The 121,896-nt window shown below is 43.6% G+C and overlaps 3 protein-coding genes across 7 annotated transcripts; 2 read left to right on the top strand and 1 right to left on the bottom strand.

Annotated features, from left to right (window-relative positions):
* Positions 1-3,464: 3,464 nt before the first annotated feature.
* LOC124131953 (protein unc-13 homolog D-like) lies at positions 3,465-79,391 on the top strand. Of its 4 annotated transcripts, none has more exons than XM_048396437.1 (27): positions 3,465-4,429; positions 44,516-44,623; positions 47,700-47,759; positions 47,863-47,935; positions 48,754-48,991; positions 50,565-50,678; positions 51,107-51,191; positions 52,320-52,436; positions 53,486-53,563; positions 54,541-54,641; positions 55,168-55,333; positions 57,539-57,660; positions 58,518-58,608; positions 59,046-59,255; positions 59,391-59,551; positions 65,440-65,566; positions 65,787-65,855; positions 66,892-66,966; positions 67,868-67,972; positions 70,495-70,776; positions 72,069-72,209; positions 73,054-73,086; positions 74,296-74,454; positions 75,541-75,628; positions 75,738-75,900; positions 78,307-78,523; positions 79,044-79,391. In XM_048396437.1, the coding sequence occupies exons 1-27, from the start codon at positions 4,319-4,321 to the stop codon at positions 79,182-79,184; spliced, it is 3,435 nt and encodes a 1,144-aa protein (XP_048252394.1). In that variant the 5' UTR covers positions 3,465-4,318; the 3' UTR covers positions 79,185-79,391. The 4 variants fall into 4 exon arrangements, with proteins under 4 accessions (XP_048252394.1, XP_048252395.1, XP_048252392.1 ...); XM_048396438.1 differs by lacking the exon at positions 3,465-4,429 and adding an exon at positions 16,665-17,154; XM_048396435.1 differs by lacking the exon at positions 3,465-4,429 and adding an exon at positions 34,171-34,621.
* Positions 79,392-87,057: 7,666 nt separating this feature from the next.
* Positions 87,058-106,828, bottom strand: LOC124131951 (nuclear cap-binding protein subunit 3-like). The gene is made up of 11 exons (XM_046495488.2): positions 106,589-106,828; positions 105,870-105,935; positions 105,235-105,332; positions 104,333-104,490; positions 102,801-102,920; positions 100,397-100,620; positions 97,322-97,511; positions 94,910-94,981; positions 93,040-93,067; positions 92,470-92,781; positions 87,058-91,030 (listed from the first exon to the last, which is right to left on the bottom strand). Exons 1-11 carry the CDS (start codon positions 106,808-106,810, stop codon positions 90,535-90,537), a joined length of 1,986 nt encoding a protein of 661 aa, XP_046351444.2. The 5' UTR covers positions 106,811-106,828; the 3' UTR covers positions 87,058-90,534.
* A 238-nt stretch (positions 106,829-107,066) lies between these two features.
* LOC124131950 (cytochrome P450 2U1-like) lies at positions 107,067-114,334 on the top strand. Of its 2 annotated transcripts, none has more exons than XM_046495486.2 (5): positions 107,067-107,197; positions 108,945-109,388; positions 110,349-111,137; positions 111,850-111,949; positions 112,874-114,334. In XM_046495486.2, the coding sequence occupies exons 2-5, from the start codon at positions 108,953-108,955 to the stop codon at positions 113,109-113,111; spliced, it is 1,563 nt and encodes a 520-aa protein (XP_046351442.2). In that variant the 5' UTR covers positions 107,067-107,197; positions 108,945-108,952; the 3' UTR covers positions 113,112-114,334. The 2 variants fall into 2 exon arrangements, with proteins under 2 accessions (XP_046351442.2, XP_046351443.2); XM_046495487.2 differs by having other exon boundaries at positions 107,091-107,201.
* The last annotated feature ends 7,562 nt before the right edge of the window (positions 114,335-121,896 follow it).

The raw sequence follows: 121,896 nt of genomic DNA, 5'->3' as shown, positions 1-121,896 counted from the left end.
CTCACCCTCAACGAGAGTTCATAAAAGTGAAGGGGCGGTCGGGTAGCCTAGTGGTTAAAGCGTTCGCTCGTCACGCCGAAGACCAAGGTTCGATTCCCGACATGGGTACAATGTGTGAGGCCTATCTGTGGTGTCCCCCCGCCGTGATATTGCTGGAATATTGCTAAAAGCGGCGTAAAACCATACTCACTCACTCACTCATAAAAGTGTAAATCTCCGAGGCTTGCCGACGTTTTCGGGTGAGATTTTATTTATCATCCAACATCAATCTTCCAACTTTTTCAGTCTGTAGACAGTAATAAGCAGTGTCTTAAGTGTAAAAAGTACTGCTAACAGCTTCAGTAGCAGATTAATTATTGATGTCATTTGATTGTAACGTCATGGTAACAATGACGTCACCATAGTCTGCAAAGCATTGTGATGCAATTTCATTGCAGCGATATATATACAATGTAGATATCGCTTGAACTCACCCAAGCAATATCACCTGTGGGAGCCAGTTTGGGATGATAAATAAGGAATAAAGGCTGTTCAATGCCCAATATCATATATTTTCAAAATGGCACATAGCAACAGCAAAAAAAGAAGTTTTTGTACCAATACGAAAACGGGGGTCGTAACCAAATCCTGATAACGGGTGTCTTCAAATCCCTTGCATTGATATACCTGACGTGTTGATTGCATTCATGATTGACACTGAGTACATAAGAAACTCGTGCAGCTTCATGGAGAACAACTTCTGGTTTCTTGCACTTTGGATGTTTCGGTTCCAGCTTGAGAACGGTGTAAGAATCTCCATCGAAAGGTCGCTAATTCAATGAGCCAGAAGTCGTTGTATATAACGTTGTACGTTTTCTTGTTGCTCTACCTACCTGTCTGAACGAGCGATCCCTCCCAGAGAGTCAGCAGAGATAACCATGTACCTGATACGTGTTTGTTGTTTAACGCTGCATTCAGCAACATCCCAGCTATATGAAGCGGTCTGTAAATGATCGAGTCGTGGGGTGGGCTATGTAGGCCACAGACGACTCAGTCCCCTAATATAAGGCGCCGCAATTCGCTGTGCAGACTTGCGTCTCTTTGGCACGCAAGAAACCTGAGATTGTGGGTTCTAACCCCGGTTCGCCACGATTAAATTTCTAGGTTTGTCATCACTATTCCCGTGCTCGTGGGTTTCCCCAAAGTGTCGGCGCGTTTCGGGATTCGAACCCACAATCATAGGTTTCTGGCGTGCCCAAGGGACGCAACTCTGCACAGCGAATCGCGGCGCAAAGAAGATAAGAGAATGAAGATCCACTTTACTTTGTCTCCATCGACGACACCTTTTATACCATCGGACGAGCCCACCTTGCCGAGAGTGTGGTTAAGAGAAGCAAATTTAAATGACTCCAGTGGTCGTTCGTGGTAATGTTCCAGCTATCGACAGAGGAGGTACAGATCCCCGCCTCATCATGGGTGTCCTGCAAGAGACTAGCGAAAATGACATGTACACCATTGACGTCAAGTCTGGTGTATTGAACAACAAGTACTCCAGGAATCAATTTGATGTTTTTTGCGACATCACTCTACACTATGGACGATATGTCAACTGACGATGCCATTATCCCTACAGTAGTTGTGCTAGAGAGTCCAAATGTGGGGATCAAGGTGTAATTACATGCAATTGTGCTGGCACCAAGAGGTGCCAAAGTAACAATCTTTAGAGCACGATTCGTGTGCAATTTAAGATGCCATTCAAGTCACTCCTGCACAAACAAAAACTTTTCACAAATGAAAACAAAGACTGTTGACATATGTATATTGTTGCTCTCTCTTACTCATATTAACAGAGCGATGTACAACAATATTTATCTTCAAAATATATCACACATAATAAGGTGTTATACCTTTTTAATGTGCGTAATGTTAGGCGAGGTGAAATTGGGTTTAACGTCGCATCCAAGATTATTGCACTTTTATAGCAACGTGCATTCACGTGTGTGTGTGGCTGCTTGTACTAGTCCGGATTGATGCCGATTTATAGTGCTAGATCACGGAGATACCATGCCGCAGTTTAACATGAATGCCCCACTCAGACACAGTATACTGACTCCGAGCCGACCATTCCTTGTTTTAGCCCCTTAATGCCGAGCGCCAGACAGGATAACAACAAGTACCATCTTTTAACGTCTTTTGGTATGACGTGGCCGGGGATCGAACCCCGAACCTTCCGCTCTCCGGACGCTCTACCACTAGACCACAGAGGCGGTCCAGTATGTTAGTGTACAATCAGTTATTATATATTATACCTGACAATTATCAGATATTATATATATAATACCAATAATTATAGGTTATTATGTATTATACATAATAACCAATTCGTGTTAACTGTTACGCATACTTTATTCCGACACATTATGCTTGCCGGTCAGTGTGAAATCAAGTACAATTGTTTTACGTGTTTTTAGTATGACGCGACAAGGTGCCCAAACTACCAAACGTCCGCTCTCCTACACAACGCTCTGTCCACAACATCATGGAGCCGATCTAACCGTATTAAATCTAATAGAGAATAATACTTAAAAGTTTCACAGACAGGAAGTTGTGCAAACATTCAACAGAGATTTGACCCCTGTACACATTTCCCTCACTGGAGCTAATTTGTGTTTAAAGTTGTGAATGCGTCTCCCTGCTGTCAAATGTCAACTGTAATGAGCGGCGGAAATTTCCGCCCTGAGCACGGAGGAGTGTTGGAATCTCTGAACAATGTTTCTTTTTGCCAAGGCTCGGTGGCCTGTCGTTTTCTGTCCATACACTGCTGAAACCGTTACCGACCGTCGTTCACTATAGAGTAGGCCTATCCGTTATATTACAATACCTCATGGAGCAATTATAGTTGTCGTCTATTACACGTGTAACGGTATTATTATGGGTAAAGTCCGAAATTCTGCATATCTCGAACCTTTACCACTTTGGTGAAACCCAAAACATGGGTTGGCGTTGACCTCAGTGATTCCCCTCTCTTGAAGTGAAAGAAGCGTTTGTAAAATATATTTGCAACCTCAGCATAATTCCCCTATTCTCGAGCCGGTCACTCAAGATAGCATTCGTTGAGTTCTGAGTCCTAAACTATAAGCTTAACTCTCAACTTCATTCTACACGGGAGGGCTTTGTGCAAAACGTACATTTTTCGCATGACGTGTTTCGCATTAAAATCATTTCGTCATAAAGTCTCACTGGTAACATTTCTAAGTAATGAAGGTTTATCTCTGAATGGAAATACAGAAGGATCCTCATTTGTGTCCTTAGCTTTGTCCAGCTGATTATGAGAAAGAACGAGATGTGACCCCGGTACAGATTTCCGTTACCAGGATCAATTTGAGCTGAGTATCGTTGTCAGAGTAATGAATGGTCCCTGCTGCTAAATGTCAACGGTAATGAATTTATGACATCGGCGTTTAGCTCTTCACGGGGTTACTATCCGCAGTTCTAAACGTCCGATAGATATCGCGTCCTGTGAAATAGCGCGTTCTTCATGCGACCACCTGAACGCGCTTTTATCAGATCCATAGTCACCGGAGAGCTGTTACGTGTTCGGTTGGAGGGGATTTTTCCCCACGAGCATCCCTCAAGCGATGAGGAACGAGATAGCCGCCCGCTCAGGTTTCTGAAAGACATCAGCCTTAAGCTGTTCCGGGTGACGAGAGGAGGAATCTTACAAGTGCGTACCTTAACAGAACAATGTGTAACGTTGCATGAGAGTGGGCTAGCAGTTGTGTCACTCACAGATAGCCTGAACAGACGCATATGCCAGTCAGCTACCAGCAACTCGGAGATAAAGTGTTCATGCAACATATGTCAGTGAGATACCAGCTGTGTCATGGAACACATCAACTCGGAGATAAAGAGTTGAGACAACACATATGTCAGTGAGATACCAGCTGTGTCATTGAACACATCAACTCGGAGATAAAGAGTTGAGACAACACATATTTCAGTGAGATACCAGCTGTGTCATGGAACACATCAACTCGGAGATAAAGAGTTGAGACAACACATATTTCAGTGAGATACCAGCTGTGTCATTAAACATATCATCTCGGAGATAAAGAGTTGAGACAACACATGTCAGTGAGATACCAGCTGTGTCATTGAACACATCATCTCGGGGATAAAGAGTTGAGACAACACATATCTCAGTGAGATACCAGCAGTGTATATGAACACATCATCTCGGAGATAAAGAGTTGAGACAACACATATCAGTGAGATACCAGCTGTGTCACTGAACAACCATAAGTCTTTGAGAAAAACAGAACTCTGACTGTTGAGGTTGATGGATAACAAAACCAGAAAGTTGCGAGTTCACGAAAAACTGAGGCGGACGTCTTCGGAGTACCTGTACGTCCCCGACTGTAGCTATGATCCGTACAGTGATGAGATTGAGGTACGTATGACCTATGCCTATATACCTGCTTCTCTGGCCACACTGTAGCCTATTTAATAACACTGTAGCCATCCTTACCACACTGTAGCCTCCCTAACCACATTGTAGCCTACCTAACCACATTGTAGCCTATCTAACCACATTGTAGCCTATCTAACTACACTGTAGCCTCCCTAACCACACTGTAGCCTCCCTAACCACACTGTAGCCTCCCTAACCACACTGGAGCCTCCCTAACCACACTGTAGCCTCTCTAACCACACTGTAGCCTATCTAACCACACTGTAGCCTCCCTAACCACACTGTAGCTTCCCTAACCACACTGTAGCCTCCCTAACCACACTGGAGCCTCCCTAACCACACTGTAGCCTCCCTAACCACACTGGAGCCTCCCTAACCACACTGTAGCCTCTCTAACCACACTGTAGCCTATCTAACCACACTGTAGCCTCCCTAACCACACTGTAGCCTCCCTAACCACACTGGAGCCTCCCTAACCACACTGTAGCCTCCCTAACCACACTGTAGCCTCCCTAACCACACTGTAGCCTCCCTAACCACACTGTAGCCTCCCTAACCACACTGGAGCCTCCCTAACGACACTGTAGCCTCCCTAACCACACTGGAGCCTCCCTAACCACATTGTAGCCTCCCTAACCACACTGTAGCCTCCCTAACCACATTGTAGCCTCCCTAACCACATTGTAGCCTCCCTAACCACACTGTAGCCTCCCTAACCACACTGTAGCCTATTTAATAACACTGTAGCCATCCTTACCACACTGTAGCCTCCCTAACCACACTGTAGCCTCCCTAACCACACTGGAGCCTCCCTAACCACACTGGAGCCTCCCTAACCACATTGTAGCCTCCCTAACCACACTGTAGCCTCCCTAACCACATTGTAGCCTCCCTAACCACATTGTAGCCTCCCTAACCACACTGTAGCCTCCCTAACCACATTGTAGCCTCCCTAACCACACTGGAGCCTCCCTAACCACACTGTAGCCTCCCTAACCACACTGTAGCCTCCCTAACCACATTGTAGCCTCCCTAACCACACTGTAGCCTCTCTAACCACACTGGAGCCTCCCTAACGACACTGTAGCCTCCCTAACCACACTGTAGCCTATCTAACCACACTGTAGTCTCCCTAACCAAACTGTTGTCTCTCTAACCACACTGTAGCCTCCCTAACCACACTGTATCCTATCTAACCACACTGTAGCCTCCCTAACCAAACTGTTGTCTCCCTAACCACATTGTAGCCTCCCTAACCACACTGTAGCCTCTCTAACCACACTGGAGCCTCCCTAACGACACTGTAGCCTCCCTAACCACACTGTAGCCTCCCTAACCACACTGTAGCCTATCTAACCACACTGTAGTCTCCCTAACCAAACTGTTGTCTCTCTAACCACACTGTAGCCTCCCTAACCACACTGTATCCTATCTAACCACACTGTAGCCTCCCTAACCAAACTGTTGTCTCCCTAACCACATTGTAGCCTCCCTAACCACACTGTAGCCTCTCTAACCACACTGGAGCCTCCCTAACGACACTGTAGCCTCCCTAACCACATTGTAGCCTCCCTAACCACATTGTAGCCTATCTAACCACATTGTAGCCTATCTAACCACACTGTAGCCTATCTAACCACATTGTAGCCTCCCTAACCATACTGTAGTCTCCCTAACCACACTGTAGCCTCCCTAACCACACTGTATCCTATCTAACCACACTGTAGCCTCCCTAACCACACTGTAGCCTCCCTAACCACACTGTAGCCTATCTAACCACATTGTAGCCTATCTAACCACATTGTAGCCTCCCTAACCACACTGGAGCCTCCCTAACCCACTGTAGCCTATCTAACCATACTGTAGCCTCTCTAATCACATTGTAGCCTATCTAACCACACTGTAGCCTCCCTAACCACACTGTAGCCTCACTAACCAAACTGTTGTCTCTCTAACCATACTGTAGCCTCTCTAACCACATTGTAGCCTATCTAACCACACTGTAGTCTCCCTAACCACACTGTATCCTATCTAACCACACTGTAGCCTCCCTAACCAAACTGTTGTCTCCCTAACCACATTGTAGCCTCCCTAACCACACTGTAGCCTCTCTAACCACACTGGAGCCTCCCTAACGACACTGTAGCCTCCCTAACCACATTGTAGCCTCCCTAACCATACTGTAGTCTCCCTAACCACACTGTAGCCTCCCTAACCACACTGTATCCTATCTAACCACACTGTAGCCTCCCTAACCAAACTGTTGTCTCTCTAACCATACTGTAGCCTCTCTAACCACATTGTAGCCTATCTAACCACATTGTAGCCTCCCTAACCACACTGGAGCCTCCCTAACCCACTGTAGCCTATCTAACCATACTGTAGCCTCTCTAATCACATTGTAGCCTATCTAACCACACTGTAGCCTCCCTAACCACACTGTAGCCTCACTAACCAAACTGTTGTCTCTCTAACCATACTGTAGCCTCTCTAACCACATTGTAGCCTATCTAACCACACTGTAGCCTCCCTAACCACACTGTAGCCTCACTAACCATACTGTTGCCTCACTAACCATACTGTAGCCTCCCTTACCACACTTTAGCCTATCTAACCACAATGTACTTCTCTAATCACAATGTGTCGTCTCTTCCCATACATAACTGTGACCATCAAACATTTTCATACAACAATATCTTTTTATATTTTTCTTCACAATTTATCAGCGGCTTTCAAACTAAGATGGGACTCATCTCCATCAGTGTTCTAGATGCTGCCTAGTTGATGTAGCTACACCGTTTAATGACTACAGGTCACAACACCCTCAACTGGGTGATGGTTACATGTGATATGTGTAATTCTATCATAATCACTGTTACGACTGCCACACCTGCAAACGAGCTAACGTTCTGCTTCGGCAGATTTTAGCAAAGCCACCTACAGTGGAGGAATATCTGTATTACATGATCGGGCATATGAAGCCCTTGCTTACTTACTATTGGAGATTTAACGTGCGCTTTCCGACATTATGCATATTTCGCATATGAAACCCAGAAGCTGTTTCCTTAAATGTGACGTTGTCATTTTACGGTGTCACCCCACTTTCCCAACATTGGTAGGGGTATAAACAACATCGGGGGTTTAACGTCGCGTCCAAGATTATTGCACTTATATAGCGACGTGCATGTATGTGTGTGTGTGTGTGTGGCTGCTTGTGGCTGCTAGTGCTAGCTCACTGAGATACCATGCCACAGTTTAACATGAATACCCCACTCAGACACAGTTTACTGACTCCGAGCCGACCACTCCTTGTTTTAGCCCCTTAATGCCGAGCGCCAGACAGGGTAACAACAAGTACAATCTTTTAACGTCTTTTGGTATGACGCGGCCGGGGATCGAACCCCAGACCTTCCGCTCTCCGGAAGGACGCTCTACCACTAGGCCACGGAGGCAGTCAGAGATTGATATGAAAGACAGTGAGAGAGTGAACTCCAAGTGAAGGGTGGACTGATCTCACTGTCAGCCACCCCTAACAGTGGAATACCCCAGTTAATCCTTCTATTGTTTCACGCCTGGTTGAAAATGTTGTTTTAACAAATGGTGGGAAAGTGGGGGTAGAGCCCTTTTACAAACTGCGCAATATTTATTCGACTATTTGAGGCACACTCTGTATGTTGACAACATGATCTTGAAGCACAGATCGACTTATGTGATAAATCGACACAAACATCTTCCACTTCGGAGTCAGTTGATGCTAACAGTATTTTCTGGTTTGGGATATAACTGGTTCACCCATAAGTGTCTATAACTGGTTCACAAACATATCTTGAAGTGGTCCACAGATATACTTGTTTAGCTGGTTCACATATGTATATCCTCTACTGGTTCACGCACGCACGCACGCACGCACGCACGCACGCATGCACGCACGCACGCACGTACGTACGTACGCACTTCTTGATGAATTAGCGACGTTGCGAAGTAGATTCTTACACCCTTCTTGCCTATGCAAGAAACCAGAAGTTGTTCTCCATGAAGTTGTACGCGTTCTAATGTAATCAATGCCAATCATGAACGACAATCAAACAGTTAGGTATACCAACAATGGCGATTTAAAGACACCTGTGATCAGTGTCTGGGTTACGACTTCTGTTTTCGCATTGGTAAAAGATCACACATCAGAAATATATTACACATATATAAACAAAGAATATTGTATAATTTTAGCAACGGGAAATGGTCACGAGCGGCTTCCGGGGTTCGGTGTAATCACATCACTATAATTTATTGAGAATATATTGTCTATTATTCCTCATACATGGCACAGTTGAAATCTAAAGAACGTCTCGCCGATTACAGGAATGTCACACAGAAATTGTGATTGATAAACACGGAGGACAAGTTACCATGCCGACAGAGAGCGCTTGTGTTCTATGGGTAACATCATCACTAATGGATGTTCCATGTATGGTCATGGCTACTCATGCCCACATGATTAAGCGAAGTACTGCCCCATCTATTGCGCTGACATATATTCAGCTTTCAGTCAAGGAAATGAGGTTAAATGGGGTTTAACGTCGTGTCCAAGATTATTGCACTTATATTGCGATTGTTGCGGTTGTGTTTGTGTGTGGCTCCTTGGACTAGTCCGGACTAATGCCGATTTTATAGTGCTAGTCCACTGAGATACTATGCCGCAGTTTAACATGTATACGCCACTCAAACACAGACTCCGAGCCGACCAGTCCTAGTTTTAGTCCCTTGATGAAAAGCGCCAGGATGGGTAACCACCATCCAACGTCTTTTGGCATGACGCGGCCGGGGATCGAACCCCGGACCTTCCGCTCTCCGGGCGAACGCTCTACCACTCGACCACGGAGACGGTCTCAGTCAAGGATATACACCATAGTGTTATTTGTTACCTCAGTGAAACAATTTTATATGTGACAACAGAAAAATTGATAATTTAATTTCTCGCAATACACATAGCGAATTATAATCATGTTGATCATTTGAATGCATATATGATGAATGCATTATATGCCAGCTTATTAAATTCTTTTGGAATATGTTTTCCTGTGGTCTATCAGCGAACAATACGGTAAACGCAATACAGCAATACAGCGTGGTGATAGAACAAATGGCAATAAGGCGTAGACCAATGAAGCAGGGGTCCATGATGCGTGTGACAATACCGTTTAGGACATAATAGTGAGTGAGTGAGTATGGTTTTACGCCGCTTTTAGCAATATTCCAGCAATATCACGGCGGGGGACGACAGAAATGGGCTTCACACATTGTACCCATGTCGGGAATCGAACCCGGGTCTTCGGCGTGACGAGCGAACGCTTTAACCACTAGGCTACCCGACCGCCCTTAGGACATAATAACACAGAACAATACAGTATGTGTCAATATAACGACAATATAGCATAGCCCGCGACAATATATGGGGCAATACAACGTAGGGCGAACAGTGTAGGGAAATACAGTATGGCGCAATTTAACAGAGCGAAATGACATAGGGTATCAGCAGTCTAGGGCAAACCAACATAGGATGTTGAGTATAAGGCAATATGGGTATCAGCAGTCTAGGGCAAACGAACATAGGATGTTGAGTATAATGCAATATGGGGGTAAGCAGTCTAGGGCAAACGAACATAGGATGTTGAGTATAAGGCAATATGGGGGTAAGCAGTCTAGGGCAAACCAACATAGGATGTTGAGTATAAGGCAATATGGGTGTAAGCAGTCTAGGGCAAACCAACATAGGATGTTGAGTATAAGGCAATATGGGTGTAAGCAGCCTAGGGCAAACCAACATAGGATGTTGAGTATAAGGCAATATGGGTGTAAGCAGCCTAGGGCAAACCAACATAGGATGTTGAGTATAAGGCAATATGGGGGTATGCAGCCTAGGGCAAACCAACATAGGATGTTGAGTATAAGGCAATATGGGGGTATGCAGCCTAGGGCAAACCAACATAGGATGTTGAGTATAAGGCAATATGGGGGTATGCAGCCTAGGGCAAACCAACATAGGATGTTGAGTATAAGGCAATATGGGGGTATGCAGCCTAGGGCAAACCAACATAGGATGTTGAGTATAAGGCAATATGGGTGTAAGCTGTCTAGGGCAAACCAACATAGGATGTTGAGTATAAGGCAATATGGGTGTAAGCTGTCTAGGGCAAACCAACATAGGATGTTGAGTATAAGGCAATATTGGGGTAAGCTGTCTAGGGCAAACCAACATAGGATGTTGAGTATAAGGCAATATGGGGGTATGCAGCCTAGGGCAAACCAACATAGGATGTTGAGTATAAGGCAATATGGGGGTATGCAGCCTAGGGCAAACCAACATAGGATGTTGAGTATAAGGCAATATGGGGGTATGCAGCCTAGGGCAAACCAACATAGGATGTTGAGTATAAGGCAATATGGGGGTATGCAGCCTAGGGCAAACCAACATAGGATGTTGAGTATAAGGCAATATGGGTGTAAGCTGTCTAGGGCAAACCAACATAGGATGTTGAGTATAAGGCAATATGGGTGTAAGCTGTCTAGGGCAAACCAACATAGGATGTTGAGTATAAGGCAATATGGGGGTAAGCAGTCTAGGGCAAACCAACATAGGATGTTGAGTATAAGGCAATATGGGGGTATGCAGCCTAGGGCAAACCAACATAGGATGTTGAGTATAAGGCAATATGGGGGTATGCAGCCTAGGGCAAACCAACATAGGATGTTGAGTATAAGGCATTATGGGTGTAAGCTGTCTAGGGCAAACCAACATAGGATGTTGAGTATAAGGCAATATGGGTGTAAGCAGTCTAGGGCAAACCAACATAGGATGTTGAGTATAAGGCAATATGGGGGTATGCAGCCTAGGGCAAACCAACATAGGATGTTGAGTATAAGGCAATATGGGGGTATGCAGCCTAGGGCAAACCAACATAGGATGTTGAGTATAAGGCAATATGGGGGTATGCAGCCTAGGGCAAACCAACATAGGATGTTGAGTATAAGGCAATATGGGTGTAAGCTGTCTAGGGCAAACCAACATAGGATGTTGAGTATAAGGCAATATGGGTGTAAGCAGTCTAGGGCAAACCAACATAGGATGTTGAGTATAAGGCAATATGGGGGTATGCAGTCTAGGGCAAACCAACATAGGATGTTGAGTATAAGGCAATATGGGGGTATGCAGTCTAGGGCAAACGAACATAGGTTGTTGAGTATAGGGCAATAAATAAAGCACAGGACGAAATATTATGGACATTATAACAGGGCGATGCGACATGGGGGTATGCAGCCTAGGGCAAACCAACATAGGTATTTAACATAGGTCATGGACATAGGACGTAATAGCCATACAGCCATAGCAATACAACAGAGGACATTACAATACAGGGGAACACGACATAAGGTCATGTTTCTTAGGACAAATACATCATACGGCTTTAGAACAGGAGGCAATGGAACATATGGCAATATGTGAGATAGCTGCATGACAAATCGCAAAGAACAATGAAGAACGAAGCGTGGTTTATTTCAGGATAAAAACATTGTTCTATCATGGCCATTTCTGGAGATTCGAACATGCGCTCGCAAATTCATGACGTCATATATTGGAAGACAATATTTTTGAGAGGGGAGTGTTAAGTGAGTTGTTCCCCATAGATGGGCTGGGCAACGCAAATAATCGCGATGGCCGAACGATCGCATCCAAAATCGTGAGAGACATAGCAACCGGTAAAGGTACAGGTAATCGACGTGAGGATTGTGAGAATATGCGGGAAATACCCACCTGTGCATAAAATGGACTTGTCCGACATTTCCGAGGTCGGATTCTATTCAGGGAGTCATCATTATTTTAAAAAGTGTAAATATTATTAAAGCTTGTACACTTTATTACCATCCTTAAAGAGGCTGTAGATAATGTTGAAATCTCATATAAGAAACAAACGACTCGTTGTCGTTTATCGCACAATAAAATACTGCAGGGAGAATAAACTATGATCTCAAACAGTGACTCATTACAGGTCACATGTTCAAAAACAGCTCGTGCAGATAAGATTAACTTAACACACGCACTGCTGCTTGCACTGCATTCAAGTAACAGGTTGTAATCAGGTTGTAATCACGTTAAATGAGAAATCGATGCAGAATCGGCAACAAGCTTCCTGCGTTGTCTGGTTGTCGCCTCCCAGACATACCTCTTCATTATCAGATCGGGAGAACCGGATATGACGTCGTTCTCACTTCGTGTTTTATATCAGTTATACTTTGTGCTAGGGCTCGTGACCGGAAGTCCCCGACCTTCATCACAGTACTAGTCACGAATCTCGCAGTTATATAAAACAAAACCTGCCCCCACCCCCTTCTCCAATTGCTGCAGATTTCCCCGGTATTTGTGTACACTAGTCTTCAAATTATAATTTGTTCAGAGAGACATTGACATGACGCATCCATTGGATATTTACTTTATAACGGGGCGGTCGGGTAGCCTACTGCTTAAAGATCCGGGTTCGATTCCCGACATGGGTACAATGTGTGAAGCCCATTTCTGGTGTCCCCTGTCGTGATGTTGCTGGAATATTGCTAAAAGCGGCGTAAAACTATACTCACTTACTTTATAACTGAGTGAATATTGATTTACGCCGCATTTGGCAATATTCCAGCAATATCACGGCGGATGACACCAGAAATGTTACTTTATGATAATGGTATTCATGCCATGGAATTTTATATAACATACATACATATTTGCTTAAGCGTTAACTGTGAGAAATCAGTTCTCAGTTCACTTTGATTTATAATTAATGGCGTGGTTTTACTTGTTCGCAATTTACCGCGGAGAATGCTATGAATTTTAATATTAGCATGGTGCAAAAACTAAAAGTCAACTTTTATTTGAGGTTTCTGAATTTTGCATTTAATAATTTATGTCACAGACTTCTTCGTCTGGGCTGAAAGATACTCCCTCCACCTGAAATCGGTAAAATGATCCTTGACGTATAATATGCTTACTGACACGCGACCTGAAGGTCATTGAACAATACCTGAAACCTGTAAGAATAACCACGTGACCTAAACACGTCACACTAGACTGGCTATTTTGCACACGACACAAGTGTGAATACTGTTTGTAAACACATCACGCAAGGTCAATAAGGATAGAAAAACCTAAAATTAGCACAATAATGTGTCCTTGTATGGGGAATAAGCGATTGGTATGAGAGATCGACTGGTACCTTTAAGACACCCACTAACGTGATGCTTCAAGATACACGCTTTTTGTCTCGAAACGTTAAAAGCCTTTGGCTTTTTTTTTGGAAACCTCTGAGGAGTTATTTTAAATACAAATAATAAGACAAACTTTTCGTTAATGATATGGAGGTGGGGTCTAGGGGTCGAATTTAAAAAAAATATATTTCAGAAAATACTGGATAAGATCATTTTGCCTGTTATATTACATTAACTATTGTTCACTTGCATACTGGAAGTCTTGACAAACATGTGTTGTGAAATAAATACCTCTGTCTTTCAGAGATAAACTACCGGCCAAAAGAAAGTATACGCTTCAACATTGTGTTTCCCAAAATAATGACAGACGCTATAACAACGTTCTAGGTTGAAAACAGTCTCCTAAAAAGTCTAAACTTAAGGTCCAAAAACACAGCTGTTTAGTATTGTAAACCACTGTTTTCCCACTGAACCACCTGGGCAGGTGATGAAGGGGGTTTCAGTCTTACGTGTCATGACTTCAGTTGCCTGCGTGCTGCACGTGGTCTTTCTCTCACCAACAGACCGAGACTACTATATTGTTTCACTATAAATGTTCCGAGTTGTTTTACTCTTTCTGGTATTTCTTGAATTTAGACTGTTCAGAAGTTACACAAAACACTCCCCCTAAACTACATCAACATCCAATAGACCAGTAAAGATCCGGGGTAGAATAGGTCTTCAACAACCCATGCTTGCCGTAAAAGGCGACTATGCTTGCGACTAACGGGATCAGGTGGTCAGGCTCGCTGACATGGTTGATGCATGTCATCGTATCCAAGTTGTGTGGATCGATGCTCATGATGTCAATCACTGGATTGTCTGGTCGAGATTCGATTATTTACAGACCGTCGTCATATAGCTGGAATATTGCTGAGTGCAGCGTTAAACAAAAAAACAAACAAACCATCGAATACCCATTTCTTGTTTGTTTTCATTAGTAGCCACTATCAAACATTCGTGTACGCTTGCTTTTCCCCGGACGCTTATAGTTGTATTGTTCTAAGCGGTGACCGTTAACACATTCTGTCTCTGAAAAATCTCTCTCCCCCCCCCCCCCCCCCCCAAAAAAAAAAACCCCCCAACCCCCCAACCCACCACCCCTACCCCAACCCCACCCCAAACAATATTCAGTGACTAATCTCATTGTAATAGCTGTTGCGAAAACAGACACATCGAGCCTTCTGTAAGTTGAATACAGCATGTTTACCGTCACACCTTATACATTTCTTTTGAACGCAGAATACTCCTTTAAGACGTATATCGATTTTTAAAGTACCACATGATATGGCATATGCAATACTATGCAGAGATTAAATAATATTACATAATGCTAGAATAATATGACTACAACACCACCAGCTGTCCCCGTGTGTGATATGGCTGATGAGGTCTGTTCATTGGCCTATGAAGCTTCAGCTGACATGTCAGGGATTATATATGGGACAAAGTCGGCTCTGTATAAACATCCATTAATGGCAGTTAGTTGTGTATCTTGTCATCGACAGTCTGTCATCAGATAGCTTCACTTGTATATCAAATGGTGACATTGATAAGGCGACAAGATGCCCAAAGAAGATATGTCACCATGTGTTGGTATGGACGAGCGTTCAAGGTGTTCTTAGTGTAGATTTAGTCTGCATCTATATATAACATGACATTTCCCCTATATTGTGACATGGTATGTCGGCAATGGTCGTGTACTGCACAAAATCAAACGAAGTTTTGTTTGTTTGTTGTTTAACGTCCCACTCAGGAATATTACAGCTATATGACGGCTGGTCTAATATAATGTTACATGTGTGTACAACACTGTACAACTGGGTGCCGTTGTACAAACCAGCCTTAGCGTTACGCCTGTCGTAATTCTATGTTAAGGTATAAGAGTTACGATCACCTTACCGTACAGCGGATCTAATACAACCAGGGGTGCGGCTAATGTTAAACGTGTGTACAATGTACAACTTATCATACGTTACTCTATACAACAATGTACAAGTTATCTAGTACCGCCAGGTGGGCAGCTAATGTTACATGTATGTACAATGTACAACTTATTTGATACAACCAGGTGTGCAGCTAATGTTACATTTATGTACAATGTACAACCTACCTAAAACAACCAGGTGTGCAGCTAATGTTACATGTATGTACAATGTACAACTTATCTAGTACAACCAGGTATGTGGCTAATGTTACATGTATGTACAATGTACAACTTATTTGGTACAACCAGGAATGTGGCTAATGTTACATGTATGTACAATGTACACCTTGTATTTAATACAAGGTGTGCGGCTTATGTTACCCGTATGTACAATATACAACTTATCTAATACAACCAGGTGTGTGGCTAATGTTAAACCTTTGTACAACAATGTACAACGGATCAAAAACCGCGATGTGTTTGATCTCTGCCAGTTGATGCACGAGACTACAACAATGTACAACGGATCTAGCACCGCGATGTGTTTGATCTCTGCCAGTTGATGCACGAGACTACAACGATGTACAACGGATCTAGTACCGCGATGTGTTTGATCTCTGCCAGTTGATGCACAAGACTACAACAATGTACAACGGATCTAGCACCGCGATGTGTTTGATCTCTGCCAGTTGATGCACGAGACTACAACAATGTACAACGGATCTAGCACCGCGATGTGTTTGATCTCTGCCAGTTGATGCACGAGACTACAACAATGTACAACGGATCTGGCACCGCGATGTGTTTGATCCCTGCCATTTGATGCACGAGACTACAACGATGTACAACGGATCTAGTACCGTGATGTGTTTGATCTCTGCCAGTTGATGCTCCAGACTACAACAATGTACAGCGGATCTAGTACCGCGACGTGTTTGATCTCTGCCAGTTGATGCATGAGACTACAACAATGTACAACGGATCTAGCACCGCGATGTGTTTGATCTCTGCCAGTTGATGCACGAGACTACAACAATGTACAACGGATCTAGCACCGCTATATGGTTGATCTCTGCCAGTTGATCCACGAGACTACAACAATGTACAACGGATCTAGCACCGCGATGTGTTTGATCTCTGCCAGTTGATGCTCCAGACTACAACAATGTACAACGGATCTAGTACCGCCAGGTGTTCCGGTGACACACTTACTGGTGTACATATGGCAGTAGATCATTTGCCAGTAGCTATCCCCGCGTTGTCGCTGCTACAGTTTCCACTGGGACTAAACATATTGGGTTTGAACTTTATCACTGATGCTGTACATCACATACGGTGATTCCTATCGCAACAGCCACGGTGCTGCCATCGCCATGTGCCGTTACTGACATCCCCCAGCCTGACACAACCGGGGAAATAGCTGCAGTACCTACGTCCAATGTCTGCCACATACTGTATTTTCTACATCGACACTGAAGACTATCTTCAGGTAAGCACTGTGTATGTCTCAAATATTGTATAATACAATGACAAATTTGTGAGAAAATCAATATATGTCATGTTAGCCAATTAACGGTACTTTTTAACAGTATTGTGAAGAGATGACGAATTTTAGCTGGCCACAGTACTATGAGCGGTGAAATTGACAGTCGCGAAACAATATTGTGAGTGTTGATACAGATTGTCATGGCATGGTACTGTGAATGCTAATATAGACCACCATGACACATTATTGTTAGCGTCGATGCATCTATACATGACACAAAACACAGTCGTCATCTAACAGACATTCACGGTATTGTGAGTGTTAATGCAGACAGTCATGACACGGTACTGTGAGCGTTGATGTAGACAGCCAGTTCACACAAGAACACTGCCATCTTTGATACAGACAGCTGCATCACGGAACTATGATCGTGGATGCAGATTGCCAGGATACGATATTGTGAGCTTTGATGCAGACATTCGTTGACAAAATGGGTTTGCGTTCAAGATTATTCCACCGACGGAGGCAGTCTAATGTTCATTGACGTCACAATAGTTATAACGTAGCGCATCATTGTTGAAACTAGGATTCCCCACATACGGCAAACCGTTGGAGATGCCAGAGGGTTTGAGTATTTGGGAATTCCGGTCAAGAATAAAGGCCTGTCCTTGTAAGACGCGACTAAATGGACCAGGTGGTCAGGCTCGGTGACTTGGCTGATTGCTTGTCACCGTATCCCAATTGACGTCATTAGAGTGAATGGTGCAGACACCAATATTTACAGGTCGGCGTTTGGCTAGAACATTTCTGTGGATTGTGTTATTGGATTAATCTCTATCTCAAAATGAAATAAAATTGAACTCATGTAAACAAGTCTAGCCTCTTTATGATGTCAGTAATCCCCTCTAATGTATACTAAAACAGGAAACGCACAGGTGAAACTATTTACATTTGTCGTCATTGTTTCAAATGATATTTTGAGCCGTGCGAAATATCTATGAATGTCGAACTTCACATGATGAAAGTCATAGTGTCTGTTGTCTAATCTGACTGACAAAAATGTCACACAAACGTTCACACACTGTGCTATGACAACGTTAACGTCAGTACCCGTCATGGCCACTATTGGCCTGTATCACAGCTGTGACATGCCTGGCCATTGGCTGAATGTGTGGCTGAATTTCGATCCTGTGGTATCCGTGCCCGTTCATCCTAAACGGACGCGTTTCGGGCGGAGGTTGACGTAGTCTGACACGGCGCTCGAGATCATCCCATAGATGTTCAATTGTATTGAATTCGGGCGATCTTGATGGCCATGGAAGCATAGTAATGTTCTGATTTTGTGGAAATCCATAGTGACACGTGCAATATGGGATCGATAGCGGGAAGCAGGTGACGTTGGAGAATTTAATTTCGGTAACGTAATGCAGTCAAATTGTCTTGCACGTGCACCAGGCTAGTTCTACGGGTGTAGGACATGACCGCCCACATCATAACGCTGCCATCTCTGAATGTTTCCACTTCGACAAAGGAACTTTTTCTACGTCAGTAGACTCTGGTTCGCCCATCTCGACGTTGCAATAAAATGCAAGATTTTTAATTAAGCCCGTGTGTTAAATTCCACGACGTCGTAGCATAGCACCTTCATACGACATTCGGGCTTGAACAACCAAACTCACGAAAACGATTACGTATTGATTGCACCGACACCCTACGCAGACCAGGTACATTGGAATGTGTCGCTGTAACGTAGACGGAAGACCCGGATCATCTTGTCATGAGCTGCAGTTCTATTCCTCGGTCTGCTAGATTTCTGGCGATCTCTTGTAGACCCATGTCTTTGGTGCCTGTCCCAAAGTGGACGTTACAATGACGGGCTACTGACGACTGAGACTCAACAGCCTCTATACGTCCGATGGCGTTATTTCGAGTTGCGGGGTCTGGTCGTGACATATCGAAAACTACTTAGTTCAAGCAACAGCAGACAGTTTACCGAAGGAATGCCACCCTTTTATGTCCAACACCCCTACCCTCCATATCCCCCGAAAACCACGTGCGGAATGCATGCAGATTATATTCCACGCTTATTTCGTGACAATTTCCGTTCCGCAAAATCCGTTTTAAATATCAACGAATTACCAAACGACGCGTTCCAATCATGAAACACTGTTAATTTTTATTTGTGAAATAAGGAACTTCATCAAACATATGACGCTAAATATGCAGAATTTTTATAAACAAATTCATCTGTGCGTTTCTTATTTGGGAGAGTATATTGGGGAAAATTAAGTACAATAATATTTTGTAACCAAGGTAACCAGAATTATATCCGGACAAATAATCCGCATCATGTTAATTATTTAGCTTATGAACGTTAATCAGATTAACTGTCGACTGTAATCTTTCAGCCGATCACGTGACCTATACACCTATTCTTCAATCTGTGGTCAGTTATTCCGATTTTGCAGCATTATGGTAGATTCGAGTCTGTGGCCGAGTTGTCTCCCTTCTCCACTGGCGCTGTTTGAATTGTGTCTGAACTGCTGTGAGACCCAAGTCGGTAACATCGTGGTGTCATCATAAGGTTCCAACCTGGCAGTTTTGGTTTTTTACAGATGCAAACACATCTGCCATTAAGTACTACTTGTATTTTTTAAGTTAAAACCTGTTTTCCAAAATATGCGATCCGGAACTTAACACAAAGTACACCTACTGAGTCCAAAACTGCCAGATCTGCCATTACAAGTTCCATGTTGTCTGTTTCAGCGCACGGTCGATTTTGAATGTCTGGGCGAATCACTATCCGAATGCATCTACTATGTAACCAATCTATGGCATTGTATCCGTTCTGATCGTATCTGTATGCGGTAGCTGCCTGAAGATGTTAACTTCTATATGTGTCAGTTGGTCCAAAACATAATTTTCCATTTGCATTCCAAACATGTTCACATCTATATTGCAATGCGCCAGTTCTCTGAATGTGTTCCTCTCAATATTGCATTGTGTCAGTTCTTTGAATGTGTTCCTCTCAATATTGCATTGTCAGTTCTCTGAATGTGTTCCTCTCAATATTGCATTGTGTCAGTTCTCTGAATGTGTTCCCCTCAATATTGCATTGTCAGTTCTCTGAATGTGTTCCTCTCAATATTGCATTGTGTCAGTTGTCTGAAAGTGTTCCTCACAATATTGCATTGTCAGTTCTCTGAATGTGTTCCTCTCAATATTGCATTGTGTCAGTTCTCTGAATGTGTTCCTCTCAATATTGCATTGTGTCAGTTCTCTGAATGTGTTCCTCTCAATATTGCATTGTGTCAGTTCTCTGAATGTGTTCCTCTCAATATTGCATTGTGTCAGTTCTCTGAATGTGTTCCTCTCAATATTGCATTGTCAGTTCTCTGAATGTGTTCCTCTCAATATTGCATTGTGTCAGTTCTCTGAAAGTGTTCCTCACAATATTGCCTTGTCAGTGCTCTGAATGTGTTCCTCTCAATATTGCATTGTGTCAGTTCTCTGAATGTGCTCCTCACAATATTGAGTTGTCAGTTCTCTGAATGTGTTCCTCTCAATATTGCATTGTGTCAGTTCTCTGAATGTGGTCCTCTCAATATTGCATTGTGTCAGTTCTCTGAATGTATTCCTCTCAATATTGCATTGTGTCAGTTCTCTGAATGTGTTCCCCTCAATATTGCATTGTGTCAGTTATCTGAATGTGTTCCTCTCAATATTGCATTGTGTCAGTTCTCTGAAAGTGTTCCTCACAATATTGCATTGTCAGTTCTTTGAATGTGTTCCTCTCAATATTGCATTGTGTCAGTTCTCTGAATGTGTTCCTCTCAGTATTGCATTGTGTCAGTTCTCTGAATGTGTTCGTCTCAATATTCCATTGTGTCAGTTCTCTGAATGTGTTCCTCTCAGTATTGCATTGTGTCAGTTCTCTAGATGTGTTCCTCTCAATATTCCATTGTGTCAGTTTTCTGGGTGTGTTCACCGCTATATTGCAATGCGTCAGTTCTCGAAATGGAGTACCTCTAAAACACAAAGCAGTTTTTATGGTCATGGGAGAATATTTAAAATGAGTCATTTTAAAGATATTAATGCTCACGTTCCGATGGCCGGAAGAAGGAGTATAACATCCATACAAACATCACAGCTGGAGTAGGGGAATATCATATTTACAGACAACTGGAAATTTACATATTCACTTTGTTGAGCGCTATCTATCCTGTTATCATTAAGCGAATGTGGTCGTGTGCCGTTATGCATATATTGTACAACACATGAAGCGTTGTGCACGCAAGACAGGAAGCTATGAATAAAGGTCTGTACTCCACTTTCGACGTTGACATTTTTATCTTTTCGTGATGCATAAAACTGATTGTCATGATGTATCATTTGCATATATTTTAATAAAATATCTGATTAGTCCTATCAAAAGCATCATTGGAATAAAGGTGCATAGCATAGTATTTATATATATATATATATATTCCTCCCCCTCTCTCTCTCTCTCTCCCCTTTCTCTATCTCCCTCCCTCTCTCTCTCCTCTCTCTCTCCCCTCTCTCCCTCCCCATCTCTCTTTACCCTCTCTCTCTCTCCTTTCTCTCTCTCTCCCCCCCCCCCCCTCTCCCCCCCCCCCCCCCCCCCCCTCTCTCCCCTTGGCAAAGATTCGGACAAATCGAAAACGAAAGTTTGACGTTTAGATCCACCCCAAACACAGAACTAGGAATGGATGAACGATTGTATTAATACCCAAGTGGTCTATCTAACAAATGTCAGCGAATAACCATCAATACATCAGCATCGCTGCCTCTGTTAACGTGCGTTTATCGTTCTGCAGGGATCTATTTTCTTCATTCTATCAGATTATGTCAGATTATGGCATTTATCGCTGACGCCAAGGACGCGATCTAATTTTAAACCCTGTGGAAGCGAGTATGTCCGTGCTGTTCAATATCTATGGCTACACGCAGTATGTGGTGTCAGATTCCACCGAATGCTTCCTGGCATTACGGAAGCCATTAAAAATCAGGAATGAGCACTGAGATTCAGACCATTCATATTACTGTTATAGCATGAGAATAATCAGTTCATTTTACTGTTAAGGCATTGGAATAGTCCATTCATTTTACTGTTATAGCATGGGAATAGTGAATTCACATCACTGTTATAACATGAGAATAGTCCATTCATATTACTGTAATAACATGCGAACAGTCCATTCATATTACTGTTATAGCATTGGAATAGTCCATTCATATTGCTGTTATGGCATGCGAATAGTCCATTCATATTACTGTTATAATGTGAGAATTTTCCATCCATATTACTGTTATAGCATGGGAATAGTCCGTTCATTTTACTGTCACAGCATGAGAATAGTCCATTCATATTACTGTTATAGCGTGGGAATAGTCCATTCATTTTACTGTCATAACATGAGAATAGTCCTTTCATATTACTGTTATAGCATTGGAATAGTCCATTAATTTTACTGTCATAGCATGAGAATAGTCCATTCATATTATTGTTCTAGCATGGGTATAATCCGTTCAGTTTACTGTTATAGCATGGGGATAGCCCATTCATATTACTGTTACAGTATGGGTATAGTCCTTTTATACGGCTCATAAATCTTTGTCTTTGATTGTTACACTTCTATAAAACGATAATAATTTCATACTGCACATAGCCCACTACTGTTCTACATTTCAAGTATAGCATGGGAACAGCAGATTCACACCTATACCTGTATTATATTTTTTCACATATCCCACGTCATGTGAAAAAACTCTGCTTTCCATAACAGCCGATAGTACGATTCCGACTATATCATGAACATGTGTTTATGAATCACTATCAAATTGTGATGAAAATTTTCGCATGCAAAGGCAAGTCCATTGTTCACCTGGAATACACGGGAACATAATATGTACAAGTCAAATTGGGAATAGCATCGGACATCATGTTTGTCACTGATGCGTAAAATTTGGAAATGTCCTCAACATGTCTGCCATAAAGCCTTTTGAAAGCTTTACTGAGGACTTGAATGTTGTAACCTTGATCAAACAACTTCTGAGCAAGATTCGTATGACGTTCTTTGAAATCTTGGTAGAAAGAGCATCCTCTTCGTACCTAAAAAGTTGTGAAATGTGGACACCAAAGACTGGAGCTGCAAGAGTGAGTGAGTTTGGTTTTACGCCGCTTTTAGCAATATTCCAGCAATATCACGACGGGGGACACCAGAAATGGGCTTCACACATTGTACCCATGTCGGGATTCGAACCCGGGTCTTTGGCGTGACGAGCGAACGCTGTAACCACTAGGCTACCCCACCGCCCCTGGAGCTGCAAGAACAGTGCTCAACATGAAGGGCAATCTGTATGCATAGATCTAAGTATGAAACCGATGAGGCGGTCTCACTGGTCTCCTTTATTTCCAGCCCAGGTGGGTAAATCAGTGAAAGGGACTTGGCTATCTAATGGTTATTAATCATCGATATGCCTGAAGCCTGAGTTAAACGTCTTTAATACCAAGGCCATAATGCCTTGTTTTGACTTTGCCAATCCGAAATTCCGATTCATATGCATAAAGAAACAGATCCGCAAAGGAAGGGAGCACAATGGATGTCCATGGGTATGCCTGCTTCTTGCCTAATGTCTTTCCTCCAAATTTTACAAAGATGTTCTCAATGAGGAAGTCCAGCATTTCACACATTGTTTTCTCAGTAAACTTCAGATGACATTTGCTTTTATTTTTGCAAATTGCCATGAACCTCTGACGATGGATAGGTAACAGTATCTATGACCCCCACGTTTTGTAACAAAAGCCCCATGGATCAAAGAATGAAGTTTTTGCTCAAGTTTGTCAAGTTTGTGAGATATTGGTGTCAAGTTGAAAAATCAAATGTTTTGACAGAACTGATCATGAAGATTGTAAGAAGTCAAGCAAAACCTTTGAGTCTTTGTGAATCCACATGATATTTATTCCACTTGTCTCAAATTATTTCTTATATTAATAAGAAAGTCCTTCCTAATGGCCTTGTCACACTACAACATATAACAGTAACGTATAGCGACGTATGAGAATTTTTGCCAAAACGCCGGCAACGGTGAAACACGCTATGGATGTGTTAGGTGTAAGGTGTATACGTTAAAAGCACGCTGGTATACGTTGTAGTACGCCGATGCTTAAAAAACATTTTTGTGTATGGGAACGTAATTATACGTTAGGCATACGTTAGAGGTACGCTCTACATACGTTTACATACGCCAGATATACGTTACCTATACGCTGATATACGGCGACATAAGTTGGCTGAAGGTGACACTGTACAGCTAACGTACCTAACGCTTTCATAAGTTTTGAATAAGTCAGTAATACGCTCCTAATACGTTAGACATGCGTTACATGTACGGTGAACTCGTTATGCATACGTTATGGATACGCCCAAATCATGGTTTTTCGATGAAATCTCGGCGTATGACAGCGTACTGACTGTCTTTTACACGCTAGGTGCAAGTTACTCTAAAACGTTCAGTGTGACAGGGCCATTAAATGTGAATTGTTTGATAGGCAGTACTTAGAAATGACGGATGACAAAGTAGACACAATTTAGGGATTTAACGTCACGATATGGCTGAAATACTGCCGATGTGACGTTAAATCCTAACTCATTCACTCACTCTTTAATAACTGTTAAGGCGACGTTTCGGTATAGATCCTTACACCGTTGTCAATCAGGATGTCTTATTTCCTTGGATGTAGTAAGGATTCCATTTACCATTCCTGGTGCCCTGCCCTGGTTCAAATCCGACAGTTTATGGTCTTGCGTACCTCACACTGTCACGACTGCCTCGTGTCAAGCTTTATTGTCGTAATCGGTTCGTTTTGGAGACATAAACTAACATTGCCGCTGTGAGCTACCTGGCAGCGAGGACCTTTGCGCCAGAGAAACATGGCGTCCAACTTGACGTTATCGCGATTAATGGTGCTCTGTATCCCGTGTACAGCAGTGACACTGAGGACATACGGCGCTGAGACAAACAGCAATACACTGCTTGACAAACTGGCTACTTATCGCGCCAGACTCAACAGGATGATGTGTTTATTTCCGGGCCACATCTCTACGACACGAGAGCATGCCATCTGGCCTCGGCACCGTGCAAGAAACGCCGGTCGTTAAATTGCGATAACTGTTCGTGGACCGTGTCACACAGGCAGTCTGATAGAGTCTAACACAGAATATATGTCATTCCAGAAATGTTATGGTAAACAGAAGCATTTACTAAATATGACACATCGCTTGTCAACATGATGCTCGATGCTGTTCAACACTATTGTAGCAGGGCGTAGAGTCATCCCACAGATGACATGGTTACATTGTCAGCTTGCTGGCGGTGTTATCCTCTTTGGTCATGTGGACAAGGCGTCCGACCTCGGATAAGAAGGTCCGTGGTTCAAAATTAAATCCCGGGACTCGGACATTCAATGGTCGCTACATGACCGTTGCAGGGAGAAGAGACACCTTATTCACTGGTACTTACTTTAGTGGATCGGGTGGACATGCCTGGTGACTTGGTTGACGGCACTGCATGACACGCCGAAGGTGTGGATGGTTGCCCATATTACCATACCTGGTCCAGACGCCATTGTTTACAGGCCGCCGTAGTCTGGCAAACAAATAATTACCTTTTTATGGAAATTGTGTGAACACCTGCTGTCAACGCTGATTGTCATTGATCTGTTCATGTAACTGTCATCTCTATTTTGCTAACGGAATCTTTACGGTAGATAATCAAGACTGGTTAATATCTTGCTTTGACGTCTTGAATTTAGCTCGTTTTATTCTACAGTTGAAATAAGGAAATTATATATTGAGAATATAGTTACTGGTTGTGTGTTCCCTCGTCACGTTTTTATTAAGGGTCAGATAACACAAGATGATACGAACATTAACAGAAATAGTTCGAGTAAATCTTGAAACCGCTGTATATCTTGCCGGCATGTTTACAGTCTATCATTGATAGATACGTGAGGTGAGGTGAAATGGGCTTTAACGTCGCGTCCAAGATTATTGCACTTATATAGCGACGTGCATGTACGTGTGTGTATGTGGCTGCTTGTACTAGTCCAGACTGATGCCGATTTATAGTGCTCACTGAGATACCATGCCGCAGTTTAACATGAATAGCTCACTCAGACACAATATACTGACTCCGAGCCGACCAGTCTTTGTTTTAGCCCCTTAATGCCGAGCGCGAGACAAGGTAATAACAAGTACCATCTTTAAACGTTTTTTGGTATGACGCGGTCGGGGATCGAACCCCGGACCTTCCGCTCTCCGGGCGGACGTTCTACCATTAGACCACGGAGGCGGTCGATAGATACGTAAAACAGTAAAGAAACCATTGGACTCATCCCTGCTCCATTCACAACAGTCGCTGCATGTATCATTGCAGTGGACACACGCTTTAACATGCACGTTGTTCTGAGGATGTAAAATAATAAAGTTAAATTACACATCTGCACTACTCAATTGTCTTTAAATCTATAAAAGCTACAAGAATTATACCGTTATGTGTTCTCAAATACTTTACTTTAATGTGGACAGATTATCGGTGGTTGAACATCAAGAAACCTATTTCTGAATCCCGCTTGTTCTTTGATTAGTTTGCCGTTGCTTTCAGTTCAAACAGTTAAACGAATATTTATTATTGTAAGAAACATGTCAGCAAAAAGAGTGGTTGCAATTATCAAGATCGTCTCTAAGGCCACGTATGTGTATGACAACATGACACTATGACACTTCTCCATGCTGTTGGGTCGTCACTATATGGCTGAAATATTGCCGATGTGTAAATCCCAACTCACTCACTCACCCTGCTGTTGGGAAATATCCCGTGGCGCATGTCATGTGAAATAAATTATTCAGGTGCTGTAAATGTCGGGATCGGATGATGCCCCACATTTCAAACAGCCTACTGATTTGGTAAATCGTCACAGATAAATATATACTCAAGAGCGTCGTTAATACTGCTGCCTGTACTTCTGGCATAGCATGGACTGTGGTCAGTATCATACTACTTCGACTTCGACAACGACTACTACATAAAGCGACAAAACCCTTTCAATATTCAATAGAAATCTCTGCATAAAGCAGCGTCGATTGTATAATTCCGACTATATCTTGAGCATTTGTTTATGAATCACTATCAAATAGTACTGATACCAGGTGTTCGCAAATAGGTGAGCGTATCCTGTCCCACCGGTGGCACCCGTCACAAACACATTCAAAGGCAAGTCCATTGTTCTCCTGCGAAAAACATGGGGACATATGGTACAAGTCAAAATAGGGAATAGCATCGGACATCATTTTTGTCACTGATGCATCAAATTTGGAAATCTCCTCCACATGTCTACTATAAAACATTTTGATAAATTAACTGAGGCCTTGAATGTTGTAACCTTGATCAAACAACTTCTGAGTCATATGGCGCTCTTTCAAATCTTGGTACAAAGAGCATGCTAGATTGTATCTCCAAAGTCGCGAAATGTAAACACCAAAGGCTGGAGCTGCTGGAATATTGCTCGACATAAAGGGAAAGTTGACAATTGGAAATTTGAAGTCATCCAAAACAAAAGTTGAAAACAATCATAAAAATAATAACGACAAAGCTGACCTTGTCCTTTTTTATAAATCTAATGAAGTCATTAATATCAATGAATTTCCTGTTCCTTTTGACCCTAATGTTTTTGACAAGATTCAAGAAAAACATGGCAAATATGCGGACCTCGCTTTCGAAAAGTCACGCTTGCATTCCAAGTGCCAAGTTGTCCGACTCCCTACTATTCTCGGTGCCTTAGGTCTGGTACCTCCCAGTCTGTTGACTGACATTGGGAGACTACCCGGGTTTGCTACCAGGAATACAGCCCTTCTGACAATCTAGGTAATGTGTTGGGGAGTCTTCACATTCTCCGAAAAGTTCTGGGTGGGTTCCACTTGGCGGCGCTTCCTGGGAGAAGTCCCATTCGCTGTCTGGGCTGCGTGTAGAGGGACAAGGGCCCTGAGCTGATGATGAGCCTAACTGGCCTGACTGTGCCAGGATCACCCAAACACTCTTTGCTGCATACAATAAGACGTTAAAAGATAGTACCTGTTGTTACTCTGCCTGGTCGTCTCGGAGTCAGTATATTGTGTCAGAGTTGGGTATTCATGTTAAACTGCCGCATGTTATCTCAGTGGGCTAGCAATACAAATTCAGCATTAGTCCTGTCTTTTTCATGCATGCACGTCGTTATGTACGTGAAATAATCTTGGACTCGACGTTAAGCCCCATTCACCTCACCTCACCTCACCTCACCTCACCTCACCTCACACACTAAGCTGGCACGCCAACTCAGCTACTGCTGAGAGCCAAAGTCACCTACTTACTCGTGTTCCGGGATACTATCAAGTATGACATTGTTCTGACGCGTTAATAAGTCAATGTTTTCCGGTTCAGACTCAACCTCTTACATTTTCCTGTAATGTCATTGCTGACATGTTCGTCCTTCTAAATGTTTCTTTATGTACTGTTCTTTGACAAACAGAAGCATATGCTGACTCTAAACCTTCAGACTGACAGCCTTTGGAGAATACAGCCTTATCCACGTAGATACTTCATCTCATCTGTGACTTCTAATATATCGCTATCAAATTTACTTTTCAGTTCTTCCATTTCACTCCAACCTGCTCAATATCCCCCTTTACCGTGTTTAATGTGATGGCTACAGGTCGTTTACGTGTTCTACCGCACGTCACCGGATATAAGTAATAAGTAAACTGAGGAGATAATGACCATATAAGTCAGGCCAGGCCAGTGTAGGTCTATGCGATCAATGGAGGTCAATGGAGGTCAGTGTAGACTACGTAGTCAATGTAGGTATTTATTAGTCAATGTGGGTACGGCTAGATCGTGCGGGACATGTGTATCGCTGACACGAGGCAAGATTGAAAATGCATTGTCACGTACTTCAAAACAATATTGACTTCAAGATACAGACTCGCTATTGGGGAATACTGTTGACAAATGTCCGATGCATTACTGCAGCTGGGTGGAACCATACCCGCACAGGATGGGCGCTATTCATGAACATGTATGACAAGCTGTCATGACGGTCATCTTGTTACCTGACCTACCAACTGCTGATCACCCTTTACTAGTTGACCGAATATCTGATCTACCGTTAAAATGTACTCTTTACTAATCTATCCTTTACTAATCTACCCGTTACGCAACTGTCCGATCTACCTTGGACTGGTCTATTGTTCTTATGTAAGTGTTACCGATGTCCCAGTAAATTATGTACATCCGACTGATGGACCTGGACCTGCTTTACCTTCTACAGATTTATCCGTTAGAAATATGCTCAGTACTGATATCCCAGATACTAATCTACCCGTTACTGCATAATACTGATCTACCCGTTACTGATTTTCCCAAGACCGATCTACCCGTTACTGATTTTTCCAAGACTGATCTACCCGTTACTGATTTTCCCAATACTGATCTATCCGTTACCGATCTCCCCAAGACTGATCTATCCGTTACTGATCTCCCCAACACTGAACTATCCGTTACTGATTTCCCCAACACTGATCTATCCGTTGCTGTTTTCACCAAGACGGATCTACCCGATACTGATCTCCCTAAAACTGATCTATCCGTTACTGATTTTCCCAATACTGATCTATCCGTTACCGATCTCCCCAAGACTGATCTATCCGTTACTGATCTCCCCAACACTGAACTATCCGTTACTGATTTCCCCAACACTGATCTATCCGTTGCTGTTTTCACCAAGACGGATCTACCCGATACTGATCTCCCCAAGACTGATCTACCCGATACTGATCTCCCTAAAACTGATCTATCCGTTACTGATCTCCCCAAGACTGATCTACCCGATACTAATCTCCCTAAAACTGATCTATCCGTTACTGATCTCCCCAAGACTGATCTACCCGATACTGATCTCCCTAAAACTGATCTATCCGTTGCTGTTTTCACCAAGACTGATCTACCCGTTACTGATCTCCCCAAGACTGATCTACCCGATACTGATCTCCCTAAAACTGATGTATCCGTTACTGATTTCACCAAGACGGATCTACCCGATACTGATCTCCCTAATTCTGATCTACCCGTTACTGATATCCTGATACTGATCTACCCGTTACTGTTTCATCAAGACTGATCTACCCGTTACTGATATCCTAATACTGATCTCGTTACTGATTTTCCCAATACTGATCTACCCATTACTGATATCCTGATACTGATCTACCCGTTACTGATATCCCAATACTGATCTATCCGTTACTGATTTCACCAAGTCTGATCTACCCGTTACTGATATCCTAATACTGATCTACCCGTTACTGATTTTCCCAATACTGATCTACTCGTTACTGATATCCCCAATACTGATCAACCCGTTATTGATATACCAATTACTTATTTACCTGTTTAGATCTACCCATTACTAAATCTACCCATTTCTAATTAACTCGATACTTTGCTACCCGTTACTTAGCTACCTCTGACTGACCTACCCGTTAACGATGTACCTGTTAATGATCCATTACTTATCTACACATTGCTAATCTACACGTTACTGATTAACAACTTAGTAACCTACCCTTTACTAATTTACCAATTACTTTGCTGTCCATTATGCCGCTACCTCTTACTGACCTACCCGTTCATGGTATGATCCGTGAAGATTCGGGGTGGAATAGGTCTTCAGCAACCCATACTTGTCCTAAAAGGCGACTATGCGTGTCGTAAGAGGCGACTAACGGGATCCGGTGGTCAGGCTCGCTGACTTGGTTGAAGCATGTCATCGACCCCAATTGCGTGGATCGATGCCCATGAAAAGTCACTGGATTTTCTGGCCCAGACTCGATTATTTACAGACTGATCTGGCCCAGACTCGATTATTTACAGACTGCCGTCATATAGCTGGAATATTGCTGAGTGCGGCGTAAAACAACCAACCAACCGTTCATGGTATTCCCGTTATTTACTGACCTATTGCTACTCTACTCGTTACTGATCAACAAGTAAGTAATCTTCCCTTTACTGATCTACCCTTTACATAGTCACCCGTTACTAATCTACCATTAATTATTTACCCGTTATTGATCTACCATTGAAATATCTACCCGTTGTTGATCTACTATTTAATTATCTACCAGTTAATAATCCACGGGTGGTCTGTACAGAAACGTCGTGGTAATATTGTGTGTCCACGTTCGACTCATTGCAACTGGGTATTAAACGATATAATGTCCCAACTATTGCAGGAATCTAACGATATACTGGGAATAGTCATTGTGTGATAATTTGTGACAGTACTTGCTGTGTACCTAAATGCATATTTATCTGTCCCCAATCGGACATAACAACAACAATAATTAAAATAATTATCATCATAATCATAATAACCATTGAATTTTCTGTTCCTTTTGACACTAATGTGATTGATAATATCAAGGAAAATATCGTAAATATGCGGACCTCGCTTTCGAAATTTCACGCTTGCATTCCAAGTACTAATGTGTCCGACTCCCCATTGTTCTTGGTGCCTTAGGTTTGGTAGCTCCCAATCTGTTGACTGACATTGGGAGAGAACCAGGATTTGCTCCAGGAATACAGCTCTTCTGACAATATGGGCAATGTAGAAGGATGAAGTGTCTTCACATTCTGGTATTATTATTTTTTCGATGTCACTTAGACGTTAAACCTGGACAAGATAAGACAAGGCGTTATTGCACGTGCCTGGTGCTTTGTATCGCACAACAATTTGCTATCGATAAGGCATGATTGGTATTTGATTCAAGCGTCTAGAATATTGATGTATTGGTATCTAATACCTGTTAAGCCTGCGTGGGTGTGGGTGCGGGCTAGAGATCACTGCGACCGATACTGATATTTCATCAGAAATCGCAGACGTTGTGAAATAGTATTAGTCACGCTTCCACGTACTCTCCCGGAAATGTCTTGTGTCTTATAGCCACGTGGGGGATTGAAGGAAATATTCGCCAATATTGACACAAGGGGAACGTCCCTTTTGGCTAGCAATATTCCAGCAATATCAGGGCGGGGACACCAGAAATGGGCTTCACTCATTGTACCAAAGGGGGAATTCGGCGTGACGAGCGAAGACTTTAACCACTAGGCTACCCCACCGCCCCCCTAAATCATAGTAAATGTGTAAATGAATTTAAATACATGTACACCTGCGCGTACATATAAATGACATAATGTTGATGGTTGACCCGTGTCACAAAAGTCACGTGACATTACACGGACAGGATGATATAAGTGAAATATACATATTTTTGAAGAACAGCCATTTTCTACGTATATAGATTTATTCGTAATGGACGAATAAATTCTCACTGATTAAGAAACCTTAACGTATTTCACAAATCAGAATCAATACATGTTTATCCATGTGGTAGTTATTTTTAGAAATAGACAAATCCCAGATCACATGGCCCGTCTGACACGTGACCTACAATTGCATACTTCCTCTGTTATCGACAACAATAACTGTCATTTGTCCCAGATAGCAGCAAGCCCAGCTGACCTGTGCCGTATCGCCAACCCCTGGCCCCCTCTTCCGCTCGCCGAACACGATACAAATAACAACACGAGCGGCATTTCAGCCAAATAAGTGCTTGACAAATACATTCAATACCGTATTTGTTAGAGAGGGAAAATTACGTCAAGTTTATGCTATAGTTAGTGAGTAAGTATTGTTTGATACTTTGCCGCTTTGAACAGTATTTCAGTAATATCACGACATGTGAGCTTGATTCGGAGAGAGTGAATGAGGGAGAGAGATGGAAGGGGGAAGAGATGAGAGAGAGATGAGAAGGGGTGAGAGGGGGAAGGCGAGAGAGGGAGAGCGAGATCGAGAGGGAGGGAGATATGAGAGGGGAGAGAGAGAAGGAAAGAGAGAGAGGGGGAGAGAGAGAGGAAGAGAGAGAGAGATGAGAGGTGAGAGACAGTAAATGAGACAGAGCGGGAGGGAGAGAGAGGGAGATGAAGAGAGGGAGAGAGAGATGAGAGGTGAGAGACAGTAAATGAGACAGAGCGGGAGGGAGAGAGAGGGAGATGAAGAGAGGGAGAGAGAGATGAGAGGTGAGAGACAGTAAATGAGAGAGAGAGGAAGGGAGAGAGAGGGAGATGAAGAGAGGGAGAGAGAGATGAGAGGTGAGAGACAGTAAATGAGACAGAGCGGGAGGGAGAGAGAGGGAGATGAAGAGAGGGAGAGAGAGATGAGAGGTGAGAGACAGTAAATGAGACAGAGCGGGAGGGAGAGAGAGGGAGGGAGAGAGAGATGAGAGGTGAGAGACAGTAAATGAGACAGAGCGGGAGGGAGAGAGAGGGAGGGAGAGAGAGATGAGAGGTGAGAGACAGTAAATGAGACAGAGCGGGAGGGAGAGAGAGGGAGATGAAGAGAGGGAGAGAGAGATGAGAGGTGAGAGACAGTATATGAGACGGAGCGGGAGGGAGAGAGAGGGAGATGGAGAGAGCGGAAAGGAGAGGGAGAGATACAGAGAGAGAAAGATAGTGTGTGTTTGGGGGCGGGGGCGTGCAAGAGACCACATGTTCGTGTTGCTAATGGAGCTTTTTCACCAACAGATAGGATAACAAACCTATTCGATATCTTTGTTCGATAAAGGTACTGTAATCGATTTCATTGATAGTATTGATACCTGAAATAAATGCCAAGTTTACCTCTTAATTTTAAGAAGTACTTAAGTAGACATTTAAGTAGACATGGGCGTGGAATCTAGGCCCGGTTGGTATTTATTGGTCTGTTTTAGCAACGGGTCGACCTACGCATAAGTGAATGTATATTTACTGGTTAACAACCAAAACGATAACTACATGAACAATTACGGTAGCGGGATGGCTTTGTAGCTGGCACGGGTGTGTAGGCAGATCCCACCCAAACAACCCAAGGGGTGTCCGTCAGCTCGCTACCCCGCCCTGCTGAACTGGTTGATTGACAGGCGAGCGTATGAGACATTGATGTGTACCCTATCAATGACAGCGCGGCCATTTCGACACTCCGGCGACTAGCACATGTATTCCGCCCTGTTGAGACAAAATACAGGCCAGGTTTGGACATGACGAAAATAGGGGGTAAAACCGTCGACTCTGAGATTCCACAAACACAAGCACAATGTCCCTACGGAGATCGTCGTCGTTCCCTGCCGCACACGATGGCGCCGCGTCGCCATCATCGCCGGGAGTTTTTACCAAGGTGTTCCGGAGGTTGAGCATCCGAAGGAAGTCCTCTTTGGACCGACGGAAAAATTCCATAAACACATACAATCTAGACCACTTGTTTAATGAAGTCGGAAGGAAAATCAGCAATGCGTCACGTGACAGTTTACCAACAATTGAGGTGAGAAAATGGCCGGCCCAACGATCATCCAGTAATGATACTTTCGAAGAAAGATTTTATTAGGAACTGTATGTACTTATGTGTCTGGGTCATTTGAGCTTTCTTATCTGTCAAAGGTCAATATTTATCAACAAGCATACACTCGATGTGGGATTTAGGTTAATGCACATAACACACGATTTGTTTGCCTTGTACAGGAAGCTATACAAGTATGGCTGTGAGGGGGCATATATACTCCACAGCTCAACACAAAGTACACACCTTTCACCAACACAGGAGTTGTTCCTTGAGTAAACATCTTCACTGCACCCATAAATCATGTATTCAGGCAACGCAGTGTTGCTGTTTGAGACACCCTTAGCGTCCATGTTTGCTGTGCAGAAGCTCAACGGTTTAAAAGTATTTCCTTTTAATGGAAAGGGTAAGAGTGTCATTTTCATGGTACTTACTTCGTTAAGTTTCTATAAGAACCTGACAGAAGCAGACATGTGTGCATTGATCAGAGACCTTGACGTGGAATCCCGGGGTCCTTCTCCACGGTATCGTTGTCATTGGTTCCGCGAATCACTGGTCTTGCAAGCGCATGATTTAAATATGAATACCAGTTCATCTTGTTAACATGGTTATTTAATTTGTCTCATGCATTCATGTGTACCTATTTTCACGCTTGCCTATATTATTTGTGTTTGTTTATTTGTTTGTTGTTTAATGTCACACTCATATTATTTTAGCTATATAGCGGTGGGTTGTAAATATTCGAGTTTGACCTGACAAGTGATTGATATTATGGTCAATATTCCACGCGTCAGGAGACCATGGTAATCGCCCAACTAAATCACATACCCCATCAATTTTAGAAGTGGTTTCGTATGACAAGCGCAGGTGGCCTGGCATCTACTCTAAATAGGCATCCCCATGGTCGCCTAAATGATGAAGTAGCACCTGTTCCCCAGCATCACCTACATGTGCACAGGAGTCCTGTCACACCTCCCTTCCCATATCCTCTTCATGTTGCCTCATCGCCATATGTCATGTTGAAAACTTTATCTCTAATGAGTATGAAATAGTCATCCCCTGTTGCACACCCTCTGTGGTGTTCATTTAGAATGATAACGACAAAACATGTTCATTTTCGTTATTTTAAAATAAGTATCACCTTCATGTTGCCTCATCGCCATATGTAATGTTGTAAACCTTATCTCTAAGTGAGTCTGAGATTGTCACCCACTGTTTCACGCACCCCTGTGGGGTTCATGTAGAATGATAACGACAAAACATGTTCATTTTCGTTATTTTAAAATAAGTATCACCTTCATGTTGCTTCATCGACATATGTAATGTTGAAAACTGAATCTCTAATGAGTATGAATAGTCATCCCCTGTTGCAAACCCTCTGTGGTGTTCATGAAGAATGATTGAGACAATATGGGTTCATTTTCGTTATTATTAGAGGAATAGAGACTTATTTGCAGATGCACTGTCCGTTATACGAACCCTCATTAGATACCTGAGATGTGAATCACGTGACCTCTGTAATCGTTAAACAAATCATCTTAAGCAGGTGTCGCCATACACTATCTTCTAATCGTCGTTAAGCCGGCTATCAGTGTCCTTCGGCCGACGTAATGCAAGATACACACGACAAACTCGGCAAGCGTAGATTAAGAAATATGCAACAATCTTTAGATGTTTTAATGGAGGTCGACGATAACAGTTCGTCGGCATATTGGACGTCATGTGCAGCCCTGTTGTACATCGGTGGCTGCCCCCCCCCCCCCCCCCCCCACGTAGCTGGGTGTTGCTCAGCTTTTACTGTTCGACAATTTGTGTCACGCCTCCTTCAGAACCTTCCGCTAAAGTCCACTGCTGGACTCCGTCAGAGTGCAAATTATACAGTTTCTTGGACATTTATACCTCTTGTTTACCTACCTTTTGCCTTTCACTACAGTCAAACCATTTGCTTTTCACTACAGTCAAACCATTAGCCTTTCACTTCAGTCAAACCATTAACATTTCACTACAGTCAAACTGTTTACTTTTCACTTCTGTCAAATCATTTAACTTTCACTACAGTCAAACTATTTGCCTTTTACTAGTTAAACTATTTGCCTTTCACTATAGTCAAACAATTTGCCTTTCACTACAGACAAGCTATTTGACTTTCACTACGGACAAGCTATTTGCCTTTCACTAAAGTCAAACCATTTACCTTTCACTACAGTCAGACTATCTACCTTTCACTTCAGTGAAACTATTTACCTCTCACTTCTGTCAAATCATTTAACTTTCACTACAGTCAAACCATTTGCCTTTCACTACAGTCAAACTATTTACCTTTCACTACAGTCAAACCATTTATCTTCACTAGAGTCAAACCATTTACCTTTCACTTCAGTCAAACCATTTACCTTTCACTATAGGCAATCATTTGCCTTGCACTAGAGTCAACCTATTTACGTTTCAGTTCTTTCAAATCATTTAACTTACACTACAGTCAAGCCATCGAACGTTTACTACAGTCAAACCATTTACCTTTCACTTCAGTCAAATCATTTACATTTGAAAGTCAAACCTTCTTTTGGACATGTGTTCTTAACATAGAGGGGCGGTCGTGTAGCCTAGTGGTTAAAGCTTTCGCTCGTCATGCCGAAGATCCGGGTTCGATTCCCGACATGGGTACAATGTGCGAAGCCTATTTCTGGTGTCCCCCGCCGTGATATTTCTGGAATATTGCTAAAAGCGGAATAAAACCAAACTCACTCACTCTTAACATAGAAAACATAAATGTGCCGAGTTGATTGCCGCGGCCACTGTGTCTAAACATGTAGTAACACAATGTATACGTTACTGTATCTCATGTTGTAACACACATACGTTACTGGATCTCATGAAGTAACACATATACGTTACACGATCTCATGTAGTAACATACACACATACGTTACTGGATCTCATGTAGTAACACATATACGTTACACGATCTCATGTAGTAACACACACACATACGTTACTGGGTCTCATGTAGTAACACACATACGTTACTGGATCTAATGTAGTTACACACACACACATACGTTACTGGGTCTCATGTAGTAACACACACACATAGGTTACTGGGTCTCATGTAGTAACACACACATACGTTACTGGGTCTCATGTACTAACACACATACGTTACTGGGTCTCATGTAGTAACACACATACGTTACTGGGTCCCATGTAGTAACACACATACGTTACTGGATCTCATTTAGTAACACACACACATAGGTTACTGGGTCGCATGTAGTAACACACACATACGTTACTGGATCTCATGTAGTAACACATATACGTTACTGGATCTCATGTAGTAACATACACATACGTTACTGGGTCGCATGTAGTAACACACATACGTTACTGGGTCTCATGTAGTAACACACATACGTTACTGGATCTCATGTAGTAACACACATACGTTACTGGATCTCATTTAGTAACACACACACATAGGTCACTGGTTCGCATGTAGTAACACACATACGTTACTGGGTCTCATGTAGTAACACACATACGTTACTGGGTCTCATGTAGTAACATACATACGTTACTGGATCTCATTTAGTAACACACACACATAGGTTACTGGGTCGCATGTAGTAACACACACATACGTTACTGGATCTCATGTAGTAACACATATACGTTAATGGATCTCATGTAGTAACATACACATACGTTACTGGGTCGCATGTAGTAACACACATACGTTACTGGATCTCATTTAGTAACACACACACATAGGTTACTGGGTCGCATGTAGTAACACACATACGTTACTGGGTCTCATGTAGTAACACACATACGTTACTGGATCTCATGTAGTAACACACATACGTTACTGGATCTCATTTAGTAACACACACACATAGGTCACTGGTTCGCATGTAGTAACACACATACGTTACTGGGTCTCATGTAGTAACACACATAGGTTACTGGGTCTCATGTAGTAACACACATACGTTACTGGATCTCATTTAGTAACACACACACATAGGTTACTGGGTCGCATGTAGTAACACACATACGTTACTGGATCTCATTTAGTAACACACATACGTTACTGGATCTCATTTAGTAACACACACACATAGGTCACTGGTTCGCATGTAGTAACACACATACGTTACTGGGTCTCATGTAGTAAGACACATACGTTACTGGGTCTCATGTAGTAAGACACATACGTTACTGGATCTCATGTAGTAACACACATACGTTACTGGGTCTCATGTAGTAACACACATACGTTACTGGGTCTCATGTTGTAACACACATACGTTACTGGATCTCATGTCGTAACACATATACGTTACTGGATCTCATGTAGTAACATACACATACGTTACTGGGTCTCATGTCGTAACACATATACGTTACTGGATCTTATGTAGTAACACACACACATAGGTTACTGGGTCGCATGTAGTAACATACATACGTACTAGGTCTCATGTAGTAACACACATACGTTACTGGGTCTCATGTAGTAACACACATAGGTTACTGGGTCTCATGTAGTAACACACATAGGTTACTGGGTCTCATGTAGTAACACACATAGGTTACTGGGTCTCATGCAGTAACACACACACATAGGTTACTGGATCTCGTGTAGTAACACACACACATAGGTTACTGGGTCGCATGTAGTAACACACATACGTTACTGGGTCTCATGTAGTAACACACATAGGTTACTGGGTCTCATGTAGTAACACACATAGGTTACTGGGTCTCATGTAGTAACACACACACATAGGTTACTGGATCTCGTGTAGTAACACACACACATAGGTTACTGGATCTCATGTAGTAACACCCATACGTTACTGGATCTCATGTAGTAACACATATACGTTACTGGATCTCGTGTAGTAACACACACACATAGGTTACTGGATCTCGTGTAGTGACACACATATACGTTACTGGATCTCATGTAGTAACACACATACGTTACTGGGTCTCATGTAGTAACACACATAGGTTACTGGGTCTCATGTAGTAACACACATAGGTTACTGGGTCTCATGTAGTAACACACACACATAGGTTACTGGATCTCGTGTAGTAACACACACACATAGGTTACTGGATCCCATGTAGTAACACCCATAGGTTACTGGATCTCATGTAGTAACACATATACGTTACTGGATCTCGTGTAGTAACACACACACATAGGTTACTGGATCTCGTGTAGTGACACACATATACGTTACTGGATCTCATGCAGTAACACACACACATAGGTTACTGGATCTCGTGTAGTAACACACACACATAGGTTACTGGGTCGCATGTAGTAACACACATACGTTACTGGGTCTCATGTAGTAACACACATAGGTTACTGGGTCTCATGTAGTAACACACATAGGTTACTGGGTCTCATGTAGTAACACACACACATAGGTTACTGGATCTCGTGTAGTAACACACACACATAGGTTACTGGATCTCATGTAGTAACACCCATAGGTTACTGGATCTCATGTAGTAACACATATACGTTACTGGATCTCGTGTAGTAACACACACACATAGGTTACTGGATCTCATGTAGTAACACCCATAGGTTACTGGATCTCATGTAGTAACACATATACGTTACTGGATCTCGTGTAGTAACACACACACATAGGTTACTGGATCTCGTGTAGTGACACACATATACGTTACTGGATCTCATGTAGTAACACACATACGTTACTGGGTCTCATGTAGTAACGCACATAGGTTACTGGGTCTCATGTAGTAACACACATAGGTTACTGGGTCTCATGTAGTAACACACACACATAGGTTACTGGATCTCGTGTAGTAACACACACACATAGGTTACTGGATCCCATGTAGTAACACCCATAGGTTACTGGATCTCATGTAGTAACACATATACGTTACTGGATCTCGTGTAGTAACACACACACATAGGTTACTGGATCTCGTGTAGTGACACACATATACGTTACTGGATCTCATGTAGTAACACATATACGTTACTGGATCTCGTGTAGTAACACACACACATAGGTTACTGGATCTCGTGTAGTAACACACACATAGGTTACTGGATCTCGTGTAGTAACACACACACATACGTTACTGGGTCTCATGTAGTGACACACATATACGTCACTGGATCTCGTGTCGTAACACACACATACGTAGCTTTTACTTTAGATTTACTTGAGTTCGTATTAACTTTATTACGTCTCTATGACCGTCTCTATATAAACTGCCGGGCAAAAGAAAGTATGGTTGATGATGTCAAGAAATGCAAGAAACAAATATCGGTACAATCATTTTCAGTAAATCTCACTGAACATTATATCGTTTACTGTGAGCTGATTTGCTAGCTACTGGCAATTGTTCCTGTGTTTTCTTTGACTGCGAAGCCGCCCACAGCAACGTGTCACGTCAACGCATTGTGGCCATTACATAAAGATGACATCATCCAACGTTAATGACGTCAGAGACGGTTTTGTGTGACGTAGTTCGGTCAGTAGACTGAGTAAGCTGGTATCTCTGCTTGTGATCGGGAGATACCCATTTATCTCTACATTTTAATATAAAAAAAACGATTGTGGGTTACACGACTCGGAGCTTCCAAATTAAATATGTCGGTACACATATATACTTATACGCGGTGCCTCGTACATCCCTAGTGATTCTCTACATGTTAACACATACACGTTTCAATGTTGTTATTATTGTCATGATCTAATAAATAAATCAGATTGAAGTCCACATAGCATTATTTGTCGGTTAAATACGTCATTTAGTTCGTATACTGATATTATTGGTTGAAGCAAATGTGATTTTTCCATTTTTCGTTACATATAACGGTTAAAGCCTTGGTCATTCTTTGATCTTTGAAATAAGACACATATCTTCTTAATGTAATGTAGTGTATTTTTAGAGTGATTGCCTTGCATACTTTTTCTGCCCGAAACTACCGTTTTTCTGAAACTAAAATCAAATTAATCACTGACATTGCTGAAATTTGAGTAAATCCATTTTATATACTGATTTACTCAAATTTACTCATATTTCAGTAATGTCAGTAGTTGTATATATATATACTGAACCGCAAAAGAAACGTCATCATGGATAAATATATGAGAAACCTTATTTGTCCAAACACTGTAAACATACTTTGAGACATATTAAAAAAAAAAAACTTGGCAAAACTGATCATCAAGGTTAAAATTAAAGTGCCAGATGTGAAACACAACACTATGTCTCTGAGAAAATGGCATTACAAGTCAGTATCTCGTGTGTCCGCCATATGCACTAATGACTGCCGTGCAACGTCGATAAATGGAATTGATGAGGCGATTGATGAAGGCCATAGGCACTTGAGCCCACACTCTGAGGAACGCCTGACGCAGTTCAGCTGCAGTTGTCGGCCTTGGTCGGGCGTCATTCAGCTGTCTTTGAATCTCGTCCCACAGGTGCTCAATGGGATTTAAATCGGGACTGAGGACAGGCCACTTCATGGTTCTGATGCCATTCTGCTGGAGGAAGTCTCTTGTTTCTGTCGTAGTGCGGATGTTATCATGCTGAAACTCGTGGTTGCGGCGACGTGCCAAATGAGGTATGGCGTGTGGTCTCAGGATTTGATCAATGTTCAGAACTGCTGTGACACCATTGCCTCTACCTGGACCGATGATCTGGAAGACCACAGGGCCGACCCTCTGTGCAAGACCAATTCCACCCCACACCATGATGCTCGGACCATCCCACGAGTCTCTCTCAACAACACAAGCATCCGAATAACGTTCCCCACGGCGTCGCCAGACTCTCCCTCTGCCATCTGCTGTTGAGATACATTAACGGCTCTCGTCTGAGAAGAAGCCTCTTCTCCACTGCTGGTGGCACCAATGCTGGTGTTGTGTTGCCCACTGAAGACGGTCCCGGCGATGACGTGGTGTCAGAATGGGTCCTCGGTGTGGCCTGTGATAGTTGAAGTGTCTGCTCGTCAATCGTCGACGCACGGTGTCCGCACTAATGAGTCGCTGGTGTGTCCCCGTGGTGTGTCGAGCAGTTTCCGCAGCAGTAACAAAGCGATCTTTAAGATGCTGTCGCACAGTCTGACGATCCTGACGTCGGGTGGTGACCCTTAGTCTTCCACTACGTGGTCGGTCATCTGTCGTGTTGGTGGTTCGGTACCGTTGCTGGAGCCTGTATATGGTCCTTACGTGGACTTGAAATGCATTGGCTACTTGCCGGGCGGTTTGTCCAGTTTGCAATCGTCCAAGGGCTTGGTGTCGCTGATTTCTTGTCAATCACTTGGCATGTGATAGCCATTTAATAACGAATGAACGTTATCCGATCTGCGTGGATTTTACAGGGCAAGAAATGGAGGAACGCATGTGCATTCCTTTTTGCCCGGAACTCATGTGTATCGGGTTACCATGGCCGTTGCTGTAATGCGTTTGAGCGATCGGTAATTGTCATCTGCTTTGTTCTTTTATCATCAAATTTCATTTTTCCAGACAAGGTAATGTTAAATTTTAGAAACTTTCACAAAAAAATACCCAGATATTTAAATAACAACGTTTCATGGAATGTAACTTGAGGTGACGTTTTTTATGCGGTTCAGTATATATGTAACAGTAATGTAGAAAGAAGACACATCAAAGGTATATGAATATCACTACATTGCTTTACAGCGTTGCCCACGTTTAAGTACCTCCTTGTTACTGTCTTGTTATAACGTTTTCACAGTGTCGTTACAGTATTGTTACATTGTTGCTTCGCCGTTGTTATATATAGTGTTGTTAAAATATTATTACAATGTTTCACGTCGTTACCAGATCGTTGTTACAGTATTATTACTACACTATTGTTTCGGTGTTGTTATAATGTTATTACAGATTGTTGTTACAGTATTATTACATTATTACTTCACTGTTGTTTCGGTGTTGTTACATTGTTGCTATGTCGTTCCTACACCTTCCTTATAGTGTTGTTTCAGTATCGTGGCATTGTTGTTTCACCGTTGTTACAGTATTGTTGCATTGATGCTGCACCGTTCCTACACCATTGTTACAGTCTTATTTTAGTATTCTTCGATTGATGCTACAGTTCTGTAACATCGTTCCTATACCGCTGTGACAGTATTTTTTCAATGTTGGAGACCCGTGAAGATCTGGGGTATAATTGGTCTTCGGCAACCCATGCTTGTTGTAAAAGGTGATTATGCTTGTCGAAAGAGGCGACTAACGGGATCAGGTGGTCAGGCTCGCTGACTTGGTTGATGAAAATCATCGCATCCGAATAGCGTGGATCGATGCTCATGATGTTAATCACTGGATTGTTTGATCTAGACTCGATTATTTAAAGACCGCCGTCATATAGCTGGAATATTGCTGAGTCCGTTGTTAAACAAACAAACAAACGAACAGTGTTGCTACATTGTCCTTTCAGTGTGGTGACAGCATAGTTACATTGTTACAGTGTTATTCCAGGATTGTTACAGTATTGTTATAGTATTGTTGTATTGGCGCAACAATTATACCGTTGTTGTCGCAGTCTTGTCACAGTATTGCAACATTGTTGTTACAGATATTTAATGTCGTGATTATACCGTTGTTACACTGTTGTTATAATGATTGTTTATAAACCGGAAATTAACTGCAGTGCCCGCGCAGCTAATATATTTTATATACTTCCGGAGTGTAATATGCACATAGTAAATGCCGGGGCTACTGTGGTTGTATTCATGTTTGATAACCAGGTGATCTGCTACTAATAATGACGTCACACGTTCAGTTAACATAGCCATACAGATATACAGTACCACATATAGGAATGCGGTTGTTTTCTTTCCCCCAGAACGAGGCTTTGTTTCGGGGTCTATTGCGCAGCCTCCTTCATCCACTCGGCACCCCTGACTCGGAGATCGGGCTCCGTCCCGGGGACCTGGTGGATCATCTCAGACAGGTGGGGCTCTACAGAGGGGGCTCTACAGAGGGGCTCTACAGAGGGCCGCTACAGAGGGGGCACTACAGAGGGGGCACTACAGGGGGGCTCTACAGGGGGGACACTACAGAGGGGGCTCTACAGAGGGGGCTCTACAGAGGGGGCACTACAGAGGGGGCACTACAGAGGGGGCACTACAGGGGGGCACTACAGGGGGGCTCTACAGGGGGGACACTACAGAGGGGGCACTACAAGGGGGCTCTACAGAGGGGGAACTACGGAGGGGGCACTACAGAGGGGACACTACAGAGGGGCTCTACAGGGGGGACACTACAGGGGGAACACTACAGAGGGGACACTACAGGGGGGCTCTACAGAGGGGGAACTACGGAGGGGGCACTACAGAGGGGGCACTACAGAGGGGGCACTACAGAGGGGCGCTACAGGGGGGACACTAAAGAGGGGGCTCAACAGAGGGGCTCTACAGAGGGCCGCTACAGAGGGGGCACTACAGAGGAGGCACTACAGGGGGGCACTACAGGGGGGCTCTACAGGGGGGACACTACAGAGGGGGCACTACATGGGGGGCTCTACAGAGGGGGAACTACGGAGGGGACACTACAGAGGGGGAACTACGGAGGGGACACTACAGAGGGGGAACTACGGAGGGGGCACTACAGAGGGGACACTACAGAGGGGCTCTACAGGGGGGACACTACAGAGGGGACACTACAGGGGGGCTCTACAGAGGGGGAACTACGGAGGAGACACTACCGATGGGCTCTACGGAGGGGGCACTACGGAGGGGGCACGTTGAGAGGGAGAGGGAGTCTAATTGGATCGGGGAGCATGGTCACATCAGGTTGGGGAGGTAGGTCACATCAGGTTGGGGAAGTAGGTCACATCAGGTCTGGGAAGTAGGTTATACCAGATCCGGGAGGTAGGTCATATCAGATCCGTGTGGTAGATCATATCAGTTCGGGGAGGTATGTCACATCAGATCCGAGTGGAAGGTCACATCACATCCGGGTGGTAGGTCCCATCAGATCGGGGAGGTAGGTCACACCAGATCCGGGAGGTAGGTCACATCAGATCCGGGTGGTAGGTCCCATCAGATCGGGGTGGTAGGTCACATCAGATCGGGGTGGTAGGTCACATCAGATCGGGGTGGTAGGTCACATCAGATCGGGGAGGTAGATCACATCAGATCGAGGAGGTTGGTCAGATCAGATACGGGAGGTAGGTCACATCAGATCCGGGAGGTAGGTCACTTTAGATCCGGGTGGTAGGTCACATCAGCTCGGGGAGGTAGGTCACATCAGATCCGGGAGGTAGGTCACATCAGATCCGGGTGGTAGGTCATATCAGATCGGGATGGTAGGTCACATCAGATCCGAGTGGTAGGTCACATCAGATCGGGGAGGTAAGTCACATCAGATCCGGGAGGTTGGTCACATCAGATCCAGGTGGTAGGTCCCATCAGATCGGGGAGGTTGGTCAGATCAGAAACGGGAGGTAGGTCACATCAGATCGGGGAGGTAGGTCACGTCAAATGGGGCAGGTAGGTCACATCAGATCCAGGTGGTAGGTCCCATCAGATCGGGGAGGTTGGTCAGATCAGATACGGGAGGTAGGTCACATCAGATCCGGGTGGTAGGTCACGTCAAATGGGGCAGGTAGGTCACATTAGATCCGGGTGGTAGGTCACATCAAATACGGGTGGTAGGTCACATCAGATCGGGGAGGTAGGTCACATCAGATCGGGGAGGTTGGTAACATCAGATCGGGGAGGTAGGTCAGATCAGATCCGGGAGGTAGGTCACATCAGATCCGTGTGGCAGATCATATCAGATCGGGGAGGTAGGTCCCATCAGATCGGGGTGGTAGGTCACATCAGATCCGGGTGGTAGGTCACATCAGATCGGGGAGGTAGGTCACATCAGATCGGGGAGGTAGGTCACATCAGATCGGGGAGGTAGGTCACATCAGATCGGGGAGGTAGGTCACTTCAGATCCGGGTGGTAGGTCACATCAGATCCGGGTGGTAGGTCACATCAGATCGGGGAGGTAGGTCACATCAGATCGGGGAGGTAGGTCACATCAGATCGGGGAGGTAGGTCCCATCAGATCGGGGTGGTAGGTCATATCAGATCCGGGTGGTAGGTCACATCAGATCGGGGAGGTAGGTCACATCAGATCCGGGAGGTAGGTCACATCAGATCGGGGAGGTAGGTCACATCAGATCCGGGTGGTAGGTCACATCAGATCGGGGAGGTAGGATAGATCAGATCGGGGAGGTAGGTCACATCAGATCGGGGAGGTAGGTCACATCAGATCGGGGAGGTAGGTCACTTCAGATCCGGGTGGTAGGTCACATCAGATCCGGGTGGTAGGTCACATCAGATCGGGGAGGTAGGTCAGATCAGATCGGGGAGGTAGGTCACATCAGATCGGGGAGGTAGGTCACATCAGATCCGGGTGGTAGGTCACGTCAAATTGGGCAGGTAGGTCACATCAGATCCGGGTGGTAGGTCACATCAGATCCGGATGGTAGGTCACATCAGATCCGGGAGGTAGGTCACATCAGATCGGGGAGGAAGGTCTCAACAGATCCGGGAGGTAGGTCACATCAGATCGGGGAGGTAGGTCTTATCAGATCCGGGTGGGATGTCACGTCAAATGGGGCAGGTAGCTCACATCAGTAGATATATGTTATGTCAATATGTACATACATGGTGTCTGACCTGGATACTGGTCACATTCCACCGTATTGTAAACACCACTGAGCATAGGTCGAACAATAGCACTTGCCGGTATAGTTGGCAAATGTTCACTGAGAATACATCTCAGTTTGAATAGATCCTCTTATGATAGTCAATATTATACACCATTTACGAAAATACCAGTTGAAAAAAATGTGATTCTTGTTCTCATCGAATAAATCTTCCATGTGCTGAACTGTTTAAAATAAATTAAGAAATTTAAGTTAATTATTTTAATTAAATTTAAACTTCTAATGCTCCCTCAAAGAAACAAACAGAATGATGCATTATATGTTAGAATATACCCTTAATTGTTTCCCCGTGTCACTGTGCAGGTGTTTGCAATCGACCAGGACGATCACGAGTATTTTATCAGAGAAGAAGCAAAAAATAAGGTGAGGAAATTTACATCATCTAGAAACAACAATTTTTCAGTTTTAGAGAGCGTGTTGGTATTTAGTGTTAGTGTCTGTGTTTAATTCCCGTTTTCATTATCAGCCAACGAAGATTCAAGTATGTGCAACGGTGATAGAAGCGCGAAACCTCAAGGTTGCAGACAAACCGCCGAAAGGTGAGTTATCTCGTGGATTCAGACAAAACTGCCTATGTGGTTTTATGGGAACGACCTGCGATACCAGAGTTATGGAACGTTATCCAGCAAGGCTTTGGAAAAATCTCGATCACGTGGGATTCATGAACTAGTAGGGATTCATACAATCCTACATGTTGGTCTCATGAACAGGACCTCTAGTTGGGGATTTATACAAACCTACACATGTTGGTTTCATGAACACGAGTGGGTGAGTATGGTTTTACGCCGCTTTTAGCAATATTCCAGCAATATCACGGCGGGGGACACCAGAAATGGGCTTCACACAATGTACCCATGTCGGGAATCGAACCCGGGTCTTCGGCGTGACGAGCGAACGCTTTAACCACTAGGCTCCCCGACCGCCCCTTCATGAACACGACCTCTAATAGGGGATTCATACAAACCTACACATGTTGGTTTCAAGAACACGTCCTCTAGGAGGGGATTCATACAAACATGCATGTGTGTCCGATGAACAGGACCTCTAGTAGGGGATTCATACAAACCTACACATGAGGGTTCTATAAACTCGACCTCTGATAAGGGATTCATATAAACCTACACGTCTGTTCCATGGACAAGACCAGTAGAGGATTCAAAGAAACCTTCACAGGATGAGGCTACGAACAGGCCCTCGAGTAGGGGATACAGGGACACACACAAACATGTGGGTTCAATGGGAGGAAACTCTCGAACATCTTCCAAGAATGATGTATCATGACATATGTTATGCGCACCAATGAGACAAGTCGCGAGAGTTCACAGCTGTAAGACTAATCCTGTCAATTCTCTTGCAGTGCAGTCCGAGTGCAACCCTTACTGTATCCTCACCATTGTGAACCCTACCAAGAACAGCAGGTATTCCCCAATAGCATCCCCAAAAGTCTCCCCTCGTTCCTCCCCGAGGAATAGTCCACTTCCTTCACGCAGACACCTTCCACCACGATCCAGCTCACAAGATTACGGAAGTGATGTGCTTCGATCTCAGACGGCGAGGGGATTCGCTCAGCCAAAGTGGAATGAAGAGTTCTACTTGTGAGTTCACTTAAATCATCATCTGCTTCTCTTTTGAACACTAACCTGAGTTTTAAGACCGCAATGGCAAGCATATGCCAGCTGTGTTGAAGATCACCATTCCTATGTGTTGTCACACCATTTGCATAGTACCTATTTACATGGACACTGGTGGGTTATTGGTCTAGGACGCCCCAAAGTGCCACAGAGTCATGGGTTCGAACCCAGGGTCGTCCTGATTGTGATTTGTAGTAACAGATCATATATATAAATATAAAACGTCACTGCCAGAGAATAACCTGTCTCAATTATTTACCGCAACAGTTTCCTATGGGCTTAAAAGGCAAAATATTGTTGGAAATTATGTGAACGCACTGACTGTCAGAAATGACACCTGGTGTTCGCGAAAAGGGTAAGAATCTCCTGCCCCGCCGATAGTATATTCTCCAATTTACATCATCTCCCCTTACATAAAGGGCAATGAATACTTTCAACTATCAACCTAATGAAATTGAGTTCATATTGTCATTATCGTTTGACATTTGTAATATGAACTTTTAATCATGATCATTATAAGGTGAATATGTATTTTCGTTAATAACTTGCCTGTTCATTTGCGTTTGATTGATAGCGATAAATGGGTTTTACTTCGTTTTGACAATAAATTACCTATCGATATACCATGAAATCAATTAAAACCCTCAATTCAATAGCTGAAGTGGAATGAGTCAAACAAAATATATTACAACAAATAGACGTCCGGAAAACAATATATAATAAGAAAAATAATATTTTACCAAGAATTGGGATTCGATCAAAAATATTCGAAGGTAATCCAAAGTGAAAAACTGTTCAATGTCGGGCATGTGTTATTGTAACATTACACTCTTTTGGTCAAAGAGACGCTCTGCCAAGGTAGTAATCTTTAGTCAAGGAATCAAAGTCTGGGATAGGACATGGTCAGTATGGAAGTGATGTCCTAATAGCTCAAATACCAGGAATCAAAGTCTGGTATTGGACGTGGTTAGTACGGAAGTGATGTCCTAGTAGCTCAAATACCAGGAATCAATGTCTGGTATAGGACGTGGTCAGTATGGAAGTGATGTCCTAGTAGCTCAAATACCAGGAATCAATGTCTGGGACAGGACGTGGTCAGTATGTAAGTGATGTCCTAGTAGCTCAAATACCAGGAATCAATGTCTGGCATAGGATGTGGTCAGTATGGAACTGATGTCCTAGTAGTTCGAATACCAGGAATCAATGTCTGGCATAGGATGTGGTCTAAGAAAGTTATGTCCTAGTCGCCAAATATGAGAAACCAATGTCTGTGATAGAACGTGGTCAGTATGGAAGTGATGTCCTTGTAGCCAAATATCAAGAATCAATCACTGGGTGAGGATGGAGTATGTATGGTGTTACTCCGTTTACAGCAATAGTCATGCAATATCACGGCGGAGACACATATTACCCTATTCGGTATAATGAGCGAACGCTTTAACCACTAGGCTACCAACAGCACGCCTTATGTAAGATAACATTAATGTTTAGGGTATAGAGAACCTTCGGTCTGGAAATTCCAATTGTCTTCTTCCAGGGAAATAGAGGACCTCCTGACAGATGAACTCCACGTGTGTTTCTTCAGTCAAGACTCGGATGTCATTCATCAGGAAAACAAACACCCGGACAAGGGCGGTAACTTTCTCAAGAGGTGGGATAACCTGTGTTGGATGACATTCATACTTTACATACTTTTAATTTAAACCCCGGAAATCTTTAAACAAGTGGGTTTTCACGTTCTACCATAAGGCAAGACATATACACGCACGCACGCACGTGAGGGAGGGTTGGTAGGGGTGGGTGGGGGAGTAATCGTCTAAGACGCCACAAATAAATGTGCAGAGTTGCATCACTAAGACGTGCCAAGATTTTTTTATCGCGGTTTCGAATGTCAGACTCGCCTATGTTTAACAGCACCATACCCGTGCTCGTGGGTTTCACCAAAGTGATAAACGTCAAAGACCTGCATCACTTCGGGTTTTCTTCCCACATTAAGCGGACACGCTGTGACAGAACTGAAATACTGTTCAAAACGGCGTTAAACCCAACTCACTCAGTCATCTAACATTTATGTTTCAGCTTTTTCCGCAACGTCTTGGCTTCTTCATCAGATCATGATAAATATATACCAGGATGCATCGGGCGAATAGTTGTTCCAGTTCGGGTACGTGTGTTGCATTGTTGAATTGAATTCCTGGAGAATTAATTATACATAGTGTAAACTGTCAGGTGTTCAAATACTCAGTAAAAAGGTCAGTGCCACATATAACATTTCCCGTTTGATGGATGGTTTATTGCTTAAAGTCGCACTCAGTAATTACCCCGCTGTATGAAGGCGGCGTAAAATATTGGAGCCTGGACCAGACAAGCTTGTGATTGAAAAAATGGGTAACAATTCCCGTTACAGAGGTCTAGTTGATGTCTGCGGGTCGGTAATAAACACATATGACGTAAGCCGTCACTCGAAATATGATACCCCATATTGTTTGTTCGCCGTTCGGCTATTATATCATAACAATTGTCTCCATAATAATTGGTTATTTTGTGCGTTATTCGTGGGCGCTTAGTCCTATTTTGCGATGAACGATTTCTAGAGAAAGGTGTTGGTTAAAGTTAACATTTTATCTTCGAATGATGGGGGGAAAGTTCATAAATCAGCTTTGTTTATCGCTAAAACTGAGATTTTTCTAGATGAGAAACTGATGTCTTGTATCGTGCAGGACATTGCCACAAACAGTGTAGAATGAGAAACTGGTGTCTTGTATCTTGCAGGACATTGCCACAAACAGTGTAGTATGAGAAACTGGTGTCTTGTATCTTGCAGGACATTGCCACAAACAGTGTAGTATGAGAAACTGGTGTCTTGTATCTTGCAGGACATTGCCACAAACAGTGTAGTATGAGAAACTGGTGTCTTGTATCTTGCAGGACATTGCCACAAACAGTGTAGTATGAGAAACTGGTGTCTTGTATCTTGCAGGACATTGCCACAAACAGTGTAGTATGAGAAACTGGTGTCTTGTATCTTGCAGGACATTGCCACAAACAGTGTAGTATGAGAAACTGGTGTCTTGTATCTTGCAAGACATTGCCACAAACAGTGTAGTATGAGAAACTGGTGTCTTGTATCTTGCAGGACATTGCCACAAACAGTGTAGTATGAGAAACTGGTGTCTTGTATCTTGCAGGACATTGCCACAAACAGTGTAGTATGAGAAACTGGTGTCTTGTATCTTGCAGGACATTGCCACAAACAGTGTAGTATGAGAAACTGGTGTCTTGTATCTTGCAGGACATTGCCACAAACAGTGTAGACAGATGGATGAATGTGTTCCCGGTGGGGCCGGTCAGCGCCAGGACAAAACCTGTCGGTCAGTGCCGCGTGCGACTTGCCATCTCCTACATGCAGGTCAGCTGATTACTGGTCAAGTAGCAACCATTTGGTGTGTCATTGCATAGTTGAATAATTGAATAATTGAGAAATAATAACATATGACATGGGCTTTCTGTACTTCGTGTAAAACCTTGTAAATCATATGACATATTAAACAGAAGGTAGAACTATCCGTTCTTCTCTCTCCATTCCATTCTTCACCTCTCTCTCCCTCTCCACCCCATCCTCTCTCCCTATCTCTATCTCTCCATCTCCACCCCATCCTCTCTCCCTATCTCTATCTCTCCATCTCATCCGCCTTCCCCTCTCTCCACTCTCTCTCTCGCTCGCCATCACCTCTCTCCCTCTCTCTCCCCAAATCATCCGCCTTCCCCCCTCTCTCTCTCACTCTCCATCCCATCTTCATTTCCTCTCTCTATCTCTCCATCTCATCCACCTTCCTCTCTCTCTCGCTTTCCATCACAACCTCTCACTCTCTCTTTTTTCTCTCTTCATCCAAACCTCTCTCCTTCTCTCTCTCTCCATCTCATCCGCCTTCCCCTCCCTCTCTCTCTCGCTCTCTATCACAACCTCTCTCTCCATCTCATCCGCCTCTCTCTCTCTCTATCCATCACAACCTCTCTCTCTCTCCATCTCATCCGCCTCTCTCCCTCTCTCTCCATCTCATCCGTCTTCCCCTCTCTCTCTCCATCACAACCTCTCTCCATCTCATCCGCCTCTCTCGCTCTCCATCACAACCTCTTTCTTTCAATCCCAACCTCCTTCCCCTCTCTCTATCTCTCTCCATCACAACCTCCCGCCTCTCTCTCCCTTTTTATATATAGATAAATACATAGATAGATATTTACTACTCAACTTGTGATGGGGGTAATCAGATATGTCATAGTATGTAAATATACGCTTGACATACAGTGAAAATTAATTTTTCGTTTTGTGAGAATTTTAGTTTCTCCTCCTCCCTTTCCCGCTCTCTCCCTCCCGTTGCCTTTCTCCACCTCCCTTTCCCTCTCTCTCTCTCCAGCTTATAGTGATCGTGTTTATGTATCTGTATCTCCTCCTTACAGTCAGGTGCGTGTTTCTCCGTGGAGGACTACCACCAGGTGTCGCTCATCCACCACAAACACGCTGTGAAGATCAACACGGTGAGACAGACCACAATATGTCCTAGTTGTTCATTGTTGGCCGGAATATGTCCATATGCTTTTAGTGAAGGAACTGGTAGATCATACATTTATTGTATAATTATGTGTAAACGTCTTCCTTATTTTTTTTAAAAATGAGAACCACATACAGCCGAACCTTGTCAGAAAATACCAATTGTACAACGGGCTGTCAGTAAAAAATATATGTTTGGTCATGTAGCATTTACGCACAGTGACTGTCTCCACGGTTACAGGGTCAGACGTTAATTGATATGCATGGCAAGATATTTATTTGCTAAATGTTACATTGTACTTATGTCTTTATTCGGTTTAAAGGCCGTCGCACGTTCAGCAGGATTTATGTTACAGTGACATTATGGATATTTCTTAATATGAGAGCTTCTCCCACAATTTATTACTAGATAATTCACTCAAGTCGTGTTTTTCCCCAATCTCATTAAAATCAGATCTTAGTTCTCGCTACCGCTAAACAAACATCTGAGGACATCCCATTACGGGTCACGTCAGAACGACCTTTCTTCCAACCAATCAGAGCGTCGCTTACCAGATCATGAAAGTGACACTCGGAATGTGTTTTCTAATCATGCAACCACGAAATATTTTGCACGGGGTATTCCGAACGACAGTTTCGGGTTTTATGATTATAGCCATACAATCTATGCCGTCTTTAAGAAATTCCAGAATGTTCTTCTTAACAGTTTTAATTGTTTTAATCGAGAATACGTCAAAATATGTTTCGAAGCGTAGTCGCCAGTTAAACTAGTGTCGTAAAGTTCGAGAAAGCAGCCTTCTGATTGGCTAATGTCGATTTCTTGTCAGTCTTTTCATTGGTCGGTCAAAATTCGCGAAAGGTCGTTCTGACGTGACCCGTAATGGGATGTCCACGGATCTTTGTTTAGCGGTAGCGAGAACTAAGATCTGATTTTAATGAGATTGTGTTTTTTTCCCATTTTCAGGACTGTACCGACTCTGCGTTACTCTTGTCTCCGCAAAGTCGACGGATTCTCGACACATTCGCCATAGGAAATAGGATATCCAAGCTCTCCCAGTCCATCCTGTAGGTACTTCACTAGTGCGTGAGTGGGAGTGGTTTTACGCCGCCTTTAGCAATATGCAAGCAATTTCAAGGAAGGAGACGCCAGACATGGGCTATAAACATTGCTCCATGTGGGGAATCGAACCCAGGTTTTCGGAATGACGAGCGAAAGCTTTTACCACAAGGCTACCCCGCTGCTACATTCTTCGTAAATTCATGTTGAGATTAAAAATAACAGTTGTGTGATGTGTGGACATGAGAGTCATACCGAGTGTATTTAGGCATGTTTAGTTGCATGAGTGAGTGGGTGAGTGAGTATGGTTTTACGCCGCTTTTAGCAATATTCCAGCAATATCACGGCGGGTACACCAGAAATGGGCTTCACGCATTGTACCCATGTCGAGAATCGAACCCAGGTCGTCGGCGTGACGAGCGAACACTTTATCCACTAGGCTACCTCACCACCCCTGTGTACTCTGAAGACATGTCAGAAGAATATAATCAGATGCCATCCCAGCACAGTATAATGTATCTTTTGCATCTGCAGGGATCTGACGGTGCTACTGGAGCTGGTGGCATCCCCGGAGAAAGAGATTCAGTGTCTGTCGGACACGGTGCTGCACAAGTCGCTGGAGGAGGTGCAGATGACGTGGCTGGCAATGCAGGCGTGTGGCCAGGAGCTCACACAGAGGATGCCGTTGTCCGACTCTGAGGTAGTGGGGTGCACGTTCCGCAGTCAACTAACATTCCTAGTTTATGATATCTTCCCATGGCAAGGGAGTTATCTGACTAAAACAATCCAGCTTCCACCCTTGCCGAAATAAGCTGGAATTAAGGATTTATATATATTGGCTGGAATAACGAGTCTATGCATAGTACAATTCAAAATCGCGTAACGAAATCGGCATCAGGTCCGTAAACTGCCGAGATGATTTCGGTCGATTGCAGGATTTGGAAAGCATGTGTATCGTTAACTTAGTGTCAACAGATATTTTCTAAATCTTTTCATGTTTTTAATAACGGGGCTTACGCGATGTGATGAAATTCGCGAGATATGACCCATTTTAGTACAATATAGATCTTGATTATCGACCAGAACGTCTTGACTTCGCGCCGCCATTTTGTTTTAAGCATATGCCTGTGATATGAGAGGTGGAATCTGATTGGTCAATAGGAGGAACATAGAAGGGGCATAACACGTAATAGATACTGGTGGCGCTACGATCGAGCCCAGAAATACAAACCTAGTTCGGCAAGGGTGGAAATTGGACTTTTACAGTCAGTTAACTCCCTTGCCTCGGGAAGATGAGTTCATAAAGAATGGTTTAAGTGAATGAAGCATTAAGACAATGATCATTATAAGCTTTCAGCGGAAGATATTTTCCATCACTCTGCATTAAATCGGCAGTGTCAAGTTGGACCATAGCTAAAATAGCCCAACTAATGTAAATACCACGCTTTAAGAAGCTGTGGAACTATAGTTTCAAATAGATGACCACCTGAAAATATAGATCTAGATATATGATTATCCTGTAATTGTTGTATGCGTGTTGGCAACTTTCTAGCTTCATCACGTAAGAGGGGCGGTCGGGTAGCTTTGTGGTTAAAGCGTTCGCTCCTCACGCCGAAGACCCGGGTTCGATTCCCGACACGGGTACAATGTGTGAAGCCCATTTCTGGTGTCCCGCGCCGTGATATTGCTGGAATATTGCTAAAAGCGGCGTAAAACCATACTCACTCACTCACTCATCACGTAGGCCTGCTGTAATGCAACATACCAGCTACATCACGTTTGCCAGCATTCAGCAATATTCCCCAGGAAGTAAGACTAACGGAGCGCCACACACTATACTCCTGCAAAAGAGTTTAGCTTCACCCCTCATTGTCAACTTCAGTGTATCTACATATGATATTGAGATATTTATTTATTTATTTATGCTTAAGATCCCACTGATACCTGCTGAAATGTTGTTGCACAGGAACACTGTATGTTCCGCCGGGTGTGTTTTAAGTAGATGTCATCCCATACGATGAAAATTAGCACAGGGAGCAGATGGTAGTCACATAACTACCGCCATGGAACAGTTACAAAACATGTCAGCTTATCGATCTTGGTGTCTGACTTTCAATATGAGTATGACACTTTGTAAACAAAAAAATATATGTTTTCCGTCTGAACATTAATACCGTACTCGTGTTGTTTAATGGACATTTTATACGGAAATTTAAGTGATGCTCATTTTGGTCCAGGTGTACATACCAGCCAGATACAAAGCGTGATGGAAAACTGACACAATTCATAGAGTGGGATAGGCAAGAACATTGCATTACTACAGACCAATGCATACAGGGGGTTGGCAAGAACATTGCTATCCTGCAGAACAATGCATATTGTGGGATACATATGCCATTGCTATGGTACAGAACACTTCATATAGTGTTATAGAGAAGAACATTGCCATACTACAAAACAATTCATATAGTGCTAAAGACAAGAACGTTACTTTACTACTTTACGTAATTTTGTCAAGACATTGTAGGAAATGGCTGTATCTGTTACAAAACAGTTATAAGAATGCTTGATTGTCATGCATTTTGTAGTTATCATTTCTCATAATATTGTTCAATTGTACTACTGTACAGCTCTGTAATTATACATAATATCATATATGATATGTATCTTCAATATCTGGAGGAAATAAAGAATATCTATAGTGTTATAGAGCAGAACGTTGCCATACCACAAACAAATTCATATAGTCTTAAAGACAAGAACGTTACTATACTACAGAACACTTCATATAGTGTTATAGACAAGAACATTATTAAACATTGCTGTTTCCGAGAGGTCATCCTTGAGAGAAGGCATGTTGTTAGATCTCAGTCAATTAGTTGTTCACTGTGTGCCATGGTTTCAGATCTGTCTGTATCGGACCGGCGCCCGGAACTACATCAGCTCCCTGACCAGCAAGCTCCATGAACTGCCGAGTCTCTTCCCTCCGTCAGCAGAGAGTCTTGTCACACTCAAGGGGTCTCTGGGGTAAGCGTCAGGATGTGCAGTGATCTCTGTGTATGGGGGTGGGGTGGGGGGAATTGGCGGGGTTAGGGGGATGAATTTTGTCTGGGTGTTTGTTAGGGCTGTAACGATTCACCGATACCTACGATATCATCGATATTTAGGTACACACGATACTTGAATCGTGAGTTTGTGAGATCGCGATACACTAAAGTTAGAAGAGAAACTGATAGTGTTACCTCATGTAATAGCAGATGTAGTGAGTGAGTGAGTGAGTATGGTTTTACGCCGCTTTTAGCAATATTCCAGCAATATCACGGCGGGGGACACCAGAAAAGGGCTTCACACATTGTACCCATGTCGGGAATCGAACCCGGGTCTTCGGCGTGAGGAGCGAACGCTTTAACCACTAGGCTACCCGACCGCCCCTGCAGAAGTAGCATAGCGACACCTGTAAGCATGGTGGAACACAAGGACGTGGTGGCTGAGGATGCGCCGACTAGCTGTTACATTTAATAACCATCCCTCCATTTAAAACTGTTTTGTTCATGTGGTTTTCTTTGCTAAGAGTTTTGAGATACCAATAAATAAATGTATGAAGAAACAGGTCTTAATTAATTAATTCAGTGATTTAATCATGTCCTACTATTTGATGTGGTGCATCGTGATACCAGTAGTATCGTCAGACTGTATCGAGATACAAATCGTATCGCATAATACCAGGCGGTACTCTGCTCTAGTGTTTGGTGGGTGTTTGGATGGTGGTTGGGGTGGTGGGTTGGGGTGGTGGGTTGTGGTTCGGGTGGGAGGTATGCTACAGCCTGGCCATATAACATCCCTATTCTACAATCTGACTATTAAACATTATCTTAATTCCACAGTCTAGCCATACATCTCCTCGAGCTGGATCTCTGGGACTCGTCGTCTTCAACACAAAATGAACTCGCAGATAAGCTTCTCCAGAAATTACAGGTACTAATCGCGTTAAAGATTTTTTACCACAGGTTATCAGTTAAGTCGGGGGCACGGGAGTCAGAGTCGTCCAAGGCGCTCCAATACATGCAACAGAGTTGCGTCCCTTACATGGGCCAGAACCCGATGAACCCTCCTTGGTCCGCCCTGATTATGTTTTTAGGTAGGTCAGCACCATAACCTTGCTCGTGGGTTTCACCAAAGTGGCAAATATCAAAAGACGTGTATCACTTCAGGCTTTCCTCCGACATGAAGCTGACACGTCATGATATAACTCTTTAAAGCGTCGTTAAACCAAATTCACCAACTTACACTATCAGATCAAAAGAGGATGCATAATGACACAGTATAAGGTCACAAATTAGGATCAATACACTGAAAGATGTATCTACGCATATCCATACCCTGTGTTATCTTAACTATCTGCTGTTTTCCAGTCGGACATTGACCTTTGGATGACGGAGAAGCTCCAGGAGGTCTACTCGCACAAGAAGGTCAAGGACTCGGTGATACCGGAAATGAAATCCCTGACCGAGTCAATCAGGTCTCTGGCCTCTCATTGCAGTCCCCTAGGGGTCATTACCAAGTTCTACGGTCCCCTGGGGGTGAAGTATTACAGGGTTGTTGCATTCAGAACGGAGAGAAAGGTAGGCGTGAACGAAAGAGTCCGTTTGTTAAATTACGCGACAGGTGCTACGGTTACTATCAAAACTTATTTCCACAGAGAAACAAGTGGGATATTTCAATTGCTTTGATGACTCAATGCCGTCCTGTATCCGCAGTTGTCGACGACAGCTCGCGAGATGATGTTAGAGATGGACAAGTACATGGTGCGCTATCACAACTTCCCCGTCAACATCGCCCAGAGCAGCCGCCACTCTCTCGCCCTCTACTTCGCCATCAGGAAGTTCTACCTCCTCATCAAGGAGGGGCTCACAGACAGGTGATATATGCACCACGCAGACAGGTGATACATGCACCACGCAGACAGGTAATACATGCACCACATGCACAGCATAGGTAGCTGATAGATGCACCACGCAGACAGCTGATACATGCACCACACAGACAGGTGATACATGCGCCACACAGACAGGTGATACATGCACCATGCAGACAGGGATACATGCACCACACAGACAGGTGATAAATGCACCACACAGACAGGTGATACATGAACCACACAGACAGGTGATACATGCACCCAAGCATAGCTGAGAGATCGGTTATACATGCACCACGCAGACAGCTGATACATGCACCACACAGACAGGTGATACATGCGCCACACAGACAGGTGGTACATGCACCACGCAGACAGGTGATACATGCACCACACAGACAGGTGATACATGCACCTCACAGACAGGTGATACATGCGCCACACAGACAGGGGATACATGCACCACACAGACAGGTGATACATGCACCACATGCACAGCACAGACAGGTGATACATGCACCACACAGACAGCTGATACATGCACCACACAGACAGGTGATACATGCACCACATGGACAGCACAGACAGGTGATACATGCACCACACAGACAGGTGATACATGCAACACATGCACAGCACAGACAGGTGATACATGCACCACACAGACAGGTGATACATGCACCAAACAGACAGTGGATACATGCACCACGCAGACAGGTGATACATGCACCACGCAGACATATGATACATGCACCACATGCACAGCACAGACAGGTGATACATGCACCACATGCACCACACAGACAGGTGATACATGCACCACGCAGACAGCTAATACATGCAACACACAGACAGGTGATACATGCACCACATGCACCACACAGACAGGTGATGCATGCACCACACAGACAGGTGATACATGCACCACACAGACAGGGGATACATGCACCACACAGACAGGTGATACATGCACCACACAGACAGGTGATACATGCACCCAAGCATAGCTGAGAGATCGGTTATACATGCACCACGCAGACAGCTGATACATGCACCACACAGACAGCTGATACATGCGCCACACAGACAGGTGATACATGCACCACGCAGACAGGTGATACATGCACCACACAGACAGGTGATACATGCACCTCACAGACAGGTGATACATGCACCACACAGACAGGTGATACATGCGCCACACAGACAGGTGATACATGCACCACATGCACAGCACAGACAGGTGATACATGCACCGCACAGACAGGTGATACATGCACCACACAGATAGCTGATACATGCACCACACAGACAGGTGATACATGCACCACATGGACATCACAGACAGGTGATACATGCACCACACAGACAGGTGATACATGCACCACATGCACAGCACAGACAGGTGATACATGCACCACATGCACCACACAGACAGGTGATACATGCACCACGCAGACAGCTGATACATGCAACACACAGACAGGTGATACATGCACCAATGCACCACACAGACAGGTGATGCATGCGCCACACAGACAGGGGATACATGCACCACACAGACAGGTGATACATGCACAAGAAAAAACAGACAGGGGATACATGCACCACACAGACAGGTGATACATGCACCACACAGACAGGTGATACATGCACCTCACAGACAGGGGATACGTGCACCACACAGACAGGTGATACATGCACCACACAGACAGGGGATACATGCACCACACAGACAGGTGATACATGCACCACACAGACAGGGGATACATGCCCCACACAGACAGGTGATACATGCACCACATGCACCACACAGACAGGTGATACATGCACCACACAGACAGGTGATACATGCACCACACAGACAGGTGATACATGCACCTCACAGACAGGGGATACGTGCACCACACAGACAGGTGATACATGCACCACACAGACAGGGGATACATGCACCACACAGACAGGTGATACATGCACCACACAGACAGGTGATACAAGCACCACACAGACAGGGGATACATGCACCACATGCACCACACAGACAGGTGATACATGCACCACGCAGACAGCTGATACATGCACCACACAGACAGGTGATACATGCACCAAACAGACAGGTGATACATGCACCACATGCACCACACAGACAGGGGATACATGCAGCACACAGACAGGTGATACATGCACAACACAGACAGAGAATACATGCACCACACAGACAGGGGATACGTGCACCACACAGACAGGGGATACATGCACCACACAGACAGGTGATACATGCACCACACAGACAGGGGATACATGCACCACACAGACAGGTGATACATGCACCACACAGACAGGTGATACATGCACCACACAGACAGGTGATACATGCACCACATGCACCACACAGACAGGTGATACATGCACCACACAGACAGGTGATACATGCACCACACAGACAGGTGATACATGCACCACACAGACAGGGGATACATGCACCACACAGACAGGTGATACATGCACCACACAGACAGGCGATACATGCACCTCACAGACAGGGGATACATGCACAACACAGACAGGTGATACATGCACCACAGAGACAGGGGATACATGCACCACACAGACAGGTGATACATGCACCACACAGACAGGGGATACATGCCCCACACAGACAGGTGATACATGCACCACATGCACCACACAGACAGGTGATACATGCACCACACAGACAGGTGATACATGCACCACACAGATAGGTGATACATGCACCTCACAGACAGGGGATACGTGCACCACACAGACAGGTGATACATGCACCACACAGACAGGGGATACATGCACCACACAGACAGGTGATACATGCACCACACAGACAGGTGATACATGCACCACACAGACAGGGGATACATGCACCACATGCACCACACAGACAGGTGATACATGCACCACGCAGACAGGGGATACATGCACCACACAGACAGGTGATACATGCACCAAACAGATAGGTGATACATGCACCACATGCACCACACAGACAGGGGATACATGCACCACACAGACAGGTGATACATGCACAACACAGACAGAGGATACATGCACCACACAGACAGGGGATACGTGCACCACACAGACAGTGGATACGTGCACCACACAGACAGGTGATACATGCACCACACAGACAAGGGGATACATGCACCACACAGACAGGTGATACATGCACCACACAGACAGGTGATACATGCACCACACAGACAGGGGATACATGCACCACATGCACCACACAGACAGGTGATACATGCACCACACAGACAGGTGATACATGCACCACACAGACAGGTGATACATGCACCACACAGACAGGTGATACATGCACCACACAGACAGGGGATACATGCACCACACAGACAGGTGATACATGCACCACACAGACAGGTGATACATGCACCTCACAGACAGGGGATACGTGCACCACACAGACAGGTGATACATGCACCACACAGACAGGGGATACATGCACCACACAGACAGGGGATACATGAACCACACTGACAGGGGATACATGCACCACGCAGACAGGTGATACATGCACAACACAGACAGGGGATACATTCACCACACAGAAAGCTGATACATGCACCACACAGACAGGGGATACATGCACCACACAGACAGGGGATACATGCACCACACAGACAGGTGATACATGCACCACGCAGACATGTGATACATGCACCACACAGACAGGGGATACATGCACCACACAGACAGCTAATACATGCACCACACAGACAGGTGATACATGCACCACACAGACAGGTGATACATGCACCACGCAGACAGGGGATACATGCACCACACAGACAGGTGATACATGCACCACACAGACATGTGATACATGCACCGCATGCACAGCACAGACAGGTGATACATGCACAACACAGACAGCTAATACATGCAACACACAGACAGGGGATACATGCACAACACAGACAGGGGATACATGCACCACACAGACAGGGGATACATGCACCACACAGACAGGTGATACATGCACCACACAGACAGGTGATACATGCACCACACAGACAGCTAATACATGCAACACACAGACAGGTGATACATGCACCACACAGACAGGGGATACATGCACCACACAGACAGCTAATACATGCAACACACAGACAGGTGATACATGCACCACACAGACAGGGGATACATGCACCACGCAGACAGGGGATACATGCACCACACAGACAGCTAATACATGCAACACACAGACAGGTGATACATGCACCACACAGACAGGGGATACATGCACCACACAGACAGCTAATACATGCAACACACAGACAGGTGATACATGCACCACACAGACAGGTGATACATGCACCACGCAGACAGGTGATACATGCACCACACAGACAGGTGATACATGCACCACACAGACATGTGATACATGCACCGCATGCACAGCACAGACAGGTGATACATGCACCACACAGACAGCTAATACATGCAACACACAGACAGGGGATACATGCACAACACAGACAGGGGATACATGCACCACACAGACAGGGGATACATGCACCACACAGACAGGTGATACATGCACCACATGCACCACACAGACAGGTGATACATGCACCACACAGACAGGTGATACATGCACCACACAGACAGGTGATACATGCACCTCACAGACAGAGGATACGTGCACCACACAGACAGGTGATACATGCACCACACAGACAGGTGATACATGCACCACACAGACAGGTGATACATGCACCACACAGACAGGTGATACAAGCACCACACAGACAGGGGATACATGCACCACATGCACCACACAGACAGGTGATACATGCACCACGCAGACAGGGGATACATGCACCACACAGACAGGTGATACATGCACCAAACAGACAGGTGATACATGCACCACATGCACCACACAGACAGGGGATACATGCACCACACAGACAGGTGATACATGCACCACACAGACAGAGGATACATGCACCACACAGACAGGTGATACATGCACCACACAGACAGGGGATACATGCACCACACAGACAGGTGATACATGCACCACACAGACAGGTGATACATGCACCACACAGACAGGGGATACATGCACCACACAGACAGGTGATACATGCACCACACAGACAGGTGATACATGCACCTCACAGACAGGGGATACGTGCACCACACAGACAGGTGATACATGCACCACACAGACAGGGGATACATGCACCACACAGACAGGTGATACATGCACAAGAAAAAACAGACAGGGGATACATGCACCACGCAGACAGGTGATACATGCACAACACAGACAGGGGATACATTCACCACACAGAAAGCTGATACATGCACCACACAGACAGGGGATACATGCACCACACAGACAGGGGATACATGCACCACACAGACAGGTGATACATGCACCACGCAGACATGTGATACATGCACCACACAGACAGGGGATACATGCACCACACAGACAGCTAATACATGCAACACACAGACAGGTGATACATGCACCACACAGACAGGTGATACATGCACCACGCAGACAGGGGATACATGCACCACACAGACAGGTGATACATGCACCACACAGACATGTGATACATGCACCACATGCACAGCACAGACAGGGGATACATGCACAACACAGACAGGGGATACATGCACCACACAGACAGGGGATACATGCACCACACAGACAGGGGATACATGCACCACATGCACCACACAGACAGGTGATACATGCACCGCACAGACAGGGGATACATGCACCACACAGACAGGTGATACATGCACCACACAGACAGGTGATACATGCACAACACATCAGTAACTCTGCCGCGTTTCTCCCCCAGGGACATGTTCCGCCTGACCATCAGTCAGTACCAACGCTGGTTCCAGGAATCTCTGGTGTTCTGGCTGCAGACCTTCAAGACAGAGTGTATGACCCGGATGGAGAAGGCACTGGAAATAGACAAGGATGTGAGTTGTTTGTTGACAGAGGTGTGAATGATGTGTGACATAATTTCGTGAAAGAAATGTAAATAAACTGTGGATCCTTTCTTTTGGACCATGCGAATCATGCGAACCTGAGTGATTGTTATGTGAATCAAGTATGACAGCAGTATGCATGTGTGTTTATAATGTCAATAATGTCGATGTTGATATTGTGCTGCCAGACTAATCCTGTTTGTTTTTCCAGGTTGTGTTGGTGACATCACTGGTGAAATTCTCCAACTCGTCCGTGGATGTCCTGTCCTGCTTTGCAAAGGTTCGTTTCCCAAAATCCATTTGTGATCCTGCCCGTTCCATTGGATTATTACAGCACTGATTCTGCTCGTCGTGTTTTGTTTGTTTGTTGTTTAACGCCGCAGTCACCAATATTCCAGCTATATGACGGCGGTCTGTAAATAATCGAGTCTGAACCAGACAATCCAGTGACTGACATCATCAGCATCTATCCACGTAATTGGGATACGATGATATGCATCAACCAAGTCAGCGAGCCTGACCACCCGATCCCGTTAGTCGCCTCTTACGACAAGTATGGTCGCCTTTTAGGGCAGGCATGGGTTGCTGAAGACCTATTCTACCCCGGATCTTTACGGGTCCACAACAAAGAAACACGGGTACTTAAAGCGTAGCAGTCTAAGGAAAACTCTCAGTCCCGGAAAGTTGTATTCAAGCCATTCAAACACTTCTTAGTTTTTGAGAGTTTGTTTATCCTTCAGTTAAAGTTCCCTATTTTTTATTAGTTGATTTACAAATATCTGGCCTAAAATTCAACGTAGATAGAACAAAATAAACAAGTACTGATTAGTACTGCTACAAATGAATGTAAGAGAAGGCAAGATATCGAAAGGTATCTTAAGACCCGCCTTTTTTAAAATCGCGCGGTTTTTTTTCATTTCAAATAATTGTAAAATAGAGTCGGCCAAATTTCATTTTGTCCAAAGTTATTTTGTTTCTTATTTAAAGTGTTTTCAGTGTAAGCAGGTTTCGTAAACCAACAAAAACAATATATGGGCTTTAACAGAGACAACGTTTCAGTTTCAATCATAGAATGAATATCTATAAGAAAAATGAAAATGGGCAACAAACTGTGCCGAATACTCTCCCTTTAATAGTCTGCAGTGATATATATAGTACGGGATTCGATGGGCTTGCTGTCTCCAAAGTGTGAGTGAGTGAGTTGGGTTTAACGCCGCTTTTAACAGTATTCGAGTTATGTCACGGCGTGTCATATCACGGGGGCTCGTCATGTAGTAATTCTGCCTGTACTAACCCAGTGTATGTCTTCCCATCAGATTACCCAGGAGTGGCGGGAGATTGACTTCAAGGACCCGGACTCCGTGGTGATGGGCGTCACCAAGATCACTGACGTGAGTTATGTCAGCCTTACACGAAAGTTACTGGTGACGTTGTGTTTGTTTGTTTGTTTGTTGTTTAACGCCGCACTCACCAATATCCCAGCTATATGAGGGCGGTCTGTAAGTAATCGAGTCTGGACCAGACAATCCAGTGATTGACATCATTGGATCGATGACATGCCTCAACCAAGTCAGTTAGGCTGACAACCCGATCCCGTTAGTCGCAAACATAGTCGCCTCTTACGGCAAGCATGGGTTGCTGAAGACTTTTTCTACCCCGGATCTTCACGGGTCTACTGGTGCCGTAAACGTGCCAGTGGTTCAATGGTTTAGTTGCAGTCGTATTCAGTTTGTAAAGTTACCAACGCTGACATGTCACCTTTGTTTCTGCTGTTTATGGGACGTGTGATACGTGTATTTGAACAACCAATAGGTCACGTGTGTTGGTACAGCTGATACATCACGTGTGGTTCCACAGCTGATAACCTTCTCCGTTCTCTAGTGGTAGAGCGTCCGCTCGGAGAGCAGAAGGTCCGGTGTTCAATCACCGGTCGCGTCATCACAATAGACGTTAGAAGATGTTAACCTGCCTGGGGCTAAAACAAGGACTGGTCGGCTCGGAGTCAGTATACTGTATCTGAGTGGGGTATTTATGCTAAACTGTGGCATGGTATCTCAGTGGGTTAGCACTATAAGATCGGCATTAGTCCGGACTAGTACAAGCAGCCACACACACACACACACACACACACACACACACACACACACACACACACGAAAACGCGCACGCACGCACACACACACACACACACGTGCATGCATGTCGCTATATAAGTGCAATATTCTTGGACGCGACGTTAAACCCCATTTCAGATTGCAGATTGCAGATTATATATCACTTGTGTTTCTACAGCTAATCTGTGACGGTGCCCGTCTGTATGCTGACAAGATTCACACCATCCTGGAGAGGAACTGCTATTACGACCAACAGGAAGAACAATTTGATGTCAACGACAGAGTATGTAATCCACCTTCTATTTGCCTATTGGTGTTTACATGATGCACATGTAAACCTTCTAATGCTTATGGGGCACGTTGTATTGTATACTCCCCAGGGAGATGAGAATGAAAATCGAGTGCTTCTGACTGGTGTAATAGTGGATGGATTCGGCGCATCATTAATGTTATTGTTGCTGGTAGTAGTGGTAGTGGTAGTAGATCGTCAAGGCAACCTTAATCATATTTCTGTCACATGTACACGTATGTTCTATGTATGGATGAATCACGTGGTTGTGTTGAAAGATGGAGACCCCGAACGGATGGAGGTAAATGAGAGTGAGAGTATTAATGCGTCCCTTCGGACCTCCAATAACCTGTCGTGCACTCTCGTATTATTACCTTGATCATACTCTGAGTACATCTAGCTTCCTTCATTCTCTACAGCTGATGATAAACATCCTTCATTCTCTTCATCTGATGTTCACTTCCTTCATTCTCTACAGCTGATGTTAACTTCCTTCATTCTCTACAGCTGATGGTTAATATCCTTCATACCCTACATCTGATGTTAACATCCTTCGTTCTCTACATCTGATGTTCACTTCCTTCATTCTCTACAGCTGATGGATAACTTCCTCCATTCTCTACAGCTGATGTTAACTTCCTTCATTCTCTACAGCTGATGTTAACATCCTTCATTCTCTACATCTGATGTTAACTTCCTTCATTCTCTACAGCTGATGGATAACTTCCTCCATTCTCTACATCTGATGTTAACTTCCTTCATTCTCTACAGCTGATGTTAACATCCTTCATTCTCTACAGCTGATGTTAACATCCTTCATTCTCTACATCTGATGTTTACTTCCTTCATTCTCTACATCTGATGTTAACTTCCTTCATTCTCTACATCTGATGGATAACTTCCTCCTTTCTTTACATCTGATGTTAACTTCCTTCATTCTCTACAGCTGATGTTAACATCCTCCATTCTCTACATCTGATGTTAACTTCCTCCATTCTCTACATCTGATGTTAACTTCCTTCATTCCCTACAGGTGATGGATAACTTCCTCCATTCTCTACAGCTGATGGATAACTTCCTCCATTCTCTACAGCTGATGTTAACATCCTCCATTCTCTACAGCTGATGTTAACATCCTTCATTCTCTACATCTGATGTTAACTTCCTTCATTCTCTACAGCTGATGTTAACATCCTCCATTCTCTACATCTGATGTTAACATCCTTCATTCTCTACATCTGATGTTAACTTCCTCCATTCTCTACAGCTGATGTTAACATCCTTCATTCTCAACATCTGATGTTCACTTCCTTCATTCTCTACAGCTGATGGATAACTTCCTTCATTCTCTACAGCTGATGGATAACTTCCTCCATTCTCTACAGCTGATGTTAACATCCTCCATTCTCTACATCTGATGTTAACTTCCTCCATTCTCTACAGCTGATGTTAACATCCTTCATTCTCTACATCTGATGTTAACTTCCTTCATTCTCTACATCTGATGTTAACTTCCTTCATTCTCTACATCTGATGTTAACTTCCTCCATTCTCTACAGCTGATGGATAACTTCCTCCATTCTCTACAGCTGATGTTAACATCCTTCATTCTCTACATCTGATGTTTAACTTCCTTTATTCTCTACAGATGATAGTTAACTTCCTTCATTCTCTACAGTTGATGGATAACATGTTTGATTCTCTACAGCTGATGTTAACTTCCTTCGTATTAATGCTATTTTCGTGGCTCTCATCAACAAAAATATCCAAAATCAATAGAGATGGTACCACTGCTTAAAATACTGCTCTAACTATTAAGCCAAAGAATCACCATACAGTCTTGTATTATTTTACTACGGTAACATATTTGAGATGTACATGTTTCATTTCTGACAAGCTTTATAATGTCCTTAACAAACTATGAACAATACATACGTTTAAATGTACTACTATTGTGTGGTTGGCAACAAGCTTGTGTAAATTAAAAAAAACACCAAAAAAACCAACCTTCTTTAATATATACTTCAGTGTGAAAGACACAAATTGTCTCCTTTTATCGCAAGTGTCTAGCCCGTACACAAACTGTTGACGTCCATTTTACGTTATTTCAACACTGACAAGGCAAAATAATCTCTATTATTCACCACTCGTGTCAGAAACCACTATTTGCCTTGGTTATCCAATGTCCATCATGATAATCACAGTTTATGTAATCTACTCAACTCCAAAAATATCAACATTGTAAAGGCTTTGGCCTTATACTTAAATCATGTATTTAATGTGAAATAAGACTACTTGTATTTATTTTCCTGACATCACGTGACGCAGCAATTATTGTAATTGTAATTGTACTCTAGGCCACATGGCCCAAAATACTGAATAAAGAATCTTGAATCTTGAATCTTGAATCACTCGTGAAAATATCTCCTTTCCCTCGTCAGTCGATGAGAGAAACATGATATTTCACTCGACACAGGACATATCTTCTATTCTTTCATATTGTTCTTTGTGTCCAGCTGTGCATCACCCTGAACAACATCGAGCACGTGCGCCAGTACCTGAATCATCTCCCCGAGCTGTTGGAGTGGGAGGAGGTGGGGCAGTCACAGTCGGCGCGTCACGAGGACGCCAAGATCGGCAGGCAGTCCTTGACGACCCTGAAACGTTTGACTACCACCGCCAACCAGGACATCCTCATGAAGTCTTCGTTCCTGCTCCGGGAGATCGCGGTCAAGATGAAGACCAACATTCAGAAACTCATGGACATGTTCATTGTCAAGACCCCCGCGAAGGTTTCGGTAAGCTACGTCAAGGGACTCATTGTTGTCAAGGCTCCCGTGAGGGCCTTTGTAAGTTCAGTCAAGGGACACATCGTTGTCAAGTCTCTTGTGAAAGCTTCAGTAAGTTTAGTAATGGGACTCATCATTTTCTAGTCTCTTGTGAGGTTCGGTAAGTTCAGTCAGCGAACTCATCATTGCCAAGTCTCCCGTCAACGCCTTTGTAAGTTCAGTCAAGGAACTCACCATTATCAAGTCTCCCGCGAAGGCCTTTGTAAGGTCAGTCAAGGAACTCACCATTATCAAGTCTCCCGCGAAGGCCTTTGTAAGTTCAGTCAAGGAACTCACCATGGTCAAGTCTCCCGCGAAGGCCTTTGTAAGTTCAGTCAAGGATCTCATCATTGTCAAGTCTCCCGCGAAGGCCTTTGTAAGTTCAGTCAAGGAACTCACCACTATAAAGTCTCCCGCGAAGGCCTTTGTAAGTTCAGTCAAGAAACTCACCATGGTCAAGTCTCCCGCGAAGGCCTTTGTAAGTTCAGTCAAGGATCTCATCATTGTCAAGTCTCGAACGTGAATGCCTCTAAACGTTCATTATAAAGTATCAACTGTTCATGGTAAAGTCTCCCGTGAAGGCCTTTGTTATTTTCGTCATGGCACTCAACGTGTGGTTTATCTGAATGTAACCAAACTTCTTATCTAAAAGATATTTTGTGAAATTTAATCATACAGATCCATGTACAAGTAGACATCTATTAAACATGCATTCGTGGACAGGTTGAACATTGACCTTCAACTAAGTTATTCAAAGCTGAACTCATTTGTTTGATAATCAAAAAGACAGCCCACAAATGTTTCAAACCTACTAACTTGTAATCTCTCAAACCCCTTGACACTCTTATGAGTGAGTGAGTGAGTTGGGTTTAACGCCGCTTTTAACAGTATTCCAGTTATATCGCGGCGTGTCAGCTTAATGTGGGAGGAAAGCCCGAATGATGCAGGTTTCAGACGTTTATCACTTCGGTGAAACCCACGAGCACGGGTATGGTGCTGACAAACCTAGAAACATAATCGGGGCGAACCGGCATCGCACGTTTGAAGTGAGTATGGTTTTACCCATGTCGGGAATCGAACTGGCGTGACGAGGGAACGCTTTACTACTTGGCCACCCCCAACATTCCATTACCATACGAGAACATTAATGACATATTTACAAAATGGCCGCAATCAAACGACTCATTCTGACATTCGAGCCCACAATCAGACACTCTTTTGAACTCGTTAATGTAATGTCCTTTCTATGACCTCAACCACAGGCTGTAGACAAGACAATTGGATACCTGTCTACCAACTTGCAGACTCTAGACGACCGTCTAATGACGTCTATTTATCCCAAGATGATCGAGGAGCTGTGGGAGGTCGTACTGCAGATATTCTATGAACAAATGCAAATCGGGGTAAGTGGACTACCATCTTCAATCTAATACTGGATTCTGCGCTACATTGGTCACGAGACAAAGGGCACACCAATGGAGTGATTATGGTTTTAAGCGACTTGAATGTTCTAATCCATTAAAACGAAAAGCTATATGCTACAGAATGGAGGCCATTTTTCAAAGGGCCGTATTTTTTATATTGTGGCGGGGATGGGATGTTATCGAAAATAAGAAATTGTCCCCAAAAGTTCTCTGAAAAATATGCTTTTATTTTGGGAAAATTAGAAATTGTCTGCAACAAAAATTACATTGGTGAAAAAAACATATTTTAGCTCATAGTTTTAATTAAAAACATATCTGTTTTTTGCAGCTGCAGCCGAAAAATATCTGGTCTAAATCTCTCTTATCTGTAATTTCCAAAATTGTTTCTCTCCCAGTTTACATATTTGATTAGACAGTTAATTTAATTGGACATTCATTTATAGCCTTCTGTCATTCGAATCAGACATAAGCCTAAGCTATAGTGGGATTGGAGCCAGGGTATTCATCAGAAATAATGATGATAATAACCATAAACTATATGTAGATCACCAAGTATGGGTATGTGTACTGCTTAAAAATGTTAAAGAACATCCTCTTTTGCAATACCCACCAGCTAGATTAACAGATTAACTAAAGTAAAATGAAAATGTTGTATTTCTTATTTTGAGTAATTTATTTTATAAAGGCAACATCAAACTGGTTATAACCGCAAATAATAATAATAATAATAATAATAATAATAATCATCATCATCATCATCATAAAAATAAAAATAATAATAATAATAACACGAGATGATTGTACTTTCCTACTTCTGTTCCAGCAAAAGCCAGACTACTACGAACATATGAAGAGGGTAAGGCGCATCATTGTACATCCTGTTGAACTTCACAGATTCACGGCTACCAAATTTACAAAAACAATCAAAGAATGTTTCTTTGGAGACAGGGGGCACGGGTGGCCCAGTCGTCTAAGGCGCCGCAATTCGCTGTGCAGAGTTGCGTCCCTTGGGCATGCTAGAAACCTTTAATTGTCGGTTCGAATCCCGGTTCACCCCAATTATGTTTCTAGGTTTGTCAGCACCATACCCGTGCTCGCGGGTTTCACCTAAGTGGTAAACGTTTGACACCTGCATCACTTCGGGCTTTCCTCCCACATTAAGCCGATACGCCGTGATATAACTGAAATACTGTTAAAAGCGGCGTTAAACCCAACTCACTCACTCTTTGGAGAGAGCAAGCCCATCGAATCACGTGCTATAAATCTCACTGCAGACTATTAAAGGGAGACTATTCCGCACAGTTTGTTGCCCATTTATTTTTTTCTTATAAATGTTCATTCTATGATTGAACCGTTGTCTCTATTTAACCCAATACAGTGTTTTTGAGACCGGCTTACACTAAAACATTTAAATAAGAAACAAGATAACTTATTAAATGAAATTTGGCCGACTCTGTTTTACCATGAGGTGAAATGAAAAATACACACACGAGATTTAAAAAGGCTGGTCGTAAGATATCGTTCGATATCTTGCCTTCTCTTCTATTCATTTGTAGCAGTACTTGTTTATTTTTTTCCAACATCTACGTTGAATTTTAGGCCAGAATGTTTGTAAATCAACTAATAAAACATAGGGAACTTTACCTGAAGGATAAACAAACTCTCAAAAACTAAGAAGTGTTTGAATGGCTTGAATACAACTTTCCGGGACTGAGAGTTTTCCTTAGATTGCTACGCTTTAAGTACCCGTGTTCCTTTGGTGTGGACCCGTAAAGATCCGGTGTAGAATAGGTCTTCAGCAACCGATGCTTGCTGTAAAAGGCGACTATGCTTGTCGTAAGATGCGACTAACGGGATCGGGTTGTCAGACTCGCTGACTTGGTTGATACATGTCACCGTATCCCAATTGCGTGGATCGATGCTGGTGATGTCAATCACTGGATTGTCTCGTCCAAACTCGATTATTTATAGACCGCCGTCATATTGCTGAGTGGGGTGTTAAACAACAAACAAACAAATCCTTGTTGTGGGTACAGACTCGCTTCATCTTCTGGTCTGGTTTCAGCACCTGGGTGCCCTGACTACGTTCTTCCTGAGTTGTGGGTTGGAGGAGAAATTAGTCCAGGGTGCGGCGGAAGCACAGTTGAGGGCTCGCATCCATCTTAACTGTCAGCAGACTGGGATTCTCATGCAGGAATACTTCCAAGGCCTAGCTAATGGAATGGTAATACATTATGTTACATATATTTTTACCCTGTTGATATTGGTGCTAGTCAGGGCCCCATCCACCCTACCCCTCCTCCCTGGCGGGGAAGAGAGCTGACGGACACCCTTTAGGTTGTCTTGGTGGATCTAGCTACACACCCATGTCAGGTACAAAAGCCACCCTGTTACCGTAATTGCCCGTATAGGTATTATAGGGTAGCCTAGTGGTTAAAGCGTTCGCTCGTCACGCCGAAGACCCGGGTTCGATTCCCGACATGGGTAAAATGTGTGAAGCCCATTTCTGGTGTTCCACGCCGTGATAGTGCTGGGATATTGCTTAAAGCGGCGTAAACCCATACTCACTCACGCACTCACTAAAACAGACGAATAAATACCAGCCGGGTCTAGATTCCACGCCCATGTCTACTCAACAGTCTTAAAGTACTACTTACAATAAGGAGGTCTACTTGGCATTTATTTCAGTTATTAATACCATCAACAAAATCGATCACAGCACCTTTATCAAACAAAGATATTATCGATAAGGTTTCTTATCCTCTCTGTTTGTGAAATAGCCCCGCAATAACACGAGAACTTAGACTCTCTGTCTCAGTGGGTGATGAAATAGCCCCTCAAGCAACTCGATCGGACAGACAATCTCTAACAATCTCTGTCGTCGACAACTGCGGATACAGGACGGCATTGCGTCATCAAAGCAATTGAAATATCCCACTTGTTTCTCTGTGGAAATGAGTTTTGATAGTAACCGTAGCACCTGTCGTGTAATTTAACAAAAGTACACACACTCTCTCTCTCTCTCCTGTGCTGGAAGTTGACGTTACGATGTTCACGAAAGACTAGGGGCCCTTTCTGGTGACATTGAAGAATTAGTGAGGGCATGTTTCTCTCTCTCTCTCTCTCTCTCTCTCTCTCTCTCTCTCTCCTGTGCTGGAAGTTGACGTTACAATGTTCACGAAAGACTAGGGGCCCTTACTGGTGACATTGAAGGATTAGTCAGGGCATCTCTCTCTCTCTCTCTCTCTCTCTCTCTCTCTCTCTCTCTCTCTCTCATTATAAACTGTAAGAACGCCCATTACTGATTCAGAGTACACCTCCAGAATACCTGGGTCATCTGGCGATCAAGGCCGCCTACGTGGAGGAGACCAAGGGTATGGTCACAATAGGAGTTAAAGGTACGTCACTTTCAGACAGTCGCAAATAACACATTTCCCTCCGTTATTTCATCACGCGTCACGCTGCCCTACTGTAGTCCCAGTCTCACCGGATGTGTCTGTTCCACAGTGATGCGGGCAAGTGACCTGCCTGGACTGGACAACAGTGGCCTGAGTGACCCTTACGTCTTGATGAATCTCCAGCCACCCAATCTGTTTCACAACGTCAAGCCTGTCCGGACCAAAGTGGTGGAGAAAACTCTAAACCCTATCTTCAATGAGTCCTTTCAGTTGTAAGTACCCTTCGTATAGCTGCCACGGTGTTTAGTCAGGGCATCTCTCTCTCTCTCTCTCTCTCTCTCTCTCTCTCTCTCTCTCTCTCTCTCTCTCGCTCTCTCTCTCTCTTCGTTCGTCACGCCGAAGACCCGGGTTCGATTCCCGGCATGGGTACAATGTGTGAAGCCCATTTCTGGTGTCCCCCGCCAAGATATTGCTGGAATATTGCTAAAAGCGGCGTAAAACCATACTCACTCTCTCTCTCTCTCTCTCTTTCCATGAACCTTAGGAAACGCGCGTAAAATATATGTTGCTGGCGTAAGGATCTTGAAAAAACGGATCTCTAAAAACCAGAGTGGCTTATCAACACCTCTGTAGCCTCGTGGTACACTCACTCGGCTACAGATATGAAGGTTGCGAGTTCGATCCTCGGGAATATAAAAAAAACATTTGCAATTTGATTTTACATGTCATTACATGTTACAATCTGAACGGAAGTTACATTAATAAAATACCCAGGACATCAAATAAAATCCCTGGGTTATTATAGCAAATATGACTTGAATATCCTATAAAATCCCAGTGATATTATATAAAATCCCAGGGACATTACACCGTCCCTGTTTATGAGATTTAACCCGACTGGAAAGTAAAACCTCACAATAGGTTTTAATGCCTATAGAAAGAAGTCTCTTACTTAATAGCGATCCCAATGAATAGGTTTATAACTAACGATCCCGTCATCTACGCATGAGCCAATCTCATTAAAATCAGATCTTAGTTCTCGCTATCGCTAAACAAAGATCTAAGGACATCTCATTACGGGTCACGTCAGAACAACCTTTCATCCGACCAATCACAGCGTCGCTTACCAGATCATGAAAGTGACAGTCGGAATGTATTTTCTAATCATGCAACCTCGAAAACGTTAACACGGGGTATTCCGAACGACAGTTACGGCCCGTACGACTGATCCCGTCAAAATTATCGTCTATCTCTCGATTCCGTGGTATAAACACAGTTCGTAGGAAGCACTGCCATACACTCTCAACCATATATTAGACATTCCGGAATATTCGTTTGTTCAATTTTCGAAATATTAATCGAGAACTGTGTCAATATATTTTTCAAGCGTTGACAGAAATGGAATTCGCTAGGTTGAAACGAGTGCCGTAAAGCTCGAGAAAGCTGCTTTCTAATTGGCTGATGTCGACTTGGCTGATGTCATTTCAGTCGTCGGTCAAAGTTCGCGAAAGGTCGTCCTGACGTGACCCGTAATGGGATGTCCTCAGATCTTTGTTTAGCGGCAGCGAGAACATAGATCTGATTTTAATGAGATTGCGCTTGAGCCGACTCGTAACTGCCAAAGGCATTTTACGGGCGTGAAAACACACACGTGATGTCGAACAATAATAAACAGACCAACCGATTGCATTAAGGCGCATTAACAAAGATGAACCAGATGTAGTTTAAGGATTTGTTAACACTAGACAATACTATCCAAGCTAAATCATCAAGGATTTAAATACGCAATTACCTGTGCAGATCCAGGTTAGAATAGCAACCAACCCAGGCTCGATTATTTACAGACGGCCGCCATATAGATGGAATATTGCTGAGTGCGGCGTTAAGCAAACAAACAAACAAATAATCAATTACCTGTTCGACCCACACAGCGTGAGCACTTCTAACAAGTGTCCTTACACTTTCAGGGGGCACGGGTGGCCCAGTCGTCTAAGGCGCCGCGATTCGCCGTGCAGAGTTGCGTGCCTTGGGCACGCCAGAAACCTATGATCGTGGGTTCGAATCCCGATTTGCCCCGATTATGTTTTTAGGTTTGTCAGCACCATACCCGTGCTCGTGGGTTTCACCGAAGTGGTAAGCGTCTGAGACCTGCATCACTTTTGGCTTTCCTCCCACATTAAGCTGACACGTCGCGATATAACTGGAATACTGTTAAAAGCGGTGTTAAACCCAACTCACTCACCCTACACTTTCAGTATCATTTCATCAGTTCCACTACTCTTTTGTGAGGAGAATGTGTATGAAAAATTACTTTGTCAATTTTAGTATTGTTTCTTTTTATCATCATCGCATCGAGGAACTGTGATAAATGGCTCTGAATGCACTGTAATCCCCATCATGACATCAGCTTCTTAGCAAACAGGTGGACATCACGATAAGTTAAAGAAAGAGCATTTAATAATCAGATGTTATGTTACTTCTTTTGAGTAATATATTCGAGAATGATCATTTAAAAAAAATATATACCACGACACAAACGCCCCATGTAACCAAGTTATGTCCCCTTGTTACATTTCCCAACGCAGCGACAGAGTAAGAAGTCGTCCCTCATCGATTAAAATACCATTGATTTTGACGTGTAGTTTATTTTACAAAAACACTTCTACTTGTCTTGGCAGCCCGAATATTCCTTCCAGTCTGTTGACTGAACCTGGCGCGTGCATTCTCTTCTCCGTCCTCGACCACGACTACATGGTGTCCGACGACTTTGCCGGCGAAGTGGCCTTAAACATTTCGGCGCTTCATCCAATCAGAGACGAGGAATATCTTGATTCCACCCCTGTTGTCATGATGCCCCTGAAACGACCTCAACACGTCGCGGACGGCGCTTTCCAGGTAAGGCATTCACGTCATCAACGGACGTTTGAGTGAGTGAGTGAGTTGGGTTTAACGCCGCTTTTAACAGTATTCCAGTTATATCGCGGCGTGTCAGCTTAATGTGGGAGGAAAGCCCGAAGTGATGCAGGTCTCAAACGTTTACCACTAAGGTTAAACCCACGAGCACGGGTATGGTGCTGACAAACCTAGAAACATAATCGGGGCGAACCGGCAACGCACGTTTGAAGTGAGTATGGTTTTACGCCTATTTTAGCTCTATTCCAGCAATATCATGGAGGGGGCATCACAAATGATTTTCACACAATTTACCCATGTCGGGAATCGAACTGGCGTGACGAGGGAACGCTTTACTACTTTGCCACCTCCAACATTCCATTACCATACGAGAACATTAATGACATATTTAGAAAGTGGCCGCAATCAACCGACTCATTCTGACATGTAAATTTCTGAAAAGGTGTCTGGGTATGATCTACCAAATTTCTCAAGTGACTGTCACGTGACTGTCATGTTGCAGGTGCTGGAGGAGAGAAGCTCGTGGGATAAAGAAGCGAAAGCCTTCGTGACGGACAGGTTGAAATACATCATCAACCAGCCCCGAAGGCAGGGAAAAAATTCTCAAAACTCCTTCTTTTCCTTCTTCGGTCTCGGCACTTGAAGCTTTGTGGACGGACACATGGGTTCTCAGCTCGGCTTCTCGTGGCTACGATGTGCGCATGACGGGAAGTGTCTATAGGGTGGTTATGCAAGCTCCTTCCCAGCGCGTGACACCTTCGTTTCACTCTCGGTAACATCGCTGCCACCAGTGTGGGCGCGGCCATTTCAAGAATCTTGAAAGTTGGCCTCTTACCCCAAATGTAGTAACGTTCATACTTTTGTTTATGTCTTTGGGAATGCCATCATAGTGAATTTTGAAAAGGTTTACGACCGACCATGTTTTCCAGATGAATTTACTTTGTTGTTTGTATAATCAGATTGGTTCGAGATTGCAGACTAACGGAAAATCAACCAACTTCTCCCTTACATTCTTACTATATCAATAACATGATAGTTTTAATGAAATAGAAATTCAAATTGACAAACAAAGAAAGTAATTTAGCAGGGGTAAGTGTATTCGGCGTCACGACAGTCGTCACTTGTTTGTAAACATAACGGTCATTCGGTTGCGAGTTCAACTCCAAGCATGGTTGGGGCCACCTATCACAGTGGGGAGTTTTGACTGGTGGCAGCGAAAGCATAGAGAGCTCCGCGAACGGGCTATCGCTGCGAGGAGCTTGGGTGGTTATGATGGAAAGGGAGACCACTTCAGATATGGTCGAAGAGAAAAGAAATAAGACAGAAGGCGTATGAGTGACTGTACTGTTTCTTGTACGTTTAAGGATTGGACTCGACTTAACTTGGTTACTTTCTCACTATGGTAAATTAACCTAGCTTGGCCCACACAAATGCAATGTGTATGCATCAGATAACTCAACTCTAAGCTGTTCTAGTAGTGGTTTGATGCAGACCAAAAGTTTGGAACAGTAACGTCAACATTATGCTCAGGTGGCATCAGATATGTGAACAATATGATAAATTAGCCTCAGATAAGTCAGCAGTATGTTCAGGTAGCATTTTAGGATGCCTATGGTAGTACTTGTAGTACTGTCTTCACAGTCGATACATGCATTATATGGACCATCTTCCCGAGGCAAGGGAGTTAACTGACTATAAAAGTCCAGTTTCCACCCTTGCCGAACTTGGCTGGTATTATGGAGTTACGTTTTGGCTGGACTAATGAGTCTATGTATAGTCCAATCACAATCGCGCAACGAAATCGAAATCCGGTTCGTAAACTGTGGTGCAGATTTCGGTCAATTGCAGGATTTGCAAATCATTTGCACCGCCAACTCGTTTTCAACAGATCTTTTCCAATTTTGTTCATGTTTTTAATCAAGGTGCTCACGTGATTTGCTGCATTTCGCGATGTAAGGCCCGTTTTATCACAATATAGATCTTGATTATCGATCAGATCGTCTTGACTGGGCGCCGCCGTTTAGTTTGAAGCAAATGCAAGTGATACGAGAGGTGGAATCTGATTGGTCCATAGAAGAGGCATAGAAGGGACATAACTCGTAATAGCCACTGGTGGCGCTACGATCGAGCCCAGGAATTCAAGCATAGTTCAGCAAAGTCAGTTAACACTCTTGCCTCGGGGAGATGCATATGGACTGAAAACTGGTCCAATATACCCGATGTTCTCCATCCCGGTTTTAAGGAAATGTGCAATATGTATATAGAATTTTTATCTTATTTATCTCCGCGTTGTCCCCTGTTGAACATCATGTTGTGGGTCTTTGCATAATAAAATCAACCTCAAAATAACAATTTATATTGTGTGGCGACGAAGAAGCATTCCGATATAAAACGTGTGAGTAAATGTTGGCTTATTCCATGTCAGCAATATTCCAACGATATCAGGGGGCACGGGTAGTCCAGTTGTCTAAGGCGCCGCGATTCGCTATGCAGATTTGCGTCCCTTGGGCACGCCAGAAACCCATGATTGTGGGTTCGAATCCCGATTCGCCCCGATTGTTTCTAGGTTTGTCAGTACCATACCCGTGCTCGTGGATTTCACCGAAATGGTAAACGTCTGAGACCTGCATCACTTCGGGGTTTCCTCCCACATTAAGCTGACACGCCGTGATATAACTGAAATACTGTTAAAAGTGGCGTTAAACCCAACTCACTCACTCACTCACCCAACGATATCACGGCAACGTGTAAAACATTAAATCTGGGTCAGGCAAACCAGTCGCTAGCAACACTCGGAGAAAATCGGGAGGGTCGTCACTCATCAAGAAATCTGTACTTTAGTCGTTACTCAGAGCTTTGTTTAGCGGTAGCGAGAACTAAGATCTGATTTTGAATGAGATTGATAGTGTGATGAAAGGTGAGGTGAAATTGGGTTTAACGTCGCGTCCAAGATTATTGCACTTATATAGCGACGTGCTAGTCCGGACTGATGCCGATTTATAGTGCTAGCTCACTGAGATACCATGCCGCAGTTTAACATGAATACCCCACTCAGACACAGTATACTGACTCCGAGCCGACTAGTCCTTGTTTTAGCCCCTTAATGCCGAGCGCCAGACAGGGTAACAACAAGTACCATCTTTTAACGTCTTTTGGTATGACGCGGCCGGAGATCGAACCCCGGACCTTCCGCTCTCCGGGCGGACGCTCTACCACTAGACCACGGAGGCGGTCGATAGTGTGATGAGGTGAAATGGGGTTTAACGTCACGTTCAAGAATATTGCACTAAAATAGCGACGTGCAAGCACATGTGTGTTGGTGTACTAGTCCGGACTAATGTCGAGTTTATGGTGCTAGCCCACTAAGATACCATGCTACAGTTTAACATAGATACTCCACTGAGACACAGAATACTGACTCCGAGCCGACAAGGCCTTGTTTTAGCCCGCTAATGCCGAGCGCCAGGCTGGGTAACAAGAAGTACCATCTTTTAACGACTTTTAGTATGACGAGGCCGGGGTCGAACCCCTGACCTTCCGCTCTCCGGGCGAACGATGTACCACAATACAACGGAGACGGTCTGCTCTGATAGTACAGCAAACAGTAGCAAATGTAATGTTCAAGCGTCTGTTGACCCAATCCATGATCATCCTTGGCCAATCAGCAACACTGTATCGACTAAACTTGTATCGGCCAATCAGCAATGATGTAATATGTTTGACCAATCAGCAACCCTGTTCTGTTGGTACAGTTGGTAACACATCATCATGTAGACAGAGTGAGTGAGTTGGGTGTAACGCCGCTTTTAACAGTATTCCAGTTTTATCACGGCGTGTCAGCTTAATGTGGGAGGAAAGCCCGAACTGATGTAGGTCTTAGACGTTTACCACTTCATTGAAACCCACGAACACGGGTATGGTGCTGACAAGCCTAGAAACATAATCGGGGCGAACCGAGATTCGACCCCACAATCATAGGTTTCTGGCGTGCCCAAGGGACGCAACTCTGCACAACGACTGGGCCACCCGTGCCCCACATGTAGACAGAACTTCAGAGATACATTGTGTGATGTTGGACTAAAACTGACCCTACAAAACAGAAACTATTCAGCGGCTCTATACAGCAGTCATCATGGTCAACCAAGCAATACTACTTCATCTTGGGAGCTGCTGGATTTCAGTTTAGATACTGGCCGGAACTCGTGCACTTTCAGGGTTAGTGAACATAATGGGGTTGAACGTCACATTCAAGACTATTGCACTTACATAGAGACGTTGTGTGTGTGTGTGTGTGTGTGTGTGTGTGTGTGTGTGCGTGTGCGTGTGTGCGCGCTAGCCTGGACAAATGCCGGTTTTCATTGTCAATACACTGAGATGCCACCGTTTAAAATGGATACCCCACTCAGACACAGTACTGTATACCGCCCCAGAGCCGACCAGTCCTTGTTACCTTCTTTACTCGAGCGCCCGCAAGGTGACAACAAATACCACATTTGAACGTCTCTTGTAATGACGCGGCCAGGGATCGAACTCCTGACATTCCCCTTTCGGGGCAGACGCTCTATCCATAAACCACGAAGGCAGTCTTGTGCGCTTATAAACAGTAGTTTTAAAATCTTGCAGAACGATTATTTCTATAAATTAAATATCAAAAACATGTCAATGCATAGATCAGTTTATTTCATAAATATTTCTGTTCAAAATGTACCTCTTCTGTACAAATTTAAAATGTACTGTATAAAAAGTATCAACAAATCAACAAAAACAATTGTTCACGTAATAAGGCAACCAAGTACCGACGGTGAGCGTCCTCTGAATATGTCCGTGGCATGCTCATGTCGTTATCTGTTCCAACACCGACGCAAATGTGGGAGAGAAATACCCGATCAATAGCTTCTTATGTGATATTCTAAACACACACCTTGTATGACATATACAAAGAAGTCCCCTGATGCTGGCAGATGACGTAATGAGTGAGCGAGTGAGTTGGGTTTAACGCCGCTTTTAACAGTATTCCAGTTATATCGCGGCGTGTCAGCTTAATGTGGGAGGAAAGCCCGAAGTGATGCAGGTCTCAGACGTTTACCATTTCGAGGAAATCCACGAGCACGGGTTTGGCGCTGGCAAACCCTAGAAACATAATCGGGACGAATCGGGATTCGAACCCACAATCATAGGTTCCTTGCGTGCCCAAGGGACGCAACTCTGCACAGCGAATGGCGGCCATCCGTGCCCCCAGATTACAAAATGACTACCTGCACCGGTGAAATGAGGAGTGAGTCCAAACCGTGCATCGTCAATACTTAATGGGTTTGTTTACACTGTTTCTCCATCGCTGATGAATGCATACGGCTGTGAAATTGTGCCGCGTGTCTAGTAAGGCAATGAAAAAAAGACGTGTTTGACTCATGTCAAATGAGCCCAACTCTGTGCGTGAACGTTTCGGAATCCTATTGTTGCCTTATATCGAATCAAGGCGTTGAGGTAGATGGTTGCATGGCAATGACATACGTCGCAGGAGCAATATTGCCGACTTCATCCGAACTATATCCTCTATATCTCCGCGGCTGGAGTTTCTTAAACCTACCCTTACTCCTGGATCCATTCCCGTGGTTCTCAGGATCTCAAATTATGCCCTTAGTTTTCATCGGCGAATTTGATTCGCTGCGCTACTCAATCTGACGTACCAATCAGAATGTGAGAATGTTGGGTTCTTGAAATCAACACCATGGCAATACAAGTTACCTCCCTCACCTTAATTGGTCGTTAAAAAGAAAATCAAATGGGATCAGGTTTAACCTGTGTTCAATATTTTTGCACTTATTCAGCGCGGTGCATACACTGTGTACACTCAGACACAGTATACTGACTCCAACTCAACCAGTCCTTGTTTTAGCCTCTAATGCCGAGCTAGGCAAGGTAACAACAAATACCATCTTTAAATGACTTTTGGTATGACGCAACCGGGAATCGAACACCAGACATTCTGCTCACTGGGCGGACACTCTAATGTTTGACCACAGAGGTGGTCAGAGATCGCGAGATCCACGGAAAGGATAGAGATAATGTTTCTGAAGGTTGATTGGTTTGAGCACTTGCTGCTTTTCTTGATGTGGCTTGAATGCTTGAATACCAGCAGTATGTATTCACAGGTGATGGAGGAACAAAGTGTATACAAAACCCTGACGTATTGACAATGGTAATATAAACTATTTGAAACACTCAACATATGGCAGTCAAAAGTCAGAACTAGTCATCTTACCAGTATAACTCCAGAAAACCTTCAAAATGTGTTATAGGCCAATATACACTAAGAAGCCTAAAATAAACATTCTAATTTTTATTTTGAATTCTAAATGTTTGAGCTTTGGAAGAACCAGGGCAACCTTTTGGCATGTTAACAAGTGAGTATGGTTTAGCACAGCTTTTAACTGGGTCAGAGCATTGTGGGAGGACATCCCGAAGTGATTCAGGTCTTAGACGTTTACCACTTTGGGAAACCCACAAGCACATGTATGGTGCTTGCAAACCCAGCCAAACACCAGCCAGGTGACTCTGTTGAGAAACAAAGCTAAGCACCAGTGAAAGAGTGAGTGAGTGAGTGAGTATGGTTTTACGCCGCTTTTAGCAATATTCCAGCAATATCACGGCGGGGGACACCAGAAATGGGCTTCACACATTGTACCCATGTCGGGAATCGAACCCGGGCCTTTGGCGTGACGAACGAACGCTTTAACCACTAGGCTACCCGACAACACCAGTGAAAGATGTGTCAAGCATGACATGGGTGGATGTTGGTTGTGAAGCACGTCAGCTGCTAGAGGGATAGAACTGTTGTCTCTGCAGGTAGAGAAATCATACCTTATTGGGCTGGGACGGGTAACTCGGGTACATGGGTCGGGTGGGTACTGACTACCCAGACCCGCGGGTAATCACGTGATTATAGTGTTAAATGGCAAAAATTGTCTAGAACTCTATGGTTACACTATAAGTGATAAATGTTCACATTTCTTTCTGACTTTGCACATATTCCTTCTGACTTTATGTGATTGCATAATGATAAAAACATCAGTCAACTTCAGTGTATGCATGACCAGATCGGTTTATAGTGTATCTAAATGTATTTTGACAGGAGTATGGTCAAACTATTCCCAATGGGACATGTTTTACCTATCTCTTGAGACCTTCAGCGGGTACCCAGGTAGGGTCGGGTAATAGGGAGGGTGGTACCCGTGTAGCAAATTTGGACTTGTCCCAGCCCTAATACCATCCACTTCAACATCTGTTTGTGTACCTCCCCTTTTGGTACTTTTTACTCTGACTACCTGAACAACTGTTTTCAAAACGTGACAAATAAAATGAAAATGGTATGATAAAATGATGACAAAAAATAGTCATGAAGCAAATTGAAGAATGAAAATGTCATAACAACATGAAATCTAATAACCAAATAACCACTTCAGACAGAATCTGCAGTGGGAATCATGCACGGGGCAATCTTTGTTCTCCAAATCATGAACCCTCATTTCTGACACATATACAATTAAATGAAACGAGGATCATTTCTACTTTTTCAAATATAGAGACACCATGTTACTCTATAAGTGAGACAATCAACACCCCTCTGCCATATCCATCACAAGATTCAAACAATACTTGGATATATAAATATCTCCTAAACCTTAGGTCTGGTAAGTTGAAGTCAATGCTTTACATGAAATGAGATAGTCATATGCATGGTTTCCTTGAATATCCCATAGTTCACTTACCCAATTAAAACACAATTATCCGCATTGGAACCAGTCATAAGTCTCCAATAGAGATCATTGGAGTGTATAGAGAAACAAAATTTATGTACAAAACAAACCGAAACCATAAAGAGTTAGTTCAGGGTGCACATACTGGAACAATGAGTTGGGTTAACACCGCTGAGAACAGTACTCCAGTTGTAACACGTATGTCAGCCTAATGTGGGAGAAGTCCGAAGTGAGGCATGTCTCAGACGTTTACCACTTCAGTGAAACGCACGAGCACGGGTATGGTGCTGACAAACCTAGAAACCTACAGAGGGCAAATAGGGATTTGAACCCATAACTATAGGTTTCTGGCATGCCAAGGGACGTAGCTCTGCACAGTGAACTGCAACGCCTTAGAGAAGATTGGGCCAGCCGTGTCCCCTAAACAATCATGAAAAGATAACTTCAAAATCATTATTTTCTGCACTGGACCATAATAGTTGCCTCAAAAACAGGTTCTTAAGGCTTAAAAAATAAAAGAATTGGTTCTCAGGCAATGACATTTGAAAACGTAGTGCGGGCGGGTGGTTGTTTTTTTGTTTTTTTTGTGATGTTCAAACTAGTATGTACCCAAATAAACAGTTGTGTACCATCAACCTGGGAAAGAGCCGACCTTCATAAACAAGCATACAAACTTGTATTGCCGCCATGACCATAAGAGATGCGCAGTAAAGGAGTGCACATGTAAAGGGAAGTAACTGCATGCTTTATTGGATCGCATTGTTTTTAAGTATTAGGATTTCCTTATGTTTTTGGAAAATGGAAATAAAGATGTAACGTGCGGCAGACTTTATGATGATGCGGGCGGTGCCTGAGAACAAAGACTATTATTTTTTTGTTATATTGTTTCAAAATTGAGATTCAGAGTTCTCATTTTCTTAAATCCAGACAGACACTTGTGTGGTAATCTCTAGGTTGCACTCTTTAACATGAGTGAGTGAGTGAGTGAGTATGGTTTTACGCCACTCTTAGCAATATTCCAGCAATATCACGGCGGGGGACACCAGAAATGGGCTTCACACATTGTACCCATCTTTAACATGTTTAATATTTGCCCCTTAATCTTGTTCCCAGTGTTATTGGGTAGACTCTGAGAAGGCAACTCTATGAGAATGGATACTGATAAACACATACAGCCCTCTCCAAGTGTACCATATCTGGATCATGCTGACGTATACCCTTGATCCACCCACACCACAGCTTCTGGAAGTGACACGAGTAGCTCAATCTCTCATATCACTATCTTGATACAGAACTTCTCTCACTCAAGGGTTTGAAATCAACACCCAACCAATCAAAATGCTTCTTTTAATGAGAGTTCGGATTGGATCTCCATCCAAAATCGCTCACTCGTACAAGCAAGCTGTATATACTAAATCAAATGAGGAGACACTTAAATGATTATTTCCTGTAAAGCATTAAGACTGGAAAGTCAAAATCGTTATGCCACAAAGCACACCCATTGGGTGATCTGAAACGTGGTAGGTCAAAGACTGATGATATTTCTGCTCATTTCAATCATGAGAACAAAGTAATGTGTTTGGGCAGCTATTTTTGCATTGTCTTCTGCACTGCATTAACTTGATTCAAAACCAAGTTGTGGTGGTAAGTGCTCCAGGGTATTTATCATCAGAGAATGGAGATAAACTACACTGGATAATCGTGATGGAACAGAGGCAGCAGCTGAAAAGTCTCCTGTCCTGGACAAGGGCCCAATTGCACAAAGCGATCTTAGCGCTAAGATGATAATAACTCCCATACTTTAACATAGGCTTACAATGGTCTCAGCGCTAAGATCGCTTTGTGTAAGTGGGCCCAGAAGACCTGGACATCAGTCCTGTTTCCATCTGTGAATATGGAGACAACACTGTCCCACTTTCCACACTAGCAATGGATAATGGAATGAGGATGACACTGGAAGATGAAATAATGAGAAGCTGCATAGTTGCCATGGATATACGCATAGTATACATGCTTCCCCTGGAACCTGGTGACGATTCTCTCTCAATGGACACTCAGCATTAACAGCGCTACAGAAAAGAGGGATAGAGTGGGGTAACAATTGTAAGAGCTATACACAGGGATCTGTAGTCAGCAATGTTATAGCCATACTACAGTGACCTGTAGTCAGCAATTGTAGAGCAATACATCAGTGAACTCAAGTAAGCAATACAACAGCAAACCACTGTAAACTGTAGTTAGCAATATCACAGCTGCACCAATGCGACCTGCAGTCAGCAATATAACATCTACACCAGGCAGCCTGTAGTCAGCAATATATCAGTCATGGTCACACCATGGAGTCATAGTCAGCAATATCACAGCTCATCATGGTTACTAGCAATATTACAGTTATTATACCATGGTTACCAGCAACATTAGTTATAAGATGGTGACCAGCCACATTAGAGTTATACCATGGTGACCAGCATTATTACAGTTATACCATGGTGACCAGCATTATTACAGTTATACCATGGTGACCAGCATTATTACAGTTATACCATGGTGACCAGCATTATTACTGATACCATGGTTACCAGCAATATTACAGTTATACCATGGTTACCAGCAATATTACAGTTATACCATGGTGACCAGCATTATTACTGATACCATGGTTACCAGCAATATTACAGTTATACCATGGTTACCAGCAATATTACAGTTATACCATGCAGACCAGCATTATAACTGATACCATGGTGACCAGCAATATTAGCTATACCATGGCACCCTGCATTATTGTTGTTATACAATGGCGACCAGCAATATTACAATTATAGCAAGGCAACCAGCAATCTTACAGTTATACTATGGTGACCAGCAATATCACAGCCATACCCTGGCAACTAGCAATACTACTGACATACCCTGGCGACCAGCAATATTACCACTATACAATGGCAACCAGCAATATTGCCGTTATACCATAGCAACCAGCAATATTACAGTTATACTATGGTGACCAGCACTATTCCAGCCATACCATGGTGACCAGCAATACTACAGCCATATCCTGGCAACCAGCAATATTACAGCTATACCATGGCAACCAACAATACTACAGCCATTCCATGGCAACCAGCAACATTACAGTTATATAATAGTGACGACCTGTGACCTGTTGTCAGCAATATGACAGCTATACCATGGTTACCTGTAGTCAGCAATATTCCACCTAGACCACAGTGGCATATGCACATACATATGAACAACAGAACTTATTGGACTTAAAAGGCATGATTGTGATGAAAGCTGGTCATAAGTCCCTGTACTGTCAATACTTGAACATTATATGATCAGTGTGTACCTAATCTGGCCTCAAAAACCCATTTTACCTATAATAAGATTATCTCATGTTTCAGTTCACAGAGATGCCAGCCCTAACTGAAGTTTTAGATCAATCATTGGTGTAAAAAAGTGTAATTGCATGTGACAAAGACTTATGGCCTTGATTTAAGTTAAACACATGGACAAAACTCCGAATATTCACCAAATTTATCATGTGTCACTAATTAGCTGCTTTTCAGAAAGACAACGTGGTGTTTCAAGCTCCGAAGTAATTACAGTGTACATGCAATTAGTTCCCTGTCTGCACCCATAAAGATCAACCGATCGATAAAATGTGTATAAACATGACAACCAATGATGGACTTCGTATCATCATGGAATGGATATTTTAACACCATATGAATTAAAAGCATTGCTGTCCTTGGTCAGCATAGTCTTGCTGTAGAATTATAAAGGTCACTGATGCATTAACAATTTGCTCTCCGTGAATTTTTATGCATGAAAGTAATTCGTGAAAAATATAACAAAAAGATAATTTGGAGGAGGACAAGGGTAATAACATGATTTTAATTAACTATTACGCCACAATAGTCATGGCTGGCATCTCTGGATTTATCCCATTTTCCAGTCCAACTTCAACTCTTGCTGTTATTGTTTATTTGCTAATTGTCTTTTATGCCAAATACCTCAAATCTAATTGCATCCCCTATCACATAAACAAAAAAATAAACTTAAGAAGATCATAACTTGTTGCTTCCCACAAATGATGACATTAAGCTTCATACGACTTATCTGTCATTGTCCATCTTGATATTCCATCAATATATCCAGAGAATGATGTTTATTGAGAGACGGTTCTACCCAGAGAGAAATGAGCACACTGAATCTTGATGATATTATGCATCATTCAAACACTTCAATCCTCATGGAAGGATATTTGCTGTTGTCACTGTGACCTTTCCGACCACCTAACCTTGACCTAAGGTCACTCCTCACATGGTCCACAGAACTGTGAACACCAAGCCTTGCTCTCAAGTCCCCGTCACTGTCGTCACTTTCCCCCTCACTGTCACCGCTAGCCTTCCCTGAGGGTCCCAAACGTGACATAACATTTGACCTTGGAGTCTCTTCTCCGTCCTCAGACTCTTCCTCTGAACCTTCCTGTTCCTCCTCATCTTCACTGTCACTGACCAGAGGATTAGTCATTACTCTCAACCTGAGATCACCACCTCGAGATCGCTTTGTGGACTCTGGTGAACTGTCCCTGTTTTTGTCCATCTTCATCTGAGATCTCAACGCACTGCGTTTGATGAGTTCTCGGGCATCTGTAACTTTGCCAGCAGGTCTGCTGCGAGCACCGGCAACAACCGTCATCACACCACTCCCCTTCCCAAGTCGACTGAAAACAAAATTGACAAAGTGTGAAGTTGGTCTAAAAAAAAATGGATGTGGTTCAAACTGACTTAACTAGAGGTGTTTGCAAGTACCTGCAAAAACAGAATCGTCACCTCCACCACCATTCTTAACATTCTTAAAGCCCCTAAAATCTTATCATACCACCATATACTTCAAGTCAAAAAACCATTACTTCCAGACAATGACCTTATTTAGGAAAGCTTCAAAAGATCCAACAATTACTTACCCCCATGAGTGAGTGAGTGAGTTGGGTTTAACACCGCTTTTAACAGTATTCAAGTTATATCACGGCGTGTCAGCTTAATGTGGGAGGAATGCCCAAAGTGATGAAGGTCTCAGATGATTACCACTTCGGTGAAACCAAAGGGCACGCGTATGGTGCTGACAAACCTAGAAACATAATCGGGGCGAACCGGGATTCGAACCCACAATCATAGGTTTCTGGCGTGCTAAGGGATGCAATTCTGCACAGCGAATCACAGCGCCTTAGAAGACTGGGCCACCCGTGCTCCCCAACTACCATGACTACACAAGTAGAATTTGTGCCACTAAATGACAAAGAAAGCAAAAACCATGTTTCACAATAACCTCAAAGATGACCAGCTTATGACCTTGGATTCTCATGTTTCAAGTGGATTTGAAAGATACATGCAAACATAAAGATTCATGCCTTTAGGGGTAACCATGACTGAGAAACTGACAATGCAGATGTTTTCAAAAAATGCCATCCTTGACCTTTGACGTAGTTTAACAAAAACCTTTTCAAAGCCCCATCTTTGAGATGGTACATACCAAATTTAATGATAAACACAAAATAAATCCATCAATACTTTTTAAAAAGGGGAACCACAAACGTTTTTGAGTGATTTTTCTCATGACCTTGACCTTTTTGACATGTGCCAAAAAAAGTCCATTGAAGAGCATTCTTTATTGTCAATACTCTTTCTGTGGAAGACTTCAGAAAATTCTCTGCCACTGAAGGTCAAATTCTGATGAAAACTAAATCAGTCCCGTTTCAACATATTTAACGGTTAATTAAATCAGCAGAATTACAGGTCAGGTCCTCCAAATAGATTCTAACTGCGGATATCAGCCTGACAACCTGAAAATCCTGTACAGCACGTCCTAATCAGCTCAATTAGTTTACAGGTCTGATAATGGAATAACATGACATAAATTCATTTATGTCATGAACATGGGTGTCATGGATGGCGTCATTATCAATTATTTGCGACAATGTTTCGTTTTGTTGCGTTTTTTATAAATGCTGGACACAGCAATATTCCAGCTATATGACGATGGTCTAAGTAATGAAGTTTGGACCAAACAATCCAGTGACAATCCAAACTCTGGAAAATTCTATCATGTACATCAACATTCTTGCTAACCTAATCATTGAGTCACAACTTTCTTGAAACAAACCTCTTAGCTTTTCTCTCCTCCTCCTCATCGTCAGCATACATCCTCATTGACCGCTGTTTCCGAGCAGGGGGCCCAAGAAGCTGCTGCAGCTCTGCCTCCATGTCCATCCCGTCCTCACTCCCACTCCCGCCGCCAGACTCTGCCCGCTTCCTCTTGAGCGGGGACACTCTGGGGAGCTGGATCTCCTCCTCCACCTCTTCCTCCTCCGAGTTCCCCCTCTGTCTGGCCTCCCGCTCCTCTCGCTGAGATTCTATTGCATCCCTGGCTTCTTCTAACTCCTCCTCGAATGTCTTTGTGCGGAATCTCTGTTTTCTACACCACAGACAAGAAAAAAACATTACTCAGGTCTTCCTGAAGAGTAGGAGATCTCATTTTTATGACATTGCATGGCTTATCGGTTCCACAAGACTGTAAGCCATCGTGACTATGTCAAAAAATGAAGCAACAAAAAAGAATAATCAGTGGGTTTTTTTCAGTAAACTTCATTAAATTTGTCTCAGCAACTTTAAGTAATTCTATGAAAACATGACAAATGATACATAAAATTCCAAATGATGAAGTGCAGCTTACCTTGAGTTGCTGATGAGACCCTTCATACCTGGAAGTAAAATAGTCACTATTTAGTATCTCATGTACATTTGTCTACCTACATGGGAAGCAAGTTTGGGTTAACGTTACTTTGAACAGTATTTCAGTTAGATCTCAGTGAGTCAGCTAGATCCTGAAGTGATGCAGGTGTTAGATGTCTACTGCTTTCTTTAAAGCCCACAAGCACAGGCATGGAGCGGACAAACATAGAAACAAGACCATGGCGAACGTGGATTTGATTACATGATCATTGGTTTCTAGCATGCCTACCAGACACAACTCTGCTTAAGACAACTGGGGCACCCACGTTCACCGACCACCACCTGCGTCAACCCACCACCACCTGTGTTGACCAACCACAGCCCATGTCCACTCACCACCCGCGTCCACCCACCACCACCCGCGTCCACCCACCACCACCCGCGTCCATCCACCACCACCTCTGTTGACCAACCACAGCCCGCGTCCACTCACCAACTGCGCCCATCCACCACCACCCGCGTCCATCCACCACCACCCGCGTCCATCCACCACCACCTGTGTTGACCAACCACAACCCATGTCCACTCACCAACTGCGTCCATCCACCACCACCTGTGTTGACCAACCACAGCCCGCGTCCACTCACCAACTGCGCCCACCAACCACCACCCGCGTCCATCCACCACCACCTGTGTTGACCAACCACAGCCCGCGTCCACTCACCACCCGCGTCCACCCACCACCACCCGCGTCCACCCACCACCACCCGCGTCCATCCATCACCACCCGCGTCCATCCACCACCACCCGCGCCCACCAACCACCACCCGCGTCCACCCACCACCACCTGTGTCCACCAGGGGTACCCACCACCACCCGCGTCCACCCACCACCACCTGTGTCCACCCACCACCACCCGCGTCCATCCACCACCACCCGCGTCCACCCACCACCACCCGCGTCCATCCACCACCACCTGTGTTGACCAACCACAGCCCGCGTCCACTCACCAACTGCGCCCAGCAACCACCACCCGCGTCCATCCACCACCACCCGCGTCCATCCACCACCACCTGTGTTGACCAACCACAGCCCGCGTCCACTCACCAACTGCGCCCAGCAACCACCACCCGCGTCCATCCACCACCACCCGCGTCCATCCACCACCACCTGTGTTGACCAACCACAGCCCGCGTCCACTCACCAACTGCGCCCACCAACCACCACCCGCGTCCACCCACCACCACCTGTGTCCACCAGGGGTACCCACCACCACCCGCGTCCACCCACCACCACCCGCGTCCATCCACCACCACCTGTGTTGACCAACCACAACCCATGTCCAGTCCCCAACCATGCCCACCAAACACCACCCGCGTCCACCCACCACCACCTGTGTTGACCAACCACAACCCATGTCCAGTCACCAACTGTGCCCACCAACCACCACCTGTGTCCACCAGGGGTACCCGCCACCACCGGCGTCCACCCACCACCACCTGTGTTGACCAACCACAACCCATGTCCAGTCACCAACCACCACCTGTGTCCACCAGGGGTACCCGCCACCACCCGCGTTCACCACCACCCATGTAAACACCACTCATGTCCACCCATGTCCATCAATACTTGTGCCCGCCCGCCCACCACCGCGTCAACCTTCTCCCATATCCACCCACACACAAAGAATTAGGGCAATAGGGTGGAGCTTCCAATTGCAAAAACACTTGTCTTTACTTCCATGCAAAATTCTTCTCCAGCAAAATAAGATATGATACTGGCTAACCACATGCTCAGCCCACTCCTCCCCAGACAGGGCTGAAACAGGAGCATTCATAGCAATCTGTTAGGAATTTGATTACAACACCAACCTCCATAATTGGGATTTCCATATTTCCTGTAGTACTTGCTTCTGCGTTCTGCTCGAGGAAGTTTCCTGTCGGCTGTAAAGATATGATCACTTGAAATAGAACAATATTCACAAACTAATTAGGAGGTATTTCCAAGAAACCATGAGGAGGGGCAGATATTTCTTGATAGAGATGAGTCAAAATTTCCCTGGAACAAAGAGAAGGAGGCAGCAATTTCCCTGGAACAAAGAGAAGGGGGCAGCAATTTTCCAGGAGCAAAGAGGAGGGGACAGAGATTTCCCTGGAACAAAGAAGGGGGCAGGGATTTTCCTGGAACAAAGAGGAGGGGGCAGAAATTTACCTGGAACAAAGAGAAGGGGGCAGGAATTTCCCTGGAACGAAGAGAAGGAGGCAGGATTTTCTCTGGAACAAAGAGAAGGAGGCAGGAATTTCCCTGGAACAAAAAGAAAGGGACAGAAATTTCCCTGGAACAAAGAGAAAGGGGCAGGGATTTCCCTGGAACAAAGAGAAAGGGGCAGGAATTTCCCTGGAACAAAGATGAGGGACAGGATTTTCTCTGGAACAAAGAGAAGGAGGCAGGGATTTCCCTGGAACAAAAAGAAGGAGGCAGGGATTTTCTCTGGAACAAAGAGAAGGAGGCAGGCATTTTCCAGGAACAAAGAGAAAGGGGCAGGGATTTCCCTGGAACAAAGAGAAAGGGGCAGGAATTTCCCTAGAACAAAGAGAAAGGGGCAGGATTTTCTCTGGAACAAAGAGAAGGAGGCAGGGATTTCCCTGGAACAAAAAGAAGGAGGCAGGGATTTTCTCTGGAACAAAGAGAAGGAGGCAGGCATTTTCCAGGAACAAAGAGAAGGAGGCAGGAATTTTCCAGGAACAAAGAGAAGGAGGCAGGAATTTTCCAGGAACAAAGAGAAGGGGGCAGGAATTTCCCTGGAACAAAGAGAAAGGGGCAGGAATTTCCCTGGAACAAAGAAGGGGGGGCAGAAATTTACCTGGAACAAAGAGAAGGGGGCAGCAACTTCCCTGGAACAAAAAGAAAGGGACAGAAATTTCCCTGGAACAAAGAGAAAGGGGCAGGGATTTCCCTGGAACAAAGAGAAGGAGGCAGGAATTTTCCAGGAACAAAGAGAAGGAGGCAGGAATTTCCCTGGAGCAAAGAGAAGGAGGCAGGAATTTTCCAGGAACAAAGAGAAGGGGGCAGGAATTTCCCTGGAACAAAGAAGGGGGGGGGGCAGAAATTTACCTGGAACAAAGAGAAGGGGGCAGCAATTTTCCAGGAACAAAGAGAAGGAGGCAGGAATTTTCCAGGAACAAAGAGAAGGAGGCAGGAATTTTCCAGGAACAAAGAGAAGGAGGCAGGAATTTTCCAGGAACAAAGAGAAGGAGGCAGGAATTTTCCAGGAACAAAGAGAAGGGGGCAGGAATTTCCCTGGAACAAAGAAGGGGGGGGCAGAAATTTACCTGGAACAAAGAGAAGGGGGCAGCAACTTCCCTGGAACAAAAAGAAAGGGACAGAAATTTCCCTGGAACAAAGAGAAAGGGGCAGGGATTTCCCTGGAAGAAAAAGAAGGAGGCAGGAATTTTCCAGGAACAAAGAGAAGGAGGCAGGAATTTACTCTGGAACAAAGAGAAGGAGGCAGGAATTTTCCAGGAACAAAGAGAAAGGGGCAGGAATTTCCCTGGAACAAAGAGAAGGGGGCAGGAATTTCCCTGGAACAAGGAGAAAGGGGCAGGGATTTCCCTGGAACAAAGAGAAGGAGGCAGGCATTTTCCAGGAACAAAGAGAAGGAGGCAGGAATTTTCCAGGAACAAAGAGAAGGAGGCAGGAATTTTCCAGGAACAAAGAGAAGGGGGCAGGAATTTCCCTGGAACAAAGAGAAAGGGGCAGGAATTTCCCTGGAACAAAGAAGGGGGGGCAGAAATTTACCTGGAACAAAGAGAAGGGGGCAGCAACTTCCCTGGAACAAAAAGAAAGGGACAGAAATTTCCCTGGAACAAAGAGAAAGGGGCAGGGATTTCCCTGGAACAAAGAGAAGGAGGCAGGAATTTTCCAGGAACAAAGAGAAGGAGGCAGGAATTTTCCAGGAACAAAGAGAAGGAGGCAGGAATTTTCCAGGAACAAAGAGAAGGGGGCAGGGATTTCCCTGGAGCAAAGAGGAGGGGACAGGAATTTCCCTGGAACAAAGAGAAGGAGGCAGGAATTTTCCAGGAAGAAAGAGAAGGGGGCAGGAATTTCCCAGGAACAAAGAGAAGGGGGCAGGAATTTCCCTGGAACAAAGAGAAGGGGGCAGGAATTTTCCAGGAACAAAGAGAAGGGGGCAGAAATTTCTCTCGAACAAAGAGAAGGGGGCAGGAATTCACCTGGAACAAAGAGATGGGGGCAGAAATTTCCCTGGAACTTAGATAACTTACCTTTAGTGGCAAAGCGGAGGAAGATGAATTTAGCTTTAGGTGCATTAAGACCGAGCCTCCATTTCCCAGGTGGCCAGGGCACTTGTTCCTTGTGCTTGGGTTTGCTGTCCTTGGTGTTGATGCTTCCCCACTCGTCGTAGTCGACCTCTTCTTCCTCCTTTGTGGACTCAGTCGACTCCGCCCTCTTGTTCTACAAATAAAAATATCGACCGATTTGAACCAAAAATGTGCATTTCAATTGGAGCAACCCTTTATCCACAACAAAATGTTGTGAGGTGAGGTGAGGTGAAATGGGGTTTAACGTTGCGTCCAAGATTATTGCACTTCTATAGTGACGTGCATGCATGTGTGTGTGCGTGGCTGCTTGTACTAGTCCAGGCTAATAGTCGATTTTATAGTGCTAGCACACTGAGATACCATGTCACAGTTTTTAACATGAATACCCCACTCAGACACAGTATACGACTCCGAGCCAACCAGTCTTTGTTACCCAGACAGCGTAACAACAAGTACCATCTTTTAATGACTTTTGGTATGACGTGGCCAGGGATCGAACCCCGCACCTTCCGCTCTCCAGGCCGGACGTTCTACCACTAAACCACGGAGGTGGTCAACAAAATGTTGAGATAAGGTGCAGTATTGACCATGTTGACAGCTTCTGCAGCTGAACCAACAAGTTGTCCATTGGACTCACGGGGGACATGGTTTGATGTACTCGCCATGTCCTGCAGGCTCGGGGGAACATATACTCACATAGAGGGGACATCAACCCATGTCACCGAGGGACCAGTGGACAACAACAACATTTGAACTACAGAATGAACGACATACTGATTACAACAAATTACTTAAAGATGAAAGACGATAAGGATCATGTAGATGTTTTGTTTGCAATTATGAAAACATAATGTCACACTCAGGAAAGAGTGAGTATGGTTTTACGTTGGTTTAGCAATATTCCAGCAATATCACTGCAGGGGTCATCAGAAACGGGCTACACACATTGTACCATGTGGAAATTGAACTCTGACCTCTGGCCCTGACAAGTGCACCCTTATCTTCCGTCATCCACAACAAGACATTCAGAATAAACTTAACCCAGGGCCATGGACAGTCTGCTCCTGGAGCACCATTTGGTGGATCAAACCCCATCTTCCCGAGGCAAGGGAGTTAACTGACCATAAAAGTCCAGTTTCCACCCTTGCCGAACTAGGCTGGTATTATGGAGTTTCATTTTGGTTTGACTAACGAGTCTATGCATAGTCCAATCACAATCGTGCAACGAAATCAAAATTCATAAACTGTCATGCAGATTTCGGTCGATTGCAGGATTTGCAAAGCATGTGCACCGCCAACTCTTGTCAACAGATATTTTCCAAATCTTTTCATGTTTATAATCAAGGTGCTCACGTGATTTGATGCACTTCTCGGTGTAAGACCCGTTTTATCACAATATAGCGCTTGATTATCAATCAGATCGTCTTGACAGGGCGCCACCATTTTGTTTGAAGCAAATGCAAGTGATACGAGAGGTGGAATCTGATTGGTCAATAGAAGAGGCGTAGAAGGGACATAACTCGTAATAGCCTCCGGTGGCGCTACGATCAAGCCCAGGACTTCCAGCCTAGTTTGGCAAGGGTAGAAACAGGACTTTTAAAGTCAGTTAACTCTCTTGCCTCGGGATGTTGATCAAATCCAGGCATTCGTCAACATGAGCCGAAGTTTTAGCCACCCCACCACTCATACTCATGACAAACCACATTTTTCAACTATTCGTTTAAAAAAATATACATATCCTGAATAGTCACAATCTATGCTCAAACACCTTGCATGAAAAAACGTCTGTATCAGGCTAAAACAAGAGTCATCAGAAAGATGACATATCCCCCCAGCAGCTGTCTGTAAAGTAACCACTAGTAAATGTGCAATTCTGTATGTAATGAGTCAACAGTTGAATGTTCTTTTAGAAGCATACATTGTTTACCCACTGAATGGTTTTCGAATTCTGGCCCGGAAACGAACCCGTTCCCCAATGGAGTCTAGGTCCAACTTCTTTCCATAAAAATTGTAAAAAATAAAAATTTGTAAAAAAAATAATATCAAAAGGCATCACTTCAGTATGTGCCTGATTGCTGATAGATTTGCCAAGTTTCGATCAAATACACTGAATGGTTTTCGAATTCTGCCCTGGAAACGAACCCCATCCCCAATTGAGTCTATGTCCAACTTCATTCCATAAAAATTGAAAAAAATAAAAATTAGAAAAATCCCAAAATATCAAAAGGCACCACTTCAGTATGTGCCTGATAGATTTGCCAAGTTTCGATCAAATACACTAAATGGTTTTCGAATTCTGCCCTGGAAACGAACCCCATCCCCAATTGAGTCTATGTCCAACTTCATTCCATAAAAATTGAAAAAAATAAAAATTAGAAAAATCTCAAAATATCAAAAGGCACCACTTCAGTATGTGCCTGATAGATTTGCCAAGTTTCGATCAAATACACTGAATGGTTTTCGAATTCTGCCCCGGAAAAGGAAATGATTACGGACGGACAGACGGACAGACGGTCAGATGGACAGACGGACGGACAGACAGACTGGCTGATCGCTATATCCCCCCGCATTATATGCCGGGGGGGATAAAAAATAGTCTTTGTTCTCAGGCACTGCCCGCATCATCATAAAGTTTGCCGCAGTTTTCCTTTTTATTTCCATTTAAAAAAAAAATATCCTTAAATATTCTTAGCCCAATGGTAGTCAAATACTGTATTCCAGTATCTTACTCATCAAGGAATACATTTATGTAGGGAGGCCCTTTCCCAGGTTGATGGTACACAACAGTTTATTTGGTTAAATACTAGTTTGAACAAGCAAATAATTATTTTTTTTAAAAACCCACCACCCACCCGCACGTTATTTACAAAAGCCATTGCCTGAGAACCAATTCTTTTATTTTCTTTAGCCGAAGTGACCGCTTTTACCAATATTCCAGCAATATCACAGCGGGGGACTACAGAAATGTATTACAACAAGCTTATCATACACATATAATGACTTTCTAAACATCCATACCTTTCTCTTTGATGAGGTATCTTCATCTGAGTCTAATTTCACATCACCAGCATTTGAAGGCTTCTTTTCTTCAACAGCTTTATTCACTTCTTTCTTTTCTTTTTCATCCTGCCCATCTGTGAGGAGATCCAGCTCATCATCGTCTACCTCCATGCCCTGCTCCTCTCCTCCCTCCTTCACACCATCCTTCTCCTCCTTGTCCATCACCGGAGTCTTCACATCACCTGGATCAGGCAGAGGAAGAGGGCCTAGTGATATTAGTGCTGTGACCAGATATATAATGAGTGTGTTGGCTGGGGTTGATTTAACTGCTGGCCTGTTGGCCTGTGGCCAGTTCAAATTACAAAGGGCTTGCTGAAATGTAAAGTAATTGGTCCGCCTGGCCAGTCAAAAGTTCACCCCTTTCCATGGATATTATATTTTCTTAATAAGACACTACTCAGCATGCTCAGGGATCATGTTATTTTGAAGAGAAAATAATTAAGGGGGGAGGGAGGGGGGGGCTGAGGTCTTTTGACTCGTTAACTCAAAGAAAGATATATGACGATCATCTCGGTAGAATGACAACCGGACGACATTTTGTCATGTGTACAACAACTTCTAATTTGCTCATAAATCACCTCGAAATGAGGCAAATAGAGGCCAAGAATTTATCTTAGAGTGCAGGAAAAGGCAATTCACGACTGAGGAGCTCTCAATTTTCAAAGCCCCGCTAGGTGGCTATGCAACCACAGGTTCGGCCACTTTGCTGCCTCCACCATTAAGTTGTAGTTAGTTTGGAGATGGGCCAGTAACTTTTAAAAGGAGCAAGCCCTGCTGGCTACATTCACATTTCTTGATAAGTCTATCCCAGGTTGCGTGATATGATATTGCTGTGACCATCTATACAATGAGTGTGTTAGGCGATCTGTTATTGCTGTGACCATCTAAACAATGAGTGTGTTGGGCGATCTGATATTGCTGTGACCATCTATACAATGAGTGTGTTGAGTGATCTGATATTGCTGTGACCATCTATACAATGAGTGTGTTGGGTGATCTGTTATTGCTGTGACCATCTATACAATGAGTGTGTTGCATGATCTGATATTGCTGTGACCAGCTGTATAATGAGTGTGTTGGGTGATCTGATATTGCTGTGACTATCTATACAATGAGTGTGTTGGGTGATCTGTTATTGCTGTGACCATCTATACAATGAGTGTGTTGCATGATCTGATATTGCTGTGACCATCTATACAATGAGTGTGTTGGGTGATCTGATATTGCTGTGACCATCTATACAAAGAGTGTGTTGGGCGATCTGATATTGCTGTGACCATCTATACAATGAGTGTGTTGCATGATCTGATATTGCTGTGACCAGCTATACAATGAGTGTGTTGGGTGATCTGATATTGCTATGACCAGCTGTATAATGAGTGTGTTGGGTGATCTGATATTGCTATGACCAGCTGTATAATGAGTGTGTTGGGCGATCTGATATTGCTGTGACCAGCTGTATAATGAGTGTGTTGGGTGATCCTCTGATATTGCAGTGACCAGCTGTATAATGGGTGTGTTGGGCGATCTCATATTACTGTGACCAACTGTATAATGAGTGTGTTGGGTGATATTCTGATGTTGTTGTGACCAGCTGTATAAAGAGTGTGTTTGGTGATCTGATATTGCTGTGACCAGCTGTACAATGAGTGTGTTGGGTGATCCTCTGATATTGCTATGACCAGCTCTATAAAGAGTGTGTTGGGTGATCTCATATTGCTATGACCAGCTGTATAAAGAGTGTGTTGGGTTATCTGATATTGCTGTGACCAGCTGTATAAAGAATGTGTTGGGTGATCCTCTGATATTGCTGTGACCAGCTGTAGAATGAGTGTTGGGTGATCCTCTGATGTTGTTGTGACCAGCTGTAGAATGAGTGTGTTGGGTGATCTGATATTGCTGTGACCAGCTGTATGATGAGTGTGTTGGGTGATCTAATATTGCTGTGACCAGCTGTATAAAGAGTGTGTTGGGTGATCTGATATTGCTGTGATTAATACCTCTCTGATACCTCTAAGGTGTATTTACAATACTACAGACTGATGTTGAGTGGACAAGGAAGCTTAGGCAGACACAAACACACGTAGTTCATGTTAACATAAATATTAGGCTGCATCTTCAATAATAATGTTTTACATAGCTAAATCGAGCCCCGGAATCCTATCAAGGATCAGACTGAAAAGGAAACATCAGTGGGAGTGTAAAGCCATTTTCAACAATGGAATACAGCAGAACAGCTCTTTCTACCCGCAAGTCAAAAACTGTAGAAAGAAAAAGATGTTCGTGGAAATATCAGTTCCTGATTATCAAACCCCAAGTTTATCAACCACACCTTTAGTATACAACAAATATCACTTTTTACCTTTTTTCTGGCCTTTTGATTTTTCATCGCCACTCATCAATTCCGAGCCGGACTCTTGACTGCGACTCATTTTGAGCATCGCCCTTGCTGCAGTCGTGGGGTCAGCCCAGACCACATTACCTACACACCAGGAAACAAAAACATGTCAATGTTACCCAGTCTGCAACTTTAGCCACTAGTCCGCAGCTTCAATCTAGTACAATTCTGTTCAGTGTAGCAAGCCCAACCAATAATAGTCCCCATAATAACACTGAGAACATTGCGGTAAGAGCCACGTTAAGATCAGAGGCTAAGCACAGACTGGCTAAATACACTAAGAACCATGCTTATCCAGGCCATAGTTCTCAAAGATAGACTGATTAACCTGATGATTTTCATCTGTCACTTTAATAATCAGCAGATCAGTGCTGAGTTCATGTGGAGCAGATACTAAGTTAACACTTCAGTGTCAAAGTTGAGGATGAAAATGGAGGGTGTCCTTGTCGCAGCCAAATATTCGACGTATTCAACGTAATAAGCGCCCAGGGCGGTCTCAAAATTAGAAATAGGGGGCTCTTATTAGAATATTATTTTGGTGAAAAAAAACAGAGTTGAAAGATAAATTTCGTGGTTTATGGTGACAGCTTGAAATGTTTATGTACGACAGATATATTTTTCCAGAATTTGATTGCTCATAACTAAGGGTGCATATAACACACGAGTGTGTATTATACGCGAATAAAAAAGTCTTGCGAACATTGATCAATCGGAAGGGGTGCTAATTGGGATTGTTCACTAGCCAATATATCAGCAAATATCGCTGTGGGCGCTTATTAGAGCGGGGCGCTTATTACGTCGAATACGGTAATATTTTTAATGTTAAAACTTTGGATGTAACAACACAAATACCATGTTAATGTGAAAAATTAAAAAATTCTCTAAAATCTCTAAATCAAAATAATACAGCAAACAATCGCAAGGAGCAAAGGGTTCTCTTGACTGCAAACACTGAAGACTTAGTGTTGTTATTCCTGAATAAAAGGACAATCTTAAAAATGACATTTCACTTCAGAGCATTCCTTGTCTACCAGGATGGGCACACACAATACTGCCTGACCTTGACATTTGACATGTCACGTCCACATCACCGACTTGTGTCCTCTATGGTAGCATGTGTCCAGTGGACATTCACCTCTTTTCACTCAACCAATGAATGAACACATCAAGTGTCACTGAAAATGCTTTCGTATTTCTTTTTCACGGAGAGTATACATGTATTAGAATTGTTCCAACTCCCCGAAACCAATTTATCTAAAACTTAAGGTATGCTAGGGCAAGTGATAATTTCTTACCTTTTGACAGTTGGCCCACATGTAATCATTGTTTGGATAGCTACTGAGAAAAATTACTAACTTCCCATTGCATTCATGTCCAGACTCTGTGAACCTGTCGTCTAAAAATAGTTCCCTATTTCAGCAGATTCTATTTAGAATAGGGTTCTCTGACATGGAATACCTATGGAGTTAAGACAATGCACGAAAGTGTGTACATACATGAGGAATCATCGATCCACTCCACACCTCCTGGTGCGAACTCCTTGAAATAGCGGAATATGTCCTGTGTGCTCATGTCTTCAGTCCCACGGATGTGGATAGCTTCTGGCCTGACTCCACGCTCGCCATGGCTGAAGTCAGCATCCTTAATGCCCAGACTGGAAGTAAAAGCTACAAGCTGACAAGGGAAGTTACTGCATAAGAGAGTCATGCAGTCTGGTTTTACATGCTTTGAAAATGCTGAACATGTTTTCAAATATATCACAGCGTGTCAGCTTAATGTAGAAGGAAATTCTTCAATGCGGGTCTGAGAACATGTTAGATGTTTACCACTTTGGTGAATCCATCGTGCTGACAAACATCATCAGGGCGAACTGGGATTGTATGGATTCAGTTGTTAAGCCCGTAACTATCGTTTTGAATACCCTGTGTTAAAGTTTTCAAGGTTGCATGATTAGAAATCACATTCTGACTGTCACTTTCTTGATCTGGTAAGCGATGTTCTGATTAGTCGGATGAAAGGTCATTCTGACGTGACCCCTAATGGGATGTACTCAGATCTTTGCTTAGCGGTAGCGAGAACTAAGATCTGATTTTAATGAGATTTGATGATACCCCTGAGGACCACAACTCTGCATGATGTGCACAGTGAATTGCACCTCAGATGACTGAGTCTCCTGTGTCCTTCAGTTACTGCATTAACTACATAAACGTACGCCAAAACTCATCATATATAAATTATTAATTTCTTTAGCGCCCATAGTTACTTATTTAACTCAGGGACTTAAAAGCAAATTTTTATTATCTTTGTGATCATGACAAATCTTTGATGTCCAAAGATGATGAAGATGGGCAGTTGTACTCGCTGAACCCTCCGACTCTCATGTGATCTTGAAGTTTACCTTTGGTAGAGAGCCTTGACATCAGCATCCATGCCCTGTTGTTGTGACACCTCAATGCCAAACCTTCGAGCACGCTCTTCTTTCTTCTCAATGGCTTCCTATTAAAGTAATTAAACAACAATCTGATAATCGTTGCCAGCAAAAGTGTAAGATACCTTACATCCTGAAAACGCTGATGAAATTTTCTTAAACATTTATATATTATCAGTGATTATCAATATACTTGTTGAACAGTAGGGTTGTTATGGTTTACTGATTGTTGTTTGGTTGTTTTGTTGTTTAACACCGCACTCAGCAATATTCCAGCTATATGAGGGCAGTCTGTAAATAATCAAGTCTGGACCTGACAATCCAGTGATTGATATCATGAGCATCGATCCACACAATTGGGATCGATGACATGCATCAACCAAGTCAGCGAGCCTGACCACCCGATCCCGTTAGTCGCCTTTTACGACAAGCATAGTCGCCTTTTACGGCAAGCATGAGTTGCTGAAGACTTATTCTTCCCCTGATCTTCATGGGTGGGTTCACTGTTATGTACGGTGTCATTGATACATAGCTAGGGTACAGCCTACAGACGATACCTGACAGCTGTTCAGGTAAACTTATCTTAATGAACCAAATCCACATACCTTTGATGTAAGGTCAATTCCAGTGATAAAATCGCCATCTCTATTTTCATATTTCTTTGTATAAACCTGGGAAAAATGAAGAAGAAAATGCACATGTCATTATAGGTACCACATGCTCAATGAAAATTAGGACATGCCTCACCATGCTCACTGTTTTGTCTCATTTAACATATTTAATACACAAAAGAAACTGTATTTAAAGGATAACGGTGAAATCATAGCCACTCCCAGCTTGTAGACACAATTTACGGTGAAATTGTAGACAAACCGGGAGTAAATTCGTAGACACGTTTCTTATAATGGAATTATATTTTAAGCCTGCAAAACGTAACTTATTGTTCAGCATCAGTTTCAATATAGATCTATATAAGTATATAAATCAAAACATAAGGAATTTTAGCAGAAAAGCTTGCTGAAAGGTGTTGGCAAATTCATTAGCCTAGCTTAGTTTCAAGTTAGCAGCATCAGTTAGATCCTCCACCCTCCCAGTTATTTGTTTGAGAAGTTGTGATAAAATCATTTACAATATACTATTCTACCTAGTTTAGTTTTTTTACTTCATATATCTCATTGTTGTTCATATTTTATTAGAATCGCGTTCTTCGGGTTAATTAAAAACGGGCCCTTAAAACACATTCACAAACTAGAATAAACATACATGCTTATTCCGGATGTGTCTTGTGAGTGAGCTCATCTGATAAATTTACAGTTAAACATACCTCTGTTTTCGATTTTGTTTTGTTTTCGTTTCCAACATCCGCTATTCTCACATTAAACTCAACCTCTCCAGCGTCCCCAGTGTTATCAGTCTTCACGATCTCGTCAACCTCTATTGCTACTTCGGACTCTAACGAGCTATCGCTGTCGGATATTTCACCTTCTTCAGTATTATCTACACATATTTTCAAATTTGGTAAATTCTGTCTTCCTTGGTCGTCCATGTTGCTTCTAACGCGCACTGAATCTGAAGCATTTTTTCATTGGTCAATGCATTTCTACTCCTAAAATCCGGAACACACAAAAAATAACGGAAATGTGTTTCGTTCCTTCTACCGCATTTCAATAGGCCTATCGTATTCACAAACAAGTTAACGCCTTGGAACAGTAGCTGGTATATTTCTAAAAATGGCGTAAGACTGCTGTTTTACTGGCAATATTATTTGTTTGTGATTTGTACGGTTAAAAAAATCCGGGATATTTTAGTTCAGGTGCGAGGTCACTGGGGACCTTGTTTACAAATGGACGACACAGCAAGTAGTCAGCGGGATGGTGTTTGAATAAGTCGACTCAAAGATAAGACATATCTTTGGATATCATCATATTTCACAGTAGGTGATGAAATCTTTTATCAGCTGGTTTAGATCTCTTGATTAAAAATACCATCACCTGGCTCACCAGTAGGCTAATAATTGCTAGCCTAATTAGGCTATCACCTGCTTATTGCTTTCGAGTGGTTTGTTGGATTTTCTTCAGATAAAGCGGTTGTGGTCTAAGTAGTTTGTGCATACACTTTATTTTGTAACGAAATCTAATTGTAAATTATATATTGAAAATACCCTTTTTCAGAAAAGCTAGGAAGATCGTAATTAATCAGAGCTGTTAATCAGTAGTGAAAGTTGACCTGTGCATCAGATGATGACATGGGCAGGTGAAGGGTTTGGTATATGACAGAAGTGTAATGTTATGATATTTCAATAAATTGCCTAAGTGAAAATTTTAGTCATTTTACACAATGAATGTACCATATGCACACAATAAAATATGCGATTCTCAGGTGAAATATTTAGTTTGTATTACAAGTCAACAGAAAAATCGCATCAAACCAAACTAGTGACATATCAAAACTTTGTTGACGTTATTGGTGCTACCCCCAGAGAATCCTTATTTTTTCCAAGACAAAACTGTAAATAATTTTGTTTGATCAATATGACAATAGTCCTTCATGCTATCAATAAAAGCAACAAATGCGCTTACGGTTGGCGAAGCAAAGGTCTCGAACTTGTCAAGATTTCTGGGTTATCATCATAGTATCTACAGGATACTAAACAAAGGCATCCACCAGTCCCATATTGTTACCATGGTTACAGCACTGTGTGATATTGTTCTGCAACTCATATTGTTACACAACTACATGATATCGTACTGTGATTTTCATTCCACCACTACAGTACAATAGCACATGGTGCAACAATAGGAGTTACAGTATGATATCACACAGTGCATAACAATACGAGTTAACGTATGACATCACGTAGTGGTGCAACAATAGGAGTTACAGTATGATATCACACAGTGCATAACAATACGAGTTAACGTATGACATCACGTAGTGGTGCAACAATAGGAGTTACAGTATGATATCACACAGTGCATAACAATACGAGTTAACGTATGACATCACGTAGTGGTGCAACAATAGGAGTTACAGTATGATATCACACAGTGCATAACAATACGAGTTAACGTATATCACGTAGTGGTGCAACAATAGGAGTTACAGTATATCACACAGTGCATAACAATACAAGTTAACATATATCACATAGTGGTGCAACAATAGGAGTAACAGTATGATATCACACAGTGCATAACAATACAAGTTAACGTATATCACGTTGTGGTGCAACAATAGGAGTTACAGTATGATATCACACAGTGCATAACAATACAAGTTAACGTATATCACGTAGTGGTGCAACAATAGGAGTTACAGTATATCACACAGTGCATAACAATACAAGTTAACATATATCACGTAGTGTTGCAACAATAGGAGTTACAGCATGATATCACACAGTGCATAACAATACAAGTTAACGTATATCACGTAGTGTTGCAACAATAGGAGTTACAGTATATCACACAGTGCATAACAATACAAGTTAACATATATCACGTAGTGTTGCAACAATAGGAGTTACAGCATGATATCACACAGTGCGTAACAATACAAGTTAACGTATATGACATAGTGGTGCAACAATAGGAGTTGCTTGTATTGTAACACGACTGCATGATATCATACTGTAACTCATATGTACTGATGTTTTCCTACTTTCAAGTTGTGTTTTGCAGGGGTGAGTATGACTGGTTCTGCCCCTCCCGGTGACTCCGCCCCCAACCATGACGGGGACAGTCTCCTCCAGCGGCTGCTACTCCCACTGGACATCCTCCAGACCGACTGTCTCCACACCCATCACTGGACGCTCATCCTTGCTGCAACATCGCTTAGCCTCTTCTTCATATTCAAAAAGACCCAGAAACGTCTTCCGCCAGGCCCTTGGACCTGGCCTGTGATTGGACACATTAACTATTTCAGGAATAAGCCCCATATTAAGCTATCCAACCTTAAAGAAAAGTATGGCGATATCTACCAGCTGCGGCTGGGCACCCATAATGTTGTGATTGCTTGCTCGCTAGATGCTGTTTTGGAAGGGCTGATACATAAAGGGGTTGACTTCAGTGATCGACCTGACTTTGAGGTGTGTCACATCCTGTATAATGGAAACCGACATCAAGGTGAGAACGTAACAGAAGTAATTAAGACTTCATGAGCATGGAACAATAATATTAATCTGATGTGACAGCGCACCAAGCTTAGATCTATTCCAGGGATACTCTTGGACATATATGATATCTGAGGAGTATTTTGTTTGTAGTTTTGGAAGTATTTATGATGTTTAAAGTTTCATATTTTAGTCATGGTAGACTATTGTACAGGGATGGCATTGGGCTCTCAGTTGTCTACGGCGCCACAATTCACTGTGCAGAGTTGCGTCACTTAGGAACGCCCGAAACCTATGATGTCGGTTCGAATCCCAGTTTGTTGAATATGGTTCCAGGTTTGTCAGCACCATACCCATGCTGGGTGCCCCAAAGTGCTAAACATCAAAGACTTGTATCACTTTAGGCTTTTCTCCAACATCAAGCTGACACACTGTGATATAACTGGAATACTGTTCAAAACGGGGTTAAACCCACTCACTCACGAATGTACAGTAATTCACTGTTCTTCCCTTCGGCATGCCGAAACCTATAATCGTTGGTTTCAATCCAGGTTGGCCCTGATTGTTTGAAGGTTTGTCAGCACCAAACCCATGCTTGTGGGTTAAACTGGATGTCACCAAAGTGGTAAAAGTCTGCTTTCCTCCCACATCATGCTGACATACCGTGATACAACTGATATAATACAAACTCATGTGATAAAGTCAAAAGGAAACTATGCTTGTCATAGGAGGCGACTAACAGGATTGGGTGGTCAGGCTCGCTGACTTGGTTGATGCATGTCATTATATCCCAATTGCGTAGAACGATTTTCATGATGTCAATCACTGGACTGTCTGGTCTAAACTCAATTAATTTACAGACCATCGTCATATCGCTGGAATTTTGCTGGGTGCAGCGTTTAACAACAAACAAACATTAAAATGAAACAGTAATAGCTGTATTGTAAAAACCTTTTAAAACTTCTAATTTCAGGTATCAGTACGGCTGATTATGATGAAAAGACAGTGATGAAGAAGAACTTCCTCGACTTCAGCCTCGACGTCTACTGCTCCAGCTCGGAAAACATCGAGGACGTAGTGGCTGCAGACATATTGGAAGTTGTCAATATATTTGTTGAGACTGACAAACCGCTGGATCCTTTCTACTCCTTGGAATCTGCTTGTCTGAACATCATGACGAGGCTAGCGTATGGTCAGAGGTTTGACCCAGCAGGCCGTGTCATGCAAGAGATTCTGTCCACATTCCACGCCCGAAATTTTGCCAAATGTTTCCACGCTGTTGACTATGTGCCATTCCTAAAAGCTTTCTCACCGAGAGAAGATTTGGAATTTGTTCAAGAGAAGACCCTGCAGCAGATCCTGTATCAGAGGAAGATTATGAACGTGCACAAGGACAGCTATGATCCAGGGAGCATCCGCGATATGATGGATCACCTGCTGCTGTATCTGGAGACTGGGGAGGACCATGGATTAATGGAGAAGGGGGACATCGACTTCCTGATGATGGACTTCGCTAACTCCGGCTACGAGACCACGGCTGTTGTCCTCACGTGGCTGCTTGGCTACATGGCCATGAACCCTGACATCCAGGTCAAGGTCCAAGAGGAACTGGATGGCATTGTGGGTAACGACCGACTCCCGTCTCTACAGGATCAGCCGTATCTTCCCTATACAAGTGCCGTCATCTTTGAAGCAGAGAGACTGGCGTCAGTCTACCCTTTCCTTCAACCACACGTTGCGAGGGACAACTGCAAGTTACAAGGTTACATTCTTTTTCACAGATACCATGGTTACAGTGGAGCAATTTGATTCAGATTCATAGAATAGTTTAATGAACTCAACAGGGGAACAAGGTCAGCCTATACATCTTACGTAGATACCTTCAAAATCTCCCCTCTCATGTCAGTGGTACACATCCTTCCCTATCGGAATGACATTATCATTCTGAAATCAGTTCATTCAAGTATTGATACTGCACCATGCATACTTTACTTTATACCAGTCTTTTATGTAGAAGAGGGACACCATCCATCATTGTTCAAGTACTGATAATGCACCATGTATATTTACTCCATGTTGACTGCCTCCATGGTCTAGTGGTAGAGCGCCTGCTCGGGGGTTCGATCCCTGCCCTCGTCATACCAAAAGATGTTAAAAGATGGTACTTGTTGTTGCCCTGTCTGGTGCTCGGCATTATGGGACTAAAACAAGGACTGGTTAGCTCGGAGTCAGTGTACTGTGTCTGAGAGGGGTGTTCATGTTTAACTGCGGCAAGGTAACTCAATGGGCTAGCACTATAGATCGGCATCACTAGGGACTAGTGCAAGTAGCCACACACACACACACGTGCATTCACGTTGCTATATTAGTGCAATAATCTTGCGACGTGACGTTAAACACCATTTCACCTCACCTCACCTCACCTCACCTCACCTCACCTCACCTCACCTTACTCCATGTTTTTTGCTCACCAGACTTTGACATAGCGGAGGGCACCATCTTGCTGCTGAACGTGTGGAGCATCCACCATGACAGCCGGTACTGGAAACACCCAATGAAGTTCGACCCCAACAGGTGCATACACAATGATGATTTTGTATATGTGAGCGAGTTGGTAGAAAACGTGACACCGGCAATATTGCAGTCTCATTGAGTGAGTGAGTGAGTGAGTGAGTAAGTTGTCTTTAATGCCTGTTTTAACAGTTATACAGTTATACCAGGGCGTGTCAACTTAATGTGTGAGGAAAGCCCGAAGTGATGCAAGTCTCCGACGTTTACCAGTAAGGTTAAACCCACGAGCACCGGTATGGTGCTGACAAACCTAGAAACATAATCGGGGCGAACCGGGATTCGAACACACAATCATAGGTTCCTAGTGTGGCCAAGGGATGCAACTCTGCATAGCCAATTGCAGCGCCTTTGACAATCGGGCCACCCGTGCTCCCCCTGCAGTTTTTTTTGTGACAGAGGTTGCATATAATACTATACTGTAGAAAGTGGGGCCTTTCCTAACTGGGGAGATCTTTTTACCTAGCTATTATTTTTGTCACTTTTCATTTTATCATTTTTCTTTGGTCTTTTTTTTTAGTTGGTTTACATTTTTTTGGCCTAAAATTCCATGTGACCTTTTCAACTACCAGATTGTGCTGTTACTTATGAAGGAGGTACAAATATGTTTTAACATGGCAAGAATTAATATTTATACATTGTATATGTATTATTCCCCATTTCTTAAGAACAGCAGTGATAAAATTTGCATGGTTGTTTCGTTTCACCTACTTTAAACAGAGTTGGTCCAGAAAACTAATTATCACAAGTAATTTTTATTTCCTTATTTCTTTCACAGAAAAACAACATGACCGACCGATTTGATCTTTATTGGCACTCATTGATTTGAAACAAATTCAGAGATAATAAATCACAGATTCAGATAAGATGTGAGATGAGAGGGATATGTGCTCGTATGTGTTCTAATGATTGGTGAATGTATTGACGCAGATTCCTAACAGACGAGAACTCCCTGGAGATTCCAGACCACTTCATGCCCTACGGTGCCGGAACACGGCGCTGTCCAGGAGAAAGTTTGGCCGAGATCATGCTGTTCCTGTTCTTCTCCACCATCATGCACCAGCTGACGGTCAAGTCGGCCACCAAGAACTTCTGCCTGGAAGGAGAGTACGACTTCATCATCCGGCCACACCCATTTGCACTGGTGTTTGAGGAGAGAGAGGGCTGAGTTCTGACCTCCCATAGACAGGACCGCTCTGATATACTTCAGTGAAGTCTTCATCAGACTCATTACCTTCACAAACAGGAGGCTCATGTCTCACACCTTTATAATATCAGGGTTGTCACAATCCACTAATGCATCAGTACATCAAATGTTCACCTGATGATTCTCGACATGATATGCCTATCCATGTATTGATTCATATTTTTATATTCTGTATGATTTTGCAGTAAATTGGCCTGGTAACTGCATTAACTTAACCCCTTTCATGAAAACTGCTAAAACTGCAAAAACTAACCTAAATTAACCAGTAATGCAATTACAAACCTATAGCAACAACCTTTTTCTATTCGGGTCAAATCTAACATGGAGAATATAAACCCCATTTCACCGCACCGCACCTCACCTCACCTCAACTCACCTAACATCTCACCTCACCTCACCTCACCTCACCTCAACTCACCTCAGCACACCTCACCTTACCTGAGGTAAGTGGATTGTGACACCCACACTTTCTAGTCATACATGTTTTTACCAAAGTTAATTTTCCATTCTCTGTAGTAAGGTGGGTATACTTTAGTGGTCTAATTGCCACAGGTGCAACGCCTGTGCCTGATCCCAGGTAGTCCTCCACAGAACTGATGATGTAGATTCCAGCTAGTCCTCCACAGATCCCATGATGCCTGTGCCAGATGACCACCCACTCCCACACCCCCCACACACACACACCACCACACACACCCACACACACACATCCTTGTCCTAAGATCCCAGCAGCTGGTCCTCCGCGGATACAAATCCCAGTTAGTCCTCCAAAGAACATGATGCATGTGCCTGATGCCCTCATTTCTTGTCCTAATAACGCCACTAGTCCTCCCCAGAACCACAGTGCCTGGTGCCCAGACTGTTTTGTCTGTGGAACTGATGACACCAAAGCTGCCTGTGCCAGATGTCCCAGGTGCACGACGATTGATTCTCAAGCCGAGTCAAGAGGGAGAAAATAGAGGAAAAGTCTAATACACCATTTAGTGCTTTAAGCAACAACCAGAAAGTTATGGATTAGCAGGGGTGTTAGATCAAATCAGATTAGATGTCATATGTGCTTAGGGGGCACGGGTGGCCCAGTTGTCTACGGCGCCGCGATTCACTGTGCAGAGTTGCGTCCCTTGGGCAAGCCAGAAACCTATGATTGTGGGTTTGAATCCAGGTTCGCCCCAATTATGTTTCTAGGATTGTCAGCACCATACCCGTGCTCGTGGGTTTCACTGAAGTGGTAAACGTCTGAGACCTGCATCATTTCGGGCTTTCCTCCACATTAAGCTGACACACCATGATTAAGCTGGAATACTGTTAGAAGCGGCTTTAAGCCTAACTCACTCACTCATATGTGCTTACATGATCAAATTTGGTCTTTACTTACATTATCAATGTCATCTTTGCTTTCATGATCAAATGTTATATTTACTTTCATGACCAACTACCCTATTCATGAAATATTGTCTTTACAATTGTCAATACAACATGTCATACTCTTTCAACACTCCATTTCCGATATCCTGTAATCAAAGGATTTTGTCGAAAAAAATTAAAATGTCCCCAAAATTCGTGACAAAAATAATTATGCTTCTGACTATTGAAAAAAAAAAAGAAACCGCCTGCCACAAAAATAACATCCTAGTTTTAAATGAAAAGATATCTGGTTTGTGTCTGTAGCTGAAAAAAATATCTAATCTCTATACAAAATTTGGTCCCTAAGCATTGATTTGATACCTCTAAATCCATACATTGAAATCATGCTATCAGTTTTGCTAACAGTCAGAGGTATCATATTGACAATAACACATATAAATCCACATCACAGTAGGCATGATTTCTGATTGTCGTGTACAGTATATCTCTCTGTCAGCTTCTTGTCATCATGCTGTCTGGTTGGTTGTTGTCTGAGTCTAATCAGAGGAACAATATATTTCTTGTGCAATATGTCAGTAGATCTGTTATATATTTATTGTTGGACACAGTTGTGTTGCATTCCTATTTACATCTTGTTGTAATTTACATGCCATGTCCGTTTTGACAATGAAATTTACAAGCACAAATCAATGCATTTTGGATTTGTTTTTTCAGAGACTATGTATTTACTGTAATTGATTTTATTCAGAATTGACTTCAATATTGTTTGCATTTAAGGTGGTATAAACTTCAAAACTTGTATGCATAGTGTGTAATCTGCATAGCCATGATACCTCGTGTCTGCAAAATGGTGAGCGTATCCTGCCTCACCAGTGGCACCCATCAAAAACACATGCAAAGGCAAGTCAATTGTTCACCTGGAAAAGACAGGGTAACAGTTCCAAGAACAGCAATTTAAACTGCTGCAGCACACCCAAAACACAAGGCTGTTATGAAGTCCTAGTGTAAATATGTGCTTGATCACAGAAACTGTATAGTGATAACCTCAAAAACACAGTATATTGCAGATATGTTTAGTAGATAGTGACAAAACACTTAATACTCAGAAATCTTTGTCCATTGTACGATTTAGACTATAATATGAGCATGTGTTTAAGAATCACTATCAAAAGTGATGATACTGGGGCTGGGATGGGTAACTCGGGTCCTCGTGTTGGGTGGGTACTGAGTAGGACCCGGGTATCCACAGGACCACCCGGACCGATGGATAGACATGTGATATATTGTTTAATGACAAAAACTCACTATAGCTCAGTGGTTACAGTACATGTCGCTAATGTTCGCATTTCTTTCTGACGATGCACACATTCCTTTTGACTTGTATATGTTTGAGTAAAGATAAAGCTTCAGTTAATGTCAGTGTACGCATGATCTGATCGTTTGATACAGGTATCTTAATAGTTTTGACAAGGGCTGCGGTAAAACAATTCCCAATCAGACATTTTGTTCCCAACTCTTCAGACCTGCAGTGGGTACCCGGGTAGGGTCGGGTAATAGGGCGTCAGGTACCCGGGTAGTAAATTTGGACTCGTCCCAGCCCTAGATGATACCAGGTGTTCACGAAAATGTGAGCAAATCCATGGAAATTAGAGGATTCTATCGGACATCGCTTTTGTCCCTGATGCATCAAGTTTGGAAATGTCCTCCACATGTCTTCCAGGCCTTGAATGTTGTAGGCTTGTTCAAACAACTTTTTGGGGCGGTCGGGTAGCCTTGTGGTTAAAGCGTTCGCTCGTCACGCAGAAGACCCGGGTTCGATTCCCGACATGGGTACAATGTGTGAAGCCCATTTCTGGTGTCCCCCGCCGTGATATTGCTGGAATATTGCTAAAAGCGGCGTAAAACCATACTCACTCACTCAAACAACTTTTGAGCAAGTGTCACAAGAGGCTCTTTGAAATCTTGTTAGAAGGAGCATGCTTGATCGTAGCTCAAAAGGTGTGAAATGTAGACACCAAAGGCTGGAGCTGCTGGAATATTGCTCTACATAATGGGAAATTTGACTATTGGAAGGTTGAAGTCATCCCTCTTGATCAACATTATGTTATCATTCTGAATCTTTATGCATGGACCTACTTAACAAACAGATGAAGCGGTTTTACTGGCTTCTTATATTTATAACTGAGTTAGGTAAATCGTTTGAAAGGAACTGGCTATTTGACCGTTATTAAACTATATCGGTAAATCGTTTGAAAGGAACTGGCTATTTGACCGTTATTAAACTATATCGGATCATTGCTACCTGGAGCATAAGTTAAACTTCTTGTCCATATTCCCTTCTTTTGATTTTGCCAATCAAAAATGATTGCATAAAGAAAGTGATCAACAAGGAGGGGTGTCACATTTGGTGTCCATGCCTACTTCTTGCCTAATTGTTCTATCCCTACATTTTATGCAGAAATATTCTATCTCTACATTTCACATATACTCAACAACAAAAGTTCCTGTGACACAAATATTTTCGTGTATTTTTCAAACAAGTAAAGTTTGGTTTCCAATATTGTAGTATATGTATGGAATCAAGTCACAAAAACGCTACTGCTTCAGAAAAGCATGCATTCCATGCAAAAGTTGACTTTTATGCAAGCCCCATGCATTTCACTACCCAAGAATGGGTATAAAAACATGTGCGTTAACGGGATTCCATATGCATTGTTTAGCATCGTGCTGATAACAAACACTCAGAAAAACAACAAAATTACGCAATTATTCAACATTACGAAATGCCACGCCTGTCAGAAAATAAGCGTCTGCGAGCCATTGGTATGCTTGAAGCAGGATCGAGTCAACGTGATGTTGCAAGACATTATAACGTCCACAGAAACACCCTTTGGTGTTTATGGCAACGTTGGCAACATACGAATGCAGTCAGAGACCATCCTCGGAGTGGCAGGCCACGCGTAACCAATAATCAACAAGACAACTGGATTCTAACAACACACCTACGAAATCGATTCCAGCCAGCAACAGTGACTGCAAGAAGCATCCTTGGCCTCCGACGAATATCTTCACAAACCGTACGTTGCTACCTCCGATGGGCAGGGATTGTCGCCAGAAGATCATCGGCCCTGTTGTTCTACTGTTTTTGCGTCGTCATGGCCCAGGCATTACCTTCCAACATGACAACGCCCGGCCTCATATTGCTCGACTTGTTCAGGATTCTCTTCAACAAAACAACGTGAATGTCATCCCCTGGCCGGCTCGCTCCCCTGATCTCTCACCAATCGAGCACATGTGGGATGAGATGGATCTGCGCCTTCGACGTCAACCACGTGTTCCACAGACACTCAAGGAACTTCGAAACATGCTCAAGCAGATATGGACAGATATCCCACAGGACTTTGTGCGACGCCTGGTCCATTCCATGAGACGATGATGTGTTGCTTGCATCGCAACCAGAGGTGGACACACACGCAATTGATTTGTAAATTGACATTTTGGCATGTTCATGCTTTTTTTTTAATGAAATCACGCATTTTCTGAAGTCAGTATGGCAAATTAAGCCATTTGAACACTTACAGGAGTCTTTTATCTGTTGCAAATCGAAATTGTTTCAGATTTGGTAAAAAAAACATAACTTTGCATTAAACCTTATTCAATGTCACAGGAACTTTTGTGATCCAGTGGTAGAGTTTCCGCCCGGAGAGCGGAAGGTCCGGGGTTCGATCCCCGGCCGCGTCATACCAAAAGATGTTAAAAGATGGTACTTGTTGTTACCCTGTCTGGCGCTCGACATTAAGGGGCTAAAACAAGGACTGGTTGGCTCGGAGTCATTATACTGTGTCTGAGTGGGGTATTCATGTTAAACTGCGGCATGGTATCTCAGTGGGCTAGCACTATAAATCGTCATCAGTCCGGACTAGTACAGGTACACACACAAACACACACACGTACATGCACGTCGCTATATAAGTGCAATAATCTTGGACGCGACGTTAAACCCCATTTCACCTTACCTCACCAAACCCAACTGATCCCATAGATGCTCGATTGGATTCAGGTCTGGGCTTCGAGAAGGCCTAGGTAGATTCTGGAGAGGTCAGTCACAGCTCGTGCTCGGTGGAGCAGGCATTGTCGTCCATGAAGACCGGACGTGTGGCAGGTGCATGGTTATAATGATGAGGTGCAATAAAACCGCCCAATATGGTATCTTGATACCTTCGTCCATTTAATGTCCCTTGAACTTTGACCAAATCAAGTTTACAACCAAAGGAGCAATATTCCATCACTCAGCCGCCACCACATGTCACTGTTTCCTGGATGTTCGCTGATGATAACATGTCCCCCTTTGCCCCAAGACCGCCTCCGTGGTCTATTGGTAGAATGTCTGACCGGAAGGTCCGGGGTTCGATCCCCGTCCGCGTCAAACCAAAATACTTTAAAATATGGTACTTTTTGTTACCCTGTTTGCCGTTCGGCATTAAGTGGCTAAACCAACGACTGATCGGCTCGGAGTATACGGTGTCTGAGTGGGGGTATCCATGTTGCACTGAGGCATGGTATCTCAGTGAGCTAGCACTATAAATTGGCATCAGTCCGGACTAGTACAAGCAGCCACACACACACGTGCCTGCGCGTCGCTATGCAAGTTAACTAATCTTAGACGCGACGTTAAACACCATCCACCTCACCCACCTTTGCCCCCAGACATGAGTCCTACCATCAGTGTGGTGCAATAAATAAAACGACTCTTTGTCAGACCGATGAATCCTCCTCCCTGACCTCAAGTTCTAGATTGTTCGAGCCTGACACCAGGCTAAACAGTCCCGCATGTCTTCAGTGCCTTAATCTTGCTGCATTCAGTCGACGTAATGTGTTGCTAAGGGATACTCTGTTGTGGGTAGGCCAGTGATGACGCAGAAATATGCAAGCTGAAGTTGGCAGCCGTTCTGTCTGGCGAACAAGGACCCTGTCCTCTCCGGCACTGGTCTTCCGTGGACGTCCTGATCTCGGCAAGTCCCTCACATGTTCAGTCAATGTGTGTTTTCTAATGAGTCGACTGATTACAGTATGATTAATGTTCAACACAATAGCAAAAGTCCGACATGACATGCCAGTTTGGTGCATACCAATGGACTGCCATCATTGATGTTCTGGGATAATATTTGGAGTTATTTGACAAACGTATGCAAAACACGGCCTATTATCCACCCGTGTGATAATGGTTGTACGCCCCTTGTATTATTCCATCAATACCAGGTTGGGGGGACTCCAGAAATGGGTTTTATACATTGAACTCATGTTGGGACTCGAACCCGGGACTTCGGGGCGTGACGTGCGAACGCTGTAACCACTAGACTACCCCCCTGCCCTTTCCACCAGCATGATGACGTGAGACAATCGTGTCACCGCCGAGTATGTCATACCGTGCAAACCAGCAGTTGTGATTGCAAAGCGAAATTTATGTTGTACAATTATGGTTTTTAGTTTCATTTCCTGTGTGAATGTTAGATGGTGTCATTATAAATGAACTATTTTGTGAAACTGTCAGCTTTCTTTACTCAATTACCGTAAAAGAAGTCACAACGGTGCAAAAAAAATTCAAAGTGTAAAACATGCTGTTAAAATTTCATCCATTTCTAGAACTGACGCCCTTAAAGATCATTTGAGTTTCTTCAGTTTGTCCACGGTTGCAATGAAGCTCTTGTTGTGTTGTATCACAGTGCATCTGTGTCTGGGTAATCGGCCCCCGTATCCCCCGCTGCGTCAAAGAGTAGTCCCATTTCATCTTGACAACAGAGCGTCCATGGCAGACTCTGGCTCTGTCGTCAGCCACGTCAGTAAAGTAAAGTGTACCCTGATGTGCTTTGAAAGTCCCTCCTGCACCTCTGTGTTCTACTGGAAGAGTGAGGGGAAGTGCAGAACTAATGCTGCACCACAAACACCTGCTGAACATCCTCGACAGGGCAATGTCAACAATCAGGATACAAAGAGCAAGGTTAACCGTCAAGATTCAAAGCGCAAGGTTAACGAACAAGATCCAAAGTGCAAGGTCAACGGTCAAGATCCAAAGAGCAAGGTTAACGGACACGAACCGAAGAGCAAGATGTACTATGCAGTTCTAAGGAGCGTGAGTATGTTCAGAGTGGAGAGAGAATCTATCAAACTTCAGTGTAATTTTGAGCTGTTCTATAACTGTATGCTAAAATACCCGTACGGGCTAAGTTTCTCCATTCTTGTTAAGGGGCGGTCGGGTAACCTAGTGGTTAAAGCGTTCGCTCGTCACGCCGAAAACCCGGGTGTTCGAATCCCGACATGGGTACAATGTGTGAAGCCCATTTCTGGTGTCCCCCGCCGTGATATTGCTTGAATATTGCTAAAAGCGGCGTAAAACCATACTCACTCACTCACTCACTCACTCACTCCATTCTCGTTAAGTTGTGAGTGAGAGTCTGGGTGCATATTGTTTATGCTTTAGCAAAAATCTAGCAATACCACGGCGGATGACACGATACATGGTCTTCATACACTGCACCGACCCATGAACATCCGGCAATCCATGCTTGCCGTAAAAGGCGACTATGCTTGTTCATACGCGAGGGTTCATACGCGAGGGGGCGTGTGTCTGTGGGTGGGCACCCTTGAAGACCCGGGGTAGAACCCAGCAACCCAGGCTGGCCGTAAAAGGCGACTATGCTTGTCGTAAGAAGCGACTGACGGGATCGGGTGGTCAGGCTCGCTGACTTGGTTGATGTATGTCATCGTATCTCAGTTGCGTAAATCGATGCTCATGATGTCTATCACTGGATTGTCTGGTCCAGATTATTTACAGACCGCCGTCATAAAGCTGGAATATTGGAATAGTGCGGCGTTAAATAAAAACACAAACAAAACAAAACAAAAAACAAATTGCACCGTTGTGGAGAATCAAACACTTTTATCCCATTCGGCGGTTACTCTGAAATCTGTTTAACACGGACGCATTTCACTCGAAACTTCACTTACGTAACCCATATTACCCAATGTGTAAATAATCAGTTTTCATCGTATGTCTAAAATGTCAAATGATGTGTTAAACAGAAGTAAGATTTCATAAAATAATTATCACTCACATAAAGTTCCAGATTTCTGGACATTCTCGGAATTGTTTTTCAACTGGATTTTCATTGCAATGTATTACAAACAATATATGAATACAAGTCGAAGATGGTTTTCGTAGCATTGATAACAAATGGATGAAATTGAATGCCGATTTTTGGACGAACGGACAGAAAAAACTAATTTTTAATTGCGGCTGTGAGATGTTTATGTATTATTCCAGCTACAGCCGATGACCTAGATATTTCCTTTATTAAAACTACGAGTCCGAAATCTTTATTGT

This window comes from Haliotis rufescens, unplaced genomic scaffold, assembly GCF_023055435.1.
Source record: "Haliotis rufescens isolate VD_foot unplaced genomic scaffold, xgHalRufe1.0.p SCAF_15, whole genome shotgun sequence".
In the NCBI taxonomy this organism is placed as follows: domain Eukaryota; kingdom Metazoa; phylum Mollusca; class Gastropoda; order Lepetellida; family Haliotidae; genus Haliotis; species Haliotis rufescens.
This window is presented reverse-complemented; position numbering and strand designations above follow the sequence as displayed.

Bases quoted from the DNA above. Each gene is read 5' to 3' on its own strand.
- LOC124131953 (XM_048396435.1), top strand. From the start codon at position 34,397: ATGTCCCTACGGAGATCGTCGTCGTTCCCTGCCGCACACGATGGCGCC. The intron at 52,437-53,485 runs GTCAGCTGATTA...TCCTCCTTACAG, and splicing joins TTGCCATCTCCTACATGCAG to TCAGGTGCGTGTTTCTCCGT. The intron at 65,856-66,891 runs GTTCGTTTCCCA...TCTTCCCATCAG, and splicing joins TCCTGTCCTGCTTTGCAAAG to ATTACCCAGGAGTGGCGGGA.
- LOC124131951 (XM_046495488.2), bottom strand. From the start codon at position 106,810: ATGGACGACCAAGGAAGACAGAATTTACCAAATTTGAAAATATGTGTA. The intron at 104,491-105,234 runs GTAAACTTCAAG...TTTTACTTCCAG, and splicing joins GTCAAGGCTCTCTACCAAAG to TCTGGGCATTAAGGATGCTG. The intron at 102,921-104,332 runs GTATGTACACAC...CCTGGTGTGTAG, and splicing joins GTGGATCGATGATTCCTCAT to GTAATGTGGTCTGGGCTGAC.
- LOC124131950 (XM_046495486.2), top strand. From the start codon at position 108,953: ATGACTGGTTCTGCCCCTCCCGGTGACTCCGCCCCCAACCATGACGGG. The intron at 109,389-110,348 runs GTGAGAACGTAA...TTCTAATTTCAG, and splicing joins TAATGGAAACCGACATCAAG to GTATCAGTACGGCTGATTAT. The intron at 111,138-111,849 runs GTTACATTCTTT...TTTGCTCACCAG, and splicing joins GGACAACTGCAAGTTACAAG to ACTTTGACATAGCGGAGGGC.